This window comes from Drosophila tropicalis, unplaced genomic scaffold (assembly GCF_018151085.1).
Source record: "Drosophila tropicalis isolate 14030-0801.00 unplaced genomic scaffold, ASM1815108v1 contig_878, whole genome shotgun sequence".
NCBI classification, from domain to species: Eukaryota; Metazoa; Arthropoda; class Insecta; order Diptera; family Drosophilidae; genus Drosophila; species Drosophila tropicalis.
In genome coordinates this window covers 16,696,859-16,812,686 of record NW_027173374.1, presented here as the reverse complement: position 1 = coordinate 16,812,686, position 115,828 = coordinate 16,696,859, and the positions used below count along the sequence as shown (strand labels likewise).

The window sequence follows — 115,828 nt, the reverse complement described above, 5'->3', positions numbered from 1 at the left end:
GTACAGTTCAGTTCAGTCCAGTCGAGTCATCCCCCGCACTGGCGCCACGTCAACAGCAACGAACCATTTAAAATAAGCAAAAGCAAAACTAACAAAATTCGTTTATCAACGCCATGCTGCTGCTGTCTGGGCAGGGAAGTTGCCCATGGAGAATGGCAAAAGGGAAGGCGAAGAGCTCAAGGAAAGTTCAACCAAGGTGCAAAATAATTTGTTGCAATCAGCTTAGCTCCAAGCAGGAGATTCACCCACCTGAAGATGGGCAAAGGTGAGCCAGTCCAGCCACCAACCACCCACCCTCAATTCGGAGAGAGGTAGGAAAGTGGGCAAGTTTTCAATTTAAGTTGAATTATTATGACCTTAATTAACACGTCGTTTCATCATCAAATGCTGCACTACATCTTATGCTTTTGTTGTGGATTTTTGGTCGTGGAGAAGCTTTTTCTCTCACTATCTCTCTCTCTTCCTCTGTGTAAGCTCCTGATTCGATTTTCTGCAGACATGCACTTTTGCCAGAGGACGAGAAAGAACATCAGCAACCGAAGCAGTACGGCACCAGCAGGTCGTCTCCTAATCCCTGCATCAAGTAATTCTCTTGCAAAAGTGTGGAAGTTTCCTAGCCTGATTCTAGATTTTACTAATTTTGGTTTTAATTAAATTCAAACTATGTTGACGTTGCTGGCCTTGCCTTAATGATGACGATGATGGCGATGATGATTACGATGTTGATGCGAATGAAGGCACAAATTTCCAACACTTTTTCATTAAATACCCCAAATGCAAATTGAAAACGACTAACTGCATTTAGCAAATCTGAAGATTAGTTACACTTTCAAGTTGAAAATTTAACTGAAAGAAATGAGGTGTGTCGATTCGAAATATGAATATCAGTGGATTGGTAAGATAAAGAAATATAAGATTCTTCCTCTTTCCTCTCTCCAAATCGAATATAACCGTTATTACTATCCCTGTAATTTTGTTAATATACTTATATAAATATATGCTTGTTGCTTGGTGCAGATTTAATGCGTTTTTGTTTTTCCTTTCTGCATTGCAAGCATTGAGAAAACTCATTTAAATCCATCAACATCAACATGGTCAACCATCAGTCATCACCTATCCTAACTATATATGTATGTGTGTATGTATGTACATATATGTATTTGCCTTGTGATTTCTTTTTAATTTCCCCGAGGTATTTAGGAAAAAGCGGGGCAAAAAAAGAATTTAATAATATCAAATATGAACATGAAGCTGGACACATATGTACATGTATACATGTAATTCCATATGTATTTGTAAGCAAACAGCAGCGACAACAATGCACCAACATGGGGCACACAACGCGACTTCCATCCCCACTGCTCCTCTCTAGCGTTATCCCCATGCCACACTCGTCCTCTGGCTGTCTGGACTTCCGCTTGGCTAAATTTGTTTGCACTCGCACTGCCCACTCATAATTTCATTTTGAAATGTTTGCCTAAGCGACCAAGAACCAACGAACTGGCCAACATTTTCTTGTTGCTGTGTTTATACCCTACACCCATTTGCTTAAACTTCATGCTACAGCCCACCAAAATTAGGCTGAACAAGGCATTTCTGACACAAACGTTTTACAAAGTTTCTTAAGAGATGGAAGTTACTATATGATAAATTGGAAGTTCCTAAGTTATATCCCTGAAAGGTAAAGGGTAAGAGAAATTAAGGACTTCATTGGCTTATTAGTGAAATATAAAAATGTTTATACAAAATGTATACCATACAAAAATTGCATTCTATTTAATAAAAAAAACTTCTTTTTTTTACAGGGACACAAACGAGTGCATAAAAAGTGAGTAGATCTAAAAATGTACTTTATCGTCTTTCCAAATGTAAAAAAAAAATGTACATATTTAATATTCTTAAATCAGCAATAGACTTGTCTAGAGTAAAACTTGTTCTCTTGGATGTGAAGAGTAATCTCCAAGTCGTGATCCGTCATATTACTATGTTCTGTTTGTAGCTTCTTTTGTTTTTATTTTTTTTGAATTTAGTTTTCTTTTTTTCAACATTTTTGTTAATTTTTCTATCCTGACATATGGCGCTAAGCCTGGCACATTATTAAATGTTCCACTTTGCCTTAAACTAAACACTGCGCGGCTCATTTAACAAAAGCTCGAGAATGCCCAGAACCGAAAGCCAACCCCTAGACCGAAACCCCTTGAACATTCAGCACGTGTTTTGCATACACTAAACACCCCAACAGCCCCAACCCCACACCCCCGACACCATGCATCCCCCTAGCCAACTTAATTACATGCAAAAGTTACAACACCCAAAAAAAGCCAAACAAAAAAATTAGAAGTCGCGAGCAACAAAAAATTAAGAAAAAGGAGAAACCAAAATTAAATGTGCGTTAAATTACCAATAAACATGGCGTGCATTTTAATAGCCCCTAAATAAGATACTATACTTAGAAAGGCAAAAAGTGTTATTATTGTGTACATTCAATGTTGAAATGTACGTACAAATGATTAAAATTTAAATGCAGCCCAAAATTCTCATAAATGTTGGCTTTAACTTGCCCTGTATCACCTTTGACAAATCTCTTATGATTGCCTACTTCGCTTGCCTATATTTCAATCTTTGCCAATTGACAGACGTGTGGAACCAGTTTACTTGGATTGATATGAAGTATTTTTTTGTCATTTTGTGTGTGTTTTTTTTTTTTTTTTGTTAATCTCAAGTGTGCCTTGACTGTTTCGAGTTCGTCCAAAAGTCGATATGCCGCACGATTTCTACCTACAATCAACATTAGTCTCGAATATCTCGTAGCTTGAACATATATTTACAAATTTTTCTTTTTTCAAATTTATAAAGAAAAAAATTTCTATTCAGGATATTTTAGTTAATAAAATCAAAACTAAAGTACCATAATGGATACCATTCGTGCTCGGTCTCAAGCTAAGCTGAAGAGCGCTATGGGAGGATCCCAACAATTGAGGGCTGAAAAGAATGTGAGTAGAAAGGATGAGTTTGAGGTAGGGCCTTTGTCATGGTGTAACTTTCCAAAGGATTCGAAGTTTACCGAAGATGAGAAGAAAACCATTGGCGAACTGAAGCAATTGTATTTGGAGACCATCAAGTTGGATGTGGATCTACAACGCGACATTTATAATATGGAAAAGTCCTACGAGTCGCGCCACAATGAGATCTATGATAAGCGCAAGAAGATTTTGGAGTAAGTTTTGTCTAGTCATACCTAGACATATCGGCCTTGAGAGTAATATTTCGAATTCGTTTTCATTGAGTGCAGTGAGTTCCGTAAGCAAAACCATGGCGATTCCACGACTAATGGGAGCGTTCCCAATTTCTGGGTCAAGGTTCTCAAGTTGTCCTACACAGAATTTATAAGCAAGAAAGACGAGTCCATTCTATCGGTTTGTAGTATTTGATGCGGCTTAAAAATTTTAATTTTTTAAAGTTTTTTTATGTTGGTTCTTGTAGTACTTGTCGGACATCCGCTCAAAACTTTTCAATGATCCAGTGGTGAAGTTCACCATTGAATTCCATTTCGATAAGAATGAATATTTCTCAAATTCGGTTTTGACCAAAACATATTATTTGAACTGTTTGCCGGATCCAGAGGACCCATTATCCTATGACGGCGCAGAGATATATAAATGTGAGGGATGCACCATTGATTGGATTAATCCCAAAGAGGGCGACAAGATGGTCGATCAATCTTCGTTCTTTGATTTCTTTACGCCACCCGTTCTACCTGAAAATACTGAGGATCCAATCTATTGTGATATTAATGTAAGTTGTCCCAGTATTGCATATTACCTTTTAATGTCTTTGTGTGTGTGTAGGCCATATTGCAAAATGATTTCGAGTTAGGCTTTTATCTGAAGGAGCGTGTCGTACCGAAGGCTGTGATATTTTTCACTGGGGAAATTGCCGATTGTCAGAGTACTGATGATTCTGAATCGGAAACTGAAGAGAGTGAGGAAGATTCCGAAGTAGAGGACGAAGAGGAGTCCTCAAATGGCACGGACAAATAATTCACAATTTACAATTCGCAATCCACAATTAGACAATGTGTTTTCTGCGTTATCGTTTTAGTTTTTTCGTTCAGTCAAGCGCATCTAAACAATTGTTTTGTCCTTTCAAAAAAAAAAAAAAACACTAAATTAGCTACCAAATAAACTATATATTGCCAGCAATCCCTTTGTAATGATTATCACAACACCCGTAGACTTGTTAGTAACTTAAAAAATGTTCACTTTAATGCTTAACACAAAGGACTTGTAGTTCATGCAGTTCATGCATCCGTTGCAGGCGGGGGGACATAGTATAATAATGGTAGTAGTAATAGTGGTAGTATATGCATATAGTACAAGAGATTTTAACGTAATACTTCCAAAGCAGCATCGACGCCTTATGCCTACATGAGCTCATGTCCCGTAGACGATGGCGTCGTTTTGGGCCGAGCTGAGCTATTAGATGTCAGCTTAAAAAAAAAACATTTATATAATAAAATAAACGCCGAAAGTAATGGTAGGACGGCCGGGGGGTGTACAAGTAAATAAAAGTCACAAATTTCTGGGAGGTATATATAAACATATATACTTATATATTAATCTAGGGCTCCACAAACTCCCTCTTCTGAGCTGGCGGCGGCCCCGGCGGGCTGGGCGGAGGCGATGTTTGCTGCTCATTTAATTCATTTTCATGATACCCGTCAACATCAGACAAATGGGTGGCCACCACTTCACACTGCGGTTTTACCTTCTTGAACATGCGTAAACCCGCCAGATCAATGCTAGTCCCACTCACATCTATAAAGACCAAGTTGGGCGAGCACTGGACCAAATGATCTAGCGAATTGTTGGTTATATTCTTATAGTTTCGCAACGAAATTCTTTCAAGCCGATTGTCGGGTGATCGATTGATATGGCGTATCCAAACGACTTCCGGTTGGACAGGACGTGGAGCTCGCCCAAAGCTGTAGATTGCCCGATCGGATACGAAGTATTGAGGCTGCACTGGGCAATGGCCTTGTGGGCGACTGCGACTGCGTCTTGCTTGATCCAATGGATCGATCATATTCCAGAACATGGGATGTTGCATCACTTGGTCGAGATGTCCACGTCGCTCAGGTGCGCGGCGTCTTCGTGATGTAGCGCAATCCATTAAGGGATTTGCATAAATCACTTGATCGCGACGAGGCAAAAATCGGCTATGTGCCGGGTTGTTGCCCCGCAATGAACGTAATTGATCTGCCATTTGCTCCAGCAGGGCAGCCACATTTTGCTGTGGTCGTGAATGGTCACCAGCATGACGCGACTCATTGGGCACATATATCAATGCACGTGGTCCTACTACCCTAGCTGGACCGCCTTCTGCTGCGGGATTTTCTTCTATGTCAGCAACCGCCGCAAGAGCTGCTGCTGCTGCTGGATCTGGATTAGGAGGAACTAGTCCAGGCTGCTGGTTTGAAGCCAAACTGGGAAGAGCAATAACCACAAGCGGGGAGCGCATCGAATTATTAAGATCATGGCCATTGCTCAGCGGATGGGCATTATCCGATTTGTCTGAAGATGATGCCGATGTGGTCGAGGTATCCTCATCGTAATCCGAATCGGAGTGTTGACTCGTCTGTTGTTCTTGTTGTGGTTGACTGTTGTGTTGTTGTTCTGACGGCTGTAGTGAATCTCTTTCATTGCAATTGTCCGAGTTGAAGGTGGGTTCATCTGTTGTCAAAGTCTCAGTGCTTTGATCCCTAGTTTGGGCTATTTTGCAAGCTCGCAATTGTTCCATTGCTCTTCGCGACGTGGATGGTTCGTCATCATTGAGGATTTTTAGAATGTTGTTCCCAGTCCCTGCCCCGGCCTCCCCATTGTCATTGCCTTTGCCATTACTGGTCTTTTGCGGCGATGATTTTTCAGAAGCCGATGGCATATTGGGCGGAGATTCCAAAAGCAGTTCCCTTAAATTCTCGATAGCGCTAAAGCATTGGAGATCAGAGTTATTAATGGGTGTTAAGCGCAAGTCGAGTACCTGTTAAATAAAACAAATTTGTAGCACACTTGTTAAGCATTGTTAACTAGAAATAAATCACACCTCCAATTTTTGGAAACCAAAACGAGCCGCCATGCTGCCATAGGGTACAAATTTGCACAACATTTGACAGCCCTTCAAGCTGAGGCGGCGCAACGACGGCAACTTTGACAGGGCCATTATGTAGTAGGGCTCAAACCAATCGTTATCTTCTATACTGAGATCCTAAAAGACGGCAGATGCGTTAAACTCATATCTCTTGTCTCTAAGCCACACTACTCACCTCCAATTCGATCAATTGCCGTTCTATGGTATGAAATATACTCTTCACTTGATCTCCCACCTTGACACTGCAATCCTTTAGCACCAACTTCCTTATCGTAGATGGAAACTCAGATATATGTATCTAAATGGAAATGAAAATGGAATGAGGGCTACAAAACTATCAGTACATTTTGAATTTTCTTACATATTCAAAATCCAGGCTAATGCCCTGCAACACCAACTCTGTTAGCTGTTCGGACACTTTGGGAAACACTGCGGTCAGGGTGCAAGTGAATTGTTTGCCTTCGCCAGCAACATGTTGCGACGAGGGCGGACCGCATATCTTAATTGTGTGAGTTTTATTTGTGGCTCTGCCCAGAATCTCTTCTAATATACCCAAAGGCAATGGGCCATTGCTTAGGTCTATTCGGTGCCAGAAGCGATGATCCAGTAACAAGTTTTCCAAACGTGGCGAGCAACTGCAAAGGCAACAAATAAGGGGATAAGAATATTAGCAGGCGTGGCTAAGTGTTGATGTCTTACTGCATCAATGCCATTATCGACGATGTGTCCAGGTACTTGAATATCTCATATAGCAATTCATCGCAAAGATTTAAAAGATTTGGCCATTGCCCCGATGTCGAATGCAGCAGGGTGTCAACTGCCGACTCCAATGTTTCGTCTCTTTTGCGTAGTTTTGTCTTCGGCGGCTGCTGCTCCCGGTCCAGGTTACCGTAGTCCACTTCATTGAACGTCGACAGTAAGGGCGTGGCAATTTTAGGGGCGCACTCGCTGTCGGAGAAACGACGCTTGTGTGCAGCAACTAGCTCATTGCCGCCTATATCGGCACTTTCCATGGTTTTAACTCTTTGTCTTTAAGCCTAATTTTATTTTTCTTGCAGTTCTTGCAAATTATACTGTTGCAGTGTGCCCAAACTAAAAATTTGGTCACACCATTTAAATGAAAACTACCGATCAATCTATCGACTATCGACTATCGACATTCGCAGTAAAACGCAAACAGCTGACCGCAGCCCGCAACCTGCATCGGTGATTCTCAACTCGTGTGTGTACTATTTTGATTTTAAATGAAAATGTCCTTGTTCCGGCACATCCGCAGTCTAAATGCCTTGCAAATTCTACGGCCAGGTCGCAGGCACTTGTCAACCGCCACTCTTCAGTACGACCAAGATCCCCAGCCACTGTTTACAGATGCCGAAACGCAAAGTCTATTGCAATCCATGACGCAACTACAGCTGGACAAGGTATTCCGCAAGCGTACTGTGCCCGACAACAGCACCGAGATGAAATTCATGACACCCGACCAGCTGGAAAAGGAGTTTATTCAGGCTATTGAGAAGGCAACACATTTACTCCAAATGCCCCCCATAGTGAAAATCAAAGTGGACACAGAGCGGCTTATCTCAAAGGATGCGGCTTTGAAGGACTTTGCTAGCACCAAATATGTGTTCACAGACATCACTTACGGCCTGCCTCAGTCCGAACGGAAGGTGGTGGTGCGCGAATCGGACGGAACACTGGCTTATGCCAATTTAGAGACAGTAAAACGAATGAATCAGCTTTATTTCCCCCTCGAAGGACGCAAATCCTATATACCACGAATGTTCTCCGACGAGGAACTGCTAAAGAGTGCCCTAGATACGCATAAATATGAATTCATTTTGGACAGAGCCACAGTGCAGTATGAGCCTTACGAGCCAGAGTTCCACAACATTTTATCGCGCGTCTTTGAGCACCTAAACGAATCCAAGCAATTTGATTTATTGCGCTCGACTCGGCACTTTGGTCCTATGGCCTTTTTTTATGCCTGGCACCGTTGCATCGATGATCTTCTCTATGATATGATTAAGCGGGATTACCTCGACAATGCAGCAGAGCTTATAGCCTTAAGCTACAAAATTCACAAAATTCCTATAGACTACAGGAACACATTGGAGCAGATTTCGGCATTGCGAACAACGCCCGCGGAGAAAGCTCTAGAGGAGTTGCGCAGCTCTATTCAGGCTCCAGAAGAGCGGCAACGGGTGGGAGGTATCGAACAAGAAATCCATTTAGCAATTGGCAAGACAGAAAACGATTTTGCCTCCGACGAAATTTGCCTCAAATTCATTGAGCAATACATTGCCAGCGAACACGCATTAAAGAAGGTGCAACTGGAACTGGCCGTACAGACGCTCAAGGAAGTTAATCTGGAGAAATTACAGCTGTTCAAAGGATTGAAAAAGGCTCATGGTGTAAATGTTAATTAAATGCTTTTAATCTATTGTTAATAAAACCAAAAAAAAAAAAAAAAACACTAATTAGCGACAAGTAATAATCCCGCGCAAACGGTTAGATGTGCTTTCAAGCATTTGATCCTGTGTATTGAGCACTTGAACTTATTTTGGAAACGCTTTAGGCACAGGGAGCACCGGTTGGCCTCTAGTACAGCACCTTTATGCCGGTAGACAAAATTGGGCTTAGCCTTCAGACACTTGGTATTATCTTGTCGATGAAGAAGAAAGTCCAAGCCGGTTTCGAAGCGACATTTGCACTGATGGCAAGAATATGCTGGTCTGTTCAAGTGCCTCCGCGCCATGTGCTGACGCAAATGGGATGCCGACTTGGCCACCACTTGACACTGCAGATGAGGACACTTGAACTCTAAGGCCACCTGGCGCCTTTTCACTTTCATTGCCTTTGGATACTCCACGCACTTGTATTTGTGCCAATGCCAATGGTGTATTTTCCGCCCACAATAATGGCACAACTGCTGTGGTTTTCGGTGGCCGGTCATGTGGTTCTGATGCTCCACCAAGGCCATTGCCACCTCACCGCAAATCATGCACTCAAGCATGCCATTGGGAAACATACTGGTATTTTCACTCACAAAGTTTAGAAAGATGCTTTCGTCTCGATTGATATCTGGAGGGGATGTCTGTGGCGGCGTAATCCAGTTTTCCCATTCCTCATCGTAGCCGCACTGGATAGCTTTGTCGGATGTTTGTTTTGTTTCCGTCTGCACAAATCTCTCACGATTGGGATTGACCGTGGTCGTGGTAAGGGGCAAGGCCATTGTCATAGTGTAATTGTCCTTTGTGGGTCTATGCAGTTTCAACAGGCGATTTGTTGGCAGTATCTTTTCCAAATCCATGGCGTCCCTGTTTTCCTTTGTTACCCAGCGAGTCTCAACGCAAACGAATTCGGGCAACTCGTAGACCGGCACATTAATCGGCGTTACCTGTGGATTTATGTTGGAATATTATTCTCCCCCCATGTAAAATTTAAAACGGCGTAAATGCTTATTTTACCTTCGCGTGGACTGATCTCTGCTTGGCCATTGTTTATGTTTTTGGTTTATACAGTAATTTTTTTGTTTATTCACGATTATCGGTGTCACAAAAACAGAACAATCGAATCTTTTATCAAACCTGTCCTTAATGCTGTTAAAATAGCGGTATTTTTGACTGTCCCAATTTAACAGCTTCTGCTAATTCACAGCTCACCCAAGTGCGGCAACACTCACTATGCGGGTTTTTGTTTTTAAATTTCGGGCATTGACAAGGAAACAGATTCTGGGTAACTTATCTTTCTTTTTTGTATTTATTAAAACGTTACAATTTAAATCTATTACACATTTTTGCTTATAAACGAAAGAAACAAATCATCGTCAATTGTTACAATCATCATAATCAATCTTCATCATATTTTATACATCTGTCTGTTATATATCAAATAAACTGCCTACATACTCAAAAAAAAAAAAACAACAAAACGCACAAACACCAAAGATTGCAACATGTCTAAAGAAAAAAAATATATAAAATGCGGGTAAAGTCTGTTATCAAATAATAAATGTTTGTTAATAAATTTAATGTATAGTTTATCAAAGAAAACAAAATCAGTTTGCTATCTCTCGTGTTTCCCTCATCATCGTTTGCTTGCTTTTTTCAAATTTTTTTTGTTGTCTTGTTATGTACAAAAAGAAGTGTAAAAATGTCAATGAGAATGTGTTGGAATTTGTTTTGGGGCATGGTTCTACTTTATGAATATTGCGAAGGAAGTCCCTTTTCAATGCTATCAAAATTGTCAAGTGTTCTCTTGTTGTTGTTGTTGTGCTACAGTGGCTCCTGTTGTTGTTCCATTTTATGGTAAAGATCCTAACTAAGATGTTTTTTCTCTGTTTTCGGGTTCTTTTCTTTTCTTGGTTTTTTTTTTATCGGGAAAGAATAAAAATGAAGCTCTACCATTTTTTCTTGTGCTCATCCATGGATACGCCACCAGGGCCCAAGGAGACAATCATGAGAAGACCACCAATCACAGACAGTGTCTAAAAACAGTAATAGGATTGGTAAATTGATTTAATGAAACTTGTGATTTGTGATTTACCTGGAAGAAATCATATTTCAAGAAATCTCTAAGTGGCTTATAAGACGGAATCGTCCACCAGGCATTGTGATATAAATTCAAAACGACCAACAGAGCCACCAGTATCAAGGCCGACAGCTTTGTCTTGTAACCAATGACAACCAGTATCATCAGAATGGAACCAATGATATCCTGTATAACGTTCCACACACTCAGCTCGAAGCGTATCAGCGTGATGAACATGAAGGCCAATAGAATCCTTCCAGCCAATTGCATAAAATTCTTGGGCTTGTTGTCGCCCATAGATGGCACACCGGCGAACAGGCTGCGTCCCTCGATTCTCGCCTCGGCCAGCACAAGCAATAGGGCCCCAATCAGGGCAAAGTTGCGTAGCAAAAACTGAAAGTCCCACAGGATTGAATAAGCAATTGTCTGTGGAGAAAAAGGGCAAAAAGGGGTCAGTGTCTTAATAGTATATGTTTGTGAAATATATTGTTCACCTGCAGCACGACAATGAAGAATAGAAGACCCACAGCAATGTCAACCTTAAAGCGAGCTATGACCATGCCACAACCTCCAAGTTGGCCAAATAAATTGATTAGCACAAAGACTGTGGCAAGGAATTTGCCACAGCCCCAGCTCATGTCCATGTACTCCCGTTGTTCATTCCATTGAAAATACATGCGTAGTCCATCCTCAAAGAAGGTAGCAATGAGACACAAACGAGCCACAGTGGGCAAAACATGCTTGCCGCGCTTGATAACCTGAAAGGGAAGGAGATAAAATTGAAATTCAATTGATAAGAAATTCAAAATTTACAACACGCACTAAGGATGGTAGCGCTGATAGAGCGCTGGGGAGACTGCTAGTGGAGCGTGGCTTCGATTTGATTTACATTTTTGATTATTGGGTTTTTAATCAAAGTCAGCGTGACGTGTCTCTCATTTTACCTCTATGGTTCGCAAGCTCTCCTAGGTATTATCTTTGAGACGGCTAACGGGTTTTAGGCCTGGCTTTGGCTCCTCTCTCACACAGGCACACACACATACACACACGTACACAACTAATGCCAATTGGTAAAGCACTTTCACTTGCCTGCCTCTCTCTTCTACTCTCTCGCGTGCTCTTTCTCTCTCTCGCTCTATCTCTAGCAGACGCAACAATTGCCCTTTAGGCAATTGCGTTAGTATTATTATTATTTGAGATATTTATACATTAGAAATTTCTAAATTAATTTTTTTCCCTCTTTTAACAAGACAGCGGGCGGGGGTCTATCACTATCATTGGCATTGAGGGGGGATAGACTGCACTTGAGCTGTAACATTTATGAACTTTGCCGCATTTGGATGACGTTGGCAGTTTTCTTTTCTTTTAAGTTGCGAACGATTTGTCTTGATTTTTGCATATCTGATGGGGTCGGCATATGGCCAGCTTACACACTATTCATACCTGTTCCGCCACATCCTCTGTTTTCGCTATATATTCGTTGGGTATGCTCATGTTGGCAGTTTTAATTTACTTTATCCCTTTTTTTGGCCCGTGTCCGTGTCTCGATCGTACTTTCGGTCTTCGTCTCTTCTCTCTCTCTCCCTGTTTTGGTTGTGGCCCGCTACTTTTTGGAACCTGCGTCTCCGTTATCTCTTCTCCGGATTCAAAATGATAATCGAATTATCCAAAAATAAGTTAAAAAACATGTAAAAATCAAATACACGGCCACACGACGAAAAGGCTGCCCAGAGCAGATGAACGATATGGGGAACCGTTTTCTATCGATATCGATATCGATTAGAGCAACTAAATTTGCCGGTGAATTGCGATAATAATTTGGTATAAGCCAAAACTAAATATCTAATGCAAAATGAGAGAATAATCAAATAAAATAGGGTAAATATTTAATTTATATTCAAATCTGAGTGTAATTATTTTGCTAATTAATTTAAAATCAGTATGAGTTAATGGCTTCGTGTAAACCTTCTCTTGTCTGCTAGTCGCTGTGAATGGCAAAAATCGTTTTGGAAAAACAAGCAGCGTGTTTTCTTATATTTGAATTAAATAAATAATCTAGATACATACATACCTTAGCAATATGGCTACAAAAACGAAACGTCAACGGATCAATGACATAGAATCAGCCGAGCAGGCTGATGTTGAATTTAAAAAGAAGTCCAGCAAAAAAAAAAACCAATAAGGAGACCGAAAATATGGGAGAACAGTCGACTTTTGCAGATTGGGATGTGGACGACTACAGGACAGAATATGAGAGTGACGAGCACTGGGAGCTAAGACGCAGTTTCATGGAGGCCTACAAGAGTCGTTTTGACGAGCAGCAGCTAGTGTGCCTGGCTCAGACTTTTGTAAACATGGAATTCCTAGGTTGCAAATATCCGAGCGAAACGATGCACCTGGTCGCCGAACTCTCCAAAGACATTGCCGAAGATTTTCGCAGCAGACGTGAGCAACGTCTGAAGCGCACGTTTGTCTCCGCATCGGATGCGGCCGAGCAGCGTGCCAAAGGTAGACGGAAAAATAACTAGAATTAGAAAGAATTAAGAAAATTATTTAAACTATTACTAAATATAATGAGCCAGAGACCACAAATCCTTCCCTTCCTCCTAATGTACATCACATCCACACAAAACAGGCCGCAAAAACACGAGCAGCAATCGCGATGCTATCACTGCGGATCAGCCACTGGCGACAATAAACCAAAAACTATCTAGTTTTGGAATTGGTGAGCCAATCAATCTTTTCCAAGACCTTCGATTTGGGAAACTTATCATTCAATTGGCTGGAGGCCGAAACTGTTTACGGAACTCTTGTAGTTTGATCAAAGCAAAATACGATGAACGTCAGGCTAAACCCGATCCCAATAAGGCCAATGGAACCACAATATTCGAGATATTAATCAACGACGAAATAGTAGCCGCTGGCTCGGGGGATTCTGTAAAAACAGGCAAATTGGAAGCATTTAAACAAGCATTAATCGTTCTTCAGTCCCTATGCTATAGCTATAAGGTGGGTTTATGTCTAAACGCCAAAGCGATCGCAATCCTAACTAGCTTAGGTTTCTACTAGATAAATTCGTCAAGGGACACCATTAAAGTGGAGAAGGATGGGAACGCAGTGAAGATCAATGTCACCCAGAAATCGGCCGATAATTTGGGTACATCTAAATTGGATGAGAGCAACAAAGGTTATAGCATAATGCGCCAGATGGGTTGGACGGGTGGTGGATTGGGTCGTCATAAGCAAGGACGGGAAGAGCCAGTAGGGTAAGTCCCAAAATAATTGCCCAACTTTCTTCCAAAATAACCATCTTACGATTACAGTTACCTATTAAAAAGTAATCGCACTGGCTTCGGTTCAAGTAATACGAATGTATCAGCTGATAGTTTTCGTAAACTTATAGAGAACTATGCCCAATCTTCTGATATACGAGATTTGCAATTTGAGCCGACTTTTTCCAAAGATGAGCGTGCCATTTTGCACAAGTAAGAGAAAGAACAAGAAATGTTTTGCCAATTTACTCTACATGGGTTTTGTTTTTAATTAGAGCTGCTGGGAGATTTAGCCTACGCTCGAGTAGTTATGGCTCAGGGGAAGATCGAAGATTGTTAATATCCAAGAAAATACCACCGGAGACCATACTCAAAGAAGTTCTTATACGCCGTAACCCCAAATTCTGCGAACGGTACTTCGTCCAGGTGCCCACTCAAAAAGCTCATCTCTTTCCTGGTCATGCAGTTGACTTGGCCTTGGAGGATCTGTCTGTCTGATTTGTGGACTTGAGTTTATTGTATTAATTGTAATAATTTTCTGACTCTTTTGAATTAAAATAAATACGTTTAAGTATTTCGTACATATATACATACATATTTATGTATGTTCTGTCCGCGTCTCTTAGTGAATGACAGTTGTGAACAAAGAAGAAGAATTGCAGTTGCATCTGCTTTGTTGATTTTATAGTTTTTGTTTTTGGAAATGTCTTCGCCTCGCTGTCCGCGTTGCAAATGTGAGGCAAATGGACAAAATCGACTAGTCACAGATTCTTGTGGTCATGCCAAATGCCGGCAATGTCTTCTAGCTGATGTGGACGACTGTCTGGAATGTAAGAGTGCCAAAGAGTCGGAAGTCAAAGAAATAAATGCATCCCAACCACCACGACCCATAACAGCCACAACCGACAATCATATTATAGCCACAGGTCAGGGTTATCATTGCCAAAGGTGTAAGAAGGATTTCAGGAGTCGCACTCAGCAATATTATCATCGTTTCTGTGGCAATGAACAGCTAAAAAAATATAGCTGCCAGGAATGCAAGCGGGTAAGCAAACGAAATGTTCTAACCGTTTCTCCACATGCTAAACGGAAGTCTTCCAGCTCTTTGCGACTAGATCCCATTTAAAGTATCATGCGAACAATCACAATAGTCAATCTCAATATAAATGCAACATATGCGCCAAACAATTCAAGCAACAAATCATCCTGAATCGGCACTTGCTTATGCATCAGCAGGAACAAAGTCAAAAGAAATACATTTGTTCCGACTGTCCCAGGCAATTTAAAAGTCAACCCTCATTAAGAAATCATATGGTTGGTCACACGGCAGAGGGACTGCCCCACAAATGTGACATTTGCTCGAAGCACTTCCTTACCAAGTCCAATTTGAAACAGCATCGATTAAAGCATGACCAGAATTCCATCCGCTATCACTGTAAAGTCTGCCCAAAAACATTTTTGCGTCAGAGCAGCCTTCGCTTACATGAGAAGCGGCATTCCAAGCGAGAGCGTCATTTGTGCCCAAATTGCTGTAAGAGCTATCAGGATGCAGATGCTCTGGGTCGTCACTTGAAGCAGGAGCATCAGCCATCCAGAGAACGGTTTTCGTGTCGGCTCTGTGAGATCTCTGTAAGTCGTCGTGATAATATGCAACGTCATCTGCGCTCCATACATCCGGGTGCAACTTTCGAGACGAGTGTCGATATTTTGAACCAATCACGTCTTGTTCCCAAGGAAGATAAGGAAAAACCACCGCGTCACAACAGTGTAATCAAAAGTGTGGGCAACGTGGTGGCACTAAATCAACCCCATCCGCCGCCTCCTCCTCCTTCTCCGCCTCTACATCAGTCCCCTCCCACACTGCCAGAGCAAGTGCACAAGGAGAATGTAAAACTCTATCGCAAAATTATTCTAGACTTGGACACCGAGGAATTGAGCACAGATGAGCAACCAGTGAATACAGGACCAATTAATTTCAGTGAAATGCATTGGCGCAAAAGCTTCAAATTTAAATCTTCATATGAAAGCGAGCAGACAAATTGAAATCATTCATCGATACCCTTCTTTAGAGGATACATTAACTAATATTACAGATATGCTTTCTGTTTCCTCAAAATACATATAATCAATCGCATCAAAAAAAATTGGCAAATGCAAGGAATCGATGGTTTCTAGTGTAGCCAGAATTCAAGAGTGTAGCGAACCGAAACACTCAACGTCTAGTTGGCTGCTAGCCATATTTCCGCCTCGATTACAACAACATTAGCGACGACGACGACGTCAATGCCAAGTTCACTGGGGCTCAGTTTAGTATTAATCATGTGGGACGAGGAGACAGTGCTACACGAGATCTATTACCTAACCTCCGAGGGCTTTGATAATTGGCGTAAATTACTTGCCCTGGGTGAAAGGATCGAACAGCATGTGAAGCGGAAATTACTTTGGATCTGGCCCACTGATGGGGACTTACTGAAGTGTCATAAGCTGCTTGAGAGCTTTGGAATAAACCATATCCTGAGCATTGGATGTGGAAGTGGTCTACTCGAGTGGCTTGTAATAGCCTCAGCTTCGCCTCAAAGAAAACCCCTAATAACTCTGCAAGGCCTGGAAGTGGATCGCAATTGGTGGCAAAGTAAATATTCAGTGCAGAATTTCATACCCGTGATATATGTGGAGGATAATCCTTTGATGATGATTGATGGCCATTGTGATGCTTTGCTTTTTTGCTATTTCAACAATCGTCCTGCATTTCTCGACTATTTGAAATTATATCACGGAACTTGGCTAATACTGATAGGTCCCAAACCGGGCCATGGCATTCATACCGATCCGAATCCTCTACAGCCTCAGTTTCCCAATCATGAATGGAGATTACGGGAACAACTGAATTGGACAGAGGCCAATATTGTAGCTATCTATGAAAGATCTTCAGTAGTAGAAGTTGGGATTAATTGAAACTCGGTTATTTGTAATAAAATTAGTTTCTATTGACTTCTATATGAAATTTACAGGCTGGAATGCTTTGAACCTCTGCTGTGACGGTACTATTGATGCCCATATTACTTAAAGCTCCACGCACCAGACCACAGGTGAATGCCACGAATTTGGGGGGCGTGCTCCAGTTGTTGAGTGCCCGGTGAGATGCGTGTTAGAAAACGGAATGCCTTGTCCTGGACAACGTACATGCCATTGTTGTTTGTTCTTAGGTTGTCTACTTGCTTTTTGTAGATAAGAGTCCAGAAATCTGTGCAGATAAATTTCATAGTTTCCAGTTCATCCTTAAACCTTGGCACTTCGCGGGTGAGGCGCTCAATAAGACGATAACCGGTTGTGAAACCGATGTACTCTAAGATACCCAGGTCGTGCTTCTGCTAAAATACGGATTGCATTATCTTGCATTATCCCAATGCATACAATGTACGGGAACTCACCTTATTGTTGTCCAGACAGTAGTTGACTATCTCAGCATGTAGACAATCGAAAACAATTTCCTCAGACATGTTAATTATTGTTTTATTATTATATATATGGGAAATTTATCTGCAAATTGTTTTGATTAACCATAAACAACAGCTGATTAACAGCCTTGCCACTCTTGTTCTGGACAGGTTTTGATTTCGAAGTGCAGCTGATTAACAGAGTTGCCACTTTTCATCACAGGACGGACATTTTCGTTTTGGTTCTTTTTTTCTTTCAGTGTTGTTTTTGTTTTTAAAGTGGTTAGAGTAAGTTGTTTGGGACATTTTTTACTAAGTATTCAGTTATAGGAGGCTCTCACATGCCGGAATGATGACTTTTGGTCAACTCCATGGCCTAACGTGTCAGGCAATTTTGGTGCTAATGTGCCTGATTTGCTACGGATGCGGCGGATTGAGTGGGGCCAAGTTTGTATTCGATGACACGGTGGCCATTGTTAGGAACAAGGATGTTAATTCATTTCCCACCAATTGGACCGCGATATTTACGAATGATTTCTGGGGTGCCTCATTGCTCAGTGCGGATTCGCACAAATCTTTTCGTCCGCTGACTACATTGATGTTCCATTATGAGTACGCTTTAATGGGTCTCAATGCGGGGCACATGAAGTTTCTCAATCTCTTGCTTCATTGTCTGAATACTCTATTGTTTTGGCGTCTTGTGCGTTCGCTGTATATTCAAGAGATAAATACGGATCGTTGGGCCATCATATCGGCTGCTTTATTTGCCACACATCCCATACACACGGAGGCTGTATCCGGGGTAGTGGGACGAGCAGAGCTAATGTTCGGATTGATTCATTTGCTTTGTCTACTGCTAGTAGTAGCCAATGTGGAGAAACAGAGTTGGACCAGTATTGCTTTGATTTTGGTTCTCACCGGCATTGGCATGCTATTCAAGGAGTCGGCCATAACAATTCCCATTTCGTGTGTGGTGCTGGACTATTTCCAAAATGGCTATTACATGCTGCCATTGCGGGATCAGGAAAGGATTCTGCGCACTCGCTTGAGCTACTTGGTGTACGTAGCGGGAACAGCGCTATTGCTATTGCTTCGCCTTTGGTGGCAGAACTTTGAAGCGCCGCAATTTAAGGAGGTGGACAATCCTATAGCCCACAACGATCATATTTTGACACGAGTGCTATCCCAGCAATATCTGCTGGTCATGAACCTCTGGCTAATGCTATGCCCGCAGTGGCTTTGCTATGACTGGGCCCTCGGCTGTGTTAAGCTTGTCACTAGCATCTGGGATCTGCGATTACAGGGAGTCATAGGCTTCTATTCCATTCTGCTGGTAGCTCTTATGCACTTTCGCCGGTTGCCAGGTCTAATGCTGGGCCTGGGTTTGACCATTATTCCCTTTCTGCCCGCATCAGGGATAATTCGAGTTGGATTCGTGATTGCCGAAAGAACTCTATATGTACCCTCAATTGGTTTCTGTCTGGTGTCCACCTATGGTTTCCTCTATTGGTATGATCAGGGATTTAACAAAACTTATTGGTCCACTATAATGCAGGGCATGCTCTTGATGCTAATTGCCGTAATGATGATTAGGACTCGTCAGCGCACCATCGACTGGCTGAACGAGGAGCAGCTCTTCAAATCCGCCCTGCAAGTATGTCCAGATAATGCGAAAGTCCACTACAATATTGCTCGACTGGCTACCGAAACGGGCAAAAGTTCAAAGGCTTTCCACCATTATCACAGGGCCATTGATCTTTATCCAGCGTATGAGTCGGCCCTCATGAATCTGGGCAATCTTTACCGCGAGCATGGCCAGCTAGAGACCGCTGAGAAGTTTATACGTTTAGCCTTGGAGGTGTATCCCGCCTTTCCTGTGGCCTGGATGAATCTGGGCATTGTTCAGTCTGCTCAAAAGAAGTACAACCAGGCTCTGGCCAGCTACGAAAGAGCCCTAAGTTATCGGTCCAACTATGCTGTCTGCTTCTATAACATGGGTAACCTCTATTTGGAGCAGCAACTCTATGGCGAAGCTCTGCATCATTGGCAGCATGCGGTAGCCCTCAATCCCAAACAGCCGAAAGCCTGGGCCAACATTTTAACCATGCTAGACAATCGAGCCCTCTACGAAGATGCCTTACGGCTCTCGAATGAAGCTCTAATTCACATGCCCGACGATGTGAGCATTCTTTTCATACGTGCGAATGTTTTGGGCAAACAGAAGCATTACATGGAGGCAGAGTCCCTCTACAAGCGTGTCATTCAGCTGGCTCCCCGCAATATGCTCTATCATACAAATCTGGGAGTGCTCTACCATCGATGGGACAAACTCCAAGAGGCAATTGAGGAATATCAAACAGCTATTAGCCTGAATGCGGCTCGCGCCATAACTGCAAGAGAAAATCTGGCCAAGCTTATAAAACGATTGGAACGAGAGGCTCAGATAAAAGAGCAGTAGGAAGTTTAATAGTACCCTTCACCTGATTGACAACCTGAATACATAAGGGAACACTTTCCGGTTGTGTCCAGTAGTTAAAACGAAAAACAGAATTACGAACCCACAAGTCATTAAATCGATCTTAATCGGTCTTAAATTTCACCCTTACAGAAAAATAAATCTGTATATGCAGAGATTCCGATCTGATTCGATCATATTTTAAATAAGACTTAAAAAGTAAGACATCCATTACTATTTATGACGTTAGCAGTATAGGTCTAAGCTCTGGACTATCAATAGAATGATCTCATTTTAGGAATTTCAAGACATTTTCGAAATGACTTTTATTTAAGATGAACCTCTCTCTCTATCAGTGCATTGCTGACAAATTATCTTTAGTTAGACCAATTAATGTGAACAAATTCATATCCTAGATTATGTGTAATGTTTTTAATTTTTGTATACACATATATGTTTAGTATTAATTTAATCATTTATTTATTCAAGAGTAGTATATATATACAATTTTAATGTTTATAACTAATTAATAATGATCAAACTCACATAAATATCTACAAACTATACATATATATATTTATAAGGGAAATAAAGCTACTTAAAACAAGATCTAACATACAATACAATAAAGACTACAATGAAATACTTTTTCTTTTTTTTTCGAGAATATTTGTGGACACAATAAATTATTGCACCAAATTTTTTTGACAATTCAATTCCAGGCAAAAAGTTAAATTTAAAAATAATAATACCGCAAATTACATTAACTACAATAAAAATATATATCGACATTTTGTAGCATATAGGAATAAAAATAACACAATGTAAGACAAAAATGTGAGGGATTGGTAAATGAATAAAGCGTTGAATGTATGTAATATTTACACATATAGATTTATGTGTGTGTGTGTATATCAACAATAAGCAAGTCTTTGTTTTTGAGATGCGAATTTTCGTTTTGTTGTTTGTGTTTAGCGAGCTGAGAGTAAAAAATAACAATAATAGAGATAAACGAAATATAACACAGTATATATAGGCAGAGGCGGCTACAGCGACGTATTGGTTTCTCATTGCTTATAGTAAGACAAACTCCTCGCTCTCACTATCATCCTGATCCTGATCGCAACTATGGAGCGAAGGAATGGCATGAGCACCCAATTCTTGAGCCAAACTGGCAACTTGTCTAATGAGGGGCTTATATAGCGAATCACTCATCTCATCGCGTGCATGATCCAAACATCGACCGCGTGAGAATGAGAACAATGGGTAGGTCATTTCAATCGGTTCGGGTTGCTGTTGATACTGTGGCTGCAATGGTGTTTGTTGAACTCCAGTTGCTGCCCCTGACGCACAGCGCATGGGATGCAAATACTGGGGGGAAAAACAAGAGTTGTAGAGCTTAATTATAGAATTTTAATAGCTGATTTTACCAACTGCACGCTTTCCATAAAGCTATCGAAATCACTTTTGGTGGCACAATAGAAACCTATGCAGCAGCTTGGATCCATTTTACTGGTCTTGATCTTTCGTGGCGATTTGCAATGAAACGATTGCATAGAGAAGTTCTCCTGATTGACGTCGACCATCTCTTGACAGTAGTGCGGATCCAGGTGGATGAGCTTGTCCTCTTGAAAACCCACAAAGTACAATGAATGCTTGGGTTTTCCACCAATGATTCCCAAACAGTTTTCGGTGCTTAGCAAGAGTTTCAAGCAATGAGCATATGCCGGATTCGCCTTATCTGTTCCCAGGCGTAGTGGAATAAGTATAATAACAGATTTCCAATGCTGTTGGTCCGGTAGATGCTCACTCAACGAAGGGCGCTTCATTTGCTGCCACGGCACATGAGTCTGCTTGGGAGCCGGCTCTGGAATGCTACACTGATCCTCAATGTCTTGTATATAAACTGGTCGGAAGGAAGCAAAAACCAAATGAGAGCTGTTGAGCCCTAAGCATCATCGTGTGGGACTTACTTGTACAATCCTTGGCCACATAGACACTTATATTGTCAAAGTCTGCGTTTTCCTGAGTAGCATGCTCTAGAGCGTGCCTGTAGAATGAATCGGATTCATTATTTTTGGAGCTGATTTTTAAACAGTTTTTTTTTTTTCGCTTACTTCAGTAAATAGGAGACGGAGGCTGGTCCATACCAGTCGCCCGGTTTCTTACCCAATGCCGTACCCAAACTAACCAAGGCGTGAATAGAAAAAGGGCTACTCTTTGAAGAGCTGTCTCCAAACCATTTGATAATCTTTTTATGCATATTATCCTCATAAGTAGAATGCAATTGGGACTCAGCATCATAACGCCAACCTAATAAAAACAAAAGATCAGCACATATATCGGAGATTGCTTACTACACACTTACTGCGTCCCAAAAAGTGGCAGATGAGTCCCTGGGCAAGGAGCATTTGCCCACTGCGGAGCATGCAGCCCCAGCCGCAATCAGAGGTATAGTTGGAGCCATTCATGATGGGAAACTCTCGACGATAAGTCATCCACAGACGACTGTAAAAATCACGACGAAATCCTTCGATGCCCTCCTCCCAGGGAGTCTCGCCGACTTGGTTTTCGACAGCATCCATGCCCAACTCCTGTGGAACTACTATCTCATCGACCTGTTGGGGATTCAAGGCGGGATATAAACCACTAGATGTGGTGGCAGCTGTGTTTTGAATGCTATCACAAGCCGATGTGGCATTATCTGGCACAGAATCGGCCCCGCCAGGTAACTCTGTTATCGAACTTTCCATGCTTACTGGCGGAGTGAATCGGCGATGATAGCAGCGTCCCAAAAGCCAAACTGGCTGCTCCTTGGAAAAGCTTGTCTGGCGCATTTTCCAACCATACTTTACATTGTGCCACATGGCCACCAGCTTCGACTCCATGCCTTTGGTGGGTGTACGGTTGGCGGCCAGCTCTGGCTCGGCATCGTTATGCTGCTCCACGTGACCGCAATTGTTACTGCTACTGCCACTGTAAAGCTGACTGAAGGCATTCATGAAACGTGATGACGTCGATATTTTTCGTTGCGGTGTTGCTGTCGCAGCATTTTCCGATTTGAGGTTCGGGTTCGCACTCATGATTGGTGCTTTTGTTGTTGTCACGGGTGCGGGAGCTGTACCTGCTGATGATACTGAAGCATTGGGGGCCATCATGGCTGCACGTTGCACAGTTTGAATGGTAGCCACCTGCTCCTCCTCGACAGAAGCCCCTTCATTGACGGGAATAGTAGGCGGCACGTTGACTTCCGGAATACAACGACTTCCCTCAACTATCTCCCCTTCGCCGGGCTCGAAGAGAATCAATTTGTCATCGGTCAGCTTGGAGAGCAGGCCATCATAGTTCATCTGGTTGGTGTTGGTGTTGTTGGTGGTGGTAGAATTGAAAGAAACGGAAGTGGATGAACAGCGACGTCGTCGCTTTGTTCGTAACTTAAAGAAAATGGGCATATTGCTGCCGCCTTAATAATAGACCCAGAGCCTGTGTTCTGTCACTGAACTGACGGCGGTGACACTGACACTGAGTCAGCGCGGCAACACCATGCCCTGGGAGTGATAATTACATTTGTTTACTCACCGTTTATTTGTTTACAGATAAAGATAAAAGTTAACTACACTCAAAAATTGCTTGTTATTGTGTCTTATTCTTATTGGCGATAAGCAGCCATTAATTGCGCGAATTGGCAGCCCTTTCATTTGTCTGTCTAGAGTTACCACCTTGATTTAGGCAGTACTATGAAATTTGAGTTCTTTCTGAAAATACCAACCATTTCGCAAGGCTAATTGCAAGTTTCTTCAAATTTTTGGCTTCAGTTACATTTTCGCTTTGCCATTGTGATTATTTGATAGTTAGAGAATCCTTGGGGAGAATAGAATGCGGAAAACAATAATATAAATTACTTCCGCATTCATTTGCATTGGAGACTAATGGCAACTCTGGCCATAATCCGTTCCAGCTGTGTTGATTTTTAGTTATTTTGTCTATTGCGCAACTCATTGAACTTGGATCCCCGAGGAAAGAATAGAATTAGAAGAGAAGTACTCAATCAGCTCACAGACACACACACACAAGCACGCCAAAATGGTAAAGTAATGCACATAAATTATACTTACGATTACCCAAATAAAACTCAAACTTGTCGCAGCAAAATCCAATTCAAAGGTTGGTCTGCACATTCGGTCAACGATCCTACGGCCAATTGCCGCTCTTTGGAGTAGTTGCGACAACAACAACAAACTCAACAACAGCGAGAAAAAGCACAAAATCAGTCCAACCCACCATTATGGCCAATTCGATACGTCAATCGTCCTCCTCCGTGCTGGCCACGGAGTCATCTAACAAGGGAATGATTATCATAAACCGTCCGAAAGCATTGAATGCCATTAATTTGGAAATGGTTCGAAAGATCTATAAGCATTTGAAAAAATGTGAAAAGTCCAAATCTTTGCTGATTATCAAGGGTACGGGAGAGAAGGCGTTTTGTGCTGGCGGCGATATTCGTGCTCTAGTTGAAGCCGGGCCCACAGATGAGTCGAAGAGCTTCTTTCGCGAGGAATACACAACGAACGCTCTAATTGGCAACTACAAGATTCCCTACATAGCCATTATCGATGGCATCACAATGGGCGGTGGAGTGGGTCTAAGCGTTCATGGAAAATATCGCGTGGCCACTGATCGCACACTATTTGCCATGCCCGAAACGGCAATAGGACTTTTCCCCGATGTGGGTGGCTCCTACTTTCTGCCGCGACTCCAGGGAAAGTTGGGCCTATATCTAGGATTAACTGGCTATCGTCTGCGAGGTGCTGATGCCTTTCATGCCGGAATTGCCACCCATTTCTGCGATGTTAATCAAATCCCCGAACTGGAGACGGCACTCCTTAACTGTCCCGATGCGGATGATGTGCCCGAACTATTAAAGAAATTCCATTCGACCCCTGAGAAAGCTTTCACATTGGAGCCAGTGCTAGAGAAGATCAACAAGAACTTTGCCGCAGATTCGGTTGAGGGCATTTTAGAGAATCTGCAAGCAGATGGCAGCGATTGGGCTAAGAAGACGCTAGAGGTGAGGTGATAAGCACGTAGCGCACATAATCGTATGTTAATTGAATTGGCCAATCAGCAATCCGTGGCGGTTCGCATAAATATTTGAACTTTTTGAACCAATTAGCGATGCACGAGTTCGCACTTTACTCAAGCCCGATTCTGATATCGATGCTAATGCTTCGTTCCCATTTTAGACGCTGTGCAAGATGTCGCCCACTTCCATGAAGGTCACATACCGGCAGCTGGAGTTGGGTTCTCAGCTGTCTCTGGCTCAGTGCCTGATTATGGAGTACCGACTGGCCGTACGCCACTTGGAACGCAGTGACTTCAAGGAGGGCGTCCGTGCTCTGCTCATCGATAAGGATCAGCAGCCCAAGTGGCAGCCATCCACATTGGCCGATGTCAGCGAGGAGCATGTGCAGTGGTTCTTCCGTAAATTGCCTGATACTGAGGAGCTCAAGCTGTAAATCTCAATTTCAGTTTGTTCGTTTTTTTCTCTCGTTTTCGTTTGGTTTGTTTATTGCAAATGCTTGATTTGTGCATGGTCGCCCGCCCGTTCGCCTGCATTTTTCCCTGTCTTCAGTTACAGTTTTCATTTGATAAACTAGCTCACATATGTATGTATAAAATATCTCTTTTTTTTCTGTCTATTCCAAACAGCAGCGACTAACCTCAAGTGAAACTCTGTTAACAATGTGAAATTTGATGCATTTATTATCCGATATACATAATTATTTACATTTATATATGGTATATATCTTTTATATACAATTGGTAGTCTTAAATCAAAAAACTTAAAAATTGTGCCTAGAAATCGTTTAACAACAATAAAGTGGATTATATTACGTTAGACGATAGTTTAATCCTTTGGCTTAAGACTCTCCTCCACCGTGTTGGACAGCTCCTGGAGTTTTTCGATTTGATTAGGTTGGAAATTAAACTGGCTAAGCTCTTGCCTCCAAGTGGTTACATCCACAAGCAATTGCATACGTATTTTGTCATCATCAGAAATTGCAGAGGAATTATTGGTTTGCGCTGCGGCTGCTCCGCCACTCTTGAGATTTCGCAGTCGACGCAACGATTCCTCAGTCTTTTGCACCGAAGTGAGAACCTCGTTCACGACATTAAAGTAACTGCAAAAAAATGAAGTTTATTTGAGACATTACTTTGTTCTCCCAACTTACGCCTTGGTTATATTACTGGCCACTTCAGCCAGTATGTGCTCCACAACGAGAGTGCCCAATTGGGTTTCATGCTGTTTGGCAAATGTTTTTAAAGGTCGCAGCATTTGCTCTACATAGCCAGAGCACCTAGTGGGCACTTCACGGTTAGTCTTTCTATATAGACGCGGTAAATCATTCACTTGTCGGACGTTCTCAGACCCGCATTCGTTGATCAGCAACTGTATAAGTGTATCCTGGATGGTAGCAAGATGGGCGGCCAATGCATCGGCAAGGGTGAGAAGGGTTTTGGCCAAGACATCTTTGAACACTTTAGTGCGCTTCTCACTGGGAACCGATTGAATAATCAGTTGCTGCCACTCTGGCATGTATCCGTCCAATTTTCGGATATCACCGTGGAGTGCAATCAGCAGTTGATACTGTGTATATGGCCTGGCAAAGTCACTCCTCTTTGAGGCCTGAATGGTGTCGGTGATCCAGCGGCAGAGTCGCAATACAATTTGCACATTTAGCTTATAAAATTTCGGTAGAAGCTCAGGCAAGTAAACACCTTCGGACCAGCATCGGGTCAGAGCGGAATGGGCTGCATTGAAGGGCATTAATTGATAGCCGAAGGGATTGGCATGCTCAAGGGTTTCATCCAGCAGTAGAGGCTCAAGTTTCGCCTCGAAATTGCCGGCAATTTCCTGAAGAAAAAGATACATTTTAAGTTGGTAACGATTAAACGGTTCTTCCATCATCATACCTGAAAGCATATTTGGAAATATACTGGAAGATTCCAACGGGCCTCGAAACTCTTGGTCTGCTTATGCTGGCGATAAAGGGACACTGCGTGCTCGTCACTGCTTATAAGCAACTCCTCAATCTTCCCCAGAAAATCGCGCGTACATTTATATTTGACATAGAAGACCTCCGAATTGCCTGGAGCAAAAATTGAGTTCATATGCAGCTCCAGACGCATCTCAACATCGGACCAAAAACTGTGGACCACAAAATTAAAGCCCTGCAGTTTATCCGAATAGAGGGTAAGGCGTAACAGATCCGTCATGTGCAGCGATATGAAGTTTAGAATCTTGCTGTAAATCCCAGCCAAACCTTGTGGAGAATTTTGTAACTGCTGTTCACTGATGATGCCGCTCATGTAAGGAGCAACTACGTCATCTTGAAAGACCTTTTCAGCCCGGCTGCAAGCATCTAAGGTAATGTAAATCCTTAGGCATCTTTCCAAAGCCTCCGAATTCTGCGAGCTGCGAGTCTGTTGCAAAGCTTCATTGAAAAATAGGCGCAATTGTTGATGCAGTTGTTCTTCCAGTTGCCGAATCTGGGTCTGCTGCTCGGCCTTCAAGTGCCGTTCGCAATGCTTCTCATGGAACTGCAACTGTATAAGGTCCAAAGCGGCACGTTCCAAGTCGACAGCTTGACCCGGCTGTTCGCCACTCAATTTACGGTTCATTAAATCCTGCAACTTCTTAGTGGTTTCGTACACGGTCTTCAGGCTTTGCAAACTACGCTTGAACTCTCGCAGCTGACGCTTCTCCTCCAGTTGAGCCCGCAGCTGGCTTACATTCTCATCGATCAGATTGTGTATGTTTTCGATCTCATTGCGGAATTGTTCCAAGGGGCGCCTTATGATCTCAATAGATTGATCGAGACCCACAAGATTCGCACTCAAGTTTACAAAGTCTGCATAGTCCTCGTTGATCAGATCGATCATTGCTGCCCTCAAGCCTTTTAAGTATAGGCCCAGGTTGTCTCGCAATTGCTCCAGACTAGGTGCATTGCGATTTTTGTGAAGAAATTCATCCACCGAAAAGTTGGCCTACTCCAAGAATATGGTGAAAATCATTAAAGACGATTGGTGATCCAGGCGAGAGGTTTTAATTTACCTTCATAAATTCATTTTTATCAAAGCACAACTTTTCTGCAGTGCTTGTCGAGCCGCTGGTAAGCGCGAGTGACTGCTTGGGCAGCTCGTGCATATTTACAGATAATTATGGTTTTCAGATTTAAACAATTTAAGAATTGATTGCCACGAAACAAAACCATACAAATTAAAACACAACAATATATCTCCTTTTGTGTTATTAGGGCATACTGATTTAATATTCTATGGTCACACCAATTTGACGGATATGAATTTTGGCACGCTGTGGTCACACTGTCTTTGATATGTGATATAGGCATGAACAGATTTTCTGACTGTCGGTAACAACACTGTGCTTTTCTTCTTAGATTTGTTTATATTTTCGCCGCTTATTATCAATAATAATGCCGAAGAACTCAGTCTGTGGTAACCGCAATAATGGTCCTCGCAAGCGACCAGTCCAGCAATTGGATGAAGATAATCCTATAGTCCAGGCATTCCGCAACTACTCCAATGAATTGACCGCGAAACATGACAAACATGAACGCATAATTAAACTAAGCCGCGATATTACCATTGAGTCCAAACGCATTATTTTCTTCTTGCACTCCATTGATTCCCGAAAGGAGAACAAGGATAAGATACTCGAGGAGGCCGAGACTCGTCTTAACAAATTAATTAAAGTTAACTTCAGAGATGTGGCTCTTGAGCTACGTAACCAAGATGTTTATCAGTTCAGGACTGCCTATTCCCCGGGTCTACAGGAGTTTATAGAGGCCTACACCTACATGGAGTATTTGCGGGAGGAGGAGGGCAAATCTGTGTCGGATTGGGAGGCACTGCAGTCCGTCATGCAATATGAAGCTGACGAAATAAAGGAAATAACTGCAGATAATCAAGCGACAGTCGATGAGGCTGTTGCCGAGAAGAATCCCGACAAATTCAAATTTTTTGTTGATCCCACTGAGTATGTATTGGGTCTATCGGATTTGACAGGCGAACTGATGCGCCGGTGTATTAATTCATTGGGCAGCGGAGATACCGACACTTGCCTGGACACCTGCAAAGTGCTCCAAGATTTCTACACAGGGTACATCAGCTTAAATTGTCAGCGTGCCCGAGAGCTATGGCGCAAGATAACTACAATGCGTCAGAGTGTCCTTAAGGCAGAGAACGTTTGCTACAATGTAAAAGTGCGTGGCGGAGAGGCTGCCAAATGGGGTGCAACCTTTGATCATAAGCCAGCCGAAGATGTGGATGAGGGTTTTTATTAATCCATAAATAAACATATATGTACCATATATTTCAACAAAATAGACCTAGTATTTTTCATTCTCTTAAGGATAGCTGGTAAACTTAATTTTTAAATGTGGATCACTTTAGTAATCCTCACGATGATAAAAATAAACACAATCGTACTACTCGAGGGTATAGCAATAATTCTAAATCTATAAACTGCTCCTGTTGGTCGGCATTGCGTTGAAGTACGCTTACTCTATAACTCAATATACTGACCAAACTGAATTCCATGAATAAACATTTTATATTTTAACAATAAGCTTAAGATCGCACTTTTTACATAATAATAACTAGTAAACTTAATCATACTGGTCACAATTTACACGTTGGCTATCAAATTCCAGCTCTTCGTCGTCATCATCATCATCGTCGTCGTCAAAGTTTGCCCCTGGTCTATATTCTTCATCTTTATCCGAGTCACCGCCAAATGGATCCTCATCATCCTCGGAATTCAAATCGGAATCGGGATCGTTTTGCTGCTGCTGGACACGTCGACGTTGCCGCAATCGATTACGTATGTTCTGGGCAGAATCGACTAGAGTGTCCTTTAGCTGGGCTACTATATGGTGCTACCATGGCATGTTACTTACAATCTGGCGGATGTGAATGCTGCTGGAAATGCACGGGATTGCGGCGATAACACAGATTCCCAAATGGACAGGCTGGCGTGCCAAGTGGTGGTTCAGGATAGTCAGGGCGGCGATAGTCATCATCACCTGGATGCGCCTCAGCGCTACGATGAGCAGGGTTACGCCTGAATTAAAGAATTGGATAATTTGTAATATAATTAATTTGCGTTAACGAAACCTACCTATAGCATCGTATGCCAAAGCGGCAGGACGGACGAATGGTGCTTGAAGAGACAACAGCAGAAGCATTATTTGCTGTTGCTTCACCATTACTCTGTGTCGGTTCTGCTTTCACTACCACTGGAGATGTTACACTGGTGTCGGCTGATTCTGCCTTCACAGTAAGAGAGGAATTGCTGGATACGGATGCAGCTGGTGGAGGATTCTCATCGGTGGGCTCTGTTTTGACTGCTTCTACATTTGACTCTAATTTTATTGAGTTAACCACGGGTTCGGCTTCACATTCAATGGGCTCTGTTTTTATTCGTTTTGTCGGACTAGCTTCACTGAAGACACCTGCATCGCCCGCCATTTCAATTTCAGGTAGCTTCCTTTTAATGGTTTCATCCTGATTTGTAGTAACTGACTCCTTTTTGGTGCCGACAGCCTCCTCCTGCTGTTGCTCGTCGCTAACAGCACTCATTATAAACATAAAATATGTAAGTGCTATTTAAGGGCCGACAATTTCAAAAATTATTTCACAACGCAAAAGCAATGCTAGTGGTGAAAGAAATTGTTAGAGATGGAACTAAATTCACTGCTCATTTATAAGCAACGGCTTACTAATGCCAACCCAAAATGGTGCTGCCAACTGTTCGCATTAATAGTTTTTTTTTATATAGGCTGCGCTTGCGCTTTGTTTTGTGGTTTAGTTTTATTGAAAAAATAATATTTAACATATAATATTTTGTTTAAAAAGTGTTGTAATTATAGTAGTGAACTTTTTTGCACGTTGTGTAAGTGTTAATTTGATAATTTTCCACTTCTGAGACAGTGCAACAAGATATGTACATATGTTTCTGTTTGCACTCGAGTACTAATGTGAGTGAGAAAGAGATAGAGTGAGTGAATCTACTACCAAAAAGGGACAGGGGGCAGCAGCAGCAGCCAGAAAACAAACCGCATTCCAGAGCGAAACTTGCATCAATGAAAAAGGTGGGACAAATCCTCCTCTTCCTCTAGATGAAGACCATTTAAGTTATCGCTTGTCATTTGATTCATGCCATTTCAGCCATGCATCATCACCATCCGCCATTACCCATAACCAGCTCGAGCGAGATGCCTCCTGTTTCAGTGTCTGCCTCCTCCACCCCTCCAGTGGCTTCCACGTCAGCCATAGCGCAGCAGCAACATCAACGACGTCGCAAAAAGCGTCCCAATTACAATTATAATGGAACTCGAACTGTCGATGTCCGTCGAGGCTACAATGGATTTGGCTTCACCATCTCTGGCCAACAGCCGTGTCGTCTGTCTTGCATCATCAGCAATTCTCCCGCTGAGCAGGCGGGTCTGCGTTCCGGAGACTTTCTCATTTCCGTGAATGGTTTGAATGTGTCCAAGCTGCCACACGAAACGGTTGTTCAACTGATTGGAAACTCTTTTGGCAGCATACGTATGCAGATCGCCGAGAATTACTATTCAGACAGTTCGGATGAAGAGAATGCCCATGCTAATCCATTGTTGCTGCAACGAAGTGCTCGCGGCCAGCTGGTGGCCGCCAGTTTACGCCACAAGCCGCGCTTTTTGCATCACAAATCTAAGATGAATCGTTTGCGCAACTCACCGCAAAAGAAGCCACCGCCTTCGGCTGCTACAGATGCTGCCCATGAAGATGCGGATGAATCCAAGCAGCGGTCTACACTGCCGCTGCGCCCTGTACTAGAAGACGCGCCACTCGTCCAGCTGGCCAAAGTTTGTGCGGGTTCGGGACAAGCGGACGTGGCCAATGTTAGTGCCATGGTGCGGGTGGTAGGCAGTGCAGCTTTAGAATATCGTGTCATTGTAGGTTACTTGGGCACGATTGAGATGCCCAAGCAGATTTCGCACAGCTCCAAGCTACAGACTGTGCGCTCGTGTATTCGTAAACTGCGACAGGAAAAGCGTCAACCCACCATTGTCTTGATGGGCATCACACCTGATAGCCTCACTCTACAGAGCTCCAATGGCAGTGCCTTGGCCACTTACGCCTCTTCGAGGCTTAACTATGTAAGCTCATCGTCTGAGAGCGAGAATCGTTTCTTTGGTCTTGTGACCAGCGCCATACACAACACCCAAATCGAGGAAGAATATGAAGCCTTCAATGCAGGAGGAGGAGGTGGTGGTGTTGGTGTTGGTGGTAGAAATGGTGGACACATTAGCATCTCGCATAGTTGTCATGTCTTTGTTATCGACACCAAACTCATTGAACACGGCCAACATATACAGAGAGCTAATGAGTTTCATTTGGAATGCACGCAAGATCCGATCTCTAATCTCTGCCTAGAGTTTCCCAACAACTCGGAGTATGTGGTCAATCTAATACGCAGCATGTACACCATGCGAATACTACCCCCCGCTAGTCGCGGTCACCAACCGGAATGTGAAGTCGGAGGAGGAGGAGTAATAGTGGCAGGAGGCTCCGCTGCCCACTCGCCGCAACCGTCGAATCATAGTGAGATGTCTACAACCACATCAAATTCGGATTCGGGAATTGGTTTCAATAACGATTGCACAAACATTTCCGATCGCATTGTCGTCGTGGATTTCCTTGGAAATGGTGGAGGAGGAGCAGCTGCCCAGGCAGTCCAGCATCCTGCAGCTGCCCATGGTCTACCAGCCCCAGCACGTCCTCAAGGCATTGTGGGTATTCCCGACAATCGTCTAACTGTGCGAGCCATGCCCGATTTTAGTCCAAATTCACCACCAGCAATATCTTCGCTACGTCGTCCGAATCTTTTGGCCAGCTTCAATCTAATCAAGAGCCCAGCCACAAATCTAACTGCCACCCGTTCTTGTGATGATGTCCTAAATCTTCTTATGGAGAATGATGATGATTCACCGTCACTCTCTGTTTTGACTGCTGTTGCGTCCATGGATGACATTTCGTTGCATTCGGCGGCTCCCTCACTGGACGATAACGAGACTCGAGACATCCGATTTGTCCATCCCTCATGTGTGCCTCGAAAAATGCGCCGCTCACTGGCCGTAGATTTAACGCCGTCAACTACAACAACAACGCCGCACAAGCTCAGTGTCCAGGTGTTTGGCAAGCCGGGATCGCGTCATACCCTAGGATTCGAGGCCATTGACATCATTCCATCAGCAACATCAAACACTAATATCGTGGACAACATGGACACTTGGACCAGTTTGCAGAATATACACAAAGCAGCCCACCAAGATCGAATATCATCAATAACGTCGACCACAAATTGCCTACTAGAAGCTACAAATAGTGAACCGGATTTGGGGGTAAGTTAAAAATAATTCCAATAAATTTGCCATATAAGCATGTATCGTTAGGTTAAGTTCTCAAAGTTGGCCAGAAATTCTTTGTAATTTTATTATTATAGAATTTGTCATCGCCTTTTCTGTCTTTGACAACCCTGTGTTATGGGAGAACCCATACCTACCATGTTGAAAGTTTAACCGTATTTTGTTTACCTGGATATCACCACCGCATACTGTTACGTGAACTTATCGTCGCTCTGTCTACTACACACACAGACACAGAGCACACAATCTTTATTCTGCCCCACGATAAGACACAGATACTCACACACACACACACACACACACACACACACCATATTCCAAATAACACAGTGGGTAATCTGTGGCAGTATGCGTGCCATTTGGTTCCTCTGTCCAGCGAGTTGGGGCGTTATCCCCATCCATAACTTTCAGTAGTATACGCGTTGCTTTAGTAATAGGTATTCGCAGTGCATCTAGCTCCTTTTCAAAGTAAATTCTTTTTAAAATATTCTCACACCACTCCTCTGATTATGCTTCAAACTGCTTATCACTCAGCGTTTGCGTCACTTGATTGATAAGAGAGTGGAGAGAGTGGAATCTACCGCGTTCAAAAATAAATATAGTGCCCTTGTGACGTCACTCCCCTCAACTGGAAGCGAAGCGTTCACAACGCGCTTAATTCAATCTAAACCAATTAATGGGAATACACGTACAGAAATACATCTATATATATTTTTAATAAATATATGTATTTATATTTCTCTGCTGACCTTTGTCATGCTCCCTGTCTCTCTCCCTCTACACGAGATTCTTAGGAGCTATCGTCGGTCGGTCGGTTCTCATAACTTAGTTTGATTTTCGATTTGACAACATGCGATTATTATTTTTTCCTTATTCTTATTGTTGTCGTCGTCGTTGCGGTTTTCACTTTCGCTGTGCTGTCTGTTTTGTTTTCTTTTTCATTAATTATGCACTTTTTGTTTTATGATAAAGAAATCTTACAAAAAAAGTTGCTCCATAAAAAGTTCAAGTTCTGTCAGTTCAAGAGGAGAGCTCCAGTTCAACGTCACCTATAAGTGTTATTGTGTGTGTGTGTGAGCCTGAAAATAAAACAATATAATTTATATATTTATCAATAAATTAAAACCAAAAGCCACAACAAATCGGAAAGTGAAGTGCAATTGCTTTCAACTGCTGCTGCCGATCAATGCAAAAAAATGTCATTTCGAGAACTTGTTTGCGGTCTCTACTCGGAGGAGAATGTCGAGAATGTGGTAAGCTTAAAGTATATATTGATGATGGTTAATAACTCATTTGGCTTCCATATGACCTTTCTGGTTAACATTTGTTGCCTGATCTCGATTTACATATGTATATAAGAACAACAGATCCAAGAAAGCTATAACTGTGGAAAATCGAAAGTTCTAATCAAAATATTTGCAAAGCAGTAGCCGTTTCTTTTAAATTTTTCACATAAATTTTCTATTTGGCAGTTATTTTTGTTGCACATGTTAGATATAGGCATTTGAGTAATTTAATTAATAAATATGAGGGAATATAAATAGACACATATCGTGACCAGTGTAAGCTGAACACGCAATCTTTAGACCTCAACTCAAACAGGTTGATTCGGTTCTTTTTGGCGGCAAGTGAATTTGTTCGTCTGCTGGTGGCACATGCCGTCACAGGTGAAACGAAAAACAACCCTCAAAGAGTCACTGTTAAATATCCCAAGGGGCAGACAGTGCCAAATGATCGTTACTACTTGTTTTCTTCCTTCGAACGCTTCGTTGGCTTGTGGATCGTCATGGGAAATGGACTTAGCATTTGACTTTTAGTTATTACCAGATTCGTTCTCGTCTAGAATAAGCCACAAAAGTTGCCCTCACCCATGACTGCGTTTACACTTGTATTTTGTTTTTTTTATAACGTATTTGCCAGCTGACTATATATGTGGTTGGAATATCTGATATCTAACCGATGGCATGCCATGCCATGTCATGGCAACAAACATGTTTGACTTTATCTATACAGTTATAATGTTTGTTTGTTTTGTTGTTGTTATCAACACAAATGCCAAAGGCCATGCACAAACAATTTATTTTTAAATTCTTTAAATTTAGCAGATCAAATAGCTCCAACATGTGTGTGTGTGTGTGGGTCTGTGTTTATGTGCGTTTCGTATTTTTTGTTTTTTTGATAACGTTAAGGGGGAAAAGTAAATAAATGAAATAAAATGTTCTGTTCCAAAGTACGTCAGAAGTAATATTTCTGTGTTAAAACAAAAAAAAACTGTGCTAATAATTATATATAATATATATACATATATGTATTAATAAAAACCTTGTGCCACCGGCACGTAACCTGTCGATTGATATGACCATTAAAGCTAAAAACAAAAAACCCGAAAAGATGAAAGAAACAGACACTTGACGATATAAGTTTTGTTCTCCGATGAAAAGGGCCCATTTCGACTGTCAATAAATGCCCCTGTTAATACTCTATAAACTAAAATATCATACCTACCATCCTAATAGATGGACATCTACACCTGTGTTTAGTTAGAAAAAATTTGACTACTGATTCTTAAAGGGCATTCAATACATACATTCAAATTGTCGCTCATAAAGTTAAAATTCCCCGTGACATTAAAGTTAGGCAGAAAGTCGACAGGTAAGGCATAAGAGAGGCATATGGACAAAACACCTGACTCTGACTCGTATATGTGTTGATGTTGTTGCTGTCGTTGGCCTGTCGAATGACTAACTCCTCTGAGCGGGGCAACTGGGAATGTAACCGCAAAAATTGCCTTGTAAGCCAAACCGCCCCTGTCTGTGTCTGTTGTGGCCATAGAAAAACGCGCGCGCATGCTCTCTTCTCTCTCCACCTGGGTCTCACACTGGTCTCTGCCTGTCTACAGAGCTACAGCTGTCAGCTATAATGCGATTGTTGTTGCTCTCTGTGTTCACCTGAGCCAAGTTAAGACAACAGCATATGAAAATGTCGTTAACAGCTCATGGCTCGCACAAAGTCTGAGTCAGTTTTCGATCGCAGTTCGTTAGCAACGCACATGGAAATTTTTATTGTTGTTGCTCAAAATAAATAAAAAAAACTGCTTTGGAATCATATATATTTTCACAATTCGCGGCACAACGACCAAGAATCAAGAAATCGAAAATATTTTCCTTGTGTATGTGTTTAAAAAAGTTAACCAAATGCCGCCCATAATCAATCAAAAAAAAAAAAAAAAATCATTGAGAACTGGCCAGAAAATTATTCGCTAACAAAACAATAATTGCAGTCAATTGAACTCTTGACTATTGCCTCGAATGTGGATGGATGTGTGAATGGGTCTAAAAATAAATTCCGCTAAATCAACAGAAAACAGAGAAATATGAAAAACAAACGATCCCCAATCCCGATTCTCTTACACCAGAATGTTGTTATGTTTAACGCATTACCTTGATATAGGCCCCCAAAAACGCAACCGATCTAAAAATATGCAAATATTTGTTTTAGTGACGCAGTCGCGGTAATTTCCCATCGCCACCCCCACATGAACAACCAAAGAAAAAAAACTAGTCAAAGTTGATTTATACTAAATTCCATAATCTGGCATTGTGCGTGTGTGTGTGTGTGTTTATAAACTTTAAGCAGAACTCTTTTAAATAACCCACAAAATAGCAAACTGTGCCATTAAAACGCAAAGTATTACCCAGGTTATAAACGAGATTAACGATCCTCAAAGTGATTTCCCTAATTTCCTGTAAATATCTGCTGCTGCTGCTGCCTGCCCACACATTCCCTATTTATTTGCTTTAGCTGTAAGCGAAAATGAAAAAAAAAAAAATTCCACTTAAAATTTCAAAGCAATTCACACAAATTTTTGATCGTGTTCGATTTCCATATAAAAACCTTGCCCAAAAAGTAGACAGCTTTCGATTTAATCACTCCACAAATAGTTTTCTACGAAATAAAAGAGGAGGGGTAAGAAGTGGTGGTGATGGGTGTATGAAAATTTGCAATAAATGATCACGAAAATAATAATAATCGATCTTGACTGTGACTGACTCGGTCGTAGATAAGATCCGATGCTGTTGTAATTATCAGTCAAGTTAAAGTATGAAATGATGTCACTACCGCTTTCATCTTGATTCGTGAGCCACACGATCTCCTCCGATTGAGTCCCGTTCGTGGTCTTAGTCATTACTCTACGGAGAAGTGGCTTGTGCTCAACCGTGCACAATATATGTACATATGTACATACATTTGTGTGTATGGGCCTCATTAATGGCTAACAATTCAAACGATGCATTCTCCTCATTCATTATTTATGTAAAAAAAAAAAATGCAAAACTAATTTAATTTTCCTCCATGCAGATGACGAATTCTTAAAGGAAGCGTTCGCCAGATAAACCAAAGAAGAATATGTATTTGGAAAGTTTTTCCATTCTAGTCACGTTTCTAGAATCTTAAATATTTAGTTTAGTTTTCTTTTAGGTCAGGGCTATTAAAGGCCTTTCGTTCTATGTATATTAAAGCGCAATTTCGCTTCGTTTGCGCCTTGCCACATTTATTTATTTGCCCAAATAAACAATTTTCCATATACCCTATACTAAGTAGGGGAAAAGAGTAAAAGCCGCCATACCTTGATTTGATATGATATTCTATTAACTTGAAGGTTAGAGGTCTGTTCCTCTCCAAACAGACATAGATTTGCTGAATCTGGGAATTTTAATGGCCAACCCATACACTTTTAAGACTCAACTTTATTTGGTGTTGTTAATAGGGTAACATATGCAGCCTGCCACTTTCTGGCTGAGTTTCTTTTATTTGTTTATTGATAAGATATTAATTTTTATAAGAAATTGTTTAGAATTCGTTATACATTTGTGTGGATCTCTATGGTTCTGACCTCATTAATGGCTTATGCGTTAATCGACTTTCGAACTCGTGAGCACACACACTCGTTTACCTCATGATTAAGGCAAAAGAAATCATAGTGGATATGACGCATCATCCGACTCTTCTAACCATAATAGAGATGCTCCAGACAAGTGACAATTTCCGTCACAGTCGGTTTAGAATCTTTGGCATGCCAAGCACGATTTGAATGGGCCAAAGTGTTGTCGTTATGGCCAAAAAGAAATGGCATACACATAGCAAAGTCTCGTCTCGATGGGTTGGCGTCTCAAGTGCGCAGGCGCCTGGCCTCGAATGTGTGAAGGCGTTCGGAAGGAAGGATTCCCCCTCCTCTGAAGCAACAACAACAACATCATTCTCAATTTGCATAGGAAAATTGCTTTTCTCACTCATTTCCATGAATGGGGGTATGCGTTGTGTGAGTATGTGTGCGGCACAAAGTTTACATTTGCTTGGCTATTTGGCCAGGAAAATTCAGTCAGAAGCTAATAGTCAAACAACGCGAACGTGTCCCGGAAAAATAACCCGACCAAGAACTTTGCGTTTTAATTGCACAGACAAACTGAAAGAGAAGTGAAAAAGAACAAGTTCTACATTTTTAATACATTTTTTTTAGTTAATTTGCGCGTCATGAACAATAATAATTATAATAAAGTAACAATAAATGACAAAACACCATCAAAACCAACACAATCAAACAACAGTAATCAAAGTATTTCCAGTATGGTGGAACGATTTGCTCAGTCGCTGAGCCAATTGAACGACTCTAGCACCTTTGATAGCAGCTTCGAGATCAAAAGAATTATGGCCAGCCCTCATCCCTCGGCCGGGCCCACGCAAACTACTGGAAATGCCCATTATCATCATTCGCGTCATCGCTGCCTCACCGAGTTGGATCGCGAGAGTTTGACCCGCTTTGTGCAGGACTTTGAGAAGCGCGGGACGGAGCAACAACTGCACCAACAGCATCAGGCTAGCAGTACACCCAACAAGAAAACGACATCATCCAAATGCAGCTCGCCGTTTATTTGCCGCAAAGCCAAGGAAATTTATCGCAGTGCCAGCGGCAGACGAAGTGCCTCACCGCACATCAATATAGTCGAGGAGGTGGTGCAGGAGGAGGAGGTGCAGCTGCAGCAGCAGTTGGATGGTGCTGCCAGGGGTCAACGGAAATATGCCGAAGCAGAAGATCTAATGCCCCCACCCATGGCTCTGGCTAGGGTTCAGGCCGAACGGCGAAGCTGCCGCAGTGCGTCGCGCGTCCTGCAGTTCTTCAGTTCGGCGGCCAAACGTCGCAGTGGCAGTCGCAAGTTAAGCGAACAGGAGACAGAAAGTCGCACAAATTCTCACGTCCTGCTCCGTGTTAATCCCACCAGCGCCGACAACAGGGAAAATGATCAGGATTCTCATCTAGGGTGTTCTCCCTTGCCAAGAGACCAGCTTAGTAGCTGCTTTGACGCCGAGGAAGACGATCATGATGATGGCATCAGTTCAGCCAGCTCCAATTTGACGTCCCTTCATTCATTGCAGGGCAGCAGTTCTTCTGCCAGCTCTTCCAGCTCCCAATCGCCAGACTCCTCCTTTGAGATGCATGCACCCCTGTTGCCCAGCTTCAAGATCACACCACCCCGAGCCGTCTGCAAGGCTGGCAAGAGTGCGGCTTGCGAATTTGCCCGCTTTCTACGTGGATCCTTCCATGCCAAACGCGCCTCGGTAACCACACTGCGCCGTTCCATAAGCGATCCGGATGCCATGCAGCAAATGGACTTCACCAAGCCACCTGTTCTGGGCGATGCCACCAACGTTATACGCGTGAGTCACTTTTAGAGCCATCTCTTCTCGCTTTGAATCGTATGAATGAATCTTGGGTGCTGGCCCCAGCTGGGCCCCATCCATCAGTTGCTGTGCCGCACATATTTTGTTCACTGGAACACCACTGTTTATTTACACTCAAGTCATCGTCCATCATTTTGTATATCACATCGCGTTCCGCCTAATTGGCGACCATATGGTCCCATCAGAGATTCCATCGAAGCGCACTCCCATATTTTTAAATAGTGTTTAGCATTTCTCGGATTCAGATTGGATATCGATCGTTGATCGATGCCATCCATTAAGGGTCTACATTAAATAAGAATTTGCCATTTAGTATTAGTTTATATGCCAATAAAGTACACTTGTTTGCAAATAATTATCATAAATTTCATTAAATGTTTTTGTTTTTCTCATCCCATCTCAACGATCGATTGTTTAGGGTAAGATCAGGTCAGAACTGATATTTACGTGGGGGAAACTTATTGGCAAGAGAGTGTAGATTTGATCTAAAATGTATTGCGTTTCAGATATGTTATGTATATTTTAATAAGTATTTAGTTGGACAATAACAACTGCAGTCTTGACATTTTTAGCTTACTTTTGCACCAAAATGTTTCAACTTAAGTTTCAGTTGGGAATTCTGCTTATTATAGGCAACAATTTGGAAGAAATATAAATAATTTCACTTGGGTCTTGTTTTACGACACCCCAAACACCCCGACACCCACTTTGTTTTACCATAATGAGACTTTCTAATTGTCGCATTTTTATGGGCGATGCGACACCTGTTGACTTTGCTGCTGAGGCATTTCACTTTTTATTTTTTTGTTTTTTAAGCAACTCATCGCCAGTATTTTCAATGTCTATCATCTCTGTATGTATGTATGTATGTCTTATGGTCAGTCCGTGTCCAAAACGAGTAAAACTTCCATTTTTATTATTAATAAAGCAAATTGAATACATAATAATCTATTCTATATTATAATAAAAAAGAAGGGCTCACCAAGAAGTAATAGGGTTGCCGGGAGCTGTTCGGGCATGGCAAGCCAATCTAGTCCCATCCGATTCATTCTTCCGCTTGGCATATATCAGCGGAATAAACGCATATAGCCCGCATTAAATTCCATCAAATGAACAAAGAACAACAAAAACAGAAGCATGCCGGATATTTAATTTAATGCACAGCGGTCGCAATTGTTCAAAAATATTTCGAGTAAGCTGAAAATACTCTATATATACTGAGAGAACTCAGAGGGATGGATCAAATGGCACGCATATCTCACATAAAGCCAATATAGAACCAATATGTACATTGAGATATGCGTAAAACTATGGAAAGTAATTTAGGTTTTTGGTTATTTTCACTTGCTAAACAAATCATAAATAACTGTAAAATTATAGAGATCTGTTCTTGGATAGAAAAAAAGGGGTGGTGCGCTGTATATGTACACATAGAAATTGAAATCGAATTTGGAATTTTTAGGTTTTTAGCCTGGTCATGTGCCACAAATGGGGGGTCTTTCTTTCACGCGTGTTTTGTTTATGTACACATGTGTGTGTGTGTGTATGTATGTGTGTACATGGATATGTGCAAATAACTTAATATATCAACCAAACAAGAACAACAACAACAAGAATCGCCCGCATTCCTTTTTGCTTCTCCTACTAAAACTACAGACCGTTCGCCTGCTTTTGGCATTTTAATTAGTTCAATTGTCTCTAGCTCTTTGTTTATAGCTGTAAAAAAAAAAAAAAATGTCTTGTTTAATTTATTCGCAACTTTGTTTTGCTTTTCGGGATATTTATAGAAAGTAATTGAGTTTAAATATTTGCAAAAAGAAAGAGAGAGAAAATATACATATGTATGTATATATGTATGTAAATAAATTAACTGTCGAACATGGTTTTCATTTCATAAAATTGAAACTTGATCTACTTCGCTGGTCACTCAGTCTTAAGATCTTTTGAACATGTTAAAAAATGTCTTATTCCGATTGTGGAAGATCATTAAAATATTTGATTTGCATACTTATATGGGCATGCAAAGAAGAAAAAGGAAATGGTTTGTGGGTTGTTGAAGAGAGCAAGGCGTTTGAGAGGTCGACAACAAAATGTGTGATAAATTGTTAAAAATGTCTTAAGCAACTTAATTAATTGGCAATGTTGACTAAAAGAAGACAAAGGAGACGTACCGAACAAAAAAACGAAAACGAAACAACATTTAATTAAAGACAGCAGCTGCTAAACAAAAAAATGCGTCACTTGATGCAAGAGAGAGGGCACGAGATAGAGAGAGTGTTATAAAGGCAAGATAGATAGATAGAGGGAGAGCAAAACAAAAACACACCCACAACTGCTTTTGAGTGGGTCTCGATTCAATGTAGTTCATTCATAAGCAGCCGGTGCTGGGCAAATAGGCAAATACATATGTATGTACATATAACAAACTGAGAGTGAGTAATAAACGGACAAACAACAACAACACACCAACTCGAAAACGAGAGAGCCATGGCACATAGGGACGCCGAGCCGTTTTTTGAGCACTTAAGTAAATTTTTAAAAGTTAATGAAATCGAAATGTTTTGATGCCACTTTATAGATAGAACATCAATGCATATTTCTGCATACTTGCTTTTTCAAATTTTTTCAACACTTTCGAGAAAAACGTTGTTGAAGTGTTGGGAACAGAATGAATTCCCTTCCGTTTATTGCAAATTGTTGCTTGACTTTGAGAGTATATAACTTTTGAAAGAAGAAACGTTATTGATAAAACTGTAGATGCAATTGAAAAAGTCGGGTTTGTACTATGTGTAAGTATATTTAATTTGTAACAAGTTTAGGTGTGTGCCTTAAAATTTGTGTCATTCTGAGCAACTCGCAAAAACAAAACTTATAACGAAATCTTAACTTTAGGTAAAGTTTAAAAAAAATGTTTACCAGTGTGCAGTCTAAGACTTTTACTATTGGATAGAATAATCAATTCTTTGTAAAATATAGAAGTCTCAATGTCCACAAATAACCACTTTTTTTGCAATTTAACTTTTTATCGCATAACCTCAAATTTCTGCTAGGGACGAGATTTTAACATAGCAGGAAAACACGATTTAGGAATAAAGCATATCGAGATAATGTTCATAGGTTGCAGGCGCATGTAGTGTTGTAGTTTATTGCACCAAAACATATAGGACCAATTTGGATGTTTTTAAGTTCAATCTTTTAGATGGCAGATGCATACGACCTTTCGAATAATAGGGAATAGCTCCAATAACAGTACAAAAATTGTTTGTGCGACTTTAATGTCTCATTTATGCACCTACAAAGAGTAGTACGAATCAGAAAATAAGGTTAACTACTAAAAGCGGAAAGGTATATTACAAGGTTGCTGGTTGCTGTACATACATATAAGCCAAACCTTCACGCCAAGAAAAACAATAGAATCGCAGATTTTAAAAACACTTTCCGCATAAAAATGGACATTCAGAAGCCTTGATTTTCTCTTTAAGCTTACAAAAAAGCTTGCAAATGCATTTCTATGAATCTTGGCCCTAAATTTAAAGAAATTATTAAAATTACAACGGTTGTATGAAAAGTATTATGTTTGATAAAATACTTTGCATACTTTTTTGGCCAAAATACTGTTTTTTCACCGTGGAGGCGAGATGCCACGCCCATTTTCTCTAAAAATAGTTGCAAAATATATTTATTACCTCACGCAATGTAATGAGACTGAAAATTATTATTAATCATACATTTTTGAATAAAGTGCTCAAAAAACGGCTCGGCGTCCCACAGTGCATTGTGATCGTCGTCGTCGTGTGTGTGTGTGAACATTACGCCCCACAATGCAGCAGCTGTTGGGGCCGCTCTCTCTCACTGTCTGTTACTCACTGTGTGTCTTTTTGAGATTTAGCGCTCACATCTTCAGTTAGTTTGTATACGTCGGTGCTACGAGTTCGTTTCTCGGCAGAGTTCAGATTCCTACATACATATGTATATCGTGTGCGAGTGGTTGAAATTGTGTGTGAGAAAAAAAATTGAAAAAATTAAAGTTATTGTAAACCGCCAAGTCGCGCGTTCGCCCCCTTCCCAGTCAGACTGACGAAGAGTCCAAAGAGCATATACAATTGGTGATGAAAATGAATAAAAGAATAAAACTAAATTGACAAAAGCGTCACGTTTTCGCTTTCTTTGCATTTGCCCACGCAAAAAATAAAACAAAACTACCAACAACAAGTATAACTGCGACACACCTTGAGAATATCTTGCATGGAATTTGGAATATAATATAGCAAAGAAAGAGAAAACATAAAATTTGCATCGGGTAGGTTCTGGCTCTTTTCCTTTCTGTCCCTCTCATTCTGCATACAAGAAGCCATTTCGGGTTTATCAACTTTGTTTATACACATACACATAAATGGTTAGTTAATCATTTGCATAAGCACTTCTGTATTTCTATATACATATATACACCCCCCAACTTTAACTTTACTCTCACTCCAGCCCCCCACCCACTATACTAACTTCACTTTTCTCCCCATTCCCTGCATGCTGTTTGATGATTATTCAAGAAATTCTTGGGACGTCTTATTTTCCGGCACACTTTTCAAAGAAATCGGTTTTCGTGGGGGTTTTCTGTGAGACACTTACAATTCTTTGTCATTATTTGTTATCACCATTTTTTTCTATACAAGTATACATATGTATATAATATAACTTTACAAGCACAAATTTCCAATGAAAGAGTGTGATATGCGTGTTGGGTTTAACTCTTCCGATCGGTATTAAATGGCGACTAAAATACGTGTTAAATTTTATATATGTATACCTCGATCGGTTTCTATAGTCGATCCAGAGCACGTAGAGCTCTACTTATCGGTTCTTGATAGGAATTCCTCTCCACCTCGTTTCGTATCGCTCCACATCACCTTATATGTATGTATGTGCCTTGTTATACAACTCATCGAAAACCATTCGCTATTTTCCATTAACATGTGTCCATCAGACCGTCAAAAATGTGAACAGTTTGTGGTTTTCCTTCTTCAGGTTTCGGTTTCTGGCCCAAATTACCACCGTAATAGAAATGCTCGGGAGGTAGGGAACTTATTTTCGCTTAATTAAGTGCCACCAACAGGTTGGGTCCATCTTTTTCCTCTAATATGGGCTACAAAATTTTAACACCAAAGTGTCGCCCTACCCTTAAGGAGGCGAAGAGTGTGCAGCAAGTATAAAGAAAGAAATTATCGTGTTGGAAATGGAGGAGGAGAAACGAATGGTCGTGGAAACCTGAGCCAAAAGCTATTGAAGATAATTTACTCGTGGGATTTTGTTTGTTTGCTTTAGCCGTTTGCCGTTTGAAATGCAAAACCCAGCGCATTGACTCTATGATGATGACTTTAATATATCTAAAGAAACAACCGCGTAGCCACAGAAAGGGGGAAGTGGCTGGACTGGGAGTGGGTAATGTAAATGTGAATGCACCACAGAGCAATGGACCACCGGAAAATGTCCATGTCAGTGTCCACTCAAGCATAGAAATATGCCCCTGGCGAGGGTGCCCATAGCGAGAGCGACAGCGAAAGCTTGGGGCTTGGCCACATTTCTTTCTCTCGTTGTCTCTGTTTAAATTTAATTGTTGCACAAGTTGCAAGTATTTTTGAGTCTGGCATTGGAATTATTTTAATTATTTACTTTGGCAAATTGTTTATTTCCTATTTACTGACTGATTGGCCAAAGACACACACACACACACACACACACCTCAAATCAACCGTTTCCACCCTGCGATCTCCCCGTAGTCATGTCTATTGTTTGGCAATCAACGTTGATTTATGTTCGCTTTGTTGCGTTTACTTGTTGCTCATTTGCAGTTGTTATTGCTCTCTGTGTTAGTGTGTATGTGCGTTTTTTTTTCCTCTAAATTTCACAAATTCGTTGTTTTACCACCGCCCCCTCGCCAACCCTTTGAGGCGTTGCCTTCCCTGCTAAAACAAACCGAAGTTGAAGTAGTTTGACCCAGTTTATTTTTTATTCAATATGATATACACTTACAAGCACACATATGTGAGGGAAGACGTGGAATAACTCAATTACTTGACTTTTCTTAGCACTCGAAGATCGTTATCTAACTTTCCCCATATATTCAAAATAAGCTCAGATCTTATAGTCGTTTCTCTTGTTACTGATTTATTTCGTTGTACTTTTCTGGTTTGTTTAAATATTTATTATATAATTTCGAACTATTGACCCGGAATATGTTTTTTATTCAATTCCCTTCAATAACAAAGAACTGGTAAATTTTAAATTGGTTTCTATAAATGAAGACACGAGAAATGAATAAAAATTGATTTTGCCCTTAAACGACTAATTGTCTTGATATGTTTTTTTTTTCTCAATCCGTTTGGCATATAAAACTCAACCGGAAGTGTTGGAAATTTCTCTTTGGTCCATTATGAACGTCAACAACGAAAAAAAAAAAAAAATGGGAAAAAAAATAAACAAAAAGCAATTAGACAAATACATACATATATGAACATATGTATTTATAAACATACTTATATCGATGAACATATATCGTGTGTACATACATACATATGTATATAAGTGCCTATCTGCACAGACAGTTGATTGTAATGCGAAACTTGAGCTGAGTCGTCCGATCTGTCTGAAAGAGAGAGATGAGATGATGGGGTTTTAGAAATAGAAATTCATTAATCTTTCTCAAAGAGTAGGAAGAAGAACGGTGGGAAATGCCCCATTGAGAGAATGTACTATGTAAATGGAGATGGAAGTCATTGAGAGTCAGCTCAGAGAGTTCTTTCTGACAGAGTAATTATCGACAAAGTGCTTAAAAGTGGTGGGCAAGTGTTGTCGTTCCACATTGGTAGAGAGTTTGGGATACTCTAGAGAGGCAAGTGGCATAGAGGACGGGGGAGTTCAAAAGTTTATCGGCGAGGTCTGTCTGTGGTGTCTGCTGACCATGATAATGACATGCGTCCGACACAATTTGTAGTAGTTTGAAAATTATGAGTTGGTTGAACTTTGTGTGACTAACGAAAAATTACTTTTCCCCTTTTCTTTTATATGTACATATACAGAACCGAGCACTGCCCGCCAATGCATCGCCTTTTCGTCGAGCCTGGGGTCAGTCATCGTTTCGAACGCCGCGCACCGACAAGGTGGCGAAGCAGCAGCTGCAGCAGCAGGGCCAACAGAAACATAATTCACCGCTAGTGAGACGCACTGCCTCCATGAACGCCTCCGACAACGATGTGTACATTAAGACGCTGATGCTGGATGCTGAACGAAAGGCGGCCACTTCACACAGTTTCTTGCAAGTGCCACAAATACTCACCACACCGGCGCCGCCTTCAGTTCATGCAGTGACGGTGGATATCCTCGGCCAGGATACGACACCGTCAATACCACCGCCAGAAGCCTCCTCCACCACCATTGGGACGCCTAGTCAGTGGGGCACATCGTTTGAACGAATGCTTCAAGATGCCGCCGGAATGCAAACCTTTGCCGAGTTCCTTAAAAAAGAGTTCTCGGCGGAGAACATTTACTTCTGGACGGCCTGTGAACGCTATCGCGTAATCGAGTCGGAGGCGGAACGTTCAAGTGTGGCACGTGAGATTTTTGCCAAGCACTTGGCCAACAGCAGCAGCGATCCCGTCAATGTGGACTCACAGGCTCGTAATTTGACAGAGGAAAATCTGGCCAGTGCTGCTGCAGACATTTTTGCTCCCGCTCAGAAGCAAATCTTCAATCTGATGAAGTTCGATAGCTATCAGCGCTTCATACGATCGGATCTATACAAGAGTTGCGTGGAGGCCGAGCAAAAGGGACAGCCCCTGCCCTACAACGGGGTGAATCTTGATGATCTGCTGAAGACAAATTTTCACTTGGTTGCCTCCTCCAAGGTTAGTTAGTTACTGATTCCTTTTTGCTTGTCATCGAATTCTAATGTCTCTTCTCTATCTCCTGGTAGCTCAAAAAATCGGCAAGCAACGCCGAGGATCGCCGACGTAAGAGTCTACTGCCCTGGCACCGCAAGACTCGAAGTAAATCTCGTGATCGTAGCGAACTAATGTCCGATCTTCAGAATAGTCTAATGCCGGCGCCTCCATTACCGCCACCGGCGCCGGGTCTGCTGTCCAGTGCATCGCTAAAGCTTACCTCCAATCAGAATTCGCTAAGTGATCTGCACAGCTCCCGTTCCTCTCTGTCATCCTTTGATGCGGGAGGGGCGTGTGGAGCGACAGCTAGTGCCGAGAGTGTTTGCTCCCTGTGTCGGGTCATATTAAGCGACGGAGCCACGACAATTGTGCAGACACGGCCAGGCGAAACTGTGAGTCAATTGGTGGATCGCCTTCTCGAGAAAAGGAATCTGGTGTATCCTTACTACGACATTGCGTTTCAAGGAACCACAAAGTCCATTGACACTCAGCAGCCATCGCAGATCTTGGCCGGCAAGGAGGTGGTGATCGAACGACGCGTTGCCTTTAAACTAGATCTGCCCGATCCCAAGGTGATTTCTGTAAAGAGCAAACCCAAAAAACATTTGCACGAGGTGATTAGACCGATTCTGACAAAGTATAATTATAAAATGGATGGAATTGTGGTCCTAGTTCGCGACACCCAGGTCCCACTCGACCTGATGCAGCCCATTACCATAGCTGATGGCCAGCGGCTGCAGATTGTAATGCGTCAGTCGGATTTTCAGCCAGGCGGCGGCAATATTGTGCCGCCGAAGCTCACTAAACCGATGAAACCGCTTCCTCCTTCAGCAACAACAACTAGCTCGTCGCAAGGTCAGCTGGACGAGCTAACCAACAAGGTGTTCAATGAGCTACTCCAAAACAAGGCTACAGATGCAGCGGCAGCGGATAGGAAAAAGTCCACTGATTTGTGTTCCATAAAATCCAATGACGCACCATCAGAGAGCTCTTCGTCATTATTTGGCATGCGACGTCACCAGCGCAACAATACAGCAAACATTCCGAGCAGCAAGCTTCCAAAACTCAAAAAGAAATCTACTAGTAGTAGCCAACATTCCGAGGAGGCGCTTTCAGCAACGGGAGCGACAGCGGCCACATTGCCGGCAGATCCCAAAAAGCCCATTATAGCAAAGCTCAAAGCAGGTGTCAAGTTGCAGGTGACGGAGCGAGTAGCAGAGCATCAAGGTTAGCTAATACTTTTAGATGAACTCGCTCAGTTTTAATCTTTACTTACTATCCTTTAGATGAACTTCTCGAGGGCCTGAAGCGAGCACAGTTGGCACGTTTGGAAGATCAACGTGGCACAGAGATTAACTTTGATTTACCAGATTTCTTGAAGAACAAGGAGAACCTCAATGCAGCCGCCTCAAAGTTACGGAAGGTGCGCGCCAATCTTAGTCCCATTAGCAAGACCAGTCCTCAGACAGTGGAAGGGCCACCCCAACCAGCCCCGCGATTTTCCATCGTCCGAAGTCAAAGCCATCAACAAGTGTCGCCTATGAAAGTGGATCTGGAGCAAGAGACTGATTTGCCAGCAGACATGCAGGATCCAAATGAATCTACCAAAGCGCCGCCTCCGTTGCCACCAAAACCAAAGGTGCTGCCAATAAAACCATCAAACTGGGGTGTTGCACCGCAGCCAACCACGGGAAACTATTGCAATAAATTCTCGCCAACTAAACAGACACCAATATCACCCACAAAAACGACAGGTAGCAGCAGTGGACCTTTTGCGAACAAATTACCCATAGACAACCCGGCACGTAAATCCCTAGAGTCAGCGAGCACTCGTTGCGCCTATCTGGATGAGCCCAGCAGCAGTTTTGTATAGTCGTGTGTGTCTGACGACTCTTAAGAGCCTTGTGTATATATTATATTTATTCCCGTTGCATGCTGTCCAGCTTAAATTAACTATGACGAACTGTTTTTATATTTAATATAGCACCATTATTTATAATTAGACTTAACTTTTAAACATTATTGGAAGAATAAATACATATATAAGAGCCAATAAGTTATACCCATAAGTATCGGTATAGTCTTTGGAGGTACTGTTTTCCATGTAATTTACCTGATGACATAATTTGTGGTAAGAAATTCTTTGAAAATCTGAGAAAAAGAATATTTGTGGATTTTAGAGCAAAAAACAAAAGTCAAATCATTTTTTTCGAATGATTTAGGCAGGACGTTTTGTTTCTTGTTTGGTTCTCCAGAATCATTACTGGCAATCTGCATTCAAGAATTTTCAATATCCTTCCAAAAAGCTTCTCGAAACATGACAGAAAATACACAAATGTCCTTATAACCCAGCCGTTTAAGGGACTATCAGTATGACCTTTCATAGGATTGTAGTCTTTGATGGCTTGCTTCCAATGGCAGATCCTAACAGATCCTGGAAAGCTGAGATAAAAGGCCTTATTTTCTAAGAGTAAAGAGCTAATATCTCGCGAGTCCTTCAAAGGATCAGGACGAAAGTTAAATAATATGACTCCCCGCATCGAGAACTGTGATCCGCCTGAAAGACATCCCGATAGTGCTGCGGGAAGCTGAGATTTTACAAAAAAACAAAATTTTCTTTGCCCACTAGTAACCTGCCCAAAAAAGTATGCTATATATTTTCAAAATTTGTTGCCCAAAAAAGTATGCAATATATATTGAAAATTTTAAAGTCAATCCACTTTCTATGCATTTCTGTTCGCCTGGTATTTCACATTTTCTCCAGTATGAATTTCGCAGTTTAAAATGAAAAAATTTAACTGCCCAAAAATGTATGCTAAAATTTTTGATAATTGTTTAAGAAATCTACTTTCTATGCATTTCTGTTCGCCTGGTATTTCCATGGATATTTTGAAGTGAATTTTTGGTTTTTTCCTCAAAATTTCAGCTTCCCGGAGGACTATCGAGATGTCCATTATACCAGGCGAACAGAAATGCTTAGAAGGTGGATTTCTTAAATAATTATCAAAATTTTCAATATAATTTTTAATTTTAAACTGCGAATTTCGTACTGGAGAAAATGTGAAATACCAGGCGAACAGAAATGCATAGAAAGTGGATTGACTTTAAAATTTTAAAAAATATATTGCATACTTTTTTGGGCAACAATTTTTGGAAATATATTGCATATTTTTAAGCTTTGAATTTAAGTTATTAAAAACCTGTAGCATAGTTTTTATGCTGTTTCAGTTTTTTAGTTTAATTAGGAACAAAATCAAGAAAACAAGGATACAAATTGGAGAAAAAACATATTTATTGGCATTTTGAGTCAAAATTACAGTTTATTTTTATATAATTGCAAATTTTTGCTTATGCGTAATTCTCTAATCTAGCAATTGGAAAAAGCTTGCACATATATATAAGTTAGTATTTCATCAACTGACAATATCCACGTAAGGCAAGCGATAGGTATTTCCAGCCATAGCATTTGAAAAAAATGTATGGATTTCTATTAGAATCGTCTACTGAAATATAAATATACTAACTGAAACCAAAACAAAAAAAATGCGAAAAAAACAAATCAAAAATTAATTGCAAAAATAACATTTCTTTCAATATTACTGGACCACTTCGACGGCTTTCAACCTTTTTAGCCGCCAAGCAACCCACAAAAAATACAATCAAATGGCCAACGAGGACTTTGTGCTAGCATCGTTGCTGTCGATACTTGTTGCTGCAATGTGTTCCACCTTATCCTTGCTATCTTCTATCTGAGCCGGAATCTCCTCGGTGACATCCTCAATTAGACGATAGGTAATCGGTGCGGGCTGTTTGGGCGGCAGCCAATCAGGTATGATCTTATCGTGAAGCCTCCACTTTCCATATTCGTTGGATATATGTTTCTCAAACACGACATATTCGAGTACATCTTTGGTAAGAATTTCGCTGCCATGCATGAGTCTTCCAAAACGATCATAAATGGCTAACATTTGCTGTGTGTGAAAACGCACAGTGACCTGTGCGAACTGATTCTCCTTGGTGATGACCTCGGTGACGCGGGCATGCACTACACGGGGCGGCTCTAAAGACTGCAGGAATCGCCAATGAATGGTCTTGTCCTTGACATTGTGCATCATCTCGGGATAACAGCGCTCAGTGACAAATTCGCGAATCTTGTATTTCTCTCTGTTCGCCATGTGCGTGTGTGCGGCTATATAAATCTCTTGGGCGTGATCACCGAACTCGTCTGTACTAAAACTTTCCTCATAGGAACGTATTTTGCGTACAGCTATTAAGCTCTTTGATTTCTTTTCTAGGAACTCTAGCTTCTGTTTGGCACCACTGGACGAAATGAGCGACTTCTTTCCATCACCTTCAGGAGGCACATAAGCTTCAAATATGCCTCCTGTGCAACTAATATGAAACGGACGTTCCATCCATGGTCGAGGGGGAAGCACACCCCGTTCCTTCATTCGACTTCGCATCTCTTCCTTGCTAATATCCTCTGCCTTTTCCCGGAAATTGGGGAGGTCAATCTTCACGAATTTCTGCTTGCGCAAGCGTTTGAACTCCGGCTTCCAGTGTTTCGTCTGCCGATGGCGAACCTGCTGCAGCTGTAACGCAGGAGCCATTGCCGGGGCCGGCAGCAACTGAAAATCGGCAATTAAGAGGATTTAAGCCCACTCAAGATTATCAAATCATATGGTTTTTACCTGCACAAGTTTTAGACAATTCTTCACCGACATGAGTTTTTCCATTTTTGTGGTGCTGAGGTTTATGTAAAAACGGCGTTACCAGACCGTGTGATCTGGCAACAATAACTAAGAAACACCTGATTTTAATATCGATATTTTTTGTGATATCGATAATAACCTGAATTGAATGTTAGATTCAAAAATTTAAGAATTATCGTAACCGACAACTAGTTAACAAAGTTTAAAGGCTAACGGTAGGTTTGGAACAATGACTTACAGCTAGGAAAACTATTCTAAACCCTGTGCACGTCTAATGGCCAGGGACTCGTCAGAGGAATTCATGTTGGAAAATCCGCATGGTTGCATAGTCATGCTTGCCGTTCCTGAACTTATTGTACGCAGCGTGCTGGCATAACCAGGAAGTTCAGCCAGCGGTGCATTTATTAGAATTAACTAAAATAAATGCAAGAAGTAAAAGATATAAATAAGTTCAACAAGTCTCTACTTTCATTTGCTCACCTTGTTTCTGTCACCTTTGGGTAAGACGTCGTTGATAATAGCTCGTCGCCTTGCCAGATCCGCCATAATGCTGGAAATGCGCTCACTGGGAGCCACAATTTGCAATGCCATTATTGGCTCCAAAAGCCGGGTTCCATTGTCGCTAAGTAACTAATATAATATTGTAATATTAAACTTATTAGAATATTATCATATCAATATTTTTACTTTCCCCCACGGAAATAATCACATCCTTATTACCTTTTGTACACACTGCGCTGCGGTGGCCATAATAAAGGCGTCCGCTGTTCCCCGTCCTATGATTGCATTGTGTAAACGTATTTGTGTATCTACCACTTGGCCACCCACACGGGGGCCACGTTCCAAGGCACTGATGGATCCTTTCCGCAACACCTGCACAATACGAGGACGCAGCTTATTCAGATTTTGTAAATTCTCCGGCGATTTATCTAAACTTTGAAGATAAAGAAATTCTTGATATCGATCTTTTTTTACTTTGATTAATCTAATAATGGCTATTTACCTAAAGATCTCACTTTGATTTTTCACTAACTCCAAAGTTATGCTGACATTCTGCTTAGTTCCAGCAATTTCCTTTTCCACACTCAAGGTGGTTAACGATGGCGCTTCGATGGTTTCTTTGTAGGCAATTTGTAAAGGTCCTAAATCAACGTCAATTTTATACTCGCTCAAGATACGTGATTTAATGATGTCCATATGCAGCTCTCCCATGCCGCCAAGCACAGTCTGACCAGTGATTGAATCATAGCTGACACGGAGGCTGGGATCCTCACGCTGTAGCTGCCTTAGTGCCTGTTCCATTGCTGTTTGTGATGAAACACTTGGTGGTTCAATAGAACAAAAGTAAACGGCATCGGGTATTTGAGGAGCAAGATCGAATAGCCCATCCAGATGGTGTTCCTCGTCGTACTCTTCATCTGACAAGGTATCTGAATATCTCTGCTGTTTAAAACGCTTTTCAGCATTTCTTAACGACGATTGGCTACTTGTTAATAAGTCGCCAGTCACTGTAGACTTTGGGGAGGTTAGTATATTAATTTGAAAAAATATCTCCTTTTAAGATTCCGTCCCTTACCTTCAGACCGGCACATAGGGCCACATCACCGGACTGAACAACGCTGACCTCACGATATTCATCAGCCAAGGGCTCATACAACTTGGATACGACCTCGGCTTGGCCACTAGAACATGTAAGACGCATTCCTCGCTTTAATTCACCACGCATCACCCGCACCAGGGTCAAGGGGCCACGCTGTTTGTCGTGGACAATCTTAAAAACCTTTCCAGCTAGTTCGTTTCTGTAATGGGATATCTTCAATTGTGATTTAACTGTTACTACTCTTCCTGTCTTACCCAAAGCACTTGTATATTTCGTTGCGTTCTTCAGGAGCCGGTAAATAGTCATTTACTGCATCCATTAGGCATTGAATCCCAATGTTTTTATATGCCGATCCCAGCAGAACTGGGACAGCCTTTTGCTGGCAAATGACGCGGCGCAATGCCTGATTTATAAGCTCGTTGCTAACTTTGTCAAAGCTCTCCGTGCTGATTACCACATCGGCTAACTCATCATCCAAACCAGACAGCTGATCAATCAGTTCATTGCGCATGTCCTGCAGCTGACGTAAAGCATCAGAAGGCTCCAGAATAAGTTTACTATAGCTGCGACCCAGATCCTTCTGCTGCCAATTCACTTGCTCCAAAGTGATTACATCGTATATACCTAAAAACAAATTATTTGCAAGATTTTTAAACCAATGCAGTATTAAATGAACTCGAAGGGATAACTTACCTAATTGCCCCTCTTTTGATTTGGCCGGATACTGTATGCAAACTGGAAAGGTTTCCAGCTTTGACTTCAAATCCTCCACACACTTGTTGAAATCGGCATCTGGTCGATCCATCTTATTAACAAAAACAAGACGAGGCAATCGATGTTTGTCAGCCTGGGACCACACAGTCATTGTTTGGGCTTCAACACCAGCAGTGGCGTCCAATACCACAATCACCCCGTCCACGGCATGCAGAGATTGTTCGACCTCCATGGTGAAATCTATATGACCTGGTGTGTCCAACAAATTGATGCTGAAGCAAAAAAATAATATAACGAATGGGCTTTAGTTATCTTAAATTATTTACTCACCGTTTACCATTCCAGGGAAATGTTACAGCAGAACTGCAAATGGTAATTCCTCGTTCCCGCTCCTGGGTTAGGTAATCAGTCACCGTGTTGCCGCGATGGACTTCACCTAGAGACCGCGTTTTGCCAGCATAAAAAAGCATTCGCTCTGTGGTTGTGGTCTTCCCTGAAAAGATACAAATAAATCATGTATATATTTATTATGTCTATAATGGAGGACTGCATTTCCACCAACTCACCCGCATCGATGTGGGCCAAAATACCAATGTTTCTAATGTCGCTGCTATAATCACGCGTAAAGATGTGTGAGGAGCATTGCTTAAGCAACCCTTGGCGCATTCCGAATCCATTAAAATAAACATAGCGCAGCATTTTAAGTGATAATAATTATTGCAGATTCCGTGTGCATGTCTGATACCTGTTGCTTTTTTTGGAGAAGTCTGGCAACCTTAAAAAAAATCGATAACTCCTTCGCTTGGCGGCAACAGCTGGCAAATAAAAACGCTGTGTTCTTTTAAAATGTCCACTAGACCACGACGCCAAGCTGCCCAAAAATCAAAGGCTATCATAGTGCTTTCGGATTCCGATGATACGGACCCGGGCAGGAATGGCAGCGACAGTGATGATTTCAGGCCGAGGGAACCGAGGCGTCGGTTTGTAGATCGCGCAGCGGCAGCAACTGCCGGCACGTAAGTCCAAATGTCTTCATCTAGGGATTGAGTGGAGATTTATTTGGTATTCGCCCACAGTGATAATCGAAAGCGCCGAACCAATGTAAAGGAGAAATCTGCAGATGGTCCTGCGGTCAAGAAGAAACGTAGCAAGAATATTGAAAATGAAAACGATTGCCCCAATCCGAGCTGTTTTGAGGTAGAAGCGGAAGCTATGGTGGCTCCTCCTCCCGTGGCAGTGGCTGCCACTGCGACCAGCACGGGCCGCAGCTCTTTCTGGGAACGCAGAAAGGTGTGGAATATACACGAACTCCTTGCCGAAACGGAGAACATTCAACCAGCAGCAGCTCAAAATATTGTTCAATTGTTTGAGAATGATAACACCATTCCATTTATTTGCCGGTTAGTTTTTCCAAATCATATAAAAACAATTAGACAATCTGAAATGTCTTGTAACTTTAGCTATCGACGAGATCTGGTCGACCATGTGACACCAGATCGGCTACGTGACATACGGAACACGTACACCGAGATTGTGGACTTACGCAGAAGGGCAGAGAATATTGTCAATCAACTGGAGAGAGAGAACGTCCTCAGTACAGAAATACGCGAGGAGCTCATGTGTGCCAAGTCCAGCGAGGAATTAGATTTTCTCTATGCGCCCTATAAGCCGGCAAACAAAGGAACTCTAGCCGAAAGGGCCAAGGCCTTGGGTCTACAAGATTATGCCGATCGTTTGCTTTACGGCACAGCTCCCAAAGTTGAGTTGGCTTCAATTGTCGATGCAAACAATGAAGCCTTGGCCTCCGAGGCATTGGTTCAAAATGGCATTTGCGAGATCATCAAGCATAACATAAGCAAGAATTCAAATGTATTAGAAGAACTTCGCCGTTTGTACGTTCTCAGACATTATATAAAAGCTTACTTTGCAACTCACATTATGTTTAAATTTGTTTACTATTCAGGCAAAATGTACATCGCATACTTCTAAAGTGCAGCAAGACAAAGGAGACTGTATCCACCTCGAAGGCAAGCAGTAGTAAATCGGTTTCTGGTCATGGCATCGCGGACAAAAGGCTAGACAGTTCCAAATTTGAAAACTATTTCAATTTTCAAGGCGATATTAAGACAATCAAGCCGCATCAAATGCTTGCCATTAATCGTGGAGAGAAAAACAAATTTCTTACTGTTAAAGTTGACACTTCAGAACATTTAAAGAGGGATCTCACCCGCTTTATATCAGAACAATACATGTCGGAAGGTCTACAGTATCCCCTGCGTAGGGAGTGCTTTACTCGGGCCCTCGACGAGTGTTTCGCCAAGAAATGTACACACAGGAAAAAAGTTTTACGGATCAGAGCTAACTTTTTCTTTTGTTTTTAGTGCATCCCCTAATGTGCCGACAAATTCGAGCCGATCTCAAGGAGAAGGCACAGAAGGCAGCCATCGAAGTATTTGCTAAAAATCTAAAGCAGTTGCTTCTCATGTCTCCCCTCAAGGGTGAACGAATTCTGGGCATAGATCCTGGCTACGTAAATGGATGTAAATTGGCCGTAATAAGCGAGACAGCTGATGTGCTAGAAACGGGTGTAATTTATCCGCACGGCCGTAACTCTAATCAAAAGGGGGCCGAAAAAAAACTTTTGCAGTTTCTCAACAAGCACAAGTAATTTTCGTATCTCCTGCCCAACACTCGTTAATTAATCTATGCATTCTTTTTAGTTGCCATGTTATTGCTCTGGGCAATGGAACTGCCTGCCGAGATACAGAACAATGGTTATCTCAGCTATTTCATTCAGGAGCTTTGGACAGTGGCACTATCCGTTACAGCATCGTAAATGAGAATGGAGCCTCTGTGTATTCATGCAGCGATGTCGCCAGCAAGGAATTTCCCGAAATGGACACAAATGAACGGAGCGCAGGTCAGCAACAATATATTCAACAAATATTCAAACGAATTCAAACATTGTGTCTCCACACAGTTTCTATTGCACGTCGACTTAATGATCCGTTGAGCGAGTATGTAAAAATCGAGCCACGACATTTGGGAGTGGGCATGTATCAGCACGATGTCACTGAGAAGATTCTTACGCAATCGCTGAATGATGTTGTGTCCGAATGTGTTAGCTACGTCGGAGTCGATCTCAACACGGCCAGTCTTAGTGTGCTCAAGTAGGTCAAGAACCCTTATGGAAGCTTCCACCTTAAATGAATTTGGTATACATTATTTTAGACACATTGCGGGGCTGTCAGAGAAGAAAGCCGAAAAGATAATCGAATATCGCACTAAGAATGGTCCATTCCAGGCCCGTAAAGATTTGCTATCAGTACGGACCATAGGAGAGAAATCCTTTGTGCAATGCGCTGGATTTATTCGTGTCGAACCCCTTAGTGTCGGCGGACAACTGAAGAACCCGCTCGATTGCACCTGGGTGCATCCGGAAAGTTATCAAGTGGCGCAAACGTAAGTCATAATAGAATCGGTAATACATATATTTAAGGTTTTGTAGAGGAAGGACTGATGTCTTTTAATTTGGAGGAGCTGCTGGTTTCATCATATGCTTTCGGGCGGAATGCTATTGGTAAGCTGCAAAGAAAGTCTTTTATTGGCTTCTTTTTGATCGAATCGTCGACGATGCTCGGTTGGCACCAACATGGGACATAAGGCAGTAAAGGATTTTTGTTGTCACACCGTTTGCACGTGCACTTTTCACTACCAGCTTTCATTAGACTACTGAAGTCCTGATTCATCTTTAATAAGGCCAGATAATCCTCGATTGAGTGTTCATTCGTCGGCTGCATCAGTTGTGCCCAGATTTTCAACTTTCTTGCGACTCCAAAGAAGTAATTACTAAGATTCTCGATAGTCTCTAAGACTGTATGAAGTTCCATCAGAAAGGGACTACGCAGAGAACGATCTATCTTTCCCAACCGCGTTTGCAATTCCGGCATGCTGTTGTCTATGTCTAAAATGGAGGACCCTAATTCATTGCTGCAAGAGAAGAGCTTCCAATCAAACGCAAAGCCAAAAGCAATCTGGATTACTTTCAGCACTTACTTGCTTTGATTGATTGCATCGAATGCTTTTTGAAACTCACAGAGAGCACGTTCCTCTGCCATTTTGCTAAGGTATTCGGGATAGATTTTTGTGCAGCATGCGGAGTTTGTTAGGAGCTGATATCTTACTGCCTGATAACGCATCTGTTCAGCCTTCTCAATTTGAAAAGCTTTGGCCTTAGTTAGTTGAAGTTCCAAGTTGTAATACTTCTGCTGAATAACTAAAATCTGTTCCTGCACACACTGCTCCAGTTGAAAATCGAAGCGCGTATAGAGCGTTTCACACTTCGTAAAGTTGGGTGTCAAGAGTTCAGGGGGCACTCTGGCACCCCGACATGGTGCAGGCAAAGGTCGTCGTTTGTAGCGCTCCGGCGGGTACTCCCAGCAAGGTCCGAAGCGCACTTTAGTTGACGTGGCCAGTGGGTATTTCCAACATGGCTGATATGGTTCATTGAGTCCATATCGCGCAAGTTCCCCACAGGCGGTGTATTTGATTTTCTTTGCTTTTATCGCCGGTGGATATTGCCAGCGTTCCTCGTACAATTTTTTTAGATCTTTGAGATTTTTTTTTGGGCGCCATGTGTTGGAATAGTTTGTTTTACAAATAAATAAACCTTTAATCGAATTTTGTTTGGTTTTGTTTCAGTATCATTGGAGAGTGTGACTTGAAGCTGTCGGATATTGGCAAGGCCAACTTTATATCTCGCATCAAGGAGTTCTCATTATCACAAAAAAATCTGGAGCGTATGTCCGAGCAACAAAAGCTGCCTATGGAACGGGTAAGAGCATAGTTGTTCAACAAGACGACTTATTTATACATACCTTACCTGTTACCAGCTTAAATTTGTATTGGTTGCCCTTCAACGAGAATTGCTTCAAGATTATCGTGCCGATTTGGACAAGCGACCGCTCTTTAAGCAGGGAATGACCCGTCTGGATGAACTAAGCATTGGTGATGTGCTCACAGGTGAGTTAGGGAATTGATTCTTTTGAATATTGATTGATTCGTATTTGTATCAACTGTTGTAGGGGCGGTGACAAATGTGACCCATTTTGGAGCCTTTGTCGATGTGGGCGTTGATCGCGATGGTCTAATCCATAGAAGTCACATGAGCGATGGGGAACTGAGCATTGGTGATCGTGTAATCGCCTCTGTGGTTAAAGTTGATTTGCAACGGCGACACTTGGGATTACGTCAAGAGAGTATGTTGCAAGAGACGGACACATCCTTCACCTTTAAAAAGGAATAAATGGCATATCAAGAGTGCAAATAATCTTGATTAAAACTTATTGTTTTTTTTTCTTGGAAGTATTTAATGAGTCACATTTTTTTGCTATGGGCATATGTATGCATACATACATATACTCCACATATATATATATATATATATATAGATATATAACCAGGATATATATTCACATAGGTATACAGCGTAACGGTTCTCGTAGACAATAGAAATAGTCAAAACTTATCATTTTGTAATAAATAGTTTTGTTTTCTTTTGTAAAAGTGAGAACGCTTTCATTTTGAATGTTCTTCAGTTAAAATATTTACTTTCATTTTGTTTTTGCAGTGTTCTGAACTAAATAAATAGTTAATGTATTAAATGTATATTTAGGCGCTTAGTTTAAAAGCAAGTCTCGATCGCATCAGATGTGTGTTTTTTTTCTTTTTGTATTTGAAATTTATTGCCGTTTTCAGTAGAATTGTGTAAAAAAGGATATTTTTCAAACAATGTTATACAGTTTTACATTTACATAATTACACAATATAAATATAATAATATATTCAAAAATATATAATATATATGCATACATATTTGTATTTAAATTTATTGTTTCACACCCTCTTCTCTCCTCTATCTCTCTCTCTCTCTCTCTGTCTCTTTGCTTTTCTCATTTTCGATTCCCATATTCTTTAAATCTTAAATTGCATAATAATTATAATCAATTTTATATTCTAGCTACCATGGGCATTTCACGAAATCAACCAATCATTGTTTAAATAAATATTAAATCGTACATAATATTGGAGTAATTTATGCCTTAAACACATGTTGTATATCAATTTATCGCAAAAAGGCCAAATAAAGAAAACATGCATACTTCACAATGTTGATATACAACGATATATCCTTCTCTTCTTGCTGATCAGTATATATATGTATGTATATGTAAAGTTTTAGTTAATGCATGTGTGGAGAATTGTTCTTGTTCTTTTATGTTTTCGTTTTTTTTTTTATCATTTATAATGATAGCATAGGTAATGATGTAAGTATTGTAGTTAATTAATAAATATGTATATGTAAGTATGTTTATAAGCCGGATATTTTCGTAGATGTAGATGCAGCAGATCGCTTGTATACGTACGACAAGTTGTTCACCAGAATATCTTTGGCAAAAGGAAAAAAATGAAACGATATTGGCCAACGAACGATATTCGAGTCGATATCATTCGTTTTTTTTTTTTGCTGCTTCACATCTAATGGCATTTCCGAGTCTGCCTATATCTGTTGAACAACCAATCGATCGAACGATCAACCGACCCGACCGCTTTAACAAATTCGATTGCAAGTAATGTCTCTTGCCTATTTGTAGTCTAATTTTCTCAGAAACTTATGATTTTTGTTAAATATATAATGATAAAATGTACATAAATTCTGAATTCTATTAGCAGACGGCACAGCCGCAACTCTGAAGTATTGTGGAAGGAGAATGTTGGGGTGTGTGTTGTGCGATTGTGTGAGTGTGTGTGTGTGTGCTAAGAATTCTGGCCTCTAAGAGTGTGATGTCGTGGAGGCAACTTGAGATTGTTTCTGGAGTATTTTGTCATGGACACTGCCTGAAGAGCAACAATAACGAAAATAAGGAATGAATAATAATTGTTTTATTAAACTATTGTTCAGTTTGGCATGGATATCACTTACCAAATTGCCGAGAAGTGTGCGATGTCGTGTGTATGGATAATTGTGGTGGAAGTGGTGTGTTATAATGGATATCAAATGGTCAAAATCAATAGCGAAACGAAAAAGCGCAGTTACTTATTTCTTTTTCTTCTCTTTTCTGCAAATGTAAATTTTAAAAATAAATTACTCTCGAGAACTTATTGTTAATAATGGTGTCAAAACTATTATGCACTCAAGATTTCTATATATGTATATACATATATACTTATACATATATGTAGATGCGTTACTTTGTGGTTGGACAAAGAGACATTGACTTTGATTCTGTTTACATTAGGCTTGCTCACATTTAAGGCAGTGGGCGGGGTGGTCGGGGCACATTTACAAAGAAAAAACTTCACACCCCTTTTCCACCACCCAATTGGTGGATCGATCTAGTCTCCAGAGTGCGCTATGGTTGCTCTTGTTGTTGTTGCTGTTCTTGTAGCTGTTGCTGTGTGTATGTGTGGCTAAATACATGTGGGTGTATGTGAATATTGGTTTAATGGCTTTTGGAATTAAAAAAGATGACGCCACAGTGAGCGACAGCAGCAGACACCATCGAACCATCTGCAAAAATTGAAAAATTCTTTTTGTTTCTTTTTCTTGTTTGGTCTTGGGATTGCAACGAGTTAAGTAATAGAACGTAAATGATATAACGAGGCATAACGAAGAACGGCAAAGGCAACCATTTTAATGTCGCAGCATGTAAGATATATGAATGTATATTTTAGCATATGTATGTATATCGAGCATATATACAGAAAAACAAAGTGAATATGATTTGCGTGTGTTTGTGTGTGTCTATGAGTAAGTCTATAAACTAGGGCACAATTGTATTATCATCAGCATCAGTAAAAGGTTTAAACAGCAACACTAATGCATTTCATGTTGTACATTTATGTAAAGATCTAAATCTCTAGAGCTCTTATACCATATAATACACAAGTTGAGTTGAATTTGAATTTAATTGTTTTGTGTTTTGTTTGTCGTCTAATACATTAAAAAAATTGTTTGTTCTTTATTCTAACCGCAAAAATGGGTATGTGCGTTTCTTTGTTATTCGTTTTTCATGTAATTTAGAATGTAACTTTTGCTACTAATGAACCACATTTGTGTTTTACATATATGTATATAGTAGTAGTAATTATCGTTTATAGGTTGTATATTCCATTTTCTACAGGTGCTACAAAAACCATTTTCTATCGGTTAACTAGGCAATTCTTTGTTTGGTTAATATCGTATCCAAAAATCGTTAATTTTTTTTGTTTTTAATTTGTAAATAGGTTAAACTTTTGAGTTTTCACAGCGATTTGTGTGGCTTTTTGATTGATGTAATTGATAATTGGGAGTTGGCCTAAACGCAACAACACTTAAGTCTGAATTATTAAAGCTTGAATAGCAGGATCTATAATGATAGAAGTCAAAATCGGTATGATTTATGAGGATGATTGTTCATATGCATACTCACACAACAACAACACAAAAAGATCTTGGGAAAATGACAAAAAAGAGTATATATGAAGTATGTATGTACATACATAACAAAACTATGGTAAACTCATAACAGCACAATATCGCCAGCAACACAACATAACAATGCAACAAACACTGTCCCAGAACACTTTGTTCCAAAGGAAAACGCTTGAAACAGATGTCCTGGGCAAGCTGTTAAGGAACGCAATGTAAACACATAAAATTGAAAATAAAATATGATATAATAATGGGTGGGTACTTAGGTAGTATGGGTGGGAGGGAAGGTTTTAAACCACACAAGCTGAGAAAACTCCCATTACACGTCAGCCAATGTCCTGCTGGACATTGCCAGAGGATGAGGAGTTATTACTGCTGCTGGGGCGTTGTTGCAGACTGTACCTGTTCGTTGGCTGTTGTTGTTGCTGTTGCTGCTGCTGCAGTTGTTGTTGTTGAATGTTAATACTTTGCGGCGTTGTAGGGAATGTGTCGGCTTCTTCTTCATATGCGGCTTGTGACAATGGTTGCTGAGATTGGACTTCCAATTGCTGTTGCTGATCTGCTAGCATTTTGGCACTGAGAATGCCCACATAGGTGCGATAGCGTCGCAGCTGAAAGAAATGTGCATGTGGTTAACTCTTTTTTATGAAGAGGAACTGATTCACTTACTTCATATTGCAAATAGCTTTCCTTTTCCTTGTAATTCTGCAGTGGCAATCCCTTGCTTGGTATGGGTCCCTTTTTATGTTCATTTAGCTCCTGTTCCAATTGGGCCAATTGCTGTTCATGCGAGGTGAGTTGTTCTTTCTGCAAAGGAGTCAACAAATCCTTTCATAATACCAAGGACACATTTCTAATATTTGGCATCTGGAGACTTACCATCAACAGTTTGGTTTGCGAACTCGGCAACAATGGTCTTTGGAAACGTTTTTGGCTTCCCACTCCACCCTCGAGTGGAGGCGCCGAAATGGCAGCACACACAAAGTTAATAGTTTCGACCCATGATTGCAACTCCTTGGGATCACTGGTCTGAAACAGATATTCGGCCTGATCGGCCGTTTGCAAACGGAAAACGTGTTGCTTTTTCGTGTAATCGTTTGCCTTGGTGGCTAGGGCGTGATGAATGCGTATGGCATTGTGCAGATTGTCAGACATCTGGCACAGAGAGAAGCAATAAAACATATAAATAAAATGGTGAGTCTTTAACAAATCACATTTTGCCCACCTGACTCTTTCGAAAGCCGTGTTCATCCTTGTGTAGATATAACACCAAATCTCTTAAAGTGCAGTAGAACATCTTCCATGAACGTTTGCCAAAGGGAGCTAGAACATAATGATCATAATTAGTACAGTAAAGATTGTAATTTAAATCATTGGACTCACTCTTTTTGTAGCTGCTATCATAGCAACATTTTCGCATCACATAACCCTTCTTGTATTCCACTGCCGTGGCCGATTCGGGTGCATCTAGATATGGATTCTGTCCAACAGTCGCTAAAGCACTATTATTAGATCGTTGTTGCTGCAGATCTCCGGCATCGTCATCCCTAAAAGACAATTAATTATCAGATTTTGCGAGGACTTATTTGTTCATTGTTGTTCCTTACAGCGCCCATTCCAAGGGTTTTGTTTTAATGGCCTGGTATAAATATTTGAGCACATCCTTGGGAAAGTTCTCGCCATCATTGAGATCGGCCAGATTGTCAACAAATTCTGCACAGCTCATCTTGCGGTTAATATTCTGACCATGTAGATCCGTGTTTAGCAGCATTATGGCACATGTTAGCGTGTGAACGGCATCCTGTGAGTTGAACGTTCCCGGATTGCAGTCTAGATACCGCTTAGAGAAATGAACCAGCACACGTTCCCGCTCTTGCGTCTCGCCAGATAAGGAAAACTGCTGCAAAAATTCTCGAAGTGCCTGATCTAGGGACTTTTTTTCAAAGCTAAAATGCTTGAGATACTCATCGGCTACTGCACGGCTGAAATCGTTGCTGCAAAAATATAGGAAATCCAAATGAGTTGAGGTTTAATAGAGAATAAGAAAAGTTACTCACTTTTTACTTAGATGCCGCGACACGTCACTTTTCTTGAAACCATCTAGGGAGTACAGTCTTTTGGCCAGCCGTATGGCCGAGGGCATGTCCACAGCCTTAGGGGAGTAGTGATAAGAGTGTAACGATTCCACATCACTGCCATCATCCGAAACGGGTGGTGAACCTTGCGCCTGACCCTGACCCATCGCCATTGTCATTGCCGTCGTTAGTGGTTCGTCCGTCAAAGTCGCCACTTCATCTTCGGATCGAGCCGCACTACTGCTATTGTCCAGACCACGCACTTGAATGACCACCTTGTGCTCAGTTTGATCCCTCTGCTGGTCCAGCTGGCGTTGCTGTTGTTGCTGCTGCTGCTGAGCTCGCATTTGCTGCTTGGCCTGCTGTTGCTGATGACGCTGCAGTGCGGCTGCATCCGAGACGAGAATGGTGGAATCCGAATCGCTGGGATCGCTAAGTACCATGACGCCTAAAATATCGCGAGAACTCAATAAATTATCGTCGTCTTGGTAGTCGGGACTAGATATATTCGAAATGGCTTCTGAGACGCTTTGATCGTTACCACCACCACCATTAGGACCACCACCAGGACCACCACCTGGACAAACCAACAGACCCGGCATAGCAGCCGGCGGCTGCAAAGCATAGCCGCCAGCTGATTCCCGCTGCTGTTGTTGTTGCTGCTGATGCATGGATACTCCTGAATGGCCATTACTACTACTGCCCAGGCCCAGGGCCCCCTTTGAGCCCGATGACGACATCACTGATGACGACACCGAGGTGGGTGAGTTTGGACTGCCCACAGCCGAATGCTGAGGCGATGAACTAATGGAACTTGAATGTGAATTTGAATGCGATTGCTGACCGTAGAGTTGTTGTTGTTGTTGCTGCTGCTGCTGTTGTAGCTCTTGTCGCCTCTGGAGTTCCTGCTGCTGCTGGAGTTGCTGCAACTGATGCGGTTGTAATGGAGCATTATATGTCCAAACAATGCGATCCCGATTTGATGCCGATGCCTAGGTATATAGAGAAATCAGACGATTAGCTTTTATTATCATTAAGTGTTTACCAAAATATCTCAAAAATGTTTCACAATTTGTCATTTCTGCTTTTTTCTTTTTAGCCCAATCATAGAAGATTCCTAAACAATTGCCAAGTGTAACGGTGTAGTATTTGTGTGTGAGTTTCAGTCAGTGTGAATGTTTTCGTGTGTGTGTGTGATAAGCATAAGAGTCTGTTAGTTTTAAACATTTATCTACGGTTAAGAACAGAACGTTTTGCAAGCGCAGGCAACAAAATAAAACAAAATGACAAAAATTGCTTTTAAACACATTTCAAAATTACTTTAAGTTACAAAATCTTTTAAAATTGTTTTTTTTTTTTTTTCATTTTGCATGCCCCTTATTGTCATATCATCATTATTAATGGATGATTATTAAACACACACAGACACATTAATGGCAACCTTTTTATATAATATATAGTTTAATTTGTTGCTGCCACTTTTGTTGTTGCTGATTGTTGTCGTTGTTGTCGTTAGTATTGCTGCTGTTCGTCTTTCGTTGTTGTTATTTTTTCTGTTGCAGCTGGAGGCATCGTTGCTGTTGTTATTCTTGTAGTTGCTGCTGCTGCTGCCGTTGCCATTGTTGTTGTTTAATATTGTTGAGGCTGTCGTTGTGCTTGTTGTTGTTGTCGACTATAAAGCTCAAGAAATCGCGCGCATATATCAAAATGTATTTGAGAATCAAGGATTATAGTAGTAGTAGTAAGTAGTAGTAAAAACCGAAAGAAAAGAAAGAAGAAACACAAACTGAGTAAGATAGACAGAAGAGAGTTGGTTAATAGAGAGAGAGAGTATAGAGTAAAATTAATTTAAATTTGATCGAGTTGAACAAGAGAGTTGAAAACAACGAATCAAAGAAATTTGCATGATACAATGAATGAATAAATGGGATGACTTATAGGACAATGCTGATGTTCAATATGCAATAAATTTACACACACATAGATGATAGATGGATACATGTATTGCTAGCTAGATAAATGGATGATTCATTGGTTGGTTAAATAGCTACAGGAATCGTTTAACAACAACAACAACAATTAAGTTAAGGTCTACAAAAGCATTTGAAACGGGCAATTCAATGGGTCACAAACAAGGAGGATCTGGAATCAGTATATATCGCTATCGCGCTACCCGCCGCTTACATCTAATTTGTTTTTATTTTCTTTTGTTAGTACTTCTCACCTGCGAATCCTCCGAGTCGTGACGTGTGTCGAGAAGCGTATTTAGCGAGCTATTCACATCCTCATCAATATCGATGGGTATCACAGCTGCGATGCCTTCACGCTGTATCTGCTGTAGATGATCCTCAGACTTACTAGTGCGGAAGCCAGCTGCATCGCATTTGCGCACCATATGGCCATTCTGGCGACGAACAACTACGGTCCCGCTACCAGTAGCAGCACCAGCAACACCAACACCTGCTCCTTTATTCGACTCTGGTGCCATCAGCGAACTGGGCTCTGGACTGGTTGGCACTGAATTGGCCATCTCCTTATTGATATACGGCGTAGACAGTGAAATTGGGGATGTTGGCACAGAGAATGAGGTTTCCTCCTGCGAGGTATTACCAACGCCTACACCTAAGCCCACGCCCAATCCCGTTTCGCTTTTCACTGTGTTGGATGAAGTAGATCCGGAGGCGGCACAATCCACCGCATCTCGATTGCGTTGCTGTTGTCGTACGAGGGAACGTTGTTTCAGGGCCCGCAAACGTTGCTTGGCCGTAGATCCCGAACCCAACGAATTTGTCGAACATTCCTCGTCACCCGCATCGTTATCTTCCTCCTCCTCATCGTATTCATCATCGTAATCATCGTCGACCAAACACTGACGATCGCTATCATCTTCATCGTCTCGTGCCATACCACTCTGATAGGTCTCAATGTTTGTGATATCATAATGGGTTTGATCCTCTTCACGCTCTTCCACCTCATCCAACTCATCCTCGTTTTGGTAGTACTCGTATCGCTGTTGGTTGTGCTGCTGACGAAATCGTTGCTGCTGCTGTTGTGTCTGATGTGCACGTTGTCGGGGATCCAATACGTATTCTCCTTCCTCCGCATCATCCTCATCCCGTTCTAGTTCTTCACACATAAGCAGTGTATCGTTGGTCAGAGAATCCCTGCGATTGTAGCTATTATTGATACTATCCCGCTGTTGTTGCTGTTGCAGTGGCTGTTGCTTGTTACGCTGGAATTTAGCCTGACGCTTTATGGAATCCGAGCTGCCCGTATTTGTAGGCGAATCCACGGACGAAGAGGATGTGGGTGACGATTCACCAGACGCGCGGGGAGCCAAGGCGCCATTAAGACGAGGATTGGCCAGGGTACGATTGGGTGAATCACGCAAGCTGTCCACCTAAAATGACAAAAGGCGATAAAAGACGATTCAATCCAAAAAAAAAAAAAAAAAAAGTGGATTGTTTACTTTTTTGGCTTGCGCCATTAGAAGATTACTAGGCTGTGGAGTCCTAGAGAGGTTTAAGATCAGATCACCGGTCATCATATAAGCCTCAAAGCGCGGCGCTTTCGCTGGCTGCGGTGGCGCCGAGTTAGGTTCCGGTTCTGGTTCTGGCTCTGATTCTCGCTCGTTTGGCCGTTGTCGGGTCACAGGACTTCCGCTGTAGCTATTGGAATGCTGCAGTGGTTGCTGGAGATAATTTTGGTGTGTCTGCTGCTGCTGGGGCTGCTGGGCATTTCCATTCGCTGCCTTTGTGGGGATTTGCGAGGGACGTGGCCGTTTATGTTGTGGCGAATGAAGAACGGGCACCGGCTTAGGATTGGCAGTGATCTTTAGTGCCTGTGGAATGCGCGATGGTCTTGATGTGGGCGAAATGGCTTCGCCTGGAAGAGTTGGTGATGTTGCTGCCGCTGCTGATGCTGTTGTTGTTGTTGTTGTTGTGGTTGTTGTTATGGAAGTCTCCACAATCTGAATTTTTGTAGAACTGGCCGAGGAATTGCGACTATGTTGTGTGTGGGTAGCTGTTGTTGTTGTTGTTGTACCCGAAGCAGATCCACTGCCGGCTGCCGGCGACGAATTCTGAATCTGGCGCAACGATGGCAAGTGCGTGGGCGACTTGTTGTAGCGTAATTGTTGCTGTCCCTTGTTCTGGGTTCGATGATTGGGCGAGGAGTTGGTGCTATTGTTGCTGCTATTGTAATCATATATATTAGGAGATTCAATGTCCACATAATGCGGACTCTGTGTGTTTGCCAATTGCTCTTTAATGCGAGCCTTCAGTTTGGGATCTGCCAAGAGTTCAGAGTTAATGGAATTGCAATTGCCTAGCTGCTCATCAAGATACTTACCTCGTTTAAGTTCCAAGGTCACCAGATGTTCCGATAGGCGCAGGCATTTAAGAACTGCAAAGATTTAAATTAAATTTTGTCGGTCTAATTGTAAATTAGTTAGTTACAATTCACCTTCTTTCGTTGTATGGCGATGGACGTCGGTGCCATTGACTTTTAGGATAACATCGCCTGCCTCCACCTGAAACGAGCAAAGCACCAGAAAGCAATGAGATAAAGAAAGCGAAACTGACACGAGACCAGAATTGACACCACAACAAGAGTTTTTTTTATTATTATTATTATTATTGATTTTCGTATTCCACGCCACAATAGCCCCCTCTCCGGTTCGTTGCCACCGGTGTAGTTTTTGTTGTTGTAGTTGTTGCTGTTGGCACTTATAAACTATTTTTAATTTTCTCTACTTTTTTGTTGTTGTTCGCAGCGCAGAAATCACAACGTGGCGAGGCCGGGCGACGACATCGTCGAATGATATTTGGCGCCTTATTTGAGTTAACTGACGTCAGAATTGGCAATATTGTGTATAGTGCACAGGGCTTGTGGCTTGGGGCTGTACACTAGATGGGGATGGGGCCAGATGGTACGCACCTTTCTCGCCGTACCCTCCAGAGAACGGGATTGCGCATAGTTTATTCCATAAATTTGTGAAGCACTTTTCAGACACACACAAAAATTACTTTTATTGCATAATTAATTTCTGCGCCGGGCAGGAGCCCCTCGCGTTGTCTTTCAAGAAGACGACAGGCCACTTTTACACACTTGCCACTTAAATTTTGGAAAATTTATACAACGAGGACTAAAGACGACGTCAAGAAACCAAGCATCGCGACAAAGTGCAGCAGTGAGGAAATGCAATTAATGTTTCAAACAATGTTTTAATTAATTATGTGGCCTACAAAACGTTGGGCTTGGATTTACGTAATCACTGACAGAGAAGCCGAAGTAGGGGGAATAAAAGCTAACTAACGAAAGTCATCCAACAGGGAAATCGTAATGGAAACTTTTTGTTTTCGCCCGCGGGAGACTATTATTTCGGATAGAGTGTTACCACTCTACCAAAAAGAAAAAAAAACTGGCTGCATTTAATCCGGCACCAAGAGCTGTGCTGCTTCGCTACTGTAGTGCCGCCATTAAACACTTGAGAAACGCCAGGACGGCTGGCTGGCAGGCGCAGGAGGGGGCACAAGTCAGCAGGTTGCTTCGTTCGCTCCTCATGCAAATTGCTTTTGCATTTCACTTTGAGCTGCTTCTGAACTTGTTGTCGAGGACCGCCGCAACCGCCAACACACACATACACACCCTGGGGAGTCAGTCAGCAAAAAAAAACTAACCAACCAACCAGCTAAGGCTAAATCAATCAGTTACACTTGGTTGTAACTTGCCTGGTGGGTCCCAGTCCCAATACTAGTCCCTGTCCCCATCAAAGTAGGCTCCAATTGAATTGTTTTTACATCCCGATATGCAGCAGCAACTTCGTCTGAGAAATGGCCAAAGAAAGTGCAGGAAAATTGCAGTCACTTGTAGTGGGAGAAGATAACTCAATAGAGCAAAGAAAAACAAATTTTATGATTCATCACTGCGGGAAAATTCTATTCTTAAGTCAATTATTAGTAACCAAATGTCACAGGGATAGGAGAAATTTGTAACCTCGTCTGAGATTTTTAAATTGTTGACTAAATAATTTTGGCCAAAACTGAATTGGGTACTTGATATACAAACGATTAAATGACAAATAAAGTCTTGGATTTTATGATAGATTCAGATTCAAGTCACATTTCTGTCTATCTCTCCTTGATATGCCTTAATTTATGTCAAATGATTGAATTTAACGCTAAAACAGCAAACAATCTCACCTCACCTGCTGTCGTTTTGGAGGGAGGGGTTATTACTTATTTATTAAATTTCGGTGACACACACACACACACACACACACACTCACATAACGCACTTATGCATGTATAAATGGTTCAATGACGTTTTATTGTTAATATGTCGTGAATTTATTTGTTTTCTCTTTTGCTGTTTTCGATTGTTTTTGCTGTCAATTGTCAATGTTGGCAACAACTGCACGCCCACCTATTCACATGGAGGTAAACAAGGCAATTGATTGATTGATTGTATTAGTGACGACTTCCAACGATGATGATGAAGACGACGTCGACGACCTAGTCAAGAACATACACATGTTGAAACTAAGCCGCCGCATCGAACCATTCGATACCATTCGCGGTATTCAATAAACTTCGGAGAAATATAACGGCGACTTCAGAATATCCTTTATTTTTAGTCATTTCAAAGAGCCACCAATGACGCATAAAAGTTAAGTGGATTTTCATTTATAAATTGTATCTACCAAAAAGATTTCACCTGGCCCCTCTTACTGATAAGACTATCAATCAATCTGTCCATTGATTCCTGTTTCGCCAAGTGCTTTGGTAATCTTTATACCCTCATTGCCCTATGATAACCCAGTAACCTCTTTTCTGCTGTGAGGCTTAGGCAAAAAATCAATGTTGGGTGTAGAATAAACCGCGAAAGGTCTTTAATAATCGCTTTTCGGATAAAAGTTGGGCTCTAGGACAAAAACAGATGCACAGGTGAAGGCGTAATACGCGCAATTGTGACTTTTTTCAGTCTCCCCTAACTTCTGCCTTTGCTTTGCATGCTTGATGACCATCTAATTTCGTTTTTGCATTGTTTGAAACAGTGGTGCATCCCCGCTGGTCGATAACGGCACACACACACGCACACAGGTGGATTTGTGTATGTAAATTAAAACCTCACCCGCTGTTGTTTTTTCTCTGTCCATTTGTGTTTCTTTTTTCCGCTTCTGTTGTGTTATTTGTTTCAACGACCTTGCCAACCGGCCACATTCATTGTTAATTTCCTTTCATATTTGCCTACAGCCCAAAAGCGCGAGAGGGTGGGGGGGAGGTAGAGAGGGGCGAGTCAGTCGGCAAGGGGAGAAACAAATTAGCATACAACGACTGATTTGATTAGAGGTGTTGTGCAATCACGGGAATCGGAAGTCTCTCAATGGTCATGGCACTTTATTGTGTCACTTTTAGCTAATGTTAGTTAATGCCCACAGAGACTTGGAACCTATTTGGACTAAACGAGATTGAGATTGAGTGATTCACGCATTGTTGGATAAGTGAATGACTGACTGACTGTCATCAAACACGAATCTAGTTCTCGTGCCTTTTAGCTTACCTTTATTTTGCTTTTACCGCAATTTTTGCTTAATTTCTAACTGCATTTTTAACTAGGCTTTAAATGTTTTACGAGAATTTCGCAGCTACCTGGTTTTAACCTTGTTTTTCTAATGGAAAATAAAAGCACGGCATGAAATGAAATGCCGAAAATGTCGACAACAGAGTATTTTCGTTTCTCACACTTGGCAAGCTTAAAGTTTCACTCGATATTTACTATTAGTTAGTTTGTTAATGAATACTTTAAAATAACCTGAATGCGGTCTCTATAAAATCTTGTAAATAGACAAAAACTTTTTGCCAAAAACAAATTCCTGATGATACACACATATTTACAAAGAGAATGCAAATCCCTTAAGACCACGTGGTTTTTGCCCTCAAAAGTTAGCTCGAATTGTTGCACCGCGTAGAATGTTAAATGTGGCTATGCAATATTTAGCGACCCAAAAATGGTTGGCTTTTTGTTCCTTGTAAATTGTGCGAAAGTGTTGTGCGAGATTTGCATTACGATGCAAAGAAAGCAAAAAAACAACAACAACAATAAATGTTTTGCAAACAAGTTTGCATGCTAAAGCAAAAAGGTAAAAAAAAGAGCGAACAATTTATATATTGTAGGTATGTATGTATGTACATACATATGTATGTACATATATTTCAATAGAATCGAATTGGAAGTGAGTTTTTTTTCAGCTATTTTGGACTTTATCGGGCAAACTGCCACTGTCTCGCCACCGAGTGCCTCGCCTCGATCTAGGGAAGCGTTGTATATTTCAGTGCCTTTTTGTTTATTGATTCATTTCGGAAAATGTGTGCCAACAGAAGGTAAAGTGCAGAAAATAGACGAATAGAAATAGAGGAGAATGGAAAATGGGAAAATTGCACTAGAATAGGAGTCAGAGAGGCACGTAATGGAAGGAGACCGGCCGGCCGGCACTTTGTGGCTAATTGAGCATTCTAAAAGCTACAAAGATGCAAAAACAATGAGAAGACAAGTGCTGCCACTCAATTTACAGACACGGGCAAACTGCACTCGCAACGGCCAAGTGGCAACACTGTTAGATGCATCTTTTGCAATGCTTTGAGGCACACACACAAACACAGAGAGAAATGGCCAAGATTTTGCGCAGAGTTTACTGTGTTCTGCCTTAGCTTATGTCCGGCGACTGCAACTGGGAATGTTTCGTGTTTGGGGCGTGGCAGGGGCGAGCTGGTTTTGAGGGGCTCGCAATCATATTCAGGGCTGGATTCAAACTCTGGAATCACCTGCGTTTGTCTCAGTTTTCACTGCGTACATTCAAGTACTGATTATAGATATTTGTACCCACAAACTGATTTTAGTCTGATTTAAAGTTTACCTTTTCGTAACCTAGAAAAATGTTTTAGTTTTAGGCTGGGTTGACCACAATGGTTATCTAACAGAGTAAACAGCAAAATTAAGGAAATTTTAAAATGAACACTCTTTTAAATCTCACAAAGAATTCTCATACGAGCATGTGAGTATATACATATCTGAGATTTCTCGTTCTGTGGCGGTAGTCCGCTCCTGGATTGGGGCAAAGAGCTGCTCTGGTGGCTTGAGTGCCTTATGCACTTATTGTTCTTATTATTTTTCTTCTGCTCACTGTGCCGTAACGTGCAACGAACCGCATCCATGAGACGACGGCGACGTCGGCGGCACAAGCACAGCGTGCACCTCACTGACTCACAATTGGCATCAAGCTCGGAGAATCATGCAACATGCTCAACCACCAAACGAAAAACCAAACGCAACCACCCACCCAGCTACCCAACCTTTGCCCAACCGCCCACCGAAACCAAACTTAATAAACGCGTGCACACAATTTTCGTTGCTTGTTTTTCTTTAGCCTTTTGCTACAATTCAATTAAAATAACTTAAAATAAACTTTACTCAACTTTCGCGAAGTCTTTTCATGGTTTCATTTCTTTGTCTCTGAGCCTAGTTATCGTAATTGTTATCGAGAAATTGTCTCATTGAACCTTCTTTCTGTTTTTTAGAGCTTGACAATTTTCCAAATCGAATGTATGTATGTGTGTATGTACATGTAAGTATGTGGGAGGGGAGAGAGGTGGCGGAAAGATCTTACACATTATTTGTAGAAGTGGAAAGTCAGAAATCTATGTAAACAGAAAATCAATAAATACCACATTGAGTCAGTCTCCTTTCTTGTCTCTGTTTCTCTCTATCTTCCACTCGTCTGTTCTAGTTTTCTTTGTTTTGCTTGTGTTGTTGTTGCTGCCGTAGGTGGCAATTAATTTGCAGCCGGCAACAGAAACAACACCCAAGAACAACAACAAAAAAATAAAAACAGTCGTTTGTCATTTCCAGTTAAAAAGACTAATTAAGCATAGCATTAGAAACTTTGCAGGAAGCATTAAAAGGAGCGGAGAGAAAAGAGAACAAGAATGAGAGCAAAACAGAAAACAGGGGAACAAAGAGAAGCATAAGGCAGACAGGAAGAGTAAGATATGAAAATGCAATACGAATTTATTAAAAATATTTGGTACGAAAGTTGGTGGAAAATTTATTTGTTCTTGTTTACTTTTTAGCATCCCATTGTTTCTAAAAAGGAGCTCTCAATGTCCTGATATGCCGGGAGTACATATGTACATACATATGTATATCCTGACATGGAAAGGGTTGTTGGTTCGTTTGGTTTAGTCAAGAGATAATTAAAGACTCTTGGGAACACAATTTAGATGAAGCAAATGACGCAACCAAACAGCTGAAAAACATTTAAACAAAAGCGTTTTGAATGGAGATCACATCAACACACACACACACAAACACGGACAGACAAGAAAAATTGATTAATGACATGAGAGGGAGAATATTTTAGAAAAAAATACACTGGTCACACACAGAAGAATATATACATATGTACATATGTACATATGTATGTATGTATGGGCAACTAAACATTTAAAGATGATGATAATGGATCATGTGTACGATGCGTGAAAGTAAGTATTTATATTGAAAACAAAAAACAAAATGAAACTAAATAAATAAATGTAATTTGAGCTCAAGCAAGCGTTCAGTTTAGTTTGGAGTATAATTTACAAATGTTTTGAAATGTTTCTCACTTTCCTACCGTATGCAATTAATATACAATTTGCCATTCAAAATGATACGGAGACATTACAAAAGATATTCGTTAGCTCGTTGTCGCTGTCAACTCCTCTGCTCTTCTGTTCGGAATGGGAAGGGGTGGGTCGGGGGTCTGCTTTGGTCTTGTGTCTGGTGTGTTCTATTCTATTCGTTCTGTCATCACGTATCAAGTTGGATAGGAAAAACAAATAAAACACAAAAGGGGCAAACAGCAAGCACACACACACACACACACACACACAAATTTTTACACACCAAGAACAAGTATCCAACAACTGCAACACACTACTTGGACAAATGCACAATAAATGTGTGTGTGTGTTTGGGTGTATCTATGTTCATAAATACATATGAGCGTATTCATTGAAAAAGAAGAAAATTGTAGCTCGCAAAGGCAAACAAAGTGGAAATTTAATGCATAGTCGACCCAATGATGCCTTTTAAAGAAACCAAAAACCAAATAGAACTTACTAACAAGCTCAGCTCAAGAGTTGCCAATCGGCATGGACCACTCTACATTTTGGGGGACGATTCTTAACTTAAAGAGTAACAATATTTCTCAGTATGCATACATACATACATATATATACATATATTTCTGAATATATAAATATGGAATTTAGATATTTTCCTCCAATAGATGCTTACACTTTTTTTAGTTTTCAAATTGAATTAGTAGATATCAAAAGTGTTAAGGTAACTTAATCAAATATTCATGCTATACCGCATTCTCCTTCCCCTCTCCGAGAAACGGTTCCATTCACAAGCTTTAGCGTGGTGGTGTTTGTATTCAAAGACTACCTCGTCAAACAACCACAAAACAAGGCAACAACAACAATAATATTTGGATAGATTGCCATAAAAATGTCCTACGTACGGAAGTTTCAATACTCTTTTTGTTGTTATTCGTTTTGCATTTGAAATTCTTAAGTTTTAATAATTTTTAAAAGCTTTTCATGTAAAGTAATTTATTATTATCAATTTAAAAATGTTGTGCTGATAAGAAAAACTCGTATATATGTATGTATGTATGCCTTTGATTTTATTGAATAAACACACACACACCTCATTCACAACCTTTAAAGGGTAAACCAACAACTAGTTGTGAGTTGTAAGCGAAAACAATAATAAGTAAAAAATTAAAAGAGTGCGTGCATGTGTGTGCGTGAGAGTGAGAGCGCAAAGTCGCGATTGATGTGGTTATTGTTGTTGCTCTCCCCCACCCCAGCAGCTGACAATTACCTCAAAAGACAACAACCTTGTTATACACTAAAAATAAAAGGAGATAATGGAATCGAGTATATCAGTGAACATGACTGATTTCAAAAATAATAAACTCTTCACTAATTTAGATTCAAATTAAAAGTTCTTATGTAGAGTATCAGAAAGTCGTGACACCAAGCAAAGTATGCGGCATTTCAGTTGTTGTTGTTTTTTTGTTTGCTGCGTTTGGTTTGATTTTATTCACGGCTCGGACTAATATTACTTAATAACTTTTTTTAACCACATTAAAAATGCCAAACGCGTTTCTCGCCTTAAATAATTTTGTGTAAATATCCAAAGATGGCTGCAGGGGAGTAACAAACCAACATAAAATCCATTGACTGCAATCAATTATTTAGTTTTTCTCTTCCTTCGTTCTCGTTCTTGCTGCTCTCTCTTTGTCTTTTTTTTCTATCTCTTTCACAGTGTATCTCTGATAATTATAAAGTATGTACATACATATGTATGTATATTGCCCAGCAAAGTTATTTTTATACAAAATGTTGGTTTTTTTATACGTTGCATTTACATTACCATTTCTCCTTCTCTTTGGCATTTGCCTTGACAAAAAACTCTTTAAATTTTAAGCACGATTTCTAATATCCGTTTCTTGGCGCAAACATCTCCTCTTATCTCATGTAAACAAATGCTTGATTCTAGCAGAGATGAACAAATGTTAATAGCCAGAATTTTAATTGTAGCCACATACACACATACAATATAATTCGAATTGATACTTGAGTTGGAAATGAAAACGAAAAAAAAAATCGTTGTATTTATTCATTTAACTTTATTTAATTTTCAGAGAGATTTATTAACAACAAATAAATGAAGGAGGGTGAAGACCAAAAAAAAAAATTAATACATTTTGCAACAAGAGATTCAATTAAAACCAGAGAAACCGACCAGCAGCATATACATATGACAAAATTTTAATGCCCTTTCTTGATTGATAAAAGTGTTCGTTCTAAAAAATGTAATGTGCGCGTATATTTCGTTTTGGTGGACAAAGTTATGACCAAAATAAGTGTATCCACCCTTTGGCAGAGTGTGAAAAACAAAAAGATGACATCACACACTCGACAGACAAGAGACACTAACAGACAACAATGATGAGAGGCAGAAGGACATGTCGACGCCACAGTCCCTGTCGCAGTCGCAGTTGTTGCAACAACTTTTCGGTCAACATTGCTATTGCAAAAGATGGTGCAAAAATATTGCAAAAGGCAAACTTAAAAGGGCGCCTCCCTTTTTGGACAGAAAAAGCAGAATTGTCGCCTTGGTGGATGAAGTCACTATTTGGCTGGGACAAGTGGGAGTGGAACCAAAATAAAAAAATAGAAAATGGGGCTAAGGGGCTAAGGGGGTGCGGCTAACTTACCGCTCCACAATCGGCTGCCGGCGAATTTTCAACAATGTCGTAGATGACATGTGGCGGTCCAGTTGTTCCAAGTAATGAAAATCCAAAACCGGAATGCTGCTCGCTGCGCCGCAGCACCACTTTCAATTCTTCAGTCATTGTACGGCGACGCTGACGGTGACGCCTTTCCCTTGCGTCTGTTGTTGTTGTTATTGCTGGCTGCTGCTACGCCTGGACAATGGCTACCCACCTGGTTAGTTATAACAGTTTATAACTTTTTAACTTTTAATTTGCCAGGCGTTTAATTTCTGACTCTCTGCCACACACACACACACAACATGGACGTATTCACAGGCAGAGAGACACTTACGCACACACGTATACGTATACAAGCTAAAAATTGCATGCTCGACTTTTATTTTTTAATTTTGTAACTGTGCTTTCTTTTTTCACGCAAATTTTCACCAGCAACCGCCGCCGCCGACGACGCCGCACCCGCAAACTTGTTTAATTTTTCCTTTCCTCTCTTTTTCGTTTTTTTTACACCTTTTCCACTTTGCAAGCCGCCCGCGCTGCGGACTTCCGTTTTAATACATTTTCCTGCTGTTTAATTTAACACACACACACTGGCACATCCTCCTTAATTATTTTGCATGTGGCATTAGTTATTAATTTAATTTTATTTTATTTATTTACTACAGACGACGAAAAACCAGCAACGCGACCGCTTACCACGAAAACAAAAACAACAATAAAAAAAAACAACCCGAAGATGCCTTGGTAAATGTTTACTACTACTACTCGGGGCCCAAAACGCACATAAACTACATAATTTTGGTATCAAACGAAAGAGAAAAATTGCACGAGCACGACCTCAGGTGCGCCTTGTCGATTTATTTCGTAGTTTTTGAGTAATTAACAAAAGAAAATTAATATTTTTAGCGGGACTATAGCTAAAAGTAGCTGTTTCCTGCTAAAAAAGGCTGTTCAATTTTGAGATGGTGTTGCCAAATGCCGAATTTTGGATACTCGAATACGCGGGCTTTTTGAATCTTTTGTTCGCACTATTCTCAACAAACGAAAATATTGTTGAGTTTACAATATTTCTTGATTTTATAGAACAAATATAGTTTAGAATAAAATATTCGGCTGCCAGAGCAGCCGAATATTCCTCGACTTTTTGAGTTTAGATTAAAATATTTGGCTACCAGGGCGGTCAAACAGCGCGCCAAATAAAAAATAGCGTTTGACAACACTGAAATCTAGCTTTACCCGATTTTTCCACTTTTCAACACGGCAATCTCGAGTAGTAGTAGTAAACAACTTAATACTAACAATCGATACTTAAAATACTAACTTCGATATATGTACAAACAATTAACACAATTCGTAAGTAACTGACATCTTACACACAAAAACAAAGGAAAAAAATACTACAATAAAAGTTGAATATTTTGAATAAAAATAGCACGTTTTCGAACGAAAACAAAATGCACCTTTTTGAGATCTTTCCGTCAGTTGGGACTTATTTTAAGTTTTTTCTTTTTCATTTCGATAAATTTACACATTTCAAAAATCTTTAATTACCATAGTAAATTCTTTAATTGAATTTAATTAATAAGTTCAAAATAATTTTTGATGATAAAAAAAACATTCATGCAAAACATGCAACATTATGAATTGTGGACAAAATGAATGCCTATTCCATTAAAATTGTTAAATGAAAATAATAGTTGTATTAGCAATAAGTGTGTAAAACAGATATCAAAGAAATCTACTCTCAATTTTGAGAGTTATAAAGTCAGATCTTTTGAAAAATAAGTTTAGAAAATAAAGAACAAAATAAGTAACTATTTACAACTACCTAGAACTTGCATAGAAATGATATTAAATTGTTTACAAAACGTCCAAAATTTTCATAAAATGAAATCTTTTTAAAGTCGAAAAGGTTCTTAACTGGAATTTTCTTCTTTGACTATATAAACACTTTAACAAAATGCAAAAAAATGCATGAACAATTAATTTTATAACAAATTGTAAAAAATATATAAAAAGTATATAAAATACTAATTTGAACTTTATTAATTAATTTTGTCGAAATGTCATTTGTAAGTTGAATTACATATACATACATATATATAATATAAATATTAATTTCAAAAAGGGGTTTAAAAAGTGGTTGTTTAATTATTTGACGGCGCCACTGCAAGGGGGTCGATCCAACATACAACTCGATCCAACATGCAACAAAAGAGCGCTGTTTATGCAAAAGAGAGTAAAAAGAGAGTAAAAATCGTGAGAAATGGTTGGAATCGAGCAAAGGAGTCAGACTCCGACCATGCAGTCGAGCAAAAGAGAGCAACGCACTCTCTCTCGCCGTAAAACCCGAAGTCACGGCGAAATCAGTTCGCTCGGCGCGCCGAATTCGCCCAAGGCGTAATCTAAAATAGAGTGGCCAGATGGCGAAAATATATCGATAGAAGAAACCACTAAGACCACTTATCGCCACCAAGTCATCGAATTGTGTTATCTAACAGAATGTTAATGAGTTCTTTTGCCGGCTAATTTAAAGTGCTCATTTTCGGTTTAGGATTCAATTTTCCCTGAACAGGTGCACATCACTTTAAAACTATTTCAGTTGACTTGTACAAAATGTTCTACTCTTTGAGTGGAACCATACTATTTATCATATTTAAGTGGCCATGCAATTGCCACTTTTAGATTAATCTCCGACAATGATTTTATGAGAAGTATTTAAATTTTATAGCTCATCCTCTTGATCTTCCTCTCAATCTATACTTGTCTCTCTCTCTCTCTCTCTCCTGCCTAGATCGTAGAAAAACAAAGCACTTGACTCATATAACTGTAAACATATGTGCTGCTACTTCCGTTTTTCCAGTTTGTTTTGACCCAAAGATAAACAGATATATGTTTGTATAAGTATGTCGATGGGGTGTCATAACCAAAAGATGAAACGTCGATCGCACGCGACGAAGTCGGACATCTGCCCAGATGTTGGACACACAATTACCATATCAGCAGCACATCATTTACAGTTAAGTGAAAAAACAGATTGAGAGATTGAGGCGGGTTCCTCCGCCTCTGCCTTAATAAGCCGCGCTCTCTGCTCACAAGAGTTTAGTCAAATTTGTGAGCAAAGTGCGGAAACAACTCGAGCCAAATGAGGAACTGCAATACTGAAACAGACTTTACCGAATCGGGCTATTATGAAGACTATAACATCTATAACTATGATCAAAATCAAGTTCAAGCAAGCAGTTATTTTAACTTTAGTTGGGCCAACGATGGCTGCAATTGGAGTACATTACCGCCTGACACTGAGGAAGCCTCTGCGTCTCAAGAGAAAATTGCTGAACCACAACACGAATCCGAAACATTTAAGAGCACGGGACAACGCAAGGAGCGCACAGCCTTTACAAAACCCCAGCTAAAGCAACTGGAAACGGAATTTGGATATTCGAATTATCTCACTCGCTTAAGACGCTACGAAATCGCTGTTGCCCTGGATTTGAGCGAGCGTCAGGTGAAAGTCTGGTTCCAGAACCGTCGCATGAAATGCAAACGGATCAAACTGGAAGCTGGAATTTCCGTTCCCATAAAGCCAAACTATTGACATAGATACATTTACTTATATTACAACAAGTTTCTCCATTTCTTAAAATTTAATTATAGCATATAAAAAATTGTTTTTTTTTTTTTCTTTCAATTATTTCTTTAGCTTCTTTGCCTTTACTTTCCTTAAAGGCTGGGCCAACTCCTTCGCAGCAGTCAATTTCAATGTCTGGGTGGCCTTCTTGTTGATCTTACTTGACGTGGATTTCACAATCGTTTTCTTTTTCTGTATGCTGCCAGTGCCAGGTTTACGTTTTAATAGATGATTTTCCTTAACTTCCTGTGATCTTTTAGGCGGAGTAGGCAGATCCTCCTCTTCCTCGTCGTCTTCATCGGTTAATTCTTCATCCGATTCAATAGCATCTACATAATCCTCATCATCTGAGTCTTCATTTATTGTTGTGCCCAGCAAATCCTCTAGTTTGGGTTCTTTCTTTGCGTGCTTTGCCTTGCTACTTGTGGACGGTTCCTCATCCTCATCTTTTGTTTTCTCAGTGGGCTTCACTAACAGACTGTTGAAATCGATGCCGAGATGCTTATACTTTTTATTTAACTGGTTTACCTTGCTTAGGCTACCAAGTGTGCGCTTCTGGCAGGCAGACTCATCCCATTTGTTCTGTCTTTTGACGCTACGCTGCGTGGCTGCCGTCACTTCCGACACATATATCTCCTTGCCTGCCTATTGAATCAGTTAAAATTGCTATTTTATTTTCGCATTGATTTGAATAAATAGCTCACTTACTTTATTTTGAACCTTCTTAACGGAAGTTTTGAAATAGTTATAAATCTGTTTCTCGGGCGGAATATACGATGCCTTGACCACTTTTTGGAACATAAGGTAGTTGTCCATGGTATCGGCTGCCACTTTGGCCACCTCGGGATACTCGAATTCCACAAAGGCAAAACCCTTGCTGCCCCCTGTGCGTGGAGACCGCCCCAGGCGGACACGCAAGACACGTCCAAATTGCTTAAAATATTGACGTAGTTGATTCTCAAAGAAGCCATGTGGTAGATGCTTTATGAAGACAACACCGCGCTCATTGCGCGGCTCCTGGCTTTTTTGTTGACTTGAAGGCAGTTTTTTCTTTAACTGTATTAAAGATGGCCAATGGAATAAACGAAGTTTACTGTTAATTTTGTCTTATTAGTCTTACCTGCCCAGAGACCACGGTTTTATTAGCCACCGTTTTCTTTGTTGTGGCCTGTACTTGTTTTTTAATCTTTTGTGGTTTGGGTTTCGCTACAGGCGGCATTGTAGCAAATTGCTTTCTATTTGTATATTAAATAACAATATTTAATTGGAGAAAAATAAAAATCGCGGTACCGCACGTGGAACAGACAGCGTTGCCAGTAGTTGTGGGGTGGACATGACGGCGTTGCCAGATCAAATTAACAATATTTCGACCATTTAATCGGTAATTACAATATTTCGATAAATTGCACGCGAAATTCATTTGTTTACAAACATTGTTTTGTTTTTTTAAAGTATTTTTCAAACTTTAAAATATCATGGGAGACAACTCGTTGAATATTTCACAAATATCCATAAGTTCTCAATTGTCCAATGAGGAGGAGGATGCCAAATGCTTTTGCGATAGCTACACTCATGACGACCTGAAGAAGTTTCTTGTAGATTCCAGCCTCAAAAACCTGTTTTTGCCATATGTCCATGAAATTACGTTGGCCAAGCCGGTAAGAATAAAGAAACTAATTTTCGACTTCACTCAACCCTACATTGCTTATTCACCGGTGCTCAGTTGTTTACACGTTTTATCCAAGCCTTATCCTGCGATTTGACGTTAAGTGTTGACCAACTTTGTGACCTCTACATACTGTCTATTATAATGATGTCATATCAGGAAGAGGATCAACTAATCATGCTGGAGCGGCTTAAGTTAGTAGAGGTCATCGGCAATTTAACCGATCATCTGGATCTAGAGGATATTTATTTTATAGCCTTAAGTCTATACGAAAAATTTGTTATTAGAATAGACCGTATTGAAAAGGTTATTGCTCTGCTGGCATCCTTGCCAGCTATAATTCGCGCCTCAGCCTTGGCAGCTGATATTGCTGTCAGTCTGCTCCTTATCATTTTAGCAAAGTATACTAAAACTCCTTGCGGCTTGGAGATGGGGCAAGTTGGTATCTGTGAGATGTTTATGGTTTCTCAATTGTTAATTGTTTTTACTTTTTTGCAGAAGCAGTTGGAAAATGGTTTCAATATGATCCAGCTAATTAATTGGCAGCATCTGGATGTCTCTGGCCGTCATGCAGAGATGTTTATGGTAATCAAAAGCTTCGGTCTAATCATTAATTGCCGACGCATGCGTGAAGCGTGTCCTGATAGGGTGGGTACCGAAATTCGTGAATATTTTTTAAAGATTAGCAAGAGCATAGACCACTCGTCGACTTATGGAATGATGGTAAGTCAGACAGAGATTTCTTGGAAACTGTTGTTTGTTTGATACTCAAATGTTTTCAGGTGGAGCGTTATATTGCATATTGTGTGGTTCGTGGAGTATGCACAAGTAATACAACACCAACTGATCCGGTGTAAACCATATTTCCGTTTACTATACTGTTACATTTTTAAGTATTTTTTGCTTTCTCAAGGAAGAGACATCTCTTATTTTTTATTTATTAACTAAGAATGTTATTTAGTAACGGTTGACTTTAAGTACTAGTAGTACAAATTAAACACATTTTCTTAGTTGAATCAATGAAATTTGAATTCCCATATGCAAACGACTGGAACTAGTTCTACATTCATATTGCTAAGGGGTCTAGTTCTAAGGCGCTTTCAGAAGCAACAAGCGAGGGTCATGGGCACGTGTCGGATTTGATTTGATTCCACAGCAAAAACAGAACAGCAGCATTTAAAAATTAAACATACATAAAACATATATTCAGAAATACCAAATAATTAAAGTTAATTAAGCGCCATAGTAGCCGTAGCAGCAACACCCGCAGCATGTTCTATCTGATTGGACTCGGCTTGGGGGATATCAAGGATATCACAGTGAAAGGGCTAGACATTGTCAAGCAGTGCAGTCGTGTCTACCTGGAAATGTATACGTCTATTCTTGGCTGCAGCCTTGAGGACATGGTGAGCAGGAGCAGGGGTGGGCGGCTTCCGTAGTAAGAAATGCATGTGAATTATTTGTAAATGCTTTTCTTTCCTTCCTGCAGCAAGAATTTTATGGACGACCCCTGTTGCTGGCCGATAGAGACCTTGTTGAGCAGGGAGCCGATGAGATTTTGGCCGGTGCTGCGGAATCCGATGTGGCTCTGCTGGTGGTGGGTGATCCCTTTGGAGCCACAACGCACACAGATTTCATTTTGCGCGCCAAGGAGAAAAACATACCCTACAAGGTCATCCACAATGCATCCATCATGAACGCCATAGGCTGCTGCGGCCTGCAATTGTACAAATTTGGCGAAACCGTGTCCATACCCTATTGGGATGAGACCTGGAAGCCGGACAGCTTCTATGATAAGATTAAGCTAAATCGCCTGCATAACATGCACACGCTGTGCCTGCTGGACATCAAGGTGAAGGAGCCCACCCCTGAGTCGCTGATGCGCAAGCGCAAAGAGTATATGCCGCCACGCTTTATGAGCGTAGCCGAAGCTGCCCATCAACTCCTCAGCATTGTGGAGAAGAAGGATGCCTTGGAGCGGAACACAGTGCTAAACGAGCAATCGCTCTGTGTGGGCTTAGCCCGTGTAGGCCAGGACACGCAACAGATTGCCGTAACGACGCTGCAGGAAATGCGCTCCACAGATTTGGGCCAGCCGCTGCATTCACTGATCATTCCCGCCAAGGAAATGCATCCACTTGAGGTGGAGTTCTTGCAGCAATATGCCGCCAGCATCAAACTCGATGATTACAATCACTAAAGAAACCCCATTTGAATCCCACCGAGCAACCGCATGAATGAATAAATGAAATTATCGATCTAAGTGATTAAAGAGTGTAACAAAAAATGAATGTTCATCAGTCCAGGCAACTGAACATTAAATTGAATTTACGATGCTTGAAGCTCTGTAGCGCCTCTCCATGGAGTACATAAGAAAAGTGATATATGTGTGGTTTCCACGCCCCCATCCCCTATCCGATCCCCAACAAACCTCACCAATCCACTAAATGGACTTGTCTCTGTCTGTCTTAATTCCATCTGTATATGTTATTTGTATGTAGTTTGCCAACAAGAATAAAGTTGTATTAAACCATGAAGTGTGCGCCCTTATTCGTAATGGAGAATTTCAGTTAATTTGAATTCCTAGCTCATTTTATTTAAAAATCAAACGAATGCATCAATCAAGTCCTAATCAGTAGTAAAGGCCTCGCATACGTCGCGAGGACCCCTGGCGATCGTAGAGCATATTAAATTTGTTGACAAACTGATGCATATCGTTGCAGCCCTTAGTAAGAGTGCCAAGGTAGCTAATTAATCCCACATCGTTGCACTGCGTGTAAAACTCCTCCTGGAAGGCGGGCACCTGCATTACTGGCAAACGATGGCAAAGGGCATACGCCTCGCGCAATATCTCCTGATTGGGCTTCAGTTTGCCCGCCTCTACGTCTTTTATGTACTGCAACACGATTTTGATACGTGTATTAAGCATTTTGATGGCACTATCTTGGGCCACCAAATGTTCGGCCACCACACTCTTCTCCCCGGACTCGTTAGTGGTCATGCGGGCCACATGATCCACACCTATGCGCTCCGCCTCCTCGGTGGCCAGTGTGTACGTTAGGGGAACAAAGAGCATGGTAGCCTCACCATCCACCAAATCGATTAGGGACTCGAATAGCTTAATGGGCAGTTGATCGACGCTGCGGGATAGCGGATTCAGTTGCAGCATTATTGGGCATTCATTAATGGTGGCAATTTGTTTCTGTATTTTAATATCCGAAGCCGTCGGACTCTCGCCCGTTGTGTACCAGCCAATAAAATCGAGATCGCTGAATACCTGCAAGTCATGCCAAGTAAAATCAAAATTCTGCCACTATCTATAAATCACAATCCCAAGGCCTCTATTACCTGTTTGTATTGCTGCTCCTTTTTGTTGTAGTAGTCTTTGTTGATTATCATCTCGTCGCCAAACACATCTGTCTTAAGTTCGAATGAGTTCATCACCTCAATGTTCCGACCCTTCTGTTTGCCAATTAAGGCACCATATACCTGTCGCGGCTCACCATGCTGGGCACGAAAACGCGTCCAGTGCTCTGATATATTCATAATCACCAGTGGATGCAGCGAAATAGTCACCGATGCAATTGTACCGGCCGCAGCCATAATGTTGCCCACAACTGGATTCTTTGTCTGCTGCTGTTTGCTGTTGTTTTCAGATGCCGCAGCGTTTGAAGTACTCGGCTTGGCCGACGCATCCAAATCAATATCCATTTGTTCCATATTTCAAGGCTGTGGCTATTGCTTAATATATTGTTGAATTTTAATTTATTTTGCAAAAGCTGTTGTTGCTTTTTCTGTTAAAATTTGTGGCAACAGAGTTGTTTTTTGTTTTGATAACGATAACAGAAAATCGATTATTTTTTAAACGCCATATGACGGTTCGACGTTGCACCGTGTTTCGAAAACACAAGAATATCCGTTTAAAAATTGAAATTATTTCGAAATAATTTGAATGCAATTTTAAAGAAGTTATACCTTAAATGCAACTTGCCTTTACATATGTATGTACATATATATATATATCACGCAAATTTGATCCTATATAATAGAAAACCATTGAAACAAAAATGAATCTTATAAGCCAATCGTTTGGTCACAACTGAGAATAGTCCTGTGCCTGTGTTGCTTTGGGATTGGGTCCTTGTCCTGTTTATAGCATCGGAAGCTGTGCGCGTCTTTTGCAAGAAAAGTTTGTAAATTTTAGTTTTTGTTTTAAACATTTTTTTTTGTTTTTGTTTGTGCTTTAGTGTCATTACGACGTTTTTAAAAGGGATGCTTTTTTAGCAATTATACATATGTACATATGTATGTACATATGTACATACATATTGACACATACATATGTATGTATGTATGTATATGGAGGACTCCTATTCCCCAGGGCAGTTTTTGTGCAGGCGCTCTTTGCCTATAAATTCGAATTGCGTTTTCCGAATTTTTTGTTTAAATCTAAAATTTCGCAGTTGTTTAGTGGTTTTTACAGGTGGTTTTTAGTGGTTGTTTACAAAATATTTATTGAAATAGGCTTACAATAAGGCAAATTCAGCTGATTTCTAATGCCGAACTTGAATCGAGCCAGACTACGCTCTAGTTCGACAAGAAATGGCAAACTTTGTAAAATTAAAATTAGGTGAACATTAGATGAAACTTCCTGCCAAGAGCGTTGATTGCGAATGCGGATAAGCTGAAGTAAGACCATAGTATTACACATGAATAACAGCCAATTGAAAACTTTCTGTCCAACTTTCACATCAATAACACTTTGGCAATTCCTACCCATAACACAGAGTAACAGAAATGAGGGTAACAACAGCTTTATGCCAATTATTAGAGGAAGGAGAATTGGACGGTCTCCAAAGCAGGTGTACTCCAAAGATTTCTGAAAATATTCTATATCGGGAATATTTCCAATGGCAAGAAAAGAAAAACAGCTATAAAATAAAATATAAAGCGAAATGGTCTTCGCACTGATTTGGGCTTGACTCTTTAGCTTTAACTTTAAGCTAAGGTTCAGTTCTGTTGCTAACAGTTGGATAACCAATGTCTCATACGATGTGCAAAGCAACGTGTACAGGGTGCTCAGATTAAAGATTAATTCGTTACTGTTTTGTGGTCGTCGAATGAATACGATACATAGATAGGTCCAGGATATAAAGTTCATAGCCCAAATACCAGTTAGTTTGCATTGAGTGTGTATTAAAGCTGCCGTCAAAATCAGACCATTGCTGATCAAGACATTTCGCTTATGAATTATTCCGAATGCAAATGGCCAAAGAAATGACAGTGGAATGCTGGACAGCAACAGGTTACGGTTAATACTACCCAAAGATGAAGGACACCATGTGATTCCTCCTAAACCACAGACCAAGAATAGCCACAAATAAAAATTGACGTTCCGCAACCCGAAACGAAATGCGTTACGATTATTATAGAATGCAAAGCCCAGGTAAAAAATACCAAGAAAATGGCGACGATTGAATCCAAGCACACAGCACATAGACAGAACAATAGGCCACATGAGCTCCTTACAAGATATATGTGGTTTCACACTGCTGTTATGGACACTTAGTGCCAGTAACCATATGAGTGCCGGCAACAGGAGAACGTAAAGCATGATCCATGGTAATTTCTGGAGCAGCACGAAAGCAACTATAAATATGCTCATTAGGAGAAAAATGCACTTGAATAATAGAAAGCATAAACTTGAAGTTTGGCCGGAGATATCTGTAGAGTTTGATCCGAGCTGACAACGCAGATGATACAACCATCCAAGAATCCCACATGCAGTAGAAATAATCATCATTCCTTGGTAATAGACCTGATAGTAGTCAATGCATTTGAGTAATGAGGGCATAAAGTTGGCGCTGTATTCCCGTAAAGTTCTAAATCGTTTTTGGAGGCTCAGTAGACGACAAGTCGATTCAAAATTATCCATCATATCGAGAGTTAACCAAAACTCTGGAAGAAACCCGCTTAGCAGACCACGACAGTGTAGCTTAACAAAGTGTTTGGCCTGGGCAAGCAGTTGAAGAGAGTTCATCCACATGGCATACGCTTCATAATGGTTGCTAGTATTAAGGAGACCTGACGGAAGAATTCCCAGATTGTTAAATGGCGTTGGTATTCCAAGTAGTGCGCTTATCAGAGGTGTGAATTGAATATAATCAAAAATGTGGAGCGGTCTGAACTGACCCTGGGCCATAAAGCTGCGTCCCGGCATGGATTTAGTATGACTAACACCAGAACCCCATAGAAAAACTGGCGTTTCCGTCCTCAACTTCTTAGTTGTTTCTCCAGAATGCGAGACCAAAAGATAAACTGTGCGGTGATCTGGGAACACCATTTCGAATCGTTGATACGTTTTCCATATCTCTCGTTCTGTATAGTTCAGATTTTCCTGAAAATAATCACTTTTTCGGGCCAATTGTAATCCTTGAAGATGTACCAAGTAAATTATAGCACCATCCTTATCCAAAAATTGCGATCCGTTCAATAAACATTGGTTTAGGGACTGGAAAACCGCTTCGTCCTGCTTGAAAATAGGTATCTTTCCTTTTTTAATAGAACTATCGATTTTGGTATGGTAAAGGTTGCGGAAGTACTCTAGAAGCTGAGATGACCAGGCATAGCTGCGCGCGGAATGATTAAAAACAGAATCAAATGAAACACATCGATCCCCTTGGAATCCAGCAAAAATGGAAATATGTGAGGCTCTTCTGTCAATGGGAGGAGCTTGCATGCTAACAATCCCCACCAATCCTTGATGGAGAAAGAGTTGCCGCAGATGGGGAACATTGCTGCAGCCCTTCTCGAAGAAGTCTGTTGCCCGCAGACCGTCCAGGACAAAAACCACCAGACGATTTGCTGGTGCTCTATAATTCTGAGGTGCTTGTAACTTGACCTCAAATGAACCTCCAACGACCCTTGATTGAAAGTAAATGACCCAAATCGATCCAAATAATGCCGCATGCATTAGCAATGCGTAAACAAATTTAATTTGATTCATATTTCTACAAAATGTATACTTTCAGAATTCGAAAATTTTCGGAGACTACTGACGAATCGATCAATCCCTGAAATAAACTTAAAATTTTTTCAGATATGTGCTGGATAGCCAATGCTGTAGTCGTTCACATTCTGTTGCTCGGTTATTTACTGCAAATCCACTTTCACTCCAATCTCATTGCCAATTTGAAGCCGCAGAGGACCCTGCGCGAACTGGATTTAGAACCGCCAGCAGATCGCCTTGTGATTTTCTTCATTGATGGCCTTGGAGCCAATACATTTTTTAACAATAGCTGCGCTGCAATCCCGCATATTAGGGAGTTGTTTCTCCAACAAGGACTCGTTGGAATAATACGTACAAATGTTCCAACTAATTCCCGTCCTGCAAATGCTGCCACATTTGGAGGCTTTCCGGAGGACCCATCTGCTATTTTAACTAATTTCGATGCAAATCCAACATCATTCGATACGGTCTTTAATCGTAGTCGTTCCTCCTATGGATGGGGTTCTATTGGAGTTCTCGAGTTCTTTGACAATATGCCTAATGGTGGAGTTAATTTAAAGTTCGAAAATTATACCGATAGACAGATAACATTAAATTGTGTTGCAGACGAATGGGTAAGCAGACGAGTGAATAATTTCCTGGCTCAGGATAAGAATGTAAACGAAGTGCTTAATACGACTACATCGGTATTTTATATATACCTCGCTGACATGGATATGGCTGGACATATCTATCATCCAACAAATTATTTATATCTGAAACACCTTCATTCTACACAGCAGAAAATAAGAGATATGTACGATCTATTTCAAGAAAAGTTTACGGATAATCGCACAGCATACCTTATGACATCGGATCATGGTATGACTAGTTTGGGTTCACATGGCGGTGGATCCTTGCCGGAAACTGAAGTTCCGTTCTTTTTCTGGGGTGCTGGAGTCAATAGGAAGGCTTCAAATGATGGAATGACCTTTACAGCCGATGAAAGCGACATCCAATTGCCATTTCACGAGCTGGAACAGATTCAATTGGCCTCACTTATGTCGGCATTGATTGGTCTTCCACCGCCAATGAACAATCTGGGAATCTTGCCGCTGGGCTTCTTGAAAGTAACACCCAAATACGAGGCCCAGGCGGCCCATCTGAATGCTCTTCAACTACTAGAGCAAGTGACTTCCGTCTTAAAGCATCACGGGAAATGGTTCACACAGTTTCAGAAATTGAACCTCAAGCGTATTGATCACTATAACATTGAGATAGAACGACTATACGAATTGGGTTGTTATCAACTGGCCATGAATAATAGCCACGAAGCAGCAGAACTGGCCGTTGAGTGCCTTGAGTTTTATAAGAATTACTATCGTAGTGCTTTAATAGCGGCCATGGTTGCTTCATATCTTGGTTGGCTCTATTATCTATTGCTTAAATTAAGTTACAAAGAAAAGAGACCAACTAGAGGACTTAACTCTTCGATTAATCGATGGCTGATGCTGTTGGGGCTGCTTTTGGTCTCGTTGATGTTATTGCAAAAGGTACCAGGCTGGACCGCATTTTATTTATGGCTACCCATACCGATATGGATCGTGGCCCTACGTGAGCGTCCAGTTGAGGGCAGAGAAATTGTCACACCCATTACCCATATGATTTGGATAGGTTCAATAAGCTCTTTGCTGGCTGCAGCATTTTTTGATCGTCGCTTACTTTGGATGGGATTTGTTCTGTTCAGGTGTGCCTGCAATCGTCAAGGATTTGCGCAGCCCTCTATCAAATTTGTAATATGGTTTATTCTTGTGGTTCTGCTTGGATTATTTACCATGCTTCCCCCTTCCCTTGGGAGAACGGACACGAATCTCTTAAGTTTCAGCATGCTGTTTGCTCTGCTGAGACCCTTAGTCTTAAGGGAACACCATGAAATGCGTGTTTGGATCATTAATGGGTGCACATTGGTAATAGGTGCATTTTGCACTTATCGGAACAATAATAATGAAATCGTATTGATGGTTTTTCGGCAACTTGCCGTTGCCTACTTGGCTTACGGATTCATTTGCATCCCTTTTTCCTCTTCAACAACACCGCAATGTCGTCTGAATTTAATATGGTTCAATTTGAGCACCATTTATACGCTGCTCAGCACTTCTTTTGAATCGTTTTTCATGCAATTGTTACTAATGGAATGTCTTATGAGCAGGAAGCTTCACGGCGAGATCAGTCTTTCTAAGGGTTGCCCATTGAAGCATTCTTATCGATATGGGGCTTTTGTTCTACTTTATGCTTACATCTCCTTCTTTGGCATTGGTAACCTATCGTCTATTAGTTCGTTTGATCCAAACACAGGTCGTCTATTTATGACTGGCGATACGATCATTTTAACTGGCTTCCTGGTCTTACTGAAATTATCAATTCCCTCGATAATTATTATCGCAAACATGTATTTGACATGTTCGTTTGTGCGGAATAATGTGCGAGAAATTTTCATTAGAATGTTTCTTATGGCTGACACAATGAGTTTGTATTTCTTCCTTCGAGTGCGCAGTGACGGATCTTGGCGTGAGATACGCTACTCGGTATCCCATTTTTCGATTGCCCATTGCAGCATATTTGTGATAATGATTATTTCTGGGATATCGAAGTTACTGCTCAGCTCAAAGGAATTGATAATTTTCGATACTGAAGCGGAATACAATTTAAATTCATTGGTTGTAAAATAAACTATTATATTCAATTATTGAAATCATATGTTTATAAAACTAAGTATAAGGTAGGCTCGTAGGCAAAAGTCGAACCTTGTCTAATGCTAGCGATGTGTAAAAGGCATATGGAATTTAAGTATCGTATTTAAATTCTAACCAGAGGGCCGGGGCTAACTTCGACCGCGTCAAAGTTTGTATACCCTTGCAACTTTTTTGGTATTTCTTTCCTTACCTATTAGCCATCAATGTGGAAAAATGTTTTATCTAAAAAGGCTTATGTTTGCGAAAGGCTACAATCATAGTTGCAGTTGCGCGATGTAAAATTCTCAGTGGCGACTCTTATCATTGTTAATGGCTGTATTTTCATTCTAATGGTCTGTTCGTTCATAGCCAAACTGCTGTTTAGTAGTAATGAGAGCATTGTTGACGGACAACCAGGTCAAAGCCAAGTTTAAATTCAAAATTACAAATGTGTGTGCAATAAAAATTAATTTATCCATATATTTCCCCATAAATAAATTTTTTGAAATGCCTTTGGGGTATACATAATACTCTTAAGTAGCAAACAAAATTAAGCTTGGAGCAGTTTTATATGAGATAACTTATTGATCACTTAGGGCAAACAGCGGAATCTCTTAGGCAGTTTTACTCTTTTCTGCTTCCCTGTAGACCTGCAATATCCAGAAAAGATCGTTGTCGAAACATTTCCTTTAGGTAACTATTTTTTCTACTCACCTTCTCTGCCACCTTTAAAAGACTATCAAATGTGGATTGGCCAGTTTCGGATACCATTCCGTGGAAGATTTTCGTTTCAGATTCCGTCAAAAGTTCATAGGGTGAACCAAACTCGACTAGTTGGCCGGCATCCATTACAAGCACCTTGTCCGAGTCCATTATTGTGTGCAGTCGGTGTGCAATGGTCAGGACTGTGCACTCCCTGAACTTACTACGAATTGTAGCCTGAATGAGGGAATCAGTTTGCGGATCAACGTTGGCCGTTGCCTCGTCCATTACCAATATTCGATTCTCGCGAAGAATAGCCCTGGCCAAACAGACCAGTTGACGCTGACCGACACTGAAATTGGTTCCACCTTCAGAGATTTTGCTCTGCAATCCACTGGGCAGATCACTAATGATGGGCTTCAGTTTAACCTCTTCCAGTGTATCCCAGAGCTTGGCATCACTGTACTCTTCGAACGGATCTAAATTATAGCGCATGGTGCCGGAGAAAAGGACTGGTTCTTGTGGTATTATGGAAATCTTGCTGCGAAGATGCCGCAAACCGATTTCACTGGTATTCCGGCTATCGATGGTTATTGTTCCGTCATTGTATGAGAGCCGGAAAAGGGCATTTATGAGCGAGGATTTGCCAGCTCCAGTCCGTCCAACAATACCCACTTTCTCCTTGGGTTTAATCTCAAAATTAAGCGACTTTAGAACATATTTCGACTGAGGATCGGGGAAGTATCGCAGGCTCAAGTCATCTGCTATGATTTCTCCCTCTTCGGGCCAAGTAATAGGTGGCTTCTTGTTTGGCTGGGACTCATATTCGCCTTCCGGTTCAATCTCATCGTACTCCACCACGCGCTCCACAGCCGTCATAGTATTCTCTAGTTCGGCCGACTGACGCATTCCCCATTGAACCATGCCAGTCATACCCATGGCCTGGGTTATTGCCAGACCAACTTCACCCGAGTTGCTTGGCGGATTGATGAAGTAATTTACGATTATAATCACAATGTACAAGGTGCAGAAACAGTCCAAATAATAGCCGAAAGCCCGATTGGTGGACAGAAAGGTATAATATCCCGAACTATGCAGATCCTGGAGATTATCAAATTCAGCAATTAAAGCATTTTGAGCTCCCAGAGCCCTTATAGTGGGCAGGCCCGTAAGAGTCGCCCCTAAATGGGAATATATGGGAGATCTGGCTACGGCTTCAAGCCGCTTAACGTCCCGCGATGTACTCAAATAGAATTCCCTAATGTAGTAGAAAATTATGCCTAGGGCCAACGTTAGTATGAGATAATAGGTATTGGTAATACATATCACAATAATAATGCCGGCCAAGGTAAGGAATATTTGCACAACATCCAGCATAACACTAGGCAGAATTTCATCTAGTTGCCCCAAGTCCTTGGAGAACCGATTCAATATACGACCCGAAGGATTTGTATTAAAAAAATACATGGCAGCCCTCGTGATGCCTCGAAACATGGCGTTGTGCAACTGAGTTGAGCTGCGCATGGCCATCTTATAAAAAAGCATGGTGCGGACTAAGGTAAAGACTACGACGGCCACGTTTAGAGCAGCAAAGATATAAATATCTATGGGATCAGCATCAGCATCAGCAGCATTCTGGTTTTTGTTAACCCTACGGTACCGAACAAAGTCGTAAAACGGGTTAACCATTAATGATGTTAATACCTTACCAATAGGAGAGAAATACATCAGCTGTAGAGCCAACGATTTGAGTTCCCAAGCAAAGGAAGACCATAAATACTACCATAAGCCAGCCACTTCCTGCCGTTAGATATTCTTTATACAGACCCACACCTATCTTGCCTTCGACGCGGGCCTCCTGTAATGTCATCGGAGCATCCTGGACATATGACTCTGCTAAGGAGCTTAACGAAGTGAAACTATTGTTGCGGGTGCTCGGGTGGCTCACTTTACTGTCGCGTCTGCTACGCGATGACTGGCTTAAGCGATCCCATATGTCACCGCCAGCTTCATCGTCGCCATCCAAAATCTCGTCGTTCTTGTTGGGATCTGTTAGCAGTTGGGCAAAGTCCAGGCCACTGCGTTTCATTGTCGCATACGTACCCATTGCACTTATTTTTCCCTTGTCCATGATCACAATTAGATCGGCATGCTCCAAGAACTGCAGCTGATGTGTGACCAGAACAACTAGTTCACTTCTCAAATAACCTCGCATGCATTGATCGAAGAGATGGCGACCAACGTGCGTGTCAACGGCACTGAGCGGATCATCCAATAGGTAAATGTTCGCTCTGCGATAGACAGCACGTGCCAAACTGATACGAGCCTTCTGACCGCCGGAAAGGGATGCCCCCCGTTCGCCTACAATGGTCTTGTCGCCATGGGGCAGCAATTCAAAGTCCCTTTCCAGTGCACATTTCTTCACCACTGTGCGATAGCGATGCTTATCCATGTCGAGGCCAAAAAGAATGTTCTGACGCACAGTGCCGGTGAAAAGCCACGGTTCCTGCGATGCATAGGAATAGGTTCCATTGACATCAACACTGCCGCTGCTCGGAGACAACTCGCCAAGAAGAGCTTGAATGAGACTAGATTTTCCGGCACCCACGGGGCCAATCACGGCAACTAATTGTCGGCGGCCCAATTGAAGATTGATATCCTGCAAAGTATTTTCGGCGGCTTTGGCCTCCCATTTGGCATTGAAGTTATTGAAATCGATCAGCGTCTCAGAAATGCCATTATCTTTATTCGCCACTTTTCCATTGTTATCGGCTATGAGGTAGGCCCGCTCTTTTTCATTGTTAAATAAAATTTCTTCCTTTTTTGACTTGTCTAACACTTGAGTCTCTTCACGATGCATAAACGTCTCCAGACGCTTAATCGACACCAAAAGCTCTGCAAACTGTGAAATTCCTTGGGGAAAGAACATGGTAACCGATCGCCTCAAAATATTGTAGTAGGCGGTTACGAAGAACGCCTTCTCGGCGTTCAGGATGTTGCCCAACAGAACATATGCTATCAGACTGGTCGATATAAAAATGCGTGAAAGGAACATGGCAAACGATATAAGAATTCCTCTGATATAGTTCACTTGTTTAATACACGACATTTCCTTAATGCGTGTCATCTCTATTAGCTTGCCAAATGGCTTCTCCCAGGCATACATTTTGATTACCTGAATGCCTGAAATAATCTCGTTCATCATGCGTACACGTTCGTCGGTTCGCAAAGCAGTGCGCAGTCTTAACACGCTTGTCTTCTTGCCGAGATATGATTGGAAGGGTAAAAACAGCAGCATCACTGCCACGCCAAAGAGCGATGAAACGCCAATCTAGAATCAACATATTTATATGTATATAGGATAATTACAAATTTCAAGTGGGTGCTCATAAGTCTTACTTCGATGTACATTAAATATGTTACCAATACGAGTTCCAATGGAGCTAACCAGAGGTAATGAATATTGATCAAAACCGTATCGAAACGTCCTACATCGTTTGATAGCAGATTGACCACCTGCCCCACTGTCGTCTCTCCCAGGGCAGATCGGTTGAGACGTAAAGCCTTCCGGTAGATCAAACTGCTCAAGGCAATTCGCATTTTCATTCCAAGATGAAGTAGACCCAGCATATAGGGATGACCGAAAACTACGGTGAAAACAGAGCCAGCTATGAGGCCGGCTGCATAAAGTTGTGCCTTGGTAATATCTGGATCGGTGCCAGCAAAATAAGACATAATGCCAAACAAACAAATCGGCTGGGTGACTCTGTAAACAAGATTGTTGTAAATATATCCTTTCTAAAGATATGTCCTATATATACTTTGTCAGAAACTCCTGGGCTGCTAATAGAACAGCAGTGACGATTAGATGCCAACCGAATACTTTTGTCATTACACTTCTCAATCGGGGTTTTTGATTCCGCCGCGCAGTAGTTGCAACCTCTTCTTCCCAAGCCGCACAGAGGCGGTCTCCAAGAGTATCTTAAGCACGATGCCGATTATAATTTCTTCTTATCCTTTCGGTTTATATCTCTTACCCGACTTGTGCTCTCGCAGAGCTCTATATAGATCCGTTTGTTCCAGCGTCTTTTTACGGCCCTTGAAAAGAACCGGCATGGCGAAACTTTTTGTGATAACACCCACGTATTCAGATAAAGATAATGTTACCATTTTTTATGGTAGCAAAAAAAAAAAAAAAAAAAAGAATAATAACACAAACGTAATTAGATTTTCATTAATTGAAGACACAAGCCACATCTAAAAAAATGTTGTTTTTCCTCTGTTTTTTATCAGTTGCCATGAGAAGTGAGTAAAATAAATCAAAGTGGCTTTAAAATACTCTGTACTAGCTAGTGTTAGGCACGACTATATGAGGTTCCGATTAAATTACGATTCTATAAGCATTACATGATTAATTTAATTGTGCTCAAGTTTTGGTCTTTTTAAAATTTATAACATGAAAGTGAAGCTGTAAATGAAGAATATAAACATGGCCAGCCTTTTAAAAAATTATTAAAAGTAATAAAGAACTTCGCTGCCCTTGAAGTCTTCTCAAGAGAGAATTTCGTTGTGAGCAGAGATGAACTCTTCTTGCCTCCATTGGTAGATATAAAGCGTTAAATTAAGTCAATCAAATAATCATGTTTCTTAGTATGGCTCCTTCTCTGTCTATTTCTCATTTTCTCTTTCTCTCTCTCGCTCTGCCTGTCTCCAATCGGGGCGTCAAGTTCTACAACTCACCAGAACATTAACGATGACAACGGGTTGGAGTGCTCTCGCGGATTCTCCGGCAGTTCATCGGCTTTCATGGACTGCATTTTGTTTTATTATAATTTTATTGTTGTGATTGTTTGTTTTGTTGTATAACAATTAAGCTAGAAATTGATAAGCGACACAAGCGTTTTTTTCGCTTTTGCGTATTGTAAACGCCACATTACATGAGATTGATATTTCAGTTTTGTTTTATAAATTTGCTGTTTCAGTTTGTCTATTTATTTAGATACATTTGTGTGTATAGATTTTTATTCTCTTCAATTAACATCCCGAACCAACACAAACACGCGCTTTTTATTTAATTAATTAATGTGACATTAACATGGGTAAAACACTTCTATTGGAAATATCTACATATAAACGATTTCACTTTTCGGGGAGTGGGCATAATTTTTCCATACATTTCACGCCCGTCACTGAATGACTAGCTTTTTCCGAGATTAGAATAAAACAATGTAACGTAACGTCCGTGTCCACATTTTTTAAGCTGCTGTAGGATGATTCTTTTCAAAATAGACCACTGGAAGATTGTGTTTTCGACCAGCAGCAGATGAATTTCATCACACTTTTTTATGCGGCAACGTTTTTTTTTATGTAGATCCCACGGGTGGGGGGTGATGTGATAGTAGAGCTTTTGGATCGACTGCTCGATCGATTGTATGCGTATATGTATGTATGTATATATAACTTTAGCGATGTTCACGCTCCGGCTGCGGAACTCGTTCTAATATTATGTGCTCGCCGCCTGCCCATGATATAGACAACAACGACGACAACGACAGTCAACATTGTTTGTTTTCTCTTTTTGTTTTAACCAAAAACCAAAACAATTGCTGTTTTCTTATTCTGGATCTCATTTACCCATTAACCGCATCGGAGGAAATCGTAATCGTTCGCCTTGTTGTGTCAGGTTAAGAATCTCACTCTTGGTCGAAATTACTCTCTCTTTTTCTTCAGTTAACATGCTCTCACATTAGGTAGCTGCTCTCATTTTGTCAACTGATAACAATGATAGCCAGATTTTGATACACCTTTTCATAATCAGTCATAAACCCTAACAGAAATGGGATTATAAATACATATGTCCATATTATCAAAAAGATAAGTTAAGAGAGAGTGGAAGGGAGAGAGAGAGCTGACAATAAAACAAAAGTAATGTAATAGATTTTTGAAAAAAGCTTTAAAAAGTTTATCTCTTCTCTTTTGTATTTTTTTGGTAAATATTTAAAATTTACACATACAGAAGTTTGAAATGTATTTCAAAACCATGTAACATTTTATTAAGGTTCATCAAAATGGGTTACTCTGGGTTATAGTGCCAGAAATTGAATAGCTAATTAACAATATCAGATATAGAATTTTGATTACTAAGCTAAACAGCTATATACATATATATGTATAAGTACGTATGTATGTATGTATGTATGTGTCGTTCTGGATTATTGGTCTTAAATGGTTTTTTTTGAAGCACAACTTATGGGCTTTTGTTCTTAATTCTTCTTTTGCTACATACTTTAAGGCTGTGCATGAAAATGCATGAAAAAAACAAGGTTGTCACAGTGGGCATACAAATTTTAAAGTTCATACCACGCAAGTCCCACCATACCCTGAGCTTAGTAATAAGATTTTTTCATAGGAAAGGGTGGTTAAACGGCAGGTTTCAGACAAAAAATTTAATATGAGAAGTTTATTTGACTCTGAGAAGGGCGACCACTTTGATATGATTTGTGACATTCTAGGAACACAAGGGGAAATTAATATGTTTATTTTAATACCTACATATGTGTATCCATTGCTATGAAATTGTACAAAAAATGAACTTAATACTGGTTATGGTTTTCCTTAGAACCGATTTCCCATATTGTTACATTTAGAAAAATTTCATCAGATTTGTAACCAAATATTGCATTAATTCGATAGCATTGCGTGATGGTCTTGACTTAATCTTTATTATTTAAGATAAGTGACGATTGCAATAGCCATTAATTGAATTAATAAGATAACAAGAAAGCAACGAAATCTTTTAAGTATGTAGGTGCGACAATATAAAGTCTGGACAGGGTATAAAAATCGAGCCTGAGATATTGCATTGGGGGCGTCGTCGTGGAAGGAAATGCTCGATTAGATTATAATATGTCGCCGGCCGGCATTCATATACAGATATCCATAGGTATTGTACTTGGGATATACATTTTTAGCCATTTCAGTGAGGCGGCACATATTATGCCAGTGACCTATAAGAAGTTTTTTTGACTGTGAGAATCAAATAAAATATATGTACATATGTATAGTGAAGAAAATATTTAAGCACATTTAATGCATAATTGGTATTACCTTTGGATGGTTGGTTTGTTTAGTTTTCTTTAATATGTACATAGATACTTTAGCTGACAATCCCAACATTTTTACACATATGTATAGATTTCGCACAATTTATTCAGACGGTCTCTTTGAATCAATTAATTGGCTCGTCGTTAGTAATTGATCATGAACATCATTATCACAATGCCAAGGTGCAAGGGGCTAGACTTGGACTTACACTGACTCACAATAAATATTACCCACGTCAGTATGTTTTATAGTTATGCCATATGGGAACACACACAGGGATAGATTTAATATTCGACAATAAACACCCATTTTTGAAAAAAAGCTTTGACTTTAGCTGACAAGCTTTTTGTGCGTTTTGCACCTTTTAATTGGGTCGACTTGTTTAATACCCTAATTAAATATTTCAACCTCCATACATATGAGAAATTTTATCATTCACCTCTTAATTTGCAATTTCTTCCTTTTGTTATTTTATTAATTAACTTCAAATAAAATTATTTATATATATTTTATAATTATATATAAGTAATGACAGTTCCATATGTACATATATTTTCCTAAGGCGTAATTGTGATTCAATCCGTCCAACGATAACGGTAAGTTGACCTTCCATTTAGTCTAACCCTTGCTCCAGTTTTACAGAGTATTTGAATTTTCGAGCATGTGTGCGTTGAGCTGGCGAGCCTATAAAAAGCGACCACCGATTGCCGGAGTTTTTCAGTTGCTTTCAAAGTGTTGACAAGACCAGTTGGCTGCCGCCTTTCATTCCAGTTAAGTTAAACAAACCAAAAAAAAAAAAAAGAAATGGCATCATTCGTTGGCAAGAAGTACAAGTTGGAAAAGTCCGAGAACTTTGATGATTACATGAAGGAATTGGGTAAGTTAAATAATTGTTGGTTATCCGAAAACAAACAATATTTTTACTGTTCATGTACATGTACATAATATGTAACTGTACTCTGTGCATCAGTGGAAGCAGGAAAAAGAAAAAAAAACACGCCACCAAAAAACAGCCGGCCGGCATTTTTTTGCAGCTTTATGTGAGTTAGAGTAGAGAGAAAGATAAAGAGGGAGAGAGAAACGGGAGTAGGGAGAGAGAAATGGGATGATAAAAATCAATATAAGAGAGAATGCAAAAAAAACGTGCCATAACTGCAGCTTCAGCCGTTGATTTTTTTTTGAGCAATAAGCGCATAAAAAAACACACCACAGCTTATCACGAAACATCAAGAAGGTAATAAACTTAAAAACTAATTAAACTGAAGTGTGTACTTTGTTCAGGCCGCACTGAAAGTTGTTTGGCGATTTTCTTAGAAAATTTTGCTCTTCAAAAGAAATGAGTTAAATTAAAATTTCATAATGATTAAGCTTTTGCAGAGACAGGTGCTCGTCACATTTTCTGCTTTTGCTTGGTGAAAGTTCTGAACTTTGCACCGCCCGCTACCAAAAAAAAAAAGAAAAGAAATAAGATAGCTATATGTATATGTATGTATGTACATATGTACAAATGTATATAGTCGCTGTACCGATTCCGATCTTTGCCCTGGGGCTCGCCGTATAGTCTAGACGACGAGATATTATTGTAATTTTAGATGACGGCGCGGAATCGTGGGATGTGGCGGCTCCAAACAACAAAGAAATGAAGAGAATATTCTATTTTTCTGCGGTTTCAATTTGCATCACATCGATCGATTCGATTGTATCAATTTTCCACTACTAATAAACTTACAATTTCTATGAATCTATTGATATACCCTCCTACTCCTGCCCTGCCGTATCTCGGACTTTTAGACTCTTGATTGGCCTCTTATATACATACATATACATACATACATACATACGATAAACTTACTTTGCGATTATTGAATTTTGCACTTTGTCGCCTTATCGGTTTGGCAACAGTTTCGAATTGCATGAATTGATGAGTATGATTGTGGGTGTGTGTGTGTGTGTGTGTTGGTAGGGCTAATCTATTCAAGGCTCTCAAAATTAAACTGTCATACGTTCTTATGGAGAGTCAGTTGTTTGGGTTCCCATAAAATGTCAAAGAAGATAGTGGGCCAAAGCTATCGGAACACAAACACTTTTCAAAAAGAAAGGTTGTCCACTCAAAAGTCTCGTACATAATTGAACATAATTGATTTGTCTGTTTTAATGGACGATGTTGAGAATAGGGAGCGACAAGCAAGTTGCACTGCGATAAGGTTTGCTATATACATATATTTAAATACATACATACATATAGCAACTGACCGACCAATTGATAAGTTCTGATGCTGCTGCTACCCGCATTGTTGTTTGCCGGCATCGTTAACCTTGAGCTCGACTTTTGACGTCTCCGTTTGCCTGCATCCATTGGTGGCCTCTCTCTATCTTTCCGATTGAAAGGGAACTTCATAATTTAGCTTTATTATTTTTAATTAAATAAAATATGATTTGCATTGTTGAGCTCTTCAACTTTGGGCAGGCTAATTCAATTAAATATGTTTCCACTTGATTCCAAATGTTTTTTTAGGCGTTGGCCTGGTCCTGCGTAAAATGGGCAACAGCATCAGCCCCACCGTGGAGGTGACTCTTGAGGGTGATACCTACACTCTGACCACCACATCCACCTTCAAGACCTCAGCCATCAGCTTCAAGCTAGGCGAAGAGTTCGATGAGGAGACTCTGGATGGTCGTCAAGTGAAGAGCGTTATCACTTTGGATGGCAACAAGTTGGTGCAGGAGCAGAAGGGCGATAAGCCAACCACCATTGTACGCGAGTTCACCGACTCTGAGTTGACCACCGTAAGTCCAATCGCTATCAGACCCCGATCGATATTTACATTCTATTCGATTTCTTGCAGACTCTTACCATTGGCAGTGTGAAGAGCGTTCGTGTCTACAAGGCTGTTTAAGAACCTTTCTTTAAACTCTACTGCCCCTAACCTCCGTTTCCCATGACTGAGCTAATCTACGTATAAATCATACAACACTATTTTTGCATTAACAACAAAAACTAACCCAGTTTTCCTACATACGTATATATTATTGTTATTGATTAACAACAAGGAACTGCACACACACACACACACACTCTTAACTTTAATGTTAATTTATATTAAATACGAAAAAGACAATTATGTGCATATACACAGACTTATTGTGTACGAAAAAAAAAAAAAAAAAAGATATGTATTGAAATTTCCAAAAATGCATTTGAATAAATGAAATATGATGTGCTTTAATTATGTTTTTGTTTTGTTTTAAAATAGCTATTTAAAGCTGTCTATGAAGCGTTCCAAATTCGGTCAGCCGCATCATTGAACCCTTTAAGGGGTTTAAAGTTCAATTAATTAATATGGAACAGTCGATTTTTATGGTCAGATGCTTTCTCTCGTATTTGCCAACGTTTTTTTTTAGATTCAAGATCAATCCAATTTTCAGCTAGATTATCATGTGTCTTTCAGTGACTACTTAAAGGCATTAATAAAACAAAATTTGTAGATTAAACTAGCTATTCATAATTTTTAAAAAGTTCTATTAAATGCACTCTTTAAGGCAAATACGATAGTTTATTGGCTAACCACTTGAGAGAAACACAAGCAAGTCGGGACACTGAGAAAACTGTTCACTATTTTGAAATTTTGTAGTACTGGCTATAAAATTTCATTTAATAGATACTATAGGTATTTTTGAACAGGTAACTCGAACCAACATTCAAACAATCGTCTGAACTACACCTGGCAGCAGCTTCAGTAGAAACAAGTGTTTGTGGAGACTAGAAATTTAATATACATATATATTCTCGAAACCGCAAAACTAATGCCATTTGTTATATTATATACACTCTTCGTACACATTCTCCTCTTGTACAGATATATGTATGTATATAGAATTCATTGTAAAGAGACCCAATCATGGCATTTTATGATGGCCCATCCCTCCTACATGCATCCGGTAGGTTCTTTAGCTGCATTTTGCGGTATGCCCCACAAATTGAGGATGGCATGTTACTTTCGCTTACAACATATATGCTTTGTGTTTTCATACAACATGTTGTCCACTTGTATTTTATGGACTCTATGTATCTGGATATACTATATACATACGTAGACCTGAGACGAGTGTGGGTGTGCGGATTGGGAGCTGGAATTAGAGCATGCGCATGAAGAAGATAACATCGTCGTACATTAAGCAGAACGATGGTTAACGAAATTTTAGTTAACATTCGCTGTTTACACCGGCGACACTGTCGGTGACTGCCAGGCCAGAGTCCAATCCGGAGGTCTTTGTTTTGTCTATTGACTGAACTATTTGGGTAAATGGTTAAATGTTGTGTATCATAAATGATAACATTTATATCGATTTGAGTGGCCTGATAATTGGAGAGGTTGGCCGAAACGTTGCTACGCTGAGCCACAGAGTGGGTGGGTGTGTTTAATTTCAAAATTGTGTAATAAAGAAAGTGAAGAAAAAATGTAAGGCCCACTTTGCGGCGCATTTGAAAACTGAATTGTATAACCAACCAAGTTAACGCAAAGCTTTTCCAGTCAAAAAAAGCTTCGGCAAACGAGTTTTTGCAGAATTTGAGATCGTGGGGTCTGTTTTCTTCGCCTCCGTCTCTTTCTCATCATATCACGCCATAGTCGTTATTTGTTCGCTCTTCGGTCATCTAGACATTGGGGCCCTCTCTCACTTGCCGAACTGGAGCACGACCATATTACTAGATTCTACCGACTGACTAACTGGTCGATCGTTTCCCACAGTTGTTTACAATTTGAATATTTTTCGTTTCTCTGCGATTGGAAATTGGAATTTCTTGACGCGTCAAAACAGTTGAGGTTGAGCCGCTGCCCTGGCCACGATCATTTCTCTGTTTGCTGTCTGCTCCCCCTGCTGGCTGTCTGGCTTTCCATATAGCAAAAAAAAAAAAAAAAATACAATTAAATTGTAGTTCCATTAATCAGCTAAGAAAAATTATTTGCTTAGCAGACAAATTATCAAACACAGACGCGAAGTGAGTAGACACAATCCGAGACCATTAAGTAGAAGATTTATGACAGTTTAATAGACCTAGTTTAAAAAAGAGAGTAAAATGTGTGTTTGTATATATGTGTGTGTGTTTGCGACTTCCAGTGAAAACTTATCAGAAAAGTTTGTTTATGTTTTTATCCAAATGTGTTTGTGAACCTCATAAAGTAGCAAACAAACACTGATTTATGAATAATGATATGTACATAAGTACATTCATAATTTTTCTCTTACTTATTTATGGTCATGCAAAAATTATATAATCAGTTTTAAACAATATAATTGTCAAGTGCAAAGAGCAAAACATAAAGGGGAGTCTACTCAATGCCTCCCTCTTCGCCCTCTCTCATTCTCTGCACGTACCATTCGAAATCGAAATCACTATCACCAGATCTTAAGTAATCACTTGAAAAGTTTTCAAATTTGTCTACTAGAAGAACAAGCAAATACATTCATGAAAACACATAGATTTAGGTATTCGTATTTGATTTCTCTGTCTCTGGCGACATTTTCTACTTTAGTTTGTTTTGAACTTTGAATTCAAGGTGAAATTTTTGCGATAAAATACATCAGTATAGGAGGAGGAACGTAGGAATAACAATTGTAAATTCGATTGATTAGAAATATATGTACATACATATATGTATGTATGTTAAATGGACAAACATAAATAGGTAAATGAGAATATACTACGATCGATCTTGTTAGATTATAAAGAAAATAAGAATTGCATAATAGACCACAGTAGAAAATGCACTTAAATTTTTTTTGTCTTCCACCCACACAATTGAAAACTATTTTTGGGTTTTCCATAATCCATTTCCACCCAACTCTAATCTAAAATTAAACATAAAATTTTAGAACGACGAAATAATAATATAGCTGGAATTCCTTCTGGGGGAACATGGAAAGGAATTGCTCCAAATTTCCTTTACGAAACGAATATCTGCTAAGAGCACGAGGAGAATAAGTTTTAACTTAAACAATATTTTAATTTTGCTTTGCAGTCAAATACAAACATGGATCGCCAGAGTCTTGCCGCATTCGTTAGCCCCTACAAATGCCGACCATGGATGACCAGCACAGGTGCTGCAGCTCCGAGCGGTGGTGGTAAAGGTCTTAAGGGTATTGTGGCTGGTGGTATTACGGGTGGAATTGAAATCTGCATCACATATCCCACTGAGTACGTGAAGACACAATTACAACTGGACGAGAAGGGCGCCAATAAACGATACAATGGCATTGCGGATTGTGTAAAAAAGACAGTGCAGCAGCGTGGCTTCTTTGGTCTGTATCGTGGTCTCAGTGTTCTGCTCTATGGCAGTATTCCCAAGTCGGCTGCAAGGTAAGAATTTCGTTTTAAGCAGAAACCTGTCCATTAATTCCATTTATCCGATTTAGATTTGGTGCTTTCGAGTATTTGCGTGGACATGCGGTGGATTCGAAGGGACAACTAAGCACTTCGGGCAAACTGCTCTGCGGTCTGGGTGCCGGCGTCTGTGAGGCAATCGTGGCCGTGACTCCAATGGAGACCATTAAGGTCAAGTTCATCAATGATCAGCGCAGCGCCAACCCAAAATTCAAGGGATTCGCCCATGGAGTGGGGCAAATTGTTAAATCGGAGGGTATTAGTGGCATCTACAAGGGTCTGACCGCCACCATATTGAAGCAGGGCTCCAACCAGGCCATCCGATTCTTTGTTCTCGAGTCTCTGAAGGATGTGTACAAGGGCGATGATCCCAATAAGCCAGTGCCCAAGCTATTGGTTGGCGCTTTCGGCGCTGTAGCTGGAGCTGCTTCCGTTTTCGGCAATACACCCTTGGATGTGGTCAAGACCAGGATGCAGGGTCTGGAGGCAGCCAAATACAAAAATACGGCGGATTGTGCTCTAAAGATTTTGCGTAACGAGGGTCTTGGCGCCTTCTACAAGGGCACAGTGCCGCGTCTGGGACGCGTGTGTCTTGATGTGGCCATTACGTTCATGATCTATGATTCATTTATGGACTTGTTCAACAAAGTGTGGAAATAGAGAGAGTATAGACGAGGCTTAGGGACTTAGTTAGTTAGTATCCACCCTCCAACCCACCCTTCACCTCACCTCAGTTTCAGATCCTAGCTGACCTAGTCAACTGTTGCAATAGTTGATGAACATACAGATTTTGACCTGCTATATTCCATGAGAGCATTTTTAAGTGTTACGCTATTGCGTTGAACCAGAAACTATATACATATACATATATATATTTGTAAAGCATCGAAACTATATCCAAGAAGTGTACATACAACCAACTAAAAATAAATGCATTTCAATGTGTATAAAATAAAAACGAAATAGATGTACAAAAAATAAAAATCGAAAAATTACACATATTGTATTTTTATATTAAACCTTTTAATTATCTTATCAAGCTTGTTTTTCTATCACTCAGATAAGACTTTAAATAAACGTTGATCAATTCAATAATATCGATAATTTTGATTATAGGTAATATACATATAACCTTGTCAGTCCCGAAAAAATTGGTAATCTTCATTCAAATCGAACATTTTTTTAGCCTCATTAAATTATATCCAAGTAAAAACAAGCTGACAAAAAACCATACGGAAAATTTCCGTTCGGAAATTACGTATTTTATTTACTATCTGTAGAGTAGACTCGTTCTTTTAATAACTTAGCTAAATTTTATAGGGTAAGTATTTCAAAATGCTTGCACCATTGGGATAGATCTATGCTAGAAACTAAGCTGCGTCCTATCGCACTACATTCAGGGGAATAGACCCGTTCTTGCTGGACGCTATTCTGCCCAGAGTATTGTCGAGAGATTCGGACAGCTGTTGCCAAATACATTTTCCGATTATTGAGATTTCCTCGAGGGGCGGCCTAAAGGCTACCAGGAGATTCAAACAAATGCCATCAGTGCTCGCCCCCTCAGTCGATGTGCTGCTGGCGGCATGCTCCACACCGATTAGGCCATGTGGCCGATGTTGGGGCAATTCGGCACCAAAAATCTCAATCATAAATTTGCGTAGTGTTGAGTGAAGACTGCGATTTGGATGCAACTCCACGGTAGGAAAATGATGGGCATTCTTTTCACTGATCAGAATATTCATTGAATTGGTTGCCCGCTTACGGGCCACTGCCAGGACACGAATGTAGTTGCGTTTGTGTGAATAGCGGGTTGGCAGGATATTGCCATGCCACAATGATGAGCCCACTGTGACGGTTGGGCTGATTTGTTTATGAAATGAACGCCCAATATCAATGATGTTGAGTATGTCATTCGATCGCAAGTTCACCTCCTTTGGATCTCGCATCCATCGAGCTTGTATGGACTCAGCATCGGCATCGGCGGGAGTCTTTAGACGGCCACCCGTTATTCTCCCTGTCAAGACGAAGCGAAACCATGATCCGCCAGCTGATTCCACTGCTAGCAATGTCGTTAGTTCGGCATTAAGTCCGGTTTCTTCAAATACTTCACGTGCCGCAGCTTCAATGATTGATTCCCCCCGCTCCATGCGACCAGCGGGTAAATACCATTTTCCTGAGAGACAGATAAATAGACACACGATATCGAGAGAGAGCGAGAGCGGCAAATACTCACCTGTACAACTTTGTTTGGCCTCTTCAATCATTAAGACCTCATCATGGTCATTGATGAGAACACAGGCCACAATATAGGTTACCGTCTGGCCGAGAATGGGCAAGAAATCCGGAGACGAAGATGGTTGCACTCCCTGCGCCTCAGCAGTGGCATTCTGCTCCATTAGCGAGAAATCACACAGTTCAGTGGTTATGTCGCCCAGATCTCTACCTTCCAATATGCCACGCAATTTCTCCTCTATAGTCGACATCCTGATCGCTGGTCGTCCCGTTCTAAATCTCTCTCGATATAATCGCTTCAAGCCTGGCAAAGTTTTCGTGTTTGGTGTGTGTGAAAGTTGAGTTGGCAAAAAACAAAAATAATTATGAGACACCTCAAAACTTACGTTAACCACAAAAATTCCGTTGCGTCGTCGTCTGGGCCTGGCAATAAATGGACTCAATTCGTTAAACATGCTCAGCACAAGCAGAAGCAGCCTAATCTATGCATATGGCCGCTTTATGCAAATTCCAAACGTTCTTCTAACACGGCGCGACTGAAGTGAGCTCAAGACTGGGCAAGATGTGACTGAGACTGAGTGGAGGCAGGCAATCCACTCCACTCACAGGTGCTTAGTAGTCTGCTAACAACCACCAGCAGTCCGCTGTTGTTGTTTTTGGGCTCTATATGTGTTTTTCTTTTATATTGATATCGAAATAGATGTCAAACGAGTTTCAGTTTTCGTTTGATTCGTGTGTGTTTTTGCTGCTCTCCGAATCCGATTCTGCTGAGTCTATATTTGTATGTGTGTAGCTGGAGGTTGCTGGTGAAAGTGCATCGGAATTTCGCTCAAGTGGCGGAACGCCAGTTGCTCCTCTTATGTGGTCATCGTGTGCGTCTACAACTAAAGTTCTTAATTGTTGCTGGTTGAATTCTAATTTGCTTTTTGGTCGTTCTTTTTCTGTGGTTCAATCACCACATAGAAGCATCAACCACTTATGGTTGTCAAGGTTTTTCACATAAATTTAGTTAGCACATAAATTTTATTCTTTGTTTTTAGTTTCCAAAAGCAAGATCCAAATGTAAAATGTCAGAAGTATATAAAAGAAAATTCAATAGTTCTTCAAACGCAAAATGGTTTATTTTGTTGTTTACATATTACTAAAAGTAATGGCAACACTGGCTCTTCATAATGTAAATAATAATCAGCTGATCAGGCATCGAAGAACTACTAGCTGCAGTTTGAACTAGTAGTTCGCTAGGAACCAGCAACTAGTTCTTTGAGGATTTCCATCAGGGATATTAGAAAAATTTCTACGATTTAAATATTAACTTTTTTTAATTGTAACTAAATATCTATTCGATTAAAAATTAAAATCTGAGAACAGTTTTGTCTTAAAAGCTAAGCATATCCAAAAAGCTGGTCACACTTCTTTTAGTAAGCGCGAAGAAACAAGAATTTTAAACTCAAAACTAAACATATTTTTCATGCAATGACAAATTTGCTGAGAAAGTAGCAGAAAATTGAAATGAAGATGGCAATCAATCAATTTAAATTCGAAATTTAGCAGACAAACAGCAAATAGGCGTCCTCCCAAAGAGATGAATGCAATTTAAGTAGATAAAAGTAGGCATGACGACTGTATACACATACGACTATATGTGCATATATATATATATACATATATATATATATATATATATATATATACGGGTGCCACTGTCGACTCCTCCTTTGTCTTTCGCGAGATTGCTGGCAATAAAATTTGAATGCGGAAATTTCATTGTTTACCCAAATCGATCATCATTAAAAGCATTGCCAGTTGCAAGTGCCAATTGCTTTTGAGAATCCATGGCGTATACTTAATGTGTGTGTGTGTTTGTGGTGGGTTATTGCTTTGGCGCGGGAGATGTCGAGGGTAATGGAAACACTGACAACACACCGTCCCGAGAGCGAGACTCTTTTCCCCCTCCTCTTTGGCTGGTTAGGTGGTAATTCAATTTTTTCTTTGCTTTTCTCTGAATTTTTTTCTCTTGATTTTGCCATTTAGTTAGAGGCTCAATGGAGAAGCTGTGAGTATATTTCGTGCTTGGGTGGGTTACTGGTTACTTTCGTTTCGAGTGTATGTGTGTGTGTGTGTAACCGCATTTCACATTTCCGACTTTTGTCATTACATTGTTAATTTGTTTTAGTTGTTTTTTAATTTCCTTAGAGAGTCGCAACCTCGCAGCCATCATAGATGCGCACATGCGTGAGTGGTGTGTGTTCCTGAGTAGTGTACTTGTGTGAGTGTGTTTGTGTGTGTTAATGTACTGTGAGTGGATCTCTGGTAATAACGGCTAAAGTAAAATGCCTGATAAAGTGGTGAATGTTTTGGAATGCGTTGCCTGCTGATGCTGAGATGCGATGACAAGCAAAAAGCGAACGAACGAACAGAACAGAACACAACACAAAACGTTCATTTCCCATATGAACCATTATTCGTTAAAACCCGTAAATTTTGCTGAAAACGAACACATAGCTATAGCACAACAACAACAATAACAAACATTAACAACAACATCAACGGCAACGAAAACAACATCAACATCAGACCAAGGAGCTGCTAAACACGAGAATAATGTTTAAAATGTTTATTATGTGTGCAAGTGACGCGAGAGCTTCTCTCTTCTTTCAACCGACAGTAGCTGCTGCTCCCTCCCACCCGTTCTCTTACCGCTTAACCATAGAGACATAGGCGCCCAGGGCCGGTTCGACGTCATAATTGCAATTTGTGCAAATTGGAGTTCAGTTGTGCTCTGTCTCTCTCTCTGACTATGGGAATAGCAAGTCATCATCATTTAGCCAATCATTAGAGGGGTTATAGAGGGAGTGGGAAGAATGCTTTATCTTCTCACATCAATTCATCATTTTCTAAAGGGAATACATTAAAAATGCTTTTGTATTTTATATGAATTTGTCTATACGGAAAATTTCAGTTGAACTATTTTGACCTTTCCAATTTGCTCCTTCTTCTTCCTAGATCCGTTCCTGTTAGCCCACAAAACAGTTTGACTGGATGTGAGTGTGTCTGTGGATGTGTGTATTGGTGGTAATTGTATATACATATGTTTCGGTATATAACTGCTATGTCTTTATATGTTTGTATGTATGTACATATGTATGTATATTTATGTGTTGATTTTCGTTTGCCGGCAGGCAATGTCGACGCCGGATGCGAAACAAGTAGTCCAAATAACCCGCAATAAGCTTTTGTCACGATTAACAAGGCTTACGCAAATGTATGCCTCACTGCTTATGTGTGCGTGTATGTGTATGTGTGTGTGTCTGTGAGCATAATTACATGCACAACTCGGGTGTGCGTGTGCGTGTGTCTTTGCCATATTTTAGATTAATGATGGCATCTCTCGTATTAGGCAAATGAAGAAATCGACATCGACATGCGGTTAAGGTGGGAATTTTCTGGTTAAGGCTTAGGCCTGAAAGCCTCCGCAGCCATCCTTTTGCGGTTTTCACAGCATTTCCGCAACAAATTTGCCACAACAATAAGTGCATATCATTATGCTGATTTAAGTGGGAACCCACCCAAACCCCAATCCAACCCAAACCCAGTCCACATCTATAGCAAGTTATTACGCGCACACCTGACCCCAAAAAAGAAACACACACGTACAAACAAATAACATGCATACATATACAATAAGTATTCGGTGGAGCTAAGAGGTCCTTGCTGGGTTTTGGTCTTGGGTCTGGGTTCGGGGTCTGGGCACTGGGTGGTAGCTATGAGTATGCATGCAAGTGGGTACATAAATCTTTGTTTAAAGACACATGCACAATGTAAGTTAAATTGGCAATAACGTGCTTTTCTTTTTATATGCCGCGCTCGCTCACACAGACACACACATACACATACACACACACACGGCAACGTAAACACATAGAGACGACGTTACGGTAACGGTAACGGAACCTTGTTTGCAAGGAAGTAACAACCTGTTTTCACCCCATGTACTGGGTTTCCCTTTTATGTGCGCTCACTCAGCTCCGACCCATTGGCTTGGAGTTTGGGTCTCGGTTCATTTTTTTTTTCATTTTTCGGGCGGTTCCTCTTTCCGCTATTACCCCCTTCCTTACTGTTGTAGTTGCTGTTATGCTTTAATTATGCCCTTGTCAAAAGGTGGGTCTAGTGGGTATGGTCGCCTTTTGCTGGCCAAGTCTCTCGCTCTGGCTCTCGTTTTGCTTTTTGTTGCCTGCTCCTGTTATGAACACACACTCGCACACACAATAATAAATAAATAAAAAAAAGATTTTTATATAAGCGAAGGCTGTCCCATAAAACTCGGTAATACATATCCGTAGATAGCATAAAAAAAAAATCAAATGGAAAATCTGCAACATCATCGATACCACACGGAAAATAAAATAACAAAAACAAGCAAGCGAAACGAAACCACCAGCATAGGCAAAGGGTTAGTATCCCAAAAAGTATGCTTCACAAAACTCAACAACAAGCCAAGTATGGACATTCGTCTATAAAAAATACATGACTTCTTGGAAAACGAATCAAAAGTCTATTATTTCATCCAAACATTTCATAAAAATAATTTATGTGTGTTTTTGTGCTTATATTTAACATATTTTTGAGTTTCTGTTGAAATAATTTAAATTCACACTTCTCATTGTGGTTAACTGAAGGACTTTTGCTTGATCTTAAAATTGGTTAATTCATTCATTTTAAAACGGTATAGACAACTCGAGAGTTATAGTTTTGTTTCTCCACAAACTTTCGTCTTCTGAGCTTAAATCCTTTACCAAAATAGAGTTTCATTATGTCCAATTTGACTTGAATTACATTTCCCCCAATATTTGATAATCTAATGAGCTTTAAAGACACTTGTCGTCCAATACTGCAGAAAAGTGTGATCATTAATTGCATTTTAAGGTCAACATTGGCTGCTAAATAGCAAATAATCCTATTAGTGGGCTTGCCTTTATGGGGATTGGATTGTAAACTCCTTGCAAAGCTTCTTAATTTCCCCGTAGAGCAAAGTCTTAAGTGATTACACTTAAGTAAATTATGTTTAAGACATCAGCCAACGTCACTTGTATAGATATTTCCGTAGCGGCTTTTCCTCGAAATATACATAAATATAAATATTTTGTAAACAAATGAGCAATGTCAGGCAGCAAAATATTCTATAATTATTTGTATATGGTTGCCAGAAACGCTATTTATATGAATGAACTTAAATGTTAAATTCATTCATTGTTTTTGAAAAATTCCATTGGGATTATGCGTGCGATGTGTGTAAGAAACTCTTAAGGGATTTGATTCCTCAAGTGTAATTTTAATCTCAAAGATTTTCCGGCAAGTGCAAGAATGTTTATATATTTCTTCTTTTTGAGTAGAGGAAGGGATTGGAGGGCATATTATTATTCAAAATCCAATTGAGGCCGAAACAAGACTTAATAGCGA

The 115,828-nt window shown here is 40.6% G+C and overlaps 29 protein-coding genes across 48 annotated transcripts; 14 read left to right on the top strand and 15 right to left on the bottom strand.

Moving 5' to 3' along the window:
• Positions 1–2,780: 2,780 nt before the first annotated feature.
• On the top strand, positions 2,781–4,202 carry mil (milkah). The gene is made up of 5 exons (XM_068300598.1): positions 2,781–2,993; positions 3,051–3,217; positions 3,293–3,416; positions 3,484–3,795; positions 3,849–4,202. Exons 1-5 carry the CDS (start codon positions 2,913–2,915, stop codon positions 4,038–4,040), a joined length of 876 nt encoding a protein of 291 aa, XP_068156699.1. The 5' UTR covers positions 2,781–2,912; the 3' UTR covers positions 4,041–4,202.
• A 34-nt stretch (positions 4,203–4,236) lies between these two features.
• LOC137584981 (uncharacterized) lies at positions 4,237–7,240 on the bottom strand. The gene is made up of 5 exons (XM_068300597.1): positions 6,847–7,240; positions 6,509–6,782; positions 6,323–6,445; positions 6,103–6,264; positions 4,237–6,039 (listed from the first exon to the last, which is right to left on the bottom strand). Exons 1-5 carry the CDS (start codon positions 7,158–7,160, stop codon positions 4,621–4,623), a joined length of 2,292 nt encoding a protein of 763 aa, XP_068156698.1. The 5' UTR covers positions 7,161–7,240; the 3' UTR covers positions 4,237–4,620.
• Positions 7,241–7,308: 68 nt separating this feature from the next.
• mRpS22 (mitochondrial ribosomal protein S22) lies at positions 7,309–8,618 on the top strand. Its single transcript, XM_068299234.1, has one exon. It carries the CDS (start codon positions 7,392–7,394, stop codon positions 8,571–8,573), a length of 1,182 nt encoding a protein of 393 aa, XP_068155335.1. The 5' UTR covers positions 7,309–7,391; the 3' UTR covers positions 8,574–8,618.
• Positions 8,560–9,734, bottom strand: Boh1 (Buddy of Hmr 1). The gene is made up of 2 exons (XM_068299235.1): positions 9,615–9,734; positions 8,560–9,544 (listed from the first exon to the last, which is right to left on the bottom strand). Exons 1-2 carry the CDS (start codon positions 9,642–9,644, stop codon positions 8,621–8,623), a joined length of 954 nt encoding a protein of 317 aa, XP_068155336.1. The 5' UTR covers positions 9,645–9,734; the 3' UTR covers positions 8,560–8,620.
• A 149-nt stretch (positions 9,735–9,883) lies between these two features.
• Surf4 (Surfeit locus protein 4) lies at positions 9,884–12,432 on the bottom strand. The gene is made up of 4 exons (XM_068299236.1): positions 12,121–12,432; positions 11,172–11,435; positions 10,693–11,103; positions 9,884–10,633 (listed from the first exon to the last, which is right to left on the bottom strand). The coding sequence occupies exons 1-4, from the start codon at positions 12,169–12,171 to the stop codon at positions 10,547–10,549; spliced, it is 813 nt and encodes a 270-aa protein (XP_068155337.1). The 5' UTR covers positions 12,172–12,432; the 3' UTR covers positions 9,884–10,546.
• Positions 12,433–12,540: 108 nt separating this feature from the next.
• LOC137584012 (CDKN2A-interacting protein) lies at positions 12,541–14,530 on the top strand. 3 transcript variants are annotated; one of them, XM_068299229.1, is made up of 6 exons: positions 12,541–12,555; positions 12,660–13,185; positions 13,313–13,686; positions 13,747–13,943; positions 14,001–14,162; positions 14,225–14,530. In XM_068299229.1, exons 2-6 carry the CDS (start codon positions 12,816–12,818, stop codon positions 14,445–14,447), a joined length of 1,326 nt encoding a protein of 441 aa, XP_068155330.1. In that variant the 5' UTR covers positions 12,541–12,555; positions 12,660–12,815; the 3' UTR covers positions 14,448–14,530. The 3 variants fall into 3 exon arrangements, with proteins under 3 accessions (XP_068155330.1, XP_068155332.1, XP_068155331.1); XM_068299230.1 differs by lacking the exon at positions 12,541–12,555 and having other exon boundaries at positions 12,644–13,185; XM_068299231.1 differs by lacking the exons at positions 14,001–14,162; positions 14,225–14,530 and having other exon boundaries at positions 13,736–13,872.
• A 68-nt stretch (positions 14,531–14,598) lies between these two features.
• On the top strand, positions 14,599–15,992 carry LOC137584013 (zinc finger protein 28). The gene is made up of 2 exons (XM_068299232.1): positions 14,599–14,994; positions 15,051–15,992. Exons 1-2 carry the CDS (start codon positions 14,653–14,655, stop codon positions 15,990–15,992), a joined length of 1,284 nt encoding a protein of 427 aa, XP_068155333.1. The 5' UTR covers positions 14,599–14,652.
• Positions 15,993–16,232: 240 nt separating this feature from the next.
• LOC137584019 (uncharacterized) lies at positions 16,233–16,946 on the top strand. Its single transcript, XM_068299238.1, has one exon. It carries the CDS (start codon positions 16,233–16,235, stop codon positions 16,902–16,904), a length of 672 nt encoding a protein of 223 aa, XP_068155339.1. The 3' UTR covers positions 16,905–16,946.
• Trs33 (trafficking protein particle complex subunit Trs33) lies at positions 16,912–17,544 on the bottom strand. Its single transcript, XM_068299239.1, is given in 3 exon segments — positions 16,912–17,058; positions 17,060–17,317; positions 17,381–17,544. Coding segments are annotated over 3 exon segments (459 nt in total). The 5' UTR covers positions 17,450–17,544; the 3' UTR covers positions 16,912–16,926.
• Tmtc4 (Transmembrane O-mannosyltransferase targeting cadherins 4) lies at positions 16,970–20,484 on the top strand. The gene has a single exon (XM_068299228.1). The coding sequence runs from the start codon at positions 17,736–17,738 to the stop codon at positions 19,842–19,844; it is 2,109 nt and encodes a 702-aa protein (XP_068155329.1). The 5' UTR covers positions 16,970–17,735; the 3' UTR covers positions 19,845–20,484.
• Positions 20,485–20,515: 31 nt separating this feature from the next.
• Positions 20,516–23,571, bottom strand: Atg4b (Autophagy-related 4b). Of its 2 annotated transcripts, XM_068299226.1 has the most exons (6): positions 23,421–23,571; positions 22,210–23,191; positions 21,959–22,154; positions 21,815–21,891; positions 21,272–21,747; positions 20,518–21,212 (listed from the first exon to the last, which is right to left on the bottom strand). In XM_068299226.1, the coding sequence occupies exons 2-6, from the start codon at positions 23,189–23,191 to the stop codon at positions 20,916–20,918; spliced, it is 2,028 nt and encodes a 675-aa protein (XP_068155327.1). In that variant the 5' UTR covers positions 23,421–23,571; the 3' UTR covers positions 20,518–20,915. The 2 variants fall into 2 exon arrangements, with proteins under 2 accessions (XP_068155325.1, XP_068155327.1); XM_068299224.1 differs by lacking the exon at positions 23,421–23,571 and having other exon boundaries at positions 20,516–21,212; positions 22,210–23,364.
• Positions 23,572–23,756: 185 nt separating this feature from the next.
• On the top strand, positions 23,757–25,740 carry Hibch (3-hydroxyisobutyryl-CoA hydrolase). The gene is made up of 3 exons (XM_068299233.1): positions 23,757–23,927; positions 23,989–24,909; positions 25,085–25,740. Exons 1-3 carry the CDS (start codon positions 23,925–23,927, stop codon positions 25,355–25,357), a joined length of 1,197 nt encoding a protein of 398 aa, XP_068155334.1. The 5' UTR covers positions 23,757–23,924; the 3' UTR covers positions 25,358–25,740.
• Positions 25,587–28,152, bottom strand: Cog2 (conserved oligomeric Golgi complex subunit 2). Its single transcript, XM_068299227.1, has 4 exons — positions 27,958–28,152; positions 26,817–27,890; positions 26,075–26,757; positions 25,587–26,023 (listed from the first exon to the last, which is right to left on the bottom strand). The coding sequence occupies exons 1-4, from the start codon at positions 28,048–28,050 to the stop codon at positions 25,750–25,752; spliced, it is 2,124 nt and encodes a 707-aa protein (XP_068155328.1). The 5' UTR covers positions 28,051–28,152; the 3' UTR covers positions 25,587–25,749.
• Positions 28,153–28,241: 89 nt separating this feature from the next.
• Trax (Translin associated factor X) lies at positions 28,242–29,249 on the top strand. The gene has a single exon (XM_068301054.1). The coding sequence runs from the start codon at positions 28,340–28,342 to the stop codon at positions 29,207–29,209; it is 870 nt and encodes a 289-aa protein (XP_068157155.1). The 5' UTR covers positions 28,242–28,339; the 3' UTR covers positions 29,210–29,249.
• Positions 29,250–29,459: 210 nt separating this feature from the next.
• On the bottom strand, positions 29,460–30,596 carry LOC137585319 (aprataxin and PNK-like factor). The gene is made up of 3 exons (XM_068301053.1): positions 30,046–30,596; positions 29,825–29,988; positions 29,460–29,769 (listed from the first exon to the last, which is right to left on the bottom strand). The coding sequence occupies exons 1-3, from the start codon at positions 30,513–30,515 to the stop codon at positions 29,534–29,536; spliced, it is 870 nt and encodes a 289-aa protein (XP_068157154.1). The 5' UTR covers positions 30,516–30,596; the 3' UTR covers positions 29,460–29,533.
• A 103-nt stretch (positions 30,597–30,699) lies between these two features.
• Positions 30,700–50,065, top strand: loco (locomotion defects). 3 transcript variants are annotated; one of them, XM_068301752.1, is made up of 5 exons: positions 30,700–31,018; positions 31,095–33,313; positions 47,149–47,973; positions 48,042–49,236; positions 49,296–50,065. In XM_068301752.1, the coding sequence occupies exons 2-5, from the start codon at positions 31,097–31,099 to the stop codon at positions 49,880–49,882; spliced, it is 4,824 nt and encodes a 1,607-aa protein (XP_068157853.1). In that variant the 5' UTR covers positions 30,700–31,018; positions 31,095–31,096; the 3' UTR covers positions 49,883–50,065. The 3 variants fall into 3 exon arrangements, with proteins under 3 accessions (XP_068157853.1, XP_068157854.1, XP_068157855.1); XM_068301753.1 differs by lacking the exons at positions 30,700–31,018; positions 31,095–33,313 and adding exons at positions 36,382–36,506; positions 38,856–40,051; XM_068301754.1 differs by lacking the exons at positions 30,700–31,018; positions 31,095–33,313 and adding an exon at positions 43,995–44,375.
• A 1,218-nt stretch (positions 50,066–51,283) lies between these two features.
• mRpL45 (mitochondrial ribosomal protein L45) lies at positions 51,284–52,849 on the bottom strand. The gene is made up of 2 exons (XM_068299557.1): positions 52,701–52,849; positions 51,284–52,637 (listed from the first exon to the last, which is right to left on the bottom strand). Exons 1-2 carry the CDS (start codon positions 52,743–52,745, stop codon positions 51,669–51,671), a joined length of 1,014 nt encoding a protein of 337 aa, XP_068155658.1. The 5' UTR covers positions 52,746–52,849; the 3' UTR covers positions 51,284–51,668.
• Positions 52,737–57,059, bottom strand: mRRF2 (mitochondrial ribosome recycling factor 2). 4 transcript variants are annotated; one of them, XM_068299551.1, is made up of 10 exons: positions 55,602–57,054; positions 55,366–55,528; positions 55,015–55,307; positions 54,576–54,945; positions 54,298–54,520; positions 53,725–54,236; positions 53,442–53,655; positions 53,202–53,351; positions 52,960–53,135; positions 52,737–52,860 (listed from the first exon to the last, which is right to left on the bottom strand). In XM_068299551.1, the coding sequence occupies exons 1-9, from the start codon at positions 55,732–55,734 to the stop codon at positions 52,971–52,973; spliced, it is 2,223 nt and encodes a 740-aa protein (XP_068155652.1). In that variant the 5' UTR covers positions 55,735–57,054; the 3' UTR covers positions 52,737–52,860; positions 52,960–52,970. The 4 variants fall into 4 exon arrangements, with proteins under 4 accessions (XP_068155652.1, XP_068155651.1, XP_068155653.1 ...); XM_068299550.1 differs by lacking the exon at positions 52,737–52,860 and having other exon boundaries at positions 52,873–53,135; XM_068299552.1 differs by lacking the exons at positions 52,737–52,860; positions 52,960–53,135; positions 53,202–53,351 and having other exon boundaries at positions 53,524–53,650; positions 55,602–57,059.
• LOC137584247 (S1 RNA-binding domain-containing protein 1) lies at positions 55,841–60,909 on the top strand. The gene is made up of 11 exons (XM_068299549.1): positions 55,841–56,051; positions 56,112–56,435; positions 56,496–56,927; positions 56,999–57,360; positions 57,417–57,699; positions 57,756–57,955; positions 58,016–58,205; positions 58,267–58,497; positions 59,737–59,869; positions 59,928–60,057; positions 60,120–60,909. Exons 1-11 carry the CDS (start codon positions 55,882–55,884, stop codon positions 60,338–60,340), a joined length of 2,676 nt encoding a protein of 891 aa, XP_068155650.1. The 5' UTR covers positions 55,841–55,881; the 3' UTR covers positions 60,341–60,909.
• LOC137585844 (uncharacterized) lies at positions 58,503–59,732 on the bottom strand (the record flags this gene model as incomplete). Its single annotated transcript, XM_068301819.1, has 2 exons — positions 58,503–59,025; positions 59,092–59,732. Coding segments are annotated over 2 exons (1,137 nt in total), but the record flags the coding sequence as incomplete, so codon positions are not given.
• On the bottom strand, positions 59,657–79,670 carry Efa6 (Exchange factor for Arf 6). Of its 9 annotated transcripts, none has more exons than XM_068299542.1 (15): positions 78,920–79,669; positions 70,048–70,114; positions 69,934–69,987; positions 69,053–69,873; positions 67,808–68,983; positions 67,025–67,255; positions 65,566–66,575; positions 65,116–65,502; positions 64,892–65,055; positions 64,734–64,831; positions 64,388–64,663; positions 64,178–64,315; positions 63,911–64,119; positions 59,913–60,324; positions 59,657–59,858 (listed from the first exon to the last, which is right to left on the bottom strand). In XM_068299542.1, the coding sequence occupies exons 1-14, from the start codon at positions 79,055–79,057 to the stop codon at positions 60,321–60,323; spliced, it is 4,773 nt and encodes a 1,590-aa protein (XP_068155643.1). In that variant the 5' UTR covers positions 79,058–79,669; the 3' UTR covers positions 59,657–59,858; positions 59,913–60,320. The 9 variants fall into 9 exon arrangements, with proteins under 9 accessions (XP_068155643.1, XP_068155642.1, XP_068155645.1 ...); XM_068299541.1 differs by lacking the exons at positions 59,657–59,858; positions 59,913–60,324 and adding exons at positions 60,977–61,932; positions 62,018–62,153 and having other exon boundaries at positions 78,920–79,668; XM_068299539.1 differs by lacking the exons at positions 59,657–59,858; positions 59,913–60,324 and adding exons at positions 62,985–63,443; positions 63,507–63,703 and having other exon boundaries at positions 78,920–79,670.
• Positions 79,671–82,528: 2,858 nt separating this feature from the next.
• Positions 82,529–83,899, bottom strand: LOC137584103 (MKI67 FHA domain-interacting nucleolar phosphoprotein). The gene is made up of 3 exons (XM_068299351.1): positions 83,686–83,899; positions 83,274–83,621; positions 82,529–83,210 (listed from the first exon to the last, which is right to left on the bottom strand). Exons 1-3 carry the CDS (start codon positions 83,782–83,784, stop codon positions 82,626–82,628), a joined length of 1,032 nt encoding a protein of 343 aa, XP_068155452.1. The 5' UTR covers positions 83,785–83,899; the 3' UTR covers positions 82,529–82,625.
• A 46-nt stretch (positions 83,900–83,945) lies between these two features.
• Positions 83,946–85,247, top strand: LOC137584105 (uncharacterized). Of its 2 annotated transcripts, XM_068299353.1 has the most exons (4): positions 83,949–84,223; positions 84,289–84,669; positions 84,730–84,954; positions 85,014–85,247. In XM_068299353.1, exons 1-4 carry the CDS (start codon positions 84,041–84,043, stop codon positions 85,086–85,088), a joined length of 864 nt encoding a protein of 287 aa, XP_068155454.1. In that variant the 5' UTR covers positions 83,949–84,040; the 3' UTR covers positions 85,089–85,247. The 2 variants fall into 2 exon arrangements, with proteins under 2 accessions (XP_068155455.1, XP_068155454.1); XM_068299354.1 differs by lacking the exon at positions 84,289–84,669 and having other exon boundaries at positions 83,946–84,223.
• A 97-nt stretch (positions 85,248–85,344) lies between these two features.
• On the top strand, positions 85,345–86,768 carry Dph5 (diphthine methyl ester synthase). Its single transcript, XM_068299355.1, has 2 exons — positions 85,345–85,637; positions 85,721–86,768. Exons 1-2 carry the CDS (start codon positions 85,503–85,505, stop codon positions 86,429–86,431), a joined length of 846 nt encoding a protein of 281 aa, XP_068155456.1. The 5' UTR covers positions 85,345–85,502; the 3' UTR covers positions 86,432–86,768.
• A 37-nt stretch (positions 86,769–86,805) lies between these two features.
• On the bottom strand, positions 86,806–88,040 carry CSN6 (COP9 signalosome subunit 6). Its single transcript, XM_068299352.1, has 2 exons — positions 87,580–88,040; positions 86,806–87,508 (listed from the first exon to the last, which is right to left on the bottom strand). Exons 1-2 carry the CDS (start codon positions 87,949–87,951, stop codon positions 86,864–86,866), a joined length of 1,017 nt encoding a protein of 338 aa, XP_068155453.1. The 5' UTR covers positions 87,952–88,040; the 3' UTR covers positions 86,806–86,863.
• Positions 88,041–94,406: 6,366 nt separating this feature from the next.
• Mrp4 (Multidrug resistance protein 4) lies at positions 94,407–100,140 on the bottom strand. Its single transcript, XM_068300565.1, has 7 exons — positions 99,394–100,140; positions 98,691–98,776; positions 98,475–98,634; positions 98,053–98,419; positions 96,363–97,984; positions 94,666–96,304; positions 94,407–94,601 (listed from the first exon to the last, which is right to left on the bottom strand). The coding sequence occupies exons 1-7, from the start codon at positions 99,468–99,470 to the stop codon at positions 94,566–94,568; spliced, it is 3,987 nt and encodes a 1,328-aa protein (XP_068156666.1). The 5' UTR covers positions 99,471–100,140; the 3' UTR covers positions 94,407–94,565.
• Positions 100,141–102,469: 2,329 nt separating this feature from the next.
• fabp (fatty acid binding protein) lies at positions 102,470–104,984 on the top strand. Its single transcript, XM_068300692.1, has 3 exons — positions 102,470–102,634; positions 104,273–104,544; positions 104,604–104,984. The coding sequence occupies exons 1-3, from the start codon at positions 102,562–102,564 to the stop codon at positions 104,652–104,654; spliced, it is 396 nt and encodes a 131-aa protein (XP_068156793.1). The 5' UTR covers positions 102,470–102,561; the 3' UTR covers positions 104,655–104,984.
• A 1,057-nt stretch (positions 104,985–106,041) lies between these two features.
• On the top strand, positions 106,042–109,134 carry sea (scheggia). 3 transcript variants are annotated; one of them, XM_068300287.1, is made up of 3 exons: positions 106,042–106,057; positions 107,778–108,115; positions 108,172–109,134. In XM_068300287.1, exons 2-3 carry the CDS (start codon positions 107,790–107,792, stop codon positions 108,797–108,799), a joined length of 954 nt encoding a protein of 317 aa, XP_068156388.1. In that variant the 5' UTR covers positions 106,042–106,057; positions 107,778–107,789; the 3' UTR covers positions 108,800–109,134. The 3 variants fall into 3 exon arrangements, with proteins under 3 accessions (XP_068156388.1, XP_068156386.1, XP_068156387.1); XM_068300285.1 differs by lacking the exon at positions 106,042–106,057 and adding an exon at positions 106,464–106,756; XM_068300286.1 differs by lacking the exon at positions 106,042–106,057 and adding an exon at positions 107,286–107,444.
• Positions 109,135–109,379: 245 nt separating this feature from the next.
• On the bottom strand, positions 109,380–111,514 carry LOC137584737 (8-oxo-dGDP phosphatase NUDT18). The gene is made up of 3 exons (XM_068300284.1): positions 110,758–111,514; positions 110,373–110,675; positions 109,380–110,312 (listed from the first exon to the last, which is right to left on the bottom strand). Exons 2-3 carry the CDS (start codon positions 110,620–110,622, stop codon positions 109,522–109,524), a joined length of 1,041 nt encoding a protein of 346 aa, XP_068156385.1. The 5' UTR covers positions 110,623–110,675; positions 110,758–111,514; the 3' UTR covers positions 109,380–109,521.
• Positions 111,515–115,828: the final 4,314 nt, after the last annotated feature.

What these genes read in the sequence shown, in the direction of transcription:
- mil (XM_068300598.1), top strand. Translation starts at nt 2,913, where the DNA reads ATGGATACCATTCGTGCTCGGTCTCAAGCTAAGCTGAAGAGCGCTATG. An exon ending in AAGCGCAAGAAGATTTTGGA is followed by an intron (nt 3,218 to 3,292) that starts GTAAGTTTTGTC and finishes CATTGAGTGCAG; the next exon opens with TGAGTTCCGTAAGCAAAACC. An exon ending in CAATCTATTGTGATATTAAT is followed by an intron (nt 3,796 to 3,848) that starts GTAAGTTGTCCC and finishes GTGTGTGTGTAG; the next exon opens with GCCATATTGCAAAATGATTT.
- LOC137584981 (XM_068300597.1), bottom strand. Translation starts at nt 7,160, where the DNA reads ATGGAAAGTGCCGATATAGGCGGCAATGAGCTAGTTGCTGCACACAAG. An exon ending in TTAGCCTGGATTTTGAATAT is followed by an intron (nt 6,446 to 6,508) that starts GTAAGAAAATTC and finishes ATTTCCATTTAG; the next exon opens with ATACATATATCTGAGTTTCC. An exon ending in TTGGTTTCCAAAAATTGGAG is followed by an intron (nt 6,040 to 6,102) that starts GTGTGATTTATT and finishes TTTATTTAACAG; the next exon opens with GTACTCGACTTGCGCTTAAC.
- mRpS22 (XM_068299234.1), top strand. Translation starts at nt 7,392, where the DNA reads ATGAAAATGTCCTTGTTCCGGCACATCCGCAGTCTAAATGCCTTGCAA.
- Boh1 (XM_068299235.1), bottom strand. Translation starts at nt 9,644, where the DNA reads ATGGCCAAGCAGAGATCAGTCCACGCGAAG. An exon ending in AGAGATCAGTCCACGCGAAG is followed by an intron (nt 9,545 to 9,614) that starts GTAAAATAAGCA and finishes ATAAATCCACAG; the next exon opens with GTAACGCCGATTAATGTGCC.
- Surf4 (XM_068299236.1), bottom strand. Translation starts at nt 12,171, where the DNA reads ATGAGCATACCCAACGAATATATAGCGAAAACAGAGGATGTGGCGGAA. An exon ending in CAGAGGATGTGGCGGAACAG is followed by an intron (nt 11,436 to 12,120) that starts GTATGAATAGTG and finishes CTTCCCTTTCAG; the next exon opens with GTTATCAAGCGCGGCAAGCA. An exon ending in TGAAATATGATTTCTTCCAG is followed by an intron (nt 10,634 to 10,692) that starts GTAAATCACAAA and finishes TACTGTTTTTAG; the next exon opens with ACACTGTCTGTGATTGGTGG.
- LOC137584012 (XM_068299229.1), top strand. Translation starts at nt 12,816, where the DNA reads ATGTTGAATTTAAAAAGAAGTCCAGCAAAAAAAAAAACCAATAAGGAG. An exon ending in CCCTATGCTATAGCTATAAG is followed by an intron (nt 13,687 to 13,746) that starts GTGGGTTTATGT and finishes GGTTTCTACTAG; the next exon opens with ATAAATTCGTCAAGGGACAC. An exon ending in GGACGGGAAGAGCCAGTAGG is followed by an intron (nt 13,944 to 14,000) that starts GTAAGTCCCAAA and finishes TTACGATTACAG; the next exon opens with TTACCTATTAAAAAGTAATC.
- LOC137584013 (XM_068299232.1), top strand. Translation starts at nt 14,653, where the DNA reads ATGTCTTCGCCTCGCTGTCCGCGTTGCAAATGTGAGGCAAATGGACAA. An exon ending in GCTGCCAGGAATGCAAGCGG is followed by an intron (nt 14,995 to 15,050) that starts GTAAGCAAACGA and finishes GAAGTCTTCCAG; the next exon opens with CTCTTTGCGACTAGATCCCA.
- LOC137584019 (XM_068299238.1), top strand. Translation starts at nt 16,233, where the DNA reads ATGCCAAGTTCACTGGGGCTCAGTTTAGTATTAATCATGTGGGACGAG.
- Tmtc4 (XM_068299228.1), top strand. Translation starts at nt 17,736, where the DNA reads ATGATGACTTTTGGTCAACTCCATGGCCTAACGTGTCAGGCAATTTTG.
- Atg4b (XM_068299224.1), bottom strand. Translation starts at nt 23,293, where the DNA reads ATGCCCATTTTCTTTAAGTTACGAACAAAGCGACGACGTCGCTGTTCA. An exon ending in TGTGGCCAAGGATTGTACAA is followed by an intron (nt 21,748 to 21,814) that starts GTAAGTCCCACA and finishes CCTTCCGACCAG; the next exon opens with TTTATATACAAGACATTGAG. An exon ending in TTATGGAAAGCGTGCAGTTG is followed by an intron (nt 21,213 to 21,271) that starts GTAAAATCAGCT and finishes TTTTCCCCCCAG; the next exon opens with TATTTGCATCCCATGCGCTG.
- Hibch (XM_068299233.1), top strand. An exon ending in GGGCTAAGAAGACGCTAGAG is followed by an intron (nt 24,910 to 25,084) that starts GTGAGGTGATAA and finishes TTCCCATTTTAG; the next exon opens with ACGCTGTGCAAGATGTCGCC.
- Cog2 (XM_068299227.1), bottom strand. Translation starts at nt 28,050, where the DNA reads ATGCACGAGCTGCCCAAGCAGTCACTCGCGCTTACCAGCGGCTCGACA. An exon ending in ATAAAAATGAATTTATGAAG is followed by an intron (nt 27,891 to 27,957) that starts GTAAATTAAAAC and finishes TTCTTGGAGTAG; the next exon opens with GCCAACTTTTCGGTGGATGA. An exon ending in GCCAGTAATATAACCAAGGC is followed by an intron (nt 26,024 to 26,074) that starts GTAAGTTGGGAG and finishes ATTTTTTTGCAG; the next exon opens with TTACTTTAATGTCGTGAACG.
- Trax (XM_068301054.1), top strand. Translation starts at nt 28,340, where the DNA reads ATGCCGAAGAACTCAGTCTGTGGTAACCGCAATAATGGTCCTCGCAAG.
- LOC137585319 (XM_068301053.1), bottom strand. Translation starts at nt 30,515, where the DNA reads ATGTTTATAATGAGTGCTGTTAGCGACGAGCAACAGCAGGAGGAGGCT. An exon ending in TTTGGCATACGATGCTATAG is followed by an intron (nt 29,989 to 30,045) that starts GTAGGTTTCGTT and finishes TCTTTAATTCAG; the next exon opens with GCGTAACCCTGCTCATCGTA. An exon ending in GCATTCACATCCGCCAGATT is followed by an intron (nt 29,770 to 29,824) that starts GTAAGTAACATG and finishes AGGACACTCTAG; the next exon opens with TCGATTCTGCCCAGAACATA.
- loco (XM_068301752.1), top strand. Translation starts at nt 31,097, where the DNA reads ATGCATCATCACCATCCGCCATTACCCATAACCAGCTCGAGCGAGATG. An exon ending in ACTTGGTTGCCTCCTCCAAG is followed by an intron (nt 47,974 to 48,041) that starts GTTAGTTAGTTA and finishes ATCTCCTGGTAG; the next exon opens with CTCAAAAAATCGGCAAGCAA. An exon ending in GCGAGTAGCAGAGCATCAAG is followed by an intron (nt 49,237 to 49,295) that starts GTTAGCTAATAC and finishes ACTATCCTTTAG; the next exon opens with ATGAACTTCTCGAGGGCCTG.
- mRpL45 (XM_068299557.1), bottom strand. Translation starts at nt 52,745, where the DNA reads ATGGAAAAACTCATGTCGGTGAAGAATTGTCTAAAACTTGTGCAG. An exon ending in ATTGTCTAAAACTTGTGCAG is followed by an intron (nt 52,638 to 52,700) that starts GTAAAAACCATA and finishes GCCGATTTTCAG; the next exon opens with TTGCTGCCGGCCCCGGCAAT.
- mRRF2 (XM_068299551.1), bottom strand. Translation starts at nt 55,734, where the DNA reads ATGCTGCGCTATGTTTATTTTAATGGATTCGGAATGCGCCAAGGGTTG. An exon ending in GAAATATACAAGTGCTTTGG is followed by an intron (nt 54,521 to 54,575) that starts GTAAGACAGGAA and finishes ATCCCATTACAG; the next exon opens with AAACGAACTAGCTGGAAAGG. An exon ending in CAGCGCAGTGTGTACAAAAG is followed by an intron (nt 53,352 to 53,441) that starts GTAATAAGGATG and finishes ATATTATATTAG; the next exon opens with TTACTTAGCGACAATGGAAC.
- LOC137584247 (XM_068299549.1), top strand. Translation starts at nt 55,882, where the DNA reads ATGTCCACTAGACCACGACGCCAAGCTGCCCAAAAATCAAAGGCTATC. An exon ending in ACCATTCCATTTATTTGCCG is followed by an intron (nt 56,436 to 56,495) that starts GTTAGTTTTTCC and finishes TTGTAACTTTAG; the next exon opens with CTATCGACGAGATCTGGTCG. An exon ending in CATTGGTGATGTGCTCACAG is followed by an intron (nt 60,058 to 60,119) that starts GTGAGTTAGGGA and finishes CAACTGTTGTAG; the next exon opens with GGGCGGTGACAAATGTGACC.
- Efa6 (XM_068299538.1), bottom strand. Translation starts at nt 79,057, where the DNA reads ATGACTGAAGAATTGAAAGTGGTGCTGCGGCGCAGCGAGCAGCATTCC. An exon ending in TGATAGCAGCTACAAAAAGA is followed by an intron (nt 64,832 to 64,891) that starts GTGAGTCCAATG and finishes ATTATGTTCTAG; the next exon opens with CTCCCTTTGGCAAACGTTCA. An exon ending in CGCAAACCAAACTGTTGATG is followed by an intron (nt 64,316 to 64,387) that starts GTAAGTCTCCAG and finishes ACTCCTTTGCAG; the next exon opens with AAAGAACAACTCACCTCGCA.
- LOC137584103 (XM_068299351.1), bottom strand. Translation starts at nt 83,784, where the DNA reads ATGCCGCCTGTAGCGAAACCCAAACCACAAAAGATTAAAAAACAAGTA. An exon ending in AAACCGTGGTCTCTGGGCAG is followed by an intron (nt 83,622 to 83,685) that starts GTAAGACTAATA and finishes TCTTTAATACAG; the next exon opens with TTAAAGAAAAAACTGCCTTC. An exon ending in TTAAGAAGGTTCAAAATAAA is followed by an intron (nt 83,211 to 83,273) that starts GTAAGTGAGCTA and finishes CTGATTCAATAG; the next exon opens with GCAGGCAAGGAGATATATGT.
- LOC137584105 (XM_068299353.1), top strand. Translation starts at nt 84,041, where the DNA reads ATGGGAGACAACTCGTTGAATATTTCACAAATATCCATAAGTTCTCAA. An exon ending in GCGGCTTGGAGATGGGGCAA is followed by an intron (nt 84,670 to 84,729) that starts GTTGGTATCTGT and finishes ACTTTTTTGCAG; the next exon opens with AAGCAGTTGGAAAATGGTTT. An exon ending in CGTCGACTTATGGAATGATG is followed by an intron (nt 84,955 to 85,013) that starts GTAAGTCAGACA and finishes AAATGTTTTCAG; the next exon opens with GTGGAGCGTTATATTGCATA.
- Dph5 (XM_068299355.1), top strand. Translation starts at nt 85,503, where the DNA reads ATGTTCTATCTGATTGGACTCGGCTTGGGGGATATCAAGGATATCACA. An exon ending in GCTGCAGCCTTGAGGACATG is followed by an intron (nt 85,638 to 85,720) that starts GTGAGCAGGAGC and finishes TCCTTCCTGCAG; the next exon opens with CAAGAATTTTATGGACGACC.
- CSN6 (XM_068299352.1), bottom strand. Translation starts at nt 87,951, where the DNA reads ATGGAACAAATGGATATTGATTTGGATGCGTCGGCCAAGCCGAGTACT. An exon ending in AGGAGCAGCAATACAAACAG is followed by an intron (nt 87,509 to 87,579) that starts GTAATAGAGGCC and finishes CATGACTTGCAG; the next exon opens with GTATTCAGCGATCTCGATTT.
- Mrp4 (XM_068300565.1), bottom strand. Translation starts at nt 99,470, where the DNA reads ATGCAGTCCATGAAAGCCGATGAACTGCCGGAGAATCCGCGAGAGCAC. An exon ending in TTGTCATCGTTAATGTTCTG is followed by an intron (nt 98,777 to 99,393) that starts GTGAGTTGTAGA and finishes TATCACAAAAAG; the next exon opens with TTTCGCCATGCCGGTTCTTT. An exon ending in TTTTAAAGGTGGCAGAGAAG is followed by an intron (nt 94,602 to 94,665) that starts GTGAGTAGAAAA and finishes TGGATATTGCAG; the next exon opens with GTCTACAGGGAAGCAGAAAA.
- fabp (XM_068300692.1), top strand. Translation starts at nt 102,562, where the DNA reads ATGGCATCATTCGTTGGCAAGAAGTACAAGTTGGAAAAGTCCGAGAAC. An exon ending in TGATTACATGAAGGAATTGG is followed by an intron (nt 102,635 to 104,272) that starts GTAAGTTAAATA and finishes ATGTTTTTTTAG; the next exon opens with GCGTTGGCCTGGTCCTGCGT. An exon ending in CCGACTCTGAGTTGACCACC is followed by an intron (nt 104,545 to 104,603) that starts GTAAGTCCAATC and finishes GATTTCTTGCAG; the next exon opens with ACTCTTACCATTGGCAGTGT.
- sea (XM_068300287.1), top strand. Translation starts at nt 107,790, where the DNA reads ATGGATCGCCAGAGTCTTGCCGCATTCGTTAGCCCCTACAAATGCCGA. An exon ending in ATTCCCAAGTCGGCTGCAAG is followed by an intron (nt 108,116 to 108,171) that starts GTAAGAATTTCG and finishes TATCCGATTTAG; the next exon opens with ATTTGGTGCTTTCGAGTATT.
- LOC137584737 (XM_068300284.1), bottom strand. Translation starts at nt 110,622, where the DNA reads ATGTCGACTATAGAGGAGAAATTGCGTGGCATATTGGAAGGTAGAGAT. An exon ending in GGCCAAACAAAGTTGTACAG is followed by an intron (nt 110,313 to 110,372) that starts GTGAGTATTTGC and finishes TCTGTCTCTCAG; the next exon opens with GAAAATGGTATTTACCCGCT.